This window comes from Scomber japonicus, chromosome 5 (genome assembly GCF_027409825.1).
Source record: "Scomber japonicus isolate fScoJap1 chromosome 5, fScoJap1.pri, whole genome shotgun sequence".
Classification (NCBI taxonomy): domain Eukaryota; kingdom Metazoa; phylum Chordata; class Actinopteri; order Scombriformes; family Scombridae; genus Scomber; species Scomber japonicus.
In genome coordinates this window covers 2236998-2375167 of record NC_070582.1, presented here as the reverse complement: position 1 = coordinate 2375167, position 138170 = coordinate 2236998, and the positions used below count along the sequence as shown (strand labels likewise).

General features: G+C 38.6%; 2 protein-coding genes across 2 annotated transcripts; both read left to right on the top strand.

Annotated features, from left to right (window-relative positions):
- Window positions 1–17214: 17214 nt before the first annotated feature.
- Window positions 17215–94037, top strand: LOC128358979 (NLR family CARD domain-containing protein 3-like; the record flags this gene model as incomplete). The annotated part of the gene is made up of 8 exons (XM_053319385.1): window positions 17215–17344; window positions 17476–17723; window positions 17835–19378; window positions 21458–21631; window positions 22317–22490; window positions 26491–26664; window positions 92724–92897; window positions 93833–94037. Coding segments are annotated over 8 exons (2634 nt in total), but the record flags the coding sequence as incomplete, so codon positions are not given.
- An 11263-nt stretch (window positions 94038–105300) lies between these two features.
- LOC128358978 (NACHT, LRR and PYD domains-containing protein 12-like) lies at window positions 105301–132250 on the top strand. The gene is made up of 12 exons (XM_053319384.1): window positions 105301–105318; window positions 106257–106424; window positions 108489–108736; window positions 108863–109127; window positions 109239–110284; window positions 110360–110834; window positions 120091–120264; window positions 120836–121009; window positions 123211–123384; window positions 127081–127254; window positions 130134–130301; window positions 132205–132250. Exons 2-12 carry the CDS (start codon window positions 106288–106290, stop codon window positions 132248–132250), a joined length of 3081 nt encoding a protein of 1026 aa, XP_053175359.1. The 5' UTR covers window positions 105301–105318; window positions 106257–106287.
- The last annotated feature ends 5920 nt before the right edge of the window (window positions 132251–138170 follow it).

Below are 138170 nucleotides of genomic sequence, written 5' to 3'. Positions count from 1 at the left end.
CCCCTTCACATTTACACATTCACATGTTGTTTTCACATATTCATTTTAAACCATAGTTAACACTTTAAAAACATACTTTCAAACATTCAAATCTTAGTTTGAATCTTTCCAGTTTTGATGGGATTTGACCACATAGATTTTGATACTGATCCATACTGAGCATCTCGTTGAGCTTCATATTTAAAACATAGTTAATAAAACATTCAAAGTCTAACACTGGCTGACTGACTCTGAACTTCTTAAACATTTAATCTTCATCTCAAATTTAACCTTTATGTTCATTTCGATACAAGATTGAAGAGTCAAAACTTTATTGTCATCTCATCATAGTTGACAGGAATTTGCTTTAGTGTGCTGACATAAAACAACATTCATGTTTCCACTTTATTAAACAATGAAAACTATATTCAGTATCTGCTTGTTCCAAAGCTTTATGATGATATGTGATGTTTGTACTGACTGAAATATGGAACTAAAGATACTAAAGCTGATTTTTATGGCTTCATCTTTCCATAAAATAGAAATATTGTAGATGTCTGGAGAATAAATATGTTGACATTTCTCTAAAATCCATCCTGACATATTTGGTATCTCTCTAAACTTTTGGATGTTGAGCAGAATGTGAAATAAATGTCAGTGTTTTTAACTAGTGTTTGTCTGAACAACATGAGTTAGTATAGATGGAGTCAGTGGTGGAGCTGCAGAGTTTAAGAGGTGAAGTCACTACGTCTTTATTAAAGTAGCAGCATGTTGTCATTCATATTAATGAGAGCTCTTTTTCACTGTCTGGATTTGACTGTTTTTAACCTGCATCCTGTTGGCTTCAGCTGTTTGGAGTTTATATTTTATACACTTATACAATCAATCAATCAATCTTTATTCATAAAGCACATTTCAAAGTGTTTTACAAGTGACTGACAAAAATGTAGGATGTTAAAATGGATTTAGAGACTAATGAAGAAGGAAGTGTAACATAAAAACCAGATATGAAAGGTTTAAACAAAATTATTTATTAACCAAGGATTTACAAGAATAAACAAAGGCCGGGTGATGCTGCTCAAATAAACAAAGAAATAGAACCAAAAGAGGACTTCAAAAACAGAGCTAACAACAACACAGAAAGGAAACCTACCAAACCTCTATTAATAGTTTCTATAAAAATACAAAAGGTGAGCACCACCCCTACTCCTAGTGAGCTAATACAAAAAAAGCTGCTAATAATGGTGTGTATCAGTAAACTAAGCCTTGGCCAACAATTAACACACAGGTAACAATTCACCGTTTCAAAACCTGGCAGAGTGCAGCAGCAAAGCAAGGCGGACTGGCCACAATGATCCAGCCGCCCCGAGTGTCGGGCTGCAGAGCATTTAAAAGCTCGTGCTCTAATTGGAGCTAAGGATTGGAGCACCACCACCATCCCCGCACCAATCAGGAACCAGAGTTGGAGCCGGAGGAATGGGAGGAGCCGGGACCAGGGATTGGCTAGGCTGGAGAGGAGGGAACCAAACAAAAGGAAGAACACACAGAGAACCCACACACACACCCCATACACATTTCTACAGGGCCATAACAACACCAAAACAATTAAAAAAGAAAAAAATATGAAATTGAACTAGACAATAATAAAAAATGAGTAGTTAATACTGATGATAAAATATAAATAATAAAAGATAATATAAACTAAACAAATAAATAAAACTGAACTACTACACAAAATACATTACTAAACTAGGAAAATGATAATAAAATAATGATCAACAGAAAAAAATTTGATAAAATATCATAGAATAAAATTATTAATGATAATAAATATAAATAATAAAAGCATAAAATGATAAAACAGGACATAAAGCCAGACTAAACAGATGTTTTTTAGTTGATGTTTAAAAATCTTTCTATTTTCAGCTCCTCTCAGATCCTCTGAACGCTGTTCAGCAGCTTCTAAACCTTCTTCACATCTCAACACATTATGAAACACTGAATGATTTCAAACAGGAACTTTGTCTTCTAAACTCACATCTTTTATTCTTTATTCAGATTGAAGAACTGCAGGTTGTCAGAGATCAGCTGTGCTTCTCTGGCCTCAGCTCTGAAGGACAACTCCTCCCATCTCAGAGAGCTGGATCTGAGAGGAAACAAGCTGAAGGATTCAGGAGTGAAGCATCTGTCTGCTGGACTGGAAAGTCCAAACTGTAAACTGGAGACTCTGATGTAAGACACCATTTCTTACTTCTGTGCTGAGATTATTGAAGTTGACAATGTCAAGTACTTGGGAATCATCTTATATTCACATCTAAAATTTGATCAACAAGTGAATAATATCCTAAAGAAAGTTCAATCAAATGTCAACTGCTTCAGACTCATCAGAAAGTATCTACATGACCCGTTTTATGGGTGCTGAAGCACCCCTAAAAATAAGTAAATTATTATTGCATTTTTTTCCCCTAAAGATTATTTTATACAACTTTAATTATTTTGCGAGCCTGTATGTTAGAGATGGGACAAACACTCATGCAACAGGTTCAAATGGTTTTATTTGAACAGGTTTAATGTACTTTGAATAGTTATGTAATTAATATGGTGTTTCCCTCAGGGTTCATTAACTATTTTAGGGTCCTCTCTGTAGAAATCTGATTCATTCTGAACCATTATTATTATACATTATAGTAGACCACTCTACTATGTATTGATGTAAATTATGTTATTCAGTGAAATGAATTATTTAGCAGGGGGTTTGAACACTTGCAGGGCATTGTATGTCAAATTCTTATTAGGAGCTGAGCCCCTCTAAAGGTCTGATCCTAGAATCGCCCCTGTGAAAAAGTATTACAATGTCATCATTGAGACATAATTATCGAGGTTAAGAACAGATTACAAACCAAATGACCATTTATTATATTCATAGCCAACACTTTTTGTCAACACTGTCATACTACAGTATGTGTCAACACCGTCAGACAGAAAACCTGACCGTGTTGATAAAAACACACTTTTTTAGATGACATGCATGAGCCATATACAGAAGCCATCTTGTTTTCCTTCTGTTGTTAGCTACCTCTGATTTCTTTTTAAATAGCTTACATTTATTTTATCATTTAGAAGAATTCTCCAAATACAAAAGAGACAGTGTTGATGCATCATGGTTGTGACATCAGCAACATGAATAAATATGTAAAAATTATTGAAAAAATAATAAACGTAGAGGAGCTTGTTTGACCTTGTTTCATTTATCAGATGTGTAGAATGGAAAGGGGGTCCTCAGGAATACAAGATTGAAGAGTCAAAACTTTATTGTCATCTCATCATAGTTGACAGGAATTTGCTTTAGTGTGCTGACATAAAACAACATTCATGTTTTCCACATTATTAAACAATGAAAACTATATTCAGTATCTGCTTGTTCCAAAGCTTTATGATGATATGTGATGTTTGTACTGACTGAAATATGGAACTAAAGATACTAAAGCTGATTTTTATGGCTTCATCTTTCCATAAAATAGAAATATTGTAGATGTCTGGAGAATAAATATGTTGATATTTCTCTAAAATCCATCCTGACATATTTAGTATCTTTCTAAAATTTTGGATGTTGAGCAGAAAGTGAAATAAATGTCAATGTTTTTAACTAGTGTTTGTCTGAACAACATGAGTTAGTATAGATGGAGTCAGTGGTGGAGCTGCATTAAGAGGTGAAGTCACTACGTCTTTATTGAAGCAGCCTGTTGTCATTCATATTCATGAGAGTTCTTTTTCACTCTCTGGATTTGACTGTTTTTAACCTGCATCCTGTTGGCTTCAGTTGTTTGGAGTTTACATTTCATATAAATAATAAAATATAATACAAACAATAAAACTACAACAAAAAATACATTAGTAAACTAGGAAAATGATAATAAAATAAATGATAATGATCAACAGTAAAATGTTGATAAAATAAAATGAATAATGATAATAAATCCTGTAAATATAAATAATTAAAGCATTAAATGATAAAACAGGACATAAAGCCAGACTAAACAGATGGTTTTTAGTTGATGTTTAAAAAACTTTAATAATAATACTTTATTTTTGGATAGGGCAGGGATATCAGTGCATATTGATGAACATCGATATTAAAACATCTCTGTAAATGTGCCGGATTATAGCAAAGCTGCTAATTTGCATCCGTAGTCCCTAGTGAGTAAAAGACAGCAAATTAATAGATAAGATACAAATAAAACACACACAGCACAATACACAATCAAAAGGATATCAGATCCAGACAGGATACAACAATGTAATAAAAACTTCAGTCCGTGTCAAGTCCAGTTAATGATCGCATTTTTGATTAGATTCGAGTCAATGTTTCTATTTTCAGCTCCTCTCAGATCCTCTGAAGGCTGTTCAGCAGCTTCTAAACCTTCTTCACATCTCAACACATTATGAAACACTGAATGATTTCAAACAGGAACTTTGTCTTCTAAACTCACTTCTTTTATTCTTTATTCAGATTGAGGTACTGCAGTTTGTCAGAGATCAGCTGCGATTATCTGGCCTCAGCTCTGAAGTGCAGCCCCTCCCATCTCAGAGAGCTGGATTTGAGACTCAACAACCTGAAGGATTCAGACATGAAGCAGCTGATTGATCTTCAGCAGAGTCCAGACTGCAGACTGGAGACTCTGAGGTCAGTAGAGAGTTGGAGTCAGTCTGTGCTGGTTTCAGCAGTTTAGTATTAAACACAGTCAGTATCAAAGCAAAGATTCAGTATTTCCTGGTGAAGCTCCAACCTTCTCAGTGCTGCTTTCATCAGTGAAGCTGTGAGAGGAGAATGGGGACAGGCTTCAGGGTTGGACAGAAAGACAGAGAGAGAGAGAACAGTCAGGCAATCAGATGAGCCAGAAGCTTGTTGTGATCATGTGTTTGAGGTGATGTGAAGACGACTGTTGTTGTTGTGTTGATGTCTGCAGGAAATAAAGCTGGATTACAGCTGACAGCCTTACAAGATGTATAGAGACAGTGTTCCTCATCATCAAATCTGAGAGAGATCAGAGATCTGAAAGATCAGTCTGACTGCAGCCTGCAAATCACTGGCTCTGATTTCACACAAGCATCATTACGTTTAGTAACCATGTGGTCTTTATACAGACGTCTGCTTAAGTCCAGGAATCACAGTAGCTGTTTATCTGAGAGCTCTGACTGATTGTCATGTGATGATTTAACAGCAGGAAACATCTTCAAATCCCACAGAGACTCTGTAGCTTTAAACTTTGACAAGAGTTGACATGTATCAGCAGTAAATCCATCAGTAAACTGATGAGCGAATGTCTATGTTTCTGCAGTAATGATGTGTTCATGACTCTCAGCACTTTATTTCCTCTGTGTACTTGAGTGAAATCTGCAGAGGAAACACACTTGATAGTAAAAGTGTGTGCAGGTGTGTGAGCTTGGAGCTCAGTGTGTTCACTCCAACACGTTAACATGAGAGCTGAAAGGAAGCTACGCTGCACAGCTGTTCCACTTCTGGTCTGAACAGGACTGAAGTCCCTGCTGCTCTTTATACTGGATGTGCTGCATCACTGACTGACAGCTGATGAAGTGAGTCTCACTAAACACTCATTGATCTCCTCTGTTCTTTCTTCTTCTCTCATTAGATGGAAGGATTCACATTGATCTCTGTCAGAGTGAGAGTGAACATCCAGGAGTGTTGAGAGAGGATCAGCTCTCCATCCATCGGAGGCCTGTACTACGAAGCTGGATTAACCTACCCAGGATATCTCTCCGTTACCTGGGTTGACTTATCCAGACATTCGCAGTCTAGGATAAACGGTACTATGAAGCTCGTTATCAACTCGGTAAATCAACCCAGGGTTTTCCAATCTGGATCTCTGCGCGTTCACATAAAGGGGAGGTGTTTGCAGCGTCTGACCAATCACAAACATGCAGAAACCCTGCAGAGCAGACTACTTTACCATGGAGGAGCAGACAATTATTCTTCAACAATATGAAGAATTCAAACATCATCCAGACCAAAAGCAACACTGATGCTGCAGCGAAAGCCAGGAAGGAATGCTGGCAGAAAATTGCCGACTCTGTTAATGTGTAAATTCATGAGATCATACAATATTAATTTATTGGACAATTTTAACGGACAGCACTCTGATCACACAATGCCACTTTATCACGGCACAGACGTTTCAGGCAGAGCGCTTCCTCAGTGCCCTTCCTTTCATAAGAGACATTAAGTTAGTTTAATATTCAACATTCAAAATACAAACCTATTATGCGCTTCAACCATTTGAGTGAATGATGTCAAACCAACTGTATAAAAGACTAATATCCCTCATGTGCCTCAAGGATTATTTTACAAATATATCTTTTCGTCATTTTATTACAATTACAATAAATAAATACAGTTATTATGCTCCCTGACCCTTTGATCTCAGGATGTCAAACCTACAGAATAATATCCCTCATGTGCCTCAAGGATTATTTTTTAAATATATATTTTGGCCAATTAAAAAATTGCATCTATCCCTAAAAACTCTTTCTCTCCTAAGCGCTCCTCTCACGATCCGCACCAATGTTGACAGGATCTTCTAAGAATGGGCAGGTCATTGTCTAAGAGAACTGATTGGTCAGGAGGTGGTGCTTTTATACTCATTGATCTCTTATCCAGAACATAACCTGCTCCGGAGCAGGTTAGCCATTCAGCATAAGTTACCATGGTGATTTACCCCGGTAAAAAGTGAACCAGCTTCGTAGTACGGAAAACCCAGGGTTAACCCTGAAGTTACCTCGATAAGAGAAAATCCAGCTTCGTAGTACAGGCCTCCGGAGTCTGGGTCTGGATTTTATCATCTTCACTTCAGTCTCTTAACTGACTCCAAACTGAACAGTTATCTCTGGATTTAGCTGAAGTCAGCACTTTACAGATGAGTTGTACATGAGCAGTTTGATGCAGATAAAGATAAAAACAGCTGTTATAAGTCAGACTGTGAGCCTGGGTTCATATTTATCAAGTGTCTCAGAATCACACTGAGTTAACTCCATTTCTATCATCACTTCACTGCTTACCTGTTTGTTTACCATTGATTTGAAACATTTGATTGATCAAAGGCTCCACATTACATTTCAGAGAGTCTCAGTGTGTAAATATTAAAGGTATCCAGCTTTTATTTGCATAATGATGATGTCAAGATGAATCATTTATATCTCATAACCACATTCAACAAATCATTTGCATCAGTCTGTAAGTCAACACTGCTCAGCCAATCAGGAGGCTTTACCAATAACTATATATTTAAACTTGTAGATCATGTGATCCAGCCCTATCCAATCACATCCTTTCCATCTTGTTTTCTCCTCCTCTCAGTGTAACTCTGTCTCAGGTTTTATTGCGTCCTTTGTAAATAAAGTGACATAGCTTTGCTACAAGATGAGTTCTTACTTTTTGTTTTTTCTTCTTTTTCTACATTGGAAGTATGCAGAAACCAAAAGAACACATGAGCACAAATAGAAGAGGTCAGATCAAGAAAAAGAGAGAACATATATTTAATCAAAAGACAACAACACTTCCTTTACAGTCCCACTGTCCAAAGGTCAGATCACTGTATTTGCTTTCTTCTGCTGTCATATTTCCCTCATGTTTCTGTTGAACACACGACTAAGGGAAAAATAAAAAACTCTTGATTGATAACTTTTATCACAGAAACATAAACATGCTTTTTTTAGATTATGTTGTTCAAAAGTAATAAAATACTTCCTCTAAAGCGTTATAATGTGATACTGATGCTTGTTCGTGTTTGTGTTTGTGGCAGCAATACGTTTCTGAACCTTTTCAAATTCAGATCAGCAAACACGTGATTACTGGATCACACTGAGAGCTTAAAGTCATGTCTCTGTGCCTTTCATCTAGATACTTTGAAATCTTGAGCTATATTTTTCATCATCAGCTGCCTCCTGTGTTTTGTCCCCACGTCAGATCAAAGCTGAACTAATATATTTCAGATGTATTGTAGCTGCAGCCTGATACGCAGTCAGATTCCACTTTATCATCATTAACACTTACATACTGTTCATATTCTGACCTGGCTTAACTATTCCTTTATAATTAGTGTCTAAATGTTGAACCCCAAATGTATTTTATGTTCATGTTTTCTTTACATTTGACATTATTATTATTATAGTGAAGATACATTCACAATCACACTATATTATGTTATCTAAAATGAGAACATAACAGCCATAATTATTTCTGTTAATTTATTTAAAGTGAATATTTGAATATAAGGTTTCATGATTTACTGTTCATAAGTCACATTATTAACATTTGACATTTTTTCAGGCGAGAAAGCAACCATGTAGATTCCCCACATGCGCTCAGTTTATCCAAATAACGCCTGTTTGTAAATCTGCTGAGACGTTTTCGGACATGTGAAAAGCCGTGACCAGCCGGTGTTTCGGTTTAACGGTCAGCGCTTCGTGGACGCGCATTGTCATGGCAACGGCAGAAACAACTGCGCTGGCTGAGCAACATGGCGGAGTCTGAACATAGATTATACTTATATGGGCATGAGGCGGAGTCATGGACGGACGTATGGGCGGGACCAACGGCGGACGGGGAGGCTGCGATTGGTTGCGAGGGCTGGATCTCAAGGACATTGGTCAATCAACCTGTCAATCAGGACGTAGCCACGCCCTAATTCATACCCTGCTTTATCGTCACATATAAAATCAGGGAGGCCAAAATGTCCCAAATGAACATCATACTGCATTGAAGAAGGCTTTAAACTAGCGATTGAGACCATAACACATTTTGAAAACGTTTACTGAGGTTAGAAATCAAGTGAGAAGTTGGTGAATTCTCCATTGACTTGTATAGAGACGGTCGCCCCCTGGTGGCCTTTTGATAGAATGCAGCTCTAAGTTACTTCCGCATTGGCTTCTTTTCAGTGGACAGGAACTCCCCGCCTGAGTCTGAAGCGTCTGCTGCGGTAAGTTAGCTTCGTTTGGGAAGCAGCATTTATTGCTCTGAAAGTAAAGGTGGTGTGTGTTGTAGTAGCAAGTGTGATAATAAGCCTGGCGGTATTTAACAAAGTGTTGAGACCAAATACTTATTAAAGCCGAAGTCAAAGCGGAGGAGTAGCTTAGCCTCTGTAGAAATGACGTTAGCATCGTTGCTAAGGTTACTAGCTTCACAGTAACTAACCTCTACTCTACCGTCAGTGATTCATGTCACGTTAGCGGTTTATTGAGAATATTAAAAGATCTAGGAAGAAAGCTTCATACAGCAGCCTACTCTGACATTATTTATATTATTAATATCAGTTAGTTTCATCCTGTTAAAAAGAGAAAAGAGCAGATAGATGGGAGGAGTGACGTCACACAGTGGAGAGTTATTTAGAGAGAAATAACATGATATATGTCTCCTGTAGTAAATAACATAATTATACCAAGTTTACAGGTAATATGATGTTATTTATGTGTCATTACTATCATGGTGCAGCTCTGTTCCTGGCGGGGGAGGAAGAGGTCAGAGGTCAGAGTTCAACCAGTTGAATGAGCCTGAAAGCAGGTGAGCTACAGGTGAGCAGATGCTGCAGGCTCACAGACTTACAGCTTTCAAAGTGTTTACAGCCACGAAGACCTAGAAACACAGGTTGGCTATCACAATAAGATGATTTGGAGTGATACACGGGCCAAAATGCTGTTATCCTCCTCTCTCCTACACACACCTGTTTATGTGTACAGTCAGACACATCTGTTGTTGTTTGTCTATTAGTCATAGTGGTAGTACAATTTATAACTTTTCATTGATTCACTTGTTGATTAATAAGTTATTATGCACATATGAATATAATAATGAATAAAGTGAACATATAAATATAATAATGAATAAAGTGAACACACAGCTTCTCGTCCTTCATGTCTCTGTACCAGGGTTATTATAGCTTTGAAATGTTCATTACTTTTTCTGTTTATTAAGTTTTTCAGTTTGTTTGTTTTCTTTCACTGTAGTTTTAGTGAGTGTAACAGTGATAAAGTAGTTGTAGTTGTTGTGTAGTTTGAGTGTTTCAGGTTTTAGGAGGAAAGCCTTGATGAGGATGAAATAATGCTGACACTGATGAAGGTTTGCTGTGTTTCTGACTGTGAGCTTTACATTAACTGTCTCCTGCTTCTCTGTGGGTGTTTCATTTGTTTATTCCTTTTGTTTTGTTCATTATTCACATTTTACTTTTATTGATTGTCATTGATAGTTAATAAACCCCATATCATCATATTTGGTGATTATTGATTTGGAGTGAATATCAGGACGGTCCCTGACGCCGGAGAATTCATGACTTCAGAAATTTGACTGATTTATCAAAATGTATTGATTTATTATACTTGATTAAATAAACAATTAATCCAGTAAATAGATATTTCCTTCTAAACATCAGGTGGCGCCCCTGACAATGAAGGCTTATAATTTTAAACATCCAAAATTGCTACAATGATTATTTTAGTATTGATGTGATTCTTCTCATCATCATTTACAAACACACACACAGAGCTGCAGCCAGGACTCGTCTCTGTTTCTCTGAGAAGAAGAAATAAAGTGAGAGCATCAGGACTTTGTGTCACACAGCAGAGGCTCTGTTAAACACTAGTGAGTACATCTGATCATATTTACTGTAGTGATGGACAAACCAAGCTTTCTGAGGCTCTCCATCAATATAAAGCAGCTGTGTTGTTGAAAATGCTTCACTGTTTCAAAGCATGTGATTCAGTGGAAATGGCGCCATCTGCTGGACAACTTTGACAACATCGCTTTTATATGTCAGGATTCAGCAAGACGTCATGAAACCGACACAGAACATGTTTTATTCAATGAAGGTTATTTACCAAAAGTGTTTGACGTTATAATGTGATACAAGAGTCCCAGCAGTCCAGAATATGATCCAACAGGATAAATTTGGTCTTAATCCAAGAACAGGTGACACAGCTTTTTCCTGTAATCTCTGGATTATATTGTTCAAATGTCATCAGAGTTTATCAACAGGAAAATTAAAGCAGAAACAATAACAGACGACAGCAAGTATGAAAAAGTCACATTTAATTGTCACAGTTTTCTGAGTGTGTGAGCTTCATATCTTCTGGCAGCCTGCTCCATCACTCTGGACCCTGAGTGAGGAGGTCCAGTCCCCCTTTGTTATAAACATGCAGTAAGTAAAGACCAGCTGGTGGATCTGAGGCTGCACCCCGGCTCATAAAGAGTCAGCAGGTCTGCAGGCTGCGTACATGCTGACAGAGCAAACAAACAGCTTGAGTCTAAAATAAAATGATTCCAGCTTAGTATGTTGATTGCGTGTGTGTGTGTGTGTGTACAGGAGACTCTCAGCTGATGCACGTGTGCTCAGTCCACCACAACAACACATTTCTGTGATACTCCGTCTCCCTGCTAGGATACGGTTTCTACGACGACCCACTGACAGACAGCGAGAGGTAGAGATGGATGTGACCGGCTAGATACAACCTTTCAGGTAGAAATACAACATGTAACTCGAACCCGACTCAACACACACACATCAGATTTACATCAGGCAGAAGAAGGTTGGTTTGATGTTGACACTTTGACCCCTGCAGGTCTGAAGATGTTCCTGACTCATCATCACCATGTGATCATGATTATGTTTATTGCTCCCATAGACACTCATCAACTGAGGCATGATAGCTTAAAATGAATGATTGATAAACTTCAGATTTCAACACACACACACACACACACACACACGCACATGACTTCCAGTAAAGAAGGGAGGAGCAGACAATTAGGCAGTGAAGGTGAAAGTCCATTCAGTCTCCATTTTACGGTCAGTAGAGCAGAAGGAGGAAAACAGTGTGAGGCAGGTGAGTGTTAATATCAGGACTGTAAATAATGATTTCTGTCATTATTGATCAATCTGATGATTAGTTTTCAGGTGAATCATTTAGTTGATTAAAGTGAGTCAGAAAAATATGAGATCAGAGAGTTTGAGGTGTTCAGAAGTAGTTTCCTGTTGTTCTTTTCCTGGTTTCTGCGTCCTCACAGTGATGAAACATGTTATGAGGCTGATTATTAAATGGCGGTTACAGTTTTATAGCTGATATATTTTGAAACTTTAGCTAATTTTACTCATATTTATCTCATATTTCTTTCATGTGAGACAAAAATGAATGTAAAATAACATGTTATACACTCCTGAACAAAATCTTAAGACCGGGGGGAAAATTACAAGTATGAGTATTTCGTGGTGGTGGATCGTAACCAGGTTGTAAGTACAGATTCAAAATGCAAAAAGAAGAAACAGGAGCAAGAGACAAAAAAATAAAGTGTGCAATTTATTGAAAACTGCATTTAAACTCAAACAGGCTGTCAGCTGATCAAAAGTTTAAGACCATTGCCTTAAAAAGTCCAAATCTGCACAAAGGCTTTCTGTCTTTGAACGTGGCAGGATTGTTGAGCTGCACAAGCAAGGCCTCTGGCAACGTGCCATCGCTGCCGAGGCTGGAGGCAGTAAGTAGTATTTTAAATTTCCTCCCATGACACAAACTTGCCCATTTAGACTTTGCAAGGGAGCACCAAACATGGGACATTGAAATGTGGAAGGAAAAAGCATAGAAACCTCCAGTGGGAGCTCCTTGTCATGCCAGTAACGTTGGAAGCCATCAGGACCATCAAGGTTACATAAAACTTTCTTCCACCTTTAAATGTCCCATGTTTGGTGCTCCCTTGCAAAGTCCCAATGGGCAAGTTTGTGTCATGGGAGGAGACGTGGTCATGGAAGATGTTTTTTGTTCTTTAAGTCCTTCTCTCACACCGTCTTATGGTTATTGGGCTGCAGTCAGCATCAGTAAGGGCCTTAATTTGGGTCGAGGATCGGCCTGTTGGATCCTCCGGCTCAGAGCAGGTGAAATTGTTCACTTTTTTGTCCCATAACCCTCAGGATGGTTTAAGAAATTTAAAATGACTTTACTGCGTCCAACCTCGGCAGCGATGGCGCGTTGCCAGAGGCCTTGCTTGTGCAGCTCAACAATCCTGCCACGTTCAAAGACAGAAAGCCTTTGTGCCTTTGTCATCAGGAGGGCATGATAGTGTGAATGTCTCTGACAGAAAATGACATGAAAACCAGATTTTAGTGCAGATTTGGACTTTTTAAGACTATGGTCTTAAACTTTTGATCAGCTGACAGCCTGTTTGAGTTTAAATGCAGTTTTCAATAAATTGCACACTTTATTTTTTTTGTCTCTTGCTCCTGTTTCTTCTTTTTGCATTTTGAATCTCTACTTACAACCTGGTTACGATCCACCACCACAACATACTCATACTTGTAATTTTCCCCCCGGTCTTAAGATTTTGTTCAGGAGTGTATATAATTGTTAAAAATGTGAATACTTAAAAAAGTGTAAATTAACATATAGATATATTGTTTTACGTATACACATTTTAAACAATTATATTACATGTTTTGTTTTTTTAACTAACAGAAAGTTTCCAATCAGCAGCTCATAACGTGACTCACTGCTGCCTCTAAATAGAGAGAAGTCACAGTTAAGAAGCACACACATGTTTATCTGAAGTCTGTTTGTTGGATTTAAACCAGAGTCAAAGTTTCTCTTTGTGATGACTAGAAAACACACATGGTTGTAGTTAAAGTCATGTCAACTAATAAGAAGCTACTAAGTTGAGAGGCAGGACTGGGTTTATTATACTGTGCATGTGTGTGTGTCTCCAGTGTTACTGGTTTACCTCTCAGACTCCAGAAGATGAAGAAAGAGGAGGAAGAGGAGGACGGAGCAGAGTCTGTAATATCCAGCTGTCCGTCTATGAAGAGTGACCGGTCTAAAGGTGATGTTCCATTCTTCAGTAATGAACCTGGACCCTCAGACACAAAGTAAGAGACTGTTTCATATTATTATTCATTCATACATAAGTGCTGTCATTATAACATCATGACCCTGTGACATGTTTCATGTTAACCCTTTGTAGCTCAACACCAAGAAAGTGCTATTTCAACTACTTAAGAAATAATTTCTTTGCTTTTCCACTTTGTTGCCATGACAACATAAAACATGGATTTATTTTTTCATTGATCCTAAATATGATGTTTTACAGCCTCTACAGACTCATTCACACCTCATTTGTTCTAAACTTTTATTAAAAACATGTTAGAGACTCATTCTGTTCATGTACAAGATGAAAACATGAAAGTCAACTTCATAAATGTCTCCAGCAGGATCTCTGATGTCAGTACAATCTGTATCTATAGCAACCATTGAACAACCTGTATCTATAGCAACCATAGCACAACCTGTAACTATAGCAACCATAGAACAACCTGTATCTATAGCAACCATAACACAACCTGTATCTATAGCAACCATAGAACAACCTGTATCTATAGCAACCATAGAACAACCTGTATCTATAGCAACCATAGAACAACCTGTATCTATAGCAACCATAGAACAACCTGTATCTATAGCAACCATAACACAATCTGATGGTCTGTCTGTGCATTACATTCCTCATACAAGTGTTAAAGATTTCCAAAAAAAAGTTAAATGGGTTCAATAAATTTAGTTCATGAGCAGATATCATGACACAAAGTGAACTCTAGTTAAGGGTTGAGGAAGACAGATGTACACGTCTCCAGGACTGGTTTCTTTCCTATGTGTTTTTTTTTTTGGTTGAGCAGACCTACAAAGGGTTAAACCTGCTTTTTACAACAACTACTGATGTTTGTCAAACATTTGTTGTTTCTACAGACAGAGAACAGAGTCTGTAATATCCAGCTGTCTGTCTATGAAGAGTGACCGGTCTAAAGGTGATGTTCCATTCTTCAGTAATGAACCTGGACCCTCAGACACAAAGTAAGAGACTGTTTCATATTATTATATCATTCATACATAAGTGCTGTCATTATAACATCATGACCCTGTGACATGTTTCATGTTAACCCTTTGTAGCTCAACACCAAGAAAGTGCTATTTCAACTACTTAAGAAATAATTTCTTTGTTTTTCCACTTTGTTGCCATGACAACATAAAACATGGGTTTATTTCCTCATTGATCCTAAATGTAATGGTTTGCAGCCTCTACAGACTCATTCACGCCTCATTGGTCATAGACTTTTATTAAAAACATGTTAGAGACTCATTCTGTTCATGTACAAGATGAAGAAATGAAAGTCAACTTCAAAAATGTCTCCAGCAGGATCTCTGATGTCAGTACAATCTGTATCTATAGCAATCATTGAACAACCTGTATCTATAGCAACCATAGAACAACCTGTATCTATAGCAACCATAGAACAACCTGTATCTATAGCAACCATAGAATAACCTGTATCTATAGCAACCATAACACAACCTGTATCTATAGCAACCATAGCACAATCTGTATCTATAGCAACCATGGAACAACCTGTATCTATAGCAACCATAACACAACCTGTATCTATAGCAACCATAGCACAACCTGTATCTATAGCAACCATAGAACAACCTGTATCTATAGCAATCATAACGCAATCTGTATCTATAGCAACCATAGAACAACCTGTATCTATAGCAACCATAGAACAACCTGTATCTATAGCAACCATAACACAATCTGATGGTCTGTCTGTGCATTACATTCCTCATACAAGTGTTAAAGATTTCCAAAAAAAAGTTAAATGGGTTCAATAAATTTAGTTCATGAGCAGATATCATGACACAAAGTGAACTCTAGTTAAGGGTTGAGGAAGACAGATGTACACGTCTCCAGGACTGGTTTCTTTCCTATGTGTTTTTTTTTTTGGTTGAGCAGACCTACAAAGGGTTAAACCTGCTTTTTACAACAACTACTGATGTTTGTCAAACATTTGTTGTTTCTACAGACAGAGAACAGAGTCTGTAATATCCAGCTGTCTGTCTATGAAGAGTGACCGGTCTAAAGGTGATGTTCCATTCTTCAGTAATGAACCTGGACCCTCAGACACAAAGTAAGAGACTGTTTCATATTATTATATCATTCATACATAAGTGCTGTCATTATAACATCATGACCCTGTGACATGTTTCATGTTAACCCTTTGTAGCTCAACACCAAGAAAGTGCTATTTCAACTACTTAAGAAATAATTTCTTTGTTTTTCCACTTTGTTGCCATGACAACATAAAACATGGGTTTATTTCCTCATTGATCCTAAATGTAATGGTTTGCAGCCTCTACAGACTCATTCACGCCTACAGACAGAGAACAGAGTCTGTAATATCCAGCTGTCTGTCTATGAAGAGTGATCGGTCTAAAGGTGATGTTCCATTCTTCAGTAATGAACCTGGACCCTCAGACACAAAGTAAGAGACTGTTTCTACTGTAAACTGACCTGAAGATGATTCAGTGAGACGCTTTCATTAAGGTTGAGGTGTATATTTGAAGGAAATACAGTGGAAAGAAATAATGAAGTAGCTTTCATTCCGCTGTAATCTCCAACAGATCTTCATGTTCATGTTAACCAGAGACAGAGACAGGGCTGCTATTGCTGTTTGATTTTCCAGTCAATAAATGTAAAGTAGCAGCAGGTAACCCAGGGTGATATTTACTAAGGATTTACTAACAAGTCAAACTGTGTCTGTCCTTATTTACTAAAGGACTGCAGCAGCAGGTACAATGTTTGGTCTCATGTAATACAGACTGTGTCTCAACGTGTTCCTGTTCAAAGACACTAAATATGGGAGGAGGTCATGTAAATGTATAGAAACAGCCTGCTGCAGCTGATTTATCACTGCAGACTGACCACTGCAGCAGAGGAAACTGAACCTGATGTTTAACATTTGGGAAAAGTCAAATGTGTCAAAGTGTTGTATCACACTCACACAGAGGGAGAGAGACTATAGCAGAAACAGAGAGAGAGAAACACTCATGAAAAGAGGCATTATGAAGATATTTAGCAGAGCTCTCTGTTCAGCAGCACAACACAAAAGAGCAGCAGTCTGTTATTTTTCACTAGTGGACTTTTCTGTTTGGCTCAGTTTCCTCCTGCTTATTGTTCCTGACTTGTCGGTTGCCTCCACTAATGTCATGTGTCATAAAGAATGTGTTCATGTCCACAGAGAGAGGAATAGGAGGGCTGTTTCTGTGAAGGAGCAGCTGCCCTGCTGTTCTTTGTGTCGGATAGCCCTGAAGGATCCAGTCTCTACCAGCTGTGGATACTGGTTCTGCAGACAGTGCATCACCTCATACTGGGACCGTCATAAGAAGACTACTGATTCATCAAAAGTCCTCTCCTGTCCCAAGTGTAGAAAAAGATCCAGAACCAGACCTGGACTGCAGACAGACAGTCAGACCAGCACTGTACAAAGTAAGACTGACGATCTGTCTGCTGATGTCATCATCTCTGAAAACAGGACAGGAATCTACCTCCTCTATCCTACTGAACATTAACAGTCACACTGATTTCTGTTTCATTCTACCTTTTTTCTTATCTTTCAGCAGAAAGTGGTCTGCAGGAGCTTTTAGATGAACATCAGATCAGTCTGAGCAGCACATGTGAATGTGTGACTCAAGGAACTGATGAAGGAGGAAGTGAAATCCTCCTCAACAGCATCTTCACTGAGGTCCACATCATAGAGGGACAGAGTGAAGAGGTTAATACCCAACATGAGGTGTGGCAGCTTGAAACAGCTTCGAAGATGAAGACCTTCCATGACGCTCCAATCAAGTGTCAGGACATCTTTAAAGTCTTACCTGACCAACAGGAAACTGAAGAGGTTAATACCCAACATGAGGTGAGGCAGCTTGAAACAGCTTCCAAGATGAAGACCCTCCATGACGCTCCAACCAAGGATCAGGACATCTGTGAAGTCTTACATAGAGTCAGAGTGGTTCTGATGAACGGCGTCGCTGGTGTTGGAAAAACCTTCTCAGTGCTGAAGTTCACTCTGGACTGGGCACAGCGATCCAAAAACCAAGATATCAGTCTGCTGATTCTGTTCTCGTTCAGGGCGCTGAACTTGATCAAAGATAAGCAGTACAGTCTGCTCATGCTGATCCATGTTTTCTATCCAACATTACAGAAGCTCACAGCAGAGATGCTCGCTGTCTGTAAAGTTCTGTTCATCTTTGACGGCCTGGATGAAAGCAGACTTTCACTGGATTTCAACAACAGTGAGGTCGTGACTGATGTCACACAGAAGTCATCAGTCAGTGTGCTGCTGACAAACCTCATCAAGGGGAAGCTGCTTCCATCGGCTCTCATCTGGATAACTTCCCGACCTGCAGCAGCCAATCAGATCCCTCCTTCATGTGTGGACAGGGTAACAGAAGTACGAGGCTTCACTGACGGCCAGAAGGAGGAGTACTTCAGGAGGAGATTCAGTGATGAAGAGCAGTCCAGCACAATCATCTCACACATCAAGACATCCAGGAGCCTCCACATCATATGTCACATCCCAGTCTTCTGCTGGATCATTGCTACAGTTCTGGACCACATGTTGACTACAGACCAGAGAGGAGAGCTGCCCAAGACCCTGACTGACATGTACTCACACTTCCTGCTGGTTCAGATAAAGAGGAAGAAGAACAAATATGATGAGGGACATGAGATGAGTCCACAGGAGCTGATGGAGGCTGACAGGAACCTTCTTCTGAAGCTGGGGAGGCTGGCGTTTGAACAACTGGAGGAAGGAAACATCATGTTCTACCAAGAAGACCTGGAGCAGTGTGGTCTTGATGTCACAGAGGCCTCGGTGTTATCAGGAGTTTGTACAGAGATCTTCAAAAGAGAGAGTGTGATCTTCCAGAAAACAGTCTACAGCTTTGTTCATCTGAGCGTTCAGGAGTTTCTGGCTGCAGTCTACATGTACCACTGTTACACCAGCAGGAACACAGAGGTACTGAAGAACTTCCTGGGAGAAGATTACAGCTACTCATCTCTGGATGCCTTCCTGAAGGGAGCCATGGAGAAATCTCTCAGAAGTGAAAATGGCCACCTGGACCTGTTTGTCCGCTTCCTTCATGGCCTCTCTCTGGAGACAAACCAGAGTCTCTTAGGAGGCCTGCTGGGTCAGACAGACAACAGTCCAGAAACCATCCAGAGAGTCATCAACAACCTGAAGGAGATGAACAGTGAGGATATCCCTCCTGACAGAAGCATCAACATCTTCCACTGTCTGATGGAGATGAACGACCGCTCAGTACATCAGGAGATCCAAGAGTTCCTGAAGTCAGAGAACAGATCAGAGAAGCAACTCTCTGATATCCAGTGCTCAGCTCTGGCCTACATGCTGCAGATGTCAGAGGAGGTTCTGGATGAGTTGGACCTGTGGAAGTATAAAACATCATGGCAAGGACGACTGAGACTGATCCCAGCTGTGAGGAACTGCAGAAAGGCTCGGTAAGTCCAGATGTGATTATCAACATTATAAAGCTGCTTTCTCATCTGAAGCATCAGTATTACAGTAAAGAGTCACACATGCACACTATAAAAGTGTTAAACATGTGTTACACCTGCTTGTTGCCAAATTTTTACATGAGTAGTGTTTCACTACAAGGAGAACCTGCAAGCACATTCACATGTGTCAAGATATCCTCATCACAAGTCAAACACACATTTCTATTCACATTCATGTTTTTATCTTCCTGGTGATGAGGATATCTGGACACATATGAATGTGATTAGATGATGATGTCACTGGACATTTAGATATACAGTATATATCCTTCATTTCCCTCCTGTGGGTATCTGCCTGAGGACGACCAGTCGTCGCTGGAAATGTTCCAGTTAAATGAAATGGAGCTGTGATTCCAGTGTGTGAGTTCTCCTTGTATCACAGTTGAATAGATTTAGTATCCAGCACCGATTCCACTGAGGGTTTGTGGATGTGCACACAAACACTCTGACTTATAGAGCTTCACTTCAAATGTTCTTCATGTTACAAATGCTATGAGAGCAAGAAAAGCTTCATTTTATTGTTGGTGTGTTTATAGCTCACATTAGTAAACACAATTATTCTGTTTATTTGTAATGATTGATAGATTAATTTACTATACTATACTATACCATACTATACTATACTATACTATACTATACTATAATATAATATAATATAATATAATACAATATACTATATTATGATATAATGAATATAATATACTACAATATACTATAATATATATAATATAATATACATATAATACAAAATAATGTAATATAATATAATATAATTACTTTATTATAATATACTATACTATAAAATAATATAATATATGTTTAGTTATGACAGTCAACAGGCTATAATATTTTTAGTTTTTATAGTGAGGTGATTGGAGTGAGAGTTTGTAACACCCTTGCTAGATAGTCACATAAAGCAGAGAGGAAGGAAGTTGTGGTGAGTGAGAGCTGAACTTAGAGCTAGACTCACTCAGAGCTGAGAGGAACATACATAGAGCCAGACTGTGACAAGGCACAAAGTCACATTTGATGGAAGATAGATTTACACATTTCCTCTTTCCTTCAAACATAGAAGCTACTGGCCACTTAATTATTCCTTCACATTATGACACATTCTCATCATAACATGGATTATTAAATCAGGAATTACAAACACAATATCAATGAATGCAGATGTAAATTATGAATAGATTTTAAAAAGTAGAAATGTGCATTCAGTTTGTGAGCAGTTACAAACTGGTGTGATGGATCTGTTCCCAGTATAACCTGCAGATGTTTGTCAAACGGTTGATTTGAGGAGAAACATGCAGAGATATTTCACCTTTTCTTTTGTCATGTTGGAGGACATCACTACATCACTGTGCTGGCAGTGCTGACTGTACACACTTATTCATGTTTAACACTACATCACATTTAAAGTCCAGCACATCAAAAGACACTAAAGAGCTGTTAACAGCTGCAGACTGACAGCTGACGTCACTTCAGATGATGCCTGAAAGGAAAAGACGTCCAAAAACATGTTTCCTGGATTCTTCTTCTCTTGCATCTTTTCCTGCAGCTCTCCCTTGTACCTTTAGAGGGAGGGACTAAGGACACAAGGATACGACTCAAGTGAGCAAAGCAAGGAGACATTTAAGACATATATGAAGATGAAACCAAAACAGAGAGTCCCATTAGAAAGTGTGCAGTACAGCAGCAGAGAGAGTGAGGAGATTTACTGAATAACTCAGCTTTGATTTGAAGGGGAAATCACAACATGACACATTTACATTACTTTCATTTAGCAGCTTTTGTCCAAAGTCACTTACTTTTTTTTTTACACATCTACGTACAGTTTAGTATTCAGTGTGTTGCTCAAAGACGCTCAAGTTTCAAACCATCAACATGGTGATTAATGTCCGACCAGTTCTGCCAACAGAGAGAACTAAGCTAGTTGTCACGTCTCAGTTTGTTTAGTCATCAAAATGCCTAAAATCTATATTTAATATTAAAGTGTGTATTATATATTATCTGTCATTACAGACTTGTTAACTGTGACCTCTCAGAGTCTCACTGTGAAGTTGTGGCCTCAGCTCTGAAGTACAACCCCTCCCATCTCACAGACCTGGACCTGAGTGACAACTACCTGCAGGATTCAGCAGTGAAGCGTCTGTCTGCTGGACTGGAGAGTCCAAACTGTAGACTGGAGAGTCTGAGGTCAGTTCACTGACTGTCTGTTACTATTGTTGATCTTAATGTTTAACAGCTGAAACTAATATATGTACATACATAACTTACATCCATGAAGTTCATTTTATTTCCATATTTTCATTTTGCTATTGTACAAAGTTTAGAGTGTAGTTATAAAAGATGATTCTTAAAGAAACTGTAGAAAATGTTCACTGTTAGTTTTTAAATGAATGTTTGTAATTTTTGGTAAAGAGTCACATCTGTATACAGAAGATCCTCTCAACTAATATCTGTTTGAAACTGATCAAGTTCATGAAGGAGAAATATTTGTTTATTATATTCTTTAATGTGTTTTAATGAATAATGTCTGATCATTGATATTGATCCTGATATTGAACACACACACACACACACACACACACACACACACACACACACACACACACAGAGATCAGTGCAGGTGTTTAAAGTATTTTATGACTCAGTGTTGACATGAATATGTGTCTGAATGTTGTGGTGACATTTGGATGATGTGTGTAGAAGGCTGACGTGATGATGATCCACAATAACACAAAGACAAAGTCACTCTGCTCATTTTAGGTAAAACTTCAACGATCAGGACAAAATACTGTTGAACGATACATTTAAAACCTGAACACATCTGATTGGATTATAAATGGATTTAAATCTACATATTTTATTCTTTATTCAGATTGAACACCTGCAGTTTGTCAGAGGTCAGCTGTGCTTCTGTGGTCTCCGCTCTGAAGTGCAACCCCTCCCATCTCAGAGATCTGGATCTGAGTAAAAACAACCTGCAGGATTCAGGAGTGAAGCTACTGTGTGATCTCCTGGAGAGTCCAGACTGCAGACTGAAGGCTCTGAGGTCTGACACATTTATTACTTCTGTGCTGAGATTAATATGATGTGACAGTGGTGGTGACACTAAACTGCAGACATAAAGTTGATATTATGCTGATCCACTCTGAGTATCTTAACGGGAAGGTCTGATTCTTATTTTAATGATCAATAATCAATATTTCAAATCTTCAATCATTGCATATATACCTTTGCTCAGTGAACATGTGCACTGTGCTGTGTGTATGCAGTGGTTACTTGTTGTAAATGGTTCAGTTAGAGCAGCATGATGTTTAAAATGTCGACTTTGTGGAAATCAATTTATTATGATGTGAAAAAAAATCAGATTTTAAGTTTAATAATGTAGATGAACTGCTATATTAGCTGTTAGCTGCTATATTCGCTGTTAGCTGCTGTATTAGCTGCTGGCTGCTATATTAGCCTTTAGCTGCTACATTAGCAGCATTGAATCACGACAGTCCTGTAGAAGGAAGATTGACATTCATTATAATCAATCACAACCACAATAAGACCTATGTACTGGATTTTGCATTGCTGCAGTCTCACACCCCATCTACACACCCCAAACAGTCCCTTCTACCCCGTCTGATCATTACTCAGTTGCATTTAGAAACAGGGCATAAAGCTTACACATGCATAAGGTACTGGAAGCAACATGAAGTGTGCAATACTATTTTAATGTGTCGCTGGGAGTCTTATACTGTGACTCTGTGACTGTTGTGATTATTTATTGTAATTTCCTCGTATGTGCTATGTGTAATGTATTTACTTTTTTAGGAATTATGCCGTTAACATCTGTCAGGGAGACTGCCAATGGAAATCAGGCTTTGGCTACAAATGGGTGCATCTAAAATGTTCAATGATGCACATTGTCCCTGTTGAGAAAGCAGCTATTAGCTGCTAACTGCTATATTAGCTGTTAGCTACTATATTAGCTGTTAGCTGCTATATTAGCTTTTAGCTACTATATTAGCTGTTAGCTGCTATATTAGCAGCATTGAGTCACGACAATCCTGCAGAAGGAAGATTGAGGTGGATAAACTTGAAAAAAACAGCAGGAAGTAATCAGGGAGAAAAAGAAGAAAAGAAGAAAAGTTAAGTTAAGAGAATGAAAACGAAATCCACTCAGCTAGAATAAAATGAACTGGGAGCGAGGACAGATTCTGACGTCTGTCAAACAAACATGGAGTCACAAGTTGGGTTAAGATGACATCTACTTAGCCGATGTTAAAAGAAGTGGATTGATCATTGTTGGATGTGTCACAGACACACCTGAAGAAGCTGTTGGAAATATCTGAGTTAGATGATTCCCAAGTGTCATGTTTCCCACTTCATAGAAGAGTTCCAGTAAAGGGCGTTGTTGATGGAGTAGCGTATGTGGTGGATGCAGCTAGATTTAAAGAGTGTAACAGAGTGGTTGACAGTCAGAGAAAGATCAGGATGAGTGATGGAGAAAGGTGTGAAACACATCTGTTATGTTGCATTTTGAATCACAAAGTATTGTTAGATCATATCAGTTACCCAGTAAATACTTCTGTTCCCAAACACATTCAGTGCAGACGCTGCTGGATATTTGCACGAAGCTCACTGGTGTGCACACATGATTTGGGGATATGTGAATAATGTGGAGTAGACACGTGCAGCAGCAGAGAGGGTGAAAAACAAAGCCAAGTGTAATGAGGGTGGGGGAGTCATGAGGCAAGCAGAAATGACAACAATCAAATGAATTAAAATGAAAGCTTTAAAATGTGAATGAATAACTTCCATCTGATGACAGTTCATAATATTCCTGTTAAATCAACCATTAAATACCTCGGCATACACATTACAAAGGATAATAACTCACTAGATTATGTCCATATTTGGAATAATGTAGATAAATATAAATCTGATCTGAACTCATGCTCACAAACTGACTTTATTTAAAGTTTAATTTACTAAGATTACTCAATGTCACTTCCCAGAAATGCAATAAAAGCTATAAACCAGGTTAACTTTCATTCTATTTGAAAATCACACTTTATTAGAAAATGAATGATGATGAAGAGTATGAGGAAGGAGGCTAAAAGCCTTTGACATTGAGTGTATTAATATTACTATTAAAACAAAATGAAAACAGTTCATGGTTTCATATCTGAGGAAACATTTGGATCAAACTAGGAGGTGTTAACCTTCTTCTGAGATGTGATGATGAGCTAAAAAAGCTCCTATTAAATGATCCACATTTCATCAACAGGTATTACTATATTGGAAAATGATTTAATTGGAGGAATTAGAGGTTTGTGGTATTTAGGAATAAATCCTTATTTTACACAAACTGTGTGGAGAGAGGAATATGGTCTGTAATGCTCTTAGTGGAAAATACTGGAAACATTAGAACTTCTGAGACTTTTAGTTTAAAATTGAAATGAGTGAAAACAGTTTGATAATGTTGTCAAAGCTATCCCATAATCTATAATTATGATGTCTTATAACTTGTATCAAAATCATGTAAATCCACGTCTTCCTAAACTTTTGGTGAATGGACTCGCTGTCACTCATCTAAAATGAGCCAATAATCCAGAAAGCCTTTGTCAAGGAATTATTTCCCTTTCCATCAAACACAAACTCAATTTTACAACATTTCTCTAAGAATTAAGCTGAGAAATGAACAACATTTTTAAGTTTTCAATCGAAGTGAAAATTATTATTAAAGATTATTGATAGAATAAAACCTTCTGGGGAATTTTTAAGCTGATTATTTAGATCATAACAGCTGCTTATTGTGTAATGAATATATTGAAACAACATTTATTTCATGAATGTAAACTTGTTAGTGTCTTTAGAAGATTTACATTACTGGTTATTTCTTCTATTTCATAATTTCTCTGAATAAAAAAAATGTGATTTTTTTTAAAAAACACAACAGAGTTTCTACATATTTCACAAGGAGCTGTGTCTTTATTTCTTCTCACTGAAATTAATGGAGAAGAAGAAATCCATGAAAATCTAGAACTTAACAGAGAAAGTTCAACTTCCAGAGAGTCCCTGGGACTCTTATTTAGGGGCAGCTGTGACTCAGGAGGTAAAGCGGCTCGTCCAGCAGTCACAAGATCGCTGGTTCGATTCCCGGATCCTCCAGCCCACATGTGGAAGTGTCTTTAGACTAAATACTGAACCCAAATAGTTCCTGATGTTCTCCTCATCAGGAGGATGAAAAAAAACATAATCTCCTCCTCTCCTCTCTCTGGACAATCTGAAGAGACGCATCATTAAATTATTTCTCCTGCATCGAAGTTAGCCTCTCATCCAGCCAGTTAAGGAAAGAGGAAAGTTCCACAGACTGAAGATAATGTCACCTACAGAGATTTTTATGGCGCTGACAGGCTTAATCCGTATTGTGGAAAGTCGTTTGTCAAGAACTTAAATGTAAAGGTTTATCATATGTAAGAATCCCGCAGTGTGAAGACTGTTAATGCCACAGTTTACCGTCTTACTGGCTGCCTCTCTGCTGATTGTAGATGTTTCTGCTCTGCAGAGGCTCATCACACAGACAAGTGAGAAAACAGTCTCTCTGTCATTTTTTAAAATTTAAAACAACTAAAAAAGCCAAAAATTGTTAATTAAATAAGACAATCATAAAAAATGAGTAGTTAATACTGATGATAAAATATAAATAATAAAAGATAATACAAACAATAAAAATAACAAATAAATAAAACTGAACTACGACACAGAATACATTAGTAAACTAGGAAAATGATAATAAAATAAAAGAATAATGATCATAAATAAAATAAATATAAATAATAAAAGCATAAAATGATAAAACAGGACATAAAGCCAGACTAAACAGATGGTTTTTAGTTGATGTTTAAAAATCCTTCTATTTTCAGCTCCTCTCAGATCCTCTGAAGGCTGTTCAGCAGCTTCTAAACCTTCTTCACATCTCAACACATTATGAAACACTGAATGATTTCAAACAGGAACTTTGTCTTCTAAACTCACATCTTTTATTCTTTATTCAGATTGAGGTACTGCAGTTTGTCAGAGATCAGCTGTGATTATCTGGCCTCAGCTCTGAAGTGCAACTCCCCCCATCTCAGAGAGCTGCATCTGGGAGGAAACGATCTGAAGGATTCAGGAATGAAGCATCTGTCTGCTGGACTGAAGAGTCCAAACTGTAGACTGGAGACTCTGAGGTCAGACACCATTTCTTACTTCTGTGCTGAGATTATTGAGGTTGACAATGTCAAGTACTTGGGAATCATTTTAGACTCACATCTAACATTTGATCAACAAGTGAATAATATTCTAAAAAAAGTTCAATCAAATGTCAACTGCTTCAGACTCATCAGAAAGTAACTACATGACCCATTTTATGGGTGCTCAAGCACCCCTAAATTTGATCTGAGCACCCCTAAAAATAACTGAATTATTATTGTATTTTTTTCCCCTAAAAATTATTTTATACTTTAATTATTTTGCGAGCCTGTATGTTAGAGATGGGACAAACACTCATGCAACAGGTTCAAATGGTTTTATTTGAACAGGTTTAATGTACTTTGAATAGCTCTGTCATTAATATGGTGTTTCCCTCAGGGTTCATTAACTATTTTAGGGTCCTCTCTGTAGAAATCTGATTTATTCTGAACCATTATTATTATTATACATTATAGTAGATCACTCTACTATGTATTGATGTAATTAACGTTATTCAGTGAAATCAATGATTTAGCAGGGGGTTTGAACACTTGCAGGGCATTGTATGTCAAATTCTTATTAGGAGTTCCCCCTCCCCCTCTTTAGCCCCTCTAAAGGTCTGATCCTAGAATCGCCCCTGTGAAAAAGTATTAAAATGTTATCATTGAGACATAATTTTCGAGGTTAAGGACATATTACAAACCATATGACCATTTATTGTAATCATAGCCAACACTTTTTGTCAACACTGTCATACTATGTGTAAAACCTGACCGTGGTGATAAAAACACACTTTTTTAGATGACATGCATGAGCCATATACAGAAGCCATCTTGTTTTCCTTCCGTTGTTAGCGACCTCTGACTTCTTTTTGAATTGCTTACATTTATTTTATCATTTAGAAGAATTATTATGGAGTTTATTCCCTATCTTAATTCAAGAGCATATTAAATGGATTTGAGAGCAGTATTTATTGATTTCATGCTCAGATGTTGTGATATTTTCTCTCAAAACTCTGCTCTCACGCTCAAATTTGCTCCCTCGCACTCGGTTACAACGCTGCTCGCACAGATTTCCTGCGCTCACACTCGAGTTCTTCCTCTCGCACTCAAGTAGCTTGTGCTCGTGGATCTCTGCTCTGCTCTCGGATTTTTTGTGGATCAAAGCTGTCAACCAATAGAAGGCCGGCTAGTATTGACCAATCAGACTGTCCCTGTTTTTTTACGGGTGCGTTCGTTGTTCTTTGAGGAGCATCGCATATGGGCGATGCTCCTCAAAGAACAAGACAATAATAAAAAAATGAGTAGTTAATACTGATGATAACAATATAAATAATAAAAGATAATACAAACAATAGAAGATAAAAATAACAAATAAATGAAACTGAACTACTACACAAAATATATTAGTAAACTAGGAAAATGATTTTTAAAAAATGATAATGATCAACATTAAAATGTTGATTAAATAAAATATAATAAAATGAATAATGATCATAAATCTTATAAATATAAATAATTAAAGCATTAAATGATAAAACAGGACATAAAGCCAGACTAAACAGATGGTTTTCAGTTGATGTTTAAAAATCTTTAATAATAATAATAATAATAATAATAATAATAATACTTTATTTTTGGATAGGGACAGTGCATATTGATGAACATCGATATTAAAAAGTCTCAAATATGCCGGATTATAGCAAAGCCGCTAATTTGCATCCGCAAATAAATAGATAAGATAATACACAATCAAAAGGATATCAGATCCAGACAGGATACAACAATGTAAAAAAAAGTTCAGTCAGTGTCAAGTCCAGTTAAAGCCAATCTTTCTATTTTCAGCTCCTCTCAGATCCTCTGAAGGTTGTTCAGCAGCTTCCAAACCTTCCTCACATCTCAACACATTATGAAACACTGAATGATTTCAAACAGGAACTTTGTCTTCTAAACTCACATCTTTTATTCTTTATTCAGATTGTTTAACTGCAGTTTGTCAGAGATCAGCTCTGCTTCTCTGGCCTCAGCTCTGAAGTGCAACCCCTCCCATCTCAGAGTGCTGGATCTGAGCTGGAACTACCTGAAGGATTCAGACGTGAAGCAGCTGATTGATCTTCAGAAGAGTCCAGACTGCAGACTGAAGACTCTGATGTGAGTAGAGAGTTGGAGTCAGTCTGTGCTGGTTTCAGCAGTTTAGTGTTGAACACAGATTTGACATGTATCAGCAGTAAATCCATCAGTAAACTGATGAGTGAATGTCTCTGTTTCTGCAGTAATTATGTGTTCATGACTCTCAGCACTTTATTTCCTCTGTGTACTTGAGTGAAATCTGCAGAGGAAACACACTTGATAGTAAAAGTGTGTGCAGGTGTGTGAGCTTGGAGCTCAGTGTGTTCACTCCAACACGTTAACATGAGAGCTGAAAGGAAGCAAGCTACGCTGCACAGCTGTTCCACATCTGGTCTGAACAGGACTGAAGTCCCTGCTGCTCTTTATACTGGATGTGCTGCATCACTGACTGACAGCTGATGAAGTGAGTCTCACTAAACACTCATTTATCTCCTCTGTTCTTTCTTCTTCTCTCATCAGGTGGAAAAGGGAGCGTTGATCTCTGTCAGAGTGAGAGTGAACATCCAGGAGTGTTGAGAGAGGATCAGCTGGATCTTGATGATCCATCTGGAGTCTGGATCTGGATTTTGTCGTCTTCACTTAAGTCTCTTAACTGACTACAAACTGAACAGTTATCTCTGGATTTAGCTGAAGTCAGCACTTTACAGATGAGTTGTACATGAGCTGTTTGATGTAAATAAAGATAAAAACAGGTGTTATAAGTCAGACTGTGAGCCTGGGCTCATATTTATGAAGTGTCTCAGAATCACACTGAGAGTTAACTCCATTTCTATCATCACTTCACTACTTACCTGTTTGTTTACCATTGATTTGAAACATTTGATTGATCACTTTTAAAGACTCCACATTACATTTCAGAGAGTCTCAGTGTGTAAATGTTAAAGGTATCCAGCTTTTATTTGCATAATGATGATGTCAAGATGAATCATTTATATCTCATAACCATATTTAACAAATCATTTGCATCAGCCTGTAAGTAAACACTGCTCAGCCAATCAGGAGGCTTTAACAATAACTATATCATTTAAACTTGTAAGTGAGATCATGTGATCCAGCCCTATCCAATCACATCCTTTCCATCTTGTTTTCTCCTCCTCTCAGTGTAACTCTGTGTCTGAGGTTTTATTGCCTCCTTTGTAAATAAAGTAACATAGCTTTACTACAAGATGATTACTTTTTGTATATTCTTATTTTTCTACATTGGAAGTATGTAGAAACCAAAAGAACACATGAGCACAAATAGACAACAAGACAAAAGAGGTCAGAGCAAGAAGAAGAAAGAACATACATTATATTTAATCAAGAGACAACAACACTTCCTTTACAATCCTACTGTCCAAAGGTCAGATCACTGTATTTGCTTCCTTCTGCTGTCATATTTCCCTATTGTTTCTGTTGACCAAACTACTAATGAAAAATTAAAAAACTATGACGGATAACTTTTATCACAGAAACATAAACATGCTTTTTTTTTTAGATTATGTTGTTCAAAAGTAATAAAATACTTCCTCTAAAGCATTATAATGTGATACTGATGCTTGTTTGTGTTTGTGTTTGTGTTTGTGGCAGCAATACGTTTGTGAACCTTTTCAAGTTGAGATCAGCAAACACGTGATTACTGGATCGCACTGAGAGCTTACAGTCATGTCTCTGTGTCTTACATCTGGATACTTTGAAATCTTGAACTATATTTTTCATCTTCAGCTGCCTCCTGTGTTTTGTCCCCCGTCAGATCAAAGCTGAATTAATATATTTCAGATGTAATGTAGCTGCAGCCTGATACACAGTCAGATTCCACTTTATCATCATTAACACTTACAATACTGTTCATATTCTGACCTGGCTTAACTATTCCTTTACAATTAGTGTCTATACCAAATGTTGAACCGCAAATGTATTTTATGTTCATGTTTTCTTTACATTCGACATTATTATTATAGTGAAGATACATTCACAATCACTATATTATGTTATCTAAAATGAGAACGTAACAGCCATAATTATTTCTGTTATTTTATGTAAAGTGACAATATTTGAATATAAGGTTTCATGATTTACTGTTCATAAGTCACATTATTAACATTTGACATTTTTTCAGGCGAGAAAGCAACCATGTAGATTCCCCACATGCGCTCAGTTTATCCAAATAACGCCTGTTTGTAAATCTGCTGCGACGTTTTCGGACATGTGAAAAGCCGTGACCAGCCGGTGTTTCGGTTTAACGGTCAGCGCTTCGTGGACGCACATTGTCATGGCAACGGCAGAAACAACTGCGCTGGCTGAGCAACATGGCGGAGTCTGAACATAGATTCTACTTATATGGGCATGAGGCGGAGTCATGGACAGACGTATGGGCGGGACCAACAGCGGACGGGGAGGCTGCGATTGGTTGCGAGGGCTGGATCTCAAGGACATTGGTCAATCAATCTGTCAATCAGGACGTAGCCACGCCCTAATGCATACCCTCCTGCTTTATCGTCACATATAAAATCAGGGAGGCCAAAATTTCCCAAATGAACATCATACTGCATTGAAGAAGGCTTTAAACTAGCGATTGAGACCATAAACACATTTTGAAAACGTTTACTGAGGTTAGAAATCAAGTGGGAAGTTGGTGAATTCTCCATTGACTTGTATAGAGACGCTCGCCCCCTGGTGGCCTTTTGATAGAATGCAGCTATAAGTTACTTCCGCATTGGCTTCTTTTCAGTGGACAGGAACTCCCCGCCTGAGTCTGAAGCGTCTGCTGCGGTAAGTTAGCTTCGTTTGTGAAGCAGCATTTATTGCTCTGAAAGTAAAGGTGGTGTGTGTTGTAGTAGCAAGTGTGATAATAAGCCTGGCCGTATTTAACAAAGTGTTGAGACCAAATACTTATTAAAGCCAAAGTCAAAGCGGAGGAGTAGCTTAGCCTCTGTATAAATGACGTTAGCTTCGTTGCTAAGGTTACTAGCTTCATCGTAACTAACCTCTACTCTACCGTCAGTGATTCATGTCACGTTAGCGGTTTATTGACAATATTAAAAGATCTAGGAAGAAAGCTTCATACAGCAGCCTACTCTGACATTATTTATATTATTAATATCAGTTAGTTTCATCCTGTTAAAAAGAGAAAAGAGCAGATAGATGGGAGGAGTGACGTCACACAGTGGAGAGTTATTTAGAGGGAAATAACATGATATATGTCTCCTGTAGTAAATAACATATTTATACTAAGTTTACAGGTAATATGATGTTATTTATGTGTCATTACTATCATGGTGCAGCTCTGTTCCTGGCGGGGGAGGAAGAGGTCAGAGGTCAGAGTTCAACCAGTTGAATGAGCCTGAAAGCAGGTGAGCTACAGGTGAGCAGATGCTGCAGGCTCACAGACTTACAGCTTTCAAAGTGTTTACAGCCACGAAGACCTAGAAACACAGGTTGGCTATCACAATAAGATGATTTGGAGTGATACACGGGCCAAAATGCTGTTATCCTCCTCTCTCCTACACACACACACCTGTTTATGTGTACAGTCAGACACATCTGTTGTTGTTTGTCTATTAGTCATAGTAGTAGTACAATTTATAACTTTTCATTGATTAACTTGTTGATTAATAAGTTTTAGCTTTAAAGAGAAGCATTTTTGTGACCATTGTGCATATGTTATTATGTACATATGAATATAATAATGAATAAAGTGAACATATGAATATAATAATGAATGAAGTGAACACACAGCTTCTCGTCCTTCATGTCTCTGTACCAGGGTTATATATAGCTTTGAAATGTTCATTACTTTTTACTTTTATTCAGTTTTTTACTTTGTTTGTTTTCTTTCACTGTAGTTTTAGTGAGTGTAACAGTGATAAAGTAGTTGTAGTTGTTGTGTAGTTTGAGTGTTTCAGGTTTTAGGAGGAAAGCCTTGATGATGATGAAATAATGCTGACACTGATGAAGGTTTGCTGTGTTTCTGACTGTGAGCTTTACGTTAACTGTCTCCTGCTTCTCTGTGGGTATGTCATTTGTTAATTCCTTTCATTTTCATCATATATATCATCATGTAATCATATTTGGTGTGTATTGATTTGGAGTGAATATCAGGACGGTCCCTGACGCCGGAGAGTTCATAACTTCAGAAATTTGACTGATTTATCAAAATGTATTGATTTATTATACTTAATTAAATAAACAATTAATCCAGTAAATAGATATTTCCTTCTAAACATCAGGTGGCGCCCCTGACAATGAGGGCGTATAATTTTAAACATCCAAAATTGCTACAATTATGATTTTAGTATTGATGACAATTCTTCTCATCATTTACAAACACACACACAGAGCTGCAGTCAGGACTCGTCTCTGTTTCTCTGAGAAGAAGAAATAAAGTGAGAGCATCAGGACTTTGTGTCACACAGCAGAGTCTCTGTTAAACAGTAGTGAGTACAGCTGATCATATTTACTGTAGTGATGGACAAACCAAGCTTTCTGAGGCTCTCCATCAATATAAAGCAGCTGTGTTGTTGAAAATGCTTCACTGTTTCAAAGCATGTGATTCAGTGGAAATGGCGCCATCTGCTGGACAACTTTGACATCGCTTTTATATGTCAGGATTCAGCAAGACGTCATGAAACAGACACAGAACATGTTTTATTCAATGAAGGTTATTTACCAAAAGTGTTTGACGTTATAATGTGATACATGAGTCCCAGCAGTCCAGAATATGATCCAACAGGATAAATTTGGTCTTAATCCAAGAACAGGTGACGCAGTTTTTTCCTGTAATCTCTGGATTATATTGTTCAAATGTCATCAGAGTTTATCAACAGGAAATTAAAAGCAGAAACAATAACAGGCGACAGAAAGTCTGAAAAAAATCACATTTAATTGTAACAGTTTTCTGAGTGTGTGAGCTTCATATCTTCTGGCAGGCTGCTCCATCACTCTGGACCCTGAGTGAGGAGGTCCAGTCCCCCTTTGTTATAAACCTGCAGTAAGTAAAGACCTGCTGGAGGATCTGAGGCTGCACACCGGCTCATAAAGAGTCAGCAGGTCTGCAGGTTACATACATGCTGACAGAGCAGACAAACAGCTTGAGTCTAAAATAAAATGATTCCAGCTTAGTATGTTGATTGTGTGTGTGTGTGTGTGTGTGTGTGTGTGTGTGTGTGTACAGGAGACTCTCAGCTGATGCACGTGTGCTCAGTTGTCAGGTTCAAGCAACCTAAAACACTTAAAATATTAAACAAAGAAGACAAGACAACAGGATTAGAGTTTCTACTTGCAAGGAGAACGGACAGAGATCAGCTCAGTTACAATCTCCAACCCGCTCTGAGCAAACCTTGCCGAACCCTTTCTTTTTATTGGTTTCAGGATTTCCCTAATTTACATAGTCATTACTGCTCTAAGGAGTGGGGGTCACAAGTCGATCACACACACTTTAAAGACGCTCTGGTCAGAGTCACAAGTTGATCCATGGTGGTCACACACTTCCAGGACTTCCTGAGCAGGGTCACAAGTTGGTCAAAGGCCCTGAAAAACAACTTTAAAACAGCATGCTTGTAGACTATAAAGGTTAATGATTATAGAAAGGGTAATTACATACAATAATTCCAACATCAGTCCACAAACGACACATTTCTGTGATACTCCGTCTCCCTGCTAGGATACGGTTTCTACGACGACCCACTGACAAACAGCAAGAGGAAGAGATGGATGTGACCGGCCAGATACGACCTTTCAGGTAGAAATACAACATGTGTGTCGAACCCGACTCAACACACAGATCAGATTTACATCAGGCAGAAGGTCGGTTTGATGTTGACACTTTGACCCCTGCAGGTCTGAAGATGTTCCTGACTCATCATCACCATGTGATCATGATTATGTTTATTGATCCCATAGACACTCAACAGCTGAGGCATGATAGCTTAAAATTAATGATTGACAAATTTAAGACTTGAACGCACGCACACACACACACACACACACACACACACAACTTCCAGTAAATAAGGAGAAGGGAGGAGCAGACAGGTAGGCAGTGAAGGTGAAAGTCCATTCAGTCACCATCTTACAGTCAGTAGAGCAGAAGGAGGAGAACAGTGTGAGGCAGGTGAGTGTTAATATCAGGACTGTAAATAATGATTACTGTCATTATTGATCAATCTGATGATTAGTTTTCAGGTGAATCATTTAGTTGATTAAAGTGTGTCAGAAAAATATGAGATCAGAGAGTTTGAGGTGTTCAGAAGTAGTTTCCTGTTGTTCTTTTCCTGGTTTCTGCGTCCTCACAGTGATGAAACGTGTTATGTGGCTGATTGTAAAATGGCGGTTACAGTTTTATAGCTGATATATTTTGAAACTTGAGCTCATTTTACTCATATTTATCTCATATTTATTTCATGTGTGTCAAAAATGAATGTAAAATAACATGTTATACACTCCTGAACAAAATCTTAAGACCGGGGTAAAATTACAAATATGAGTATTTCGTGGTGGTGGATCATAACCAGGTTGTAAGTAGAGATTCAAAATGCAAAAAGAAGAAACAGGAGCAAGAGACAAAAACAATAAAGTGTGCAATTTATTGAAAACTGCATTTAAACTGCAACAGGCTGTCAGCTGATCAAAAGTTTAAGACCATAGCCTTAAAAAGTCCAAATCTGCACAAAGGCTTTCTGTCTTTGAACGTGGCAGGATTGTTGAGCTGCACAAGCAAGGCCTCTGGCAACGTGCCATCGCTGCCGAGGCTGGACGCAGTAAGACATTCATTTTAAATTTCCTCCCATGACACAAACTTTGGACTTTGCAAGGGAGCACCAAACATGGGACATTGAAATGTGGAAGGAAAAAGCATAGAAACCTCCTTGGGAGGTCTTTGTCATGCCAGTAACGTTGGAAGCCATCAGGACCATCAAGGTTACATAAAACTTTCTTCCACCTTTTAAATGTCCCATGTTTGGTGCTCCCTTGCAAAGTCCAAATGGGCAAGTTTGTGTCATGGGAGGAGACGTGGTCATTGAAGATGTTTTTAGTTCTTTAAGCCCTTCTCTCACACCGTCTTATGGTTATTGGGCTGCAGTCAGCATCAGTAAGGGCCTTAATTTGGGTCGAGGATCGGCCTTTTGGATCCTCCGGCTCAGAGCAGGTGAAATTGTTCAATTTTTTGTCCCATAACCCTCAGGATGTTTTAAGTAAGAAATGTAAAATGACTGTCTTACTGCGTCCAGCCTCGGCAGCGATGGCGTGTTGCCAGAGGCCTTGCTTGTGCAGCTCAACAATCCTGCCACGTTCAAAGACAGAAAGCCTTTGTGCAGATTTGGACTTTTTAAGGCGATGGTCTTAAACTTTTGATCAGCTGACAGCCTGTTGCAGTTTAAATGCAGTTTTCAATAAATTGCACACTTTATTATTTTTGTCTCTTGCTCCTGTTTCTTCTTATTGCATTTTGAATCTCTACTTACAACCTGGTTACGATCCACCACCACGAAATACTAATACTTGTAATTTTGTTCAGGAGTTAGATTTTGTTCAGGAGTGTATATAATTGTTAAAAATGTGAATACTTAAAAAAAGGTGTAAATTAACATATAGATAAATATATATATATTGTTTTACGTATATACATTTTTAACAATTATATGACACGTTTTGTTTTTTTAACTAATAGAAAGTTCACAATCAGCAGCTCATAACGTGACTCACTGCTGCCTCTAAATAGAGAAAAGTCACAGTTAAGAAGCACACACATATTTATCAGAAGTCTGTTTGTTAGATTTAAACCAGAGTCAAAGTTTCTCTTTGTGATGACTAGAAAACACACATGGTTGTAGTTAAAGTCATGTAAACTAATAAGAAGCTACTAAGTTGAGAGGCAGGACTGGGTTTATTATACTGTGTATGTGTGTGTCTCCAGTGTTACTGGTTTACCTCTCAGACTCCAGAAGATGAAGGAAGAGGAGGAAGAGGAGGAAGAGGAGGATGGAGCAGAGTCTGTAATATCCAGGTGTCCGTCTATGAAGAGTGACCGGTCTAAAGGTGATGTTCCATTCTTCAGTAATGAACCTGGACCCTCAGACACAAAGTAAGAGACTGTTTCATATTATTATTCTTTCATACATAAGTGCTGTCATTATAACATCATGACCCTGTGACATGTTTCATGTAGCTCAACACCAAGAAAGTGCTATTTCAACTATTAAAGAAATAATTTCTTTGTTTTTCCGCTTTGTTGCCATGACAACATAAAACATGGATTTTTTCATTGAGCCTAAATGTGATGTTTTACAGCCTCTACAGACTCATTCACACCTCATTGGTTCTAAACTTTTATTAAAACATGTTGGAGACTCATTCTGTTCATGTACAAGATGAAAACATGAAACTTCAAGAATGTCCCCAGCAGGATTTCTGATGTCAGCACAACCTGTATCTATAGCAACCATAGAACAACCTGTATCTATAGCAACCATAGAACAACCTGTATCTATAGCAACCATAGAACAACCTGTATCTATAGCAGCCATAGAACAACCTGTATCTATAGCAACCATAGAACAACCTGTATCTATAGCAACCATAACACAACCTGTATCTATACCAACCATAACACAACCTGTATCTGTAGCAACCATAACACAACCTTTAACAATAGCAACCATAGCACAACCTGTATCTATAGCAACCATAACACAACCTGTATCTATAGCAACCATAACACAACCTGTATCTATAGCAACCATAGAACAACCTGTATCTATAGCAACCATAGCAAAACCTGTTTCTATAGTAACCATAGAACAATCTGTATATGTAGCAACCATAGAGCAACCTGTATCTATAGCAACCATAACACAACCTTTATCTATAGCAACCATAGAACAGCCTGTATTTATAGCAACCATAGAACAATCTGTATCTATGGCAACCATAGAACAATCTGTATCTATGGCAACCATAACACAACCTGTATCTATAGATACCATAACACCATACGCGTAGATTACGGGGGGGACAGGTGGGATATGTCCCCACCACTATTTATAATTTGAATTTTGTCCCCACCACTTTTAAAATGTGCAAACCAATTGCGACCGAAAAAAACGTGTGCTGTCTGTACACGGCGTTATAATGGAGAAGTGGCTTAAATCATTTTCAAGACAAACAGACAAAATTGACATTTTTATTCAGAAAATAGCCGGTCCTTTTGCTTCCTGTAAAAAGCATGCTTGTGACCCTGGATAACGATATGGATACATCATCTAGCCTGCATGTGGACTGCCACATAAGGTAAGAAATTGGTTTACGTAATTTTGCTGCTGGTTTTGTTTGCTCGTGATGACCTGGCCAAAGGTAACCCATGGTCCTAAGCTACGATTGTGATCTGATTCTGGCTGGTGGTCAGCTAACAAGCTACACACAGTGGGATTGCTATACCAATGTGGTTATAGTTGTTTTGTCTGATTGAGATATGTGACGTTAGACTTGAAGCCTGGTAGGCCTATCAATATGTTCTCGCATAACCTATGTGATTATCCTAAACTGTAGGATTTTATTTGCGGGCAATTTGCTTATGATGTAACGAGTGAAGTCTACATTGGTCCTTCGCAAGTGTTTACTGGTGGTCAGGATTTGACAGATGCAATTCTCGTCTGGGTGCTTTTTTCTTCTGTTTTTTTTAATGCAGTATAACATAAGCTGCCAGCAGCCCTGGCTCTCAGAAGGCTGATGCTCAGTACCTCGTTTCATTTCGTACCCCCTTTACAGTCTGGCATTGTTTGTCTGGTAAACTTTGTTGATGTCAAGAGAAGTGTTAAATTGCCAACACTGTTCTTTGTCCTATGTGTATTAGTATTACATATCCCGAGCCAATACACTGGTGTTTCCAACGCCGTTTTGCAAAACAAGCCAAAACACAATCTGTGGTTTTCAACTTTTATTGTTCGAATACAATTTTCAACACCTGACAATACACTGTAGAGCAGGGATTCCCAAACTGTGGTAGGCCTACGCGTACTCCCGGTGGTACGCGAGCTGCTTCTAGGGGGTACGTACGCGAGATGAAAAGGGCTATGGCGGACAGGTGTTAAAATTAACTTTTTAAATCTTTTGTAATTAATTCATGAATAAATACATAATTTCGAATCGGATCATAACGATATGGAAACATGAAATTAAAGGATATCACTTATAAACTGTGTAGGTGTTCATCAAAAAAAGGGCAGCTTATTAAACAGGACGCTGGAATAGCTACATCAATAGAATGCGTTACTTTTGTGTCGGATGGTGGGTGGTCGTGGGGCAACAGTTTTGGAACCGCTGCACTAATTCAAGACTCATTGTGGATATAACAAGTTTTTTTTTTAAAACAACAAAAACGGAAAGGAGGGGGGGGGGGGGCGTTACGTTTTTTGTCCCCACCACTTCTAAAACCAAACTGACGCCGTTGCATAACACAATCTGTATCTGTAGCAACCATAGAACAATCTGATCGTCTGTCTGTGCATTACATTCAAGTGCTAAAGATTTCCAAAGAAAAGTTAAATGGGTTCATTAGATTTCGTTTTTGAGCAGATACATGACACAAAGTGACCTCTAGTTAAGGGTTGAGGAAGACAGATGCACACTTCTCCGGGATTGGTTTCTTTCCTATGTGTTTTTTTTTTTGGTTGAGCAGACCTACAAAGGGTTAAACCTGCTTTTTACAACAACTACTGATGTTTGTCAAACATTTGTTGTTTCCACAGAGCAGAGTCTGTAATATCCAGCTGTCCGTCTATGAAGAGTGACCTGTCTAAAGGACGTGTTCCAGACTTCAGTAATGAACCTGGACCCTCAGACACAAAGTAAGAGACTGTTTCATAGTATTATTCTTTCATACATAAGTGCTGTCATTATAACATCATGACCCTGTGACATGTTTCATGTTAACCCTTTGTAGCTCAACACCAAGAAAGTGCTATTTCAACTATTAAAGAAATAATTTCTTTGCTATTCCACTTTGTTGCCATGACAACATAAAACATGGATTTATTTTTTCATTGAGCCTAAATGTGATGTTTTACAGCCTCTACAGACTCATTCACACCTCATTGGTTTTAAACTTTTATTAAAAACATGTTGGAGACTCATTCTGTTCGAGTACAAGATGAAACATGTCTCCAGCAGGATCTGTGATGTCAGCAGTGATTTGTCTTATTCTTCCTTTATACACTAGCACAACCTGTATCTATAGCAACCATAGCACAACCTGTATCTATAGCAACCGTAACACAACCTGTATCTATAGCAACCATAGAACAACCTGTATCTATAGCAACCATAGAACAACCTGTATCTATAGCAACCATAGAAGAACCTGTATCAATTGCAGCCATAGAACAACCTGTATCTATAACAACCATAGAACAACCTGTAACTATAGCAACCATAACACAACCTGTATCCATAGCAACCATAGAACAACCTGTATCTATAGCAACCATAACATGACCTGTATCTATAGCAACCATAACACAACCTGTATCTATACAAACCATAACACAACCTGTATCTGTAGCAACCATAGAACAACCTGTATATATAGCAACCATAGAGCAACCTGTATCTATAGCAACCATAACACGACCTGTATCTATAGCAACCATAACACAACCTGTATCTATAGCAACCATAGAACAATCTGTATCTATAGCAACATAACACAACCTGTATCTATACCAACCATAGAACAACCTGTATCTATACCAACCATAGAACAACCTACTAACTATAGCAACCATAGAACAACCTGTATCTATACCAACCATAGAACAACCTGTATCTATAGCAACATAGAACAACCTGTATCTATAGCAACCATAACACAATCTGTATCTGTAGCAACCATAGAACAACCTGTATCTATGGCAACCATAGAACAACCTATATCTATAGATACCATAACACAATCTGTATCTGTAGCAACCATAGAACAACCTATATCTATAGATACCATAACACAATCTGTATCTATAGCAACCATAGAAGAACCTGTATCAATTGCAGCCATAGAACAACCTGTATCTATAACAACCATAGAACAACCTGTAACTATAGCAACCATAACACAACCTGTATCCATAGCAACCATAGAACAACCTGTATCTATAGCAACCATAACATGACCTGTATCTATAGCAACCATAACGCAACCTGTATCTATAGCAACCATAGAACAACCTGTATCTGTAGCAACCATAGAACAACCTGTATCTATAGCAACCATAGAACAACCTGTATCTATACCAACCATAGAACAACCTGTATCTATAGCAACCATAACACAACCTGTATCTATATAAACCATAACACAACCTGTATCTGTAGCAACCATAGAACAACCTGTATATATAGCAACCATAGAGCAACCTGTATCTATAGCAACCATAACACGACCTGTATCTATAGCAACCATAACACGACCTGTATCTATAGCAACCATAACACAACCTGTATCTATAGCAACCATAGAACAATCTGTATCTATAGCAACATAACACAACCTGTATCTATACCAACCATAGAACAACCTGTATCTATAGCAACATAGAACAACCTGTATCTATAGCAACCATAACACAATCTGTATCTGTAGCAACCATAGAACAACCTGTATCTATGGCAACCATAGAACAACCTATATCTATAGATACCATAACACAATCTGTATCTGTAGCAACCATAGAACAACCTATATCTATAGATATCATAACACAATCTGTATCTATAGCAACCATAACTCAATCTGATGGTCTGTCTGTGCATTACATTCCTCCTACAAGTGATAAAGATTTCCCAAAAAAAGTTAAATGGGTTCAATAAATTTAGTTCATGAGCAGATATCATGACACAAAGTGACCTCTAGTTAAGGGTTGAGGAAGACAGATGTACACTTCTCCGGGATTGGTTTCTTTCCTATGTGTTTTTTTTTTTTTTGGTTGAGCAGACCTACAATGGGTCAAACCTGCTTTTTACAACAACTACTGATGTTTGTCAAACATTTGTTGTTTCCACAGAGCAAAGTCTGTAATATCCAGCTGTCCGTCTATGAAGAGTGACCTGTCTAAAGGACGTGTTCCAGACTTCAGTAATGAACCTGGACCCTCAGACACAAAGTAAGAGACTGTTTCATAGTATTATTCTTTCATACATAAGTGCTGTCATTATAACATCATGACCCTGTGACATGTTTCATGTTAACCCTTTGTAGCTCAACACCAAGAAAGTGCTATTTCAACTATTAAAGAAATAATTTCTTTGCTATTCCACTTTGTTGCCATGACAACATAAAACATGGATTTATTTTTTCATTGAGCCTAAATGTGATGTTATACAGCCTCTAAAGACTCATTCACACCTCATTGGTTCTAAACTTTTATTAAAAACATGTTGGAGACTCATTCTGTTCGAGTACAAGATGAAAAATGTCTCCAGCAGTGATTTGTCTTATTCTTCCTTTATACACTAGCACAACCTGTATCTATAGCAACCATAGCACAACCTGTATCTATAGCAACCGTAACACAACCTGTATCTATAGCAACCATAACACAACCTGTATCTATAGCAACCATAGAACAACCTGTATCTATAGCAACCATAGAACAACCTGTATCTATAGCAACCATAGAAGAACCTGTATCAATTGCAGCCATAGAACAACCTGTATCTATAACAACCATAGAACAACCTGTAACTATAGCAACCATAACACAACCTGTATCCATAGCAACCATAGAACAACCTGTATCTATAGCAACCATAACATGACCTGTATCTATAGCAACCATAACGCAACCTGTATCTATAGCAACCATAGAACAACCTGTATCTGTAGCAACCATAGAACAACCTGTATCTATAGCAACCATAGAACAACCTGTATCTATACCAACCATAGAACAACCTGTATCTATAGCAACCATAACACAACCTGTATCTATATAAACCATAACACAACCTGTATCTGTAGCAACCATAGAACAACCTGTATATATAGCAACCATAGAGCAACCTGTATCTATAGCAACCATAACACGACCTGTATCTATAGCAACCATAACACGACCTGTATCTATAGCAACCATAACACAACCTGTATCTATAGCAACCATAGAACAATCTGTATCTATAGCAACATAACACAACCTGTATCTATACCAACCATAGAACAACCTGTATCTATAGCAACCATAGAACAACCTGTAACTATAGCAACCATAGAACAACCTGTATCTATAGCAACATAGAACAACCTGTATCTGTAGATACCATAACACAATCTGTATCTGTAGCAACCATAGAACAACCTGTATCTATAGCAACATAGAACAACCTGTATCTATAGATACCATAACACAATCTGTATCTGTAGCAACCATAGAACAACCTGTATCTATGGCAACCATAGAACAACCTGTATCTATAGATACCATAACACAATCTGTATCTGTAGCAACCATAGAACAACCTGTATCTATAGCAACCATAACACAATCTGATGGTCTGTCTGTGCATTACATTCCTCCTACAAGTGATAAAGATTTCCCAAAAAAAGTTAAATGGGTTCAATAGATTTAATTTTTGAGTAGATATCATGACACAAAGTGACCTCTAGTTAAGGGTTGAGGAAGACAGATGTACACTTCTCCGGGATTGGTTTCTTTCCTATGTGTTTTTTTTTTGGTTGAGCAGACCTACAATGGGCTAAACCTGCTTTTTACAACATGTTTGTCAAACATTTGTTGTTCCACAGACAGAAAGCAGAGTCTGTAATATCCAGGTGTCCGTCTATGAAGAGTGATCTGTCTAAAGGTCGTGTTCCAGACTTCAGTAATGAACCTGGACCCTCAGACATGAAGTAAGAGACTGTTTCTACTTGAAACTGACCTGAAGATGATTCAGTTTAATATAATTTGATAATCTTCATTACAAAATTATTCATATTATTATTCTTTCATACATAAGTGCTGTCATTATAACATCATGACCCTGTGACATGTTTCATGTTAACCCTTTGTAGCTCAACACCAAGAAAGTGCTATTTCAACTATTAAAGAAATAATTTCTTTTCTTTTCCACTTTGTTGCCATGACAACATAAAACATGGATTTATTTTTTCATTGAGCCTAAATGTGATGTTTTACAGCCTCTACAGACTCATTCACACCTCATTGGTTCTAAACTTTTATTAAAAACATGTTGGGGATTCATTCTGTTCATGTACAAGATGAAAAAATGAAACTGAACTTCAAAAAACAGGGTGTCCGCGGGGTTTTAAAAAGTATTAGAAAGTAATAAATTAAAATTGTCAAATTTAAGGCCATTAAAAGTGTTAAATTTGCTCTCAAAGGTATTATTTTTTTACAAATTAGGTATTATTTTGTTAGATTATCAGGTGTTCTATTCTGATTGAAATTCTATCTGCTTAAGTTCGCGTTAGTTCATTTAAATATAGGCTCTAGCATATCTGGGCACATAATCAAAGATCTCTTGTCTCTGTCTCAATTTATGTTTGATGCTGACGTCATATTCAGTGGTCGTTCGGCATCATCTCAGAACACCGCTCAACAGAAGTGGCTGGCTTACGTTTGATTTTAGACTTGCTTCAAGGCATATCTTCAACGACTGGACAACCATAGTCGTCTTCATGGGCAAATGCAAGTTTTCTGATAGCTGGGTGAACAACCCAGCGTTTAAGGACTGGCTCAGAACAACCTGTATCTATAGCAACCATAACACAACCTGTATCTATAGCAACCATAGAACAACCTGTAACTATAGCAACCATAACACGACCTGTATCTATAGCAACCATAGAACAACCTGTATCTATAGCAACCATAGAACAACCTGTACCTATAGCAACCATAGAACAACCTGTAACTATAGCAACCATAACACAACCTGTATCTATAGCAACCATAGAACAACCTGTATCTATAGCAACCATAGAACAACCTGTACCTATAGCAACCATAGAACAACCTGTAACTATAGCAACCATAGAACAACCTGTAACTATAGCAACCATAACACAACCTGTATATATTGCAACCATAGAACAACCTTTAACAATAGCAACCATAACACAACCTGTATCTATAGCAACCATAAAACAACCTGTATCTATACCAACCATAGAACAACCTGTATCTATAGCAACATAGAACAAACTGTATCTATAGCAACCATAACACAATCTGTATCTGTATCAACCATAGAACAACCTGTATCTATGGCAACCATAGAACAACCTATATCTATAGATACCATAACACAATCTGTATCTGTAGCAACCATAGAACAACCTATATCTATAGATACCATAACACAATCTGTATCTATAGCAACCATAGAAGAACCTGTATCAATTGCAGCCATAGAACAACCTGTATCTATAACAACCATAGAACAACCTGTAACTATAGCAACCATAACACAACCTGTATCCATAGCAACCATAGAACAACCTGTATCTATAGCAACCATAACATGACCTGTATCTATAGCAACCATAACGCAACCTGTATCTATAGCAACCATAGAACAACCTGTATCTGTAGCAACCATAGAACAACCTGTATCTATAGCAACCATAGAACAACCTGTATCTATACCAACCATAGAACAACCTGTATCTATAGCAACCATAACACAACCTGTATCTATATAAACCATAACACAACCTGTATCTGTAGCAACCATAGAACAACCTGTATATATAGCAACCATAGAGCAACCTGTATCTATAGCAACCATAACACGACCTGTATCTATAGCAACCATAACACGACCTGTATCTATAGCAACCATAACACAACCTGTATCTATAGCAACCATAGAACAATCTGTATCTATAGCAACATAACACAACCTGTATCTATACCAACCATAGAACAACCTGTATCTATAGCAACATAGAACAACCTGTATCTATAGCAACCATAACACAATCTGTATCTGTAGCAACCATAGAACAACCTGTATCTATGGCAACCATAGAACAACCTATATCTATAGATACCATAACACAATCTGTATCTGTAGCAACCATAGAACAACCTATATCTATAGATACCATAACACAATCTGTATCTATAGCAACCATAACTCAATCTGATGGTCTGTCTGTGCATTACATTCCTCCTACAAGTGATAAAGATTTCCCAAAAAAAGTTAAATGGGTTCAATAAATTTAGTTCATGAGCAGATATCATGACACAAAGTGACCTCTAGTTAAGGGTTGAGGAAGACAGATGTACACTTCTCCGGGATTGGTTTCTTTCCTATGTGTTTTTTTTTTTTTTGGTTGAGCAGACCTACAATGGGTCAAACCTGCTTTTTACAACAACTACTGATGTTTGTCAAACATTTGTTGTTTCCACAGAGCAAAGTCTGTAATATCCAGCTGTCCGTCTATGAAGAGTGACCTGTCTAAAGGACGTGTTCCAGACTTCAGTAATGAACCTGGACCCTCAGACACAAAGTAAGAGACTGTTTCATAGTATTATTCTTTCATACATAAGTGCTGTCATTATAACATCATGACCCTGTGACATGTTTCATGTTAACCCTTTGTAGCTCAACACCAAGAAAGTGCTATTTCAACTATTAAAGAAATAATTTCTTTGCTATTCCACTTTGTTGCCATGACAACATAAAACATGGATTTATTTTTTCATTGAGCCTAAATGTGATGTTATACAGCCTCTAAAGACTCATTCACACCTCATTGGTTCTAAACTTTTATTAAAAACATGTTGGAGACTCATTCTGTTCGAGTACAAGATGAAAAATGTCTCCAGCAGTGATTTGTCTTATTCTTCCTTTATACACTAGCACAACCTGTATCTATAGCAACCATAGCACAACCTGTATCTATAGCAACCGTAACACAACCTGTATCTATAGCAACCATAACACAACCTGTATCTATAGCAACCATAGAACAACCTGTATCTATAGCAACCATAGAACAACCTGTATCTATAGCAACCATAGAACAACCTGTATCTATAGCAACCATAGAAGAACCTGTATCAATTGCAGCCATAGAACAACCTGTATCTATAACAACCATAGAACAACCTGTAACTATAGCAACCATAACACAACCTGTATCCATAGCAACCATAGAACAACCTGTATCTATAGCAACCATAACATGACCTGTATCTATAGCAACCATAACGCAACCTGTATCTATAGCAACCATAGAACAACCTGTATCTGTAGCAACCATAGAACAACCTGTATCTATAGCAACCATAGAACAACCTGTATCTATACCAACCATAGAACAACCTGTATCTATAGCAACCATAACACAACCTGTATCTATATAAACCATAACACAACCTGTATCTGTAGCAACCATAGAACAACCTGTATATATAGCAACCATAGAGCAACCTGTATCTATAGCAACCATAACACGACCTGTATCTATAGCAACCATAACACGACCTGTATCTATAGCAACCATAACACAACCTGTATCTATAGCAACCATAGAACAATCTGTATCTATAGCAACATAACACAACCTGTATCTATACCAACCATAAAACAACCTGTATCTATAGCAACCATAGAACAACCTGTAACTATAGCAACCATAGAACAACCTGTATCTATAGCAACATAGAACAACCTGTATCTGTAGATACCATAACACAATCTGTATCTGTAGCAACCATAGAACAACCTGTATCTATAGCAACATAGAACAACCTGTATCTATAGATACCATAACACAATCTGTATCTGTAGCAACCATAGAACAACCTGTATCTATGGCAACCATAGAACAACCTGTATCTATAGATACCATAACACAATCTGTATCTGTAGCAACCATAGAACAACCTGTATCTATAGCAACCATAACACAATCTGATGGTCTGTCTGTGCATTACATTCCTCCTACAAGTGATAAAGATTTCCCAAAAAAAGTTAAATGGGTTCAATAGATTTAATTTTTGAGTAGATATCATGACACAAAGTGACCTCTAGTTAAGGGTTGAGGAAGACAGATGTACACTTCTCCGGGATTGGTTTCTTTCCTATGTGTTTTTTTTTTGGTTGAGCAGACCTACAATGGGCTAAACCTGCTTTTTACAACATGTTTGTCAAACATTTGTTGTTCCACAGACAGAAAGCAGAGTCTGTAATATCCAGGTGTCCGTCTATGAAGAGTGATCTGTCTAAAGGTCGTGTTCCAGACTTCAGTAATGAACCTGGACCCTCAGACATGAAGTAAGAGACTGTTTCTACTTGAAACTGACCTGAAGATGATTCAGTTTAATATAATTTGATAATCTTCATTACAAAATTATTCATATTATTATTCTTTCATACATAAGTGCTGTCATTATAACATCATGACCCTGTGACATGTTTCATGTTAACCCTTTGTAGCTCAACACCAAGAAAGTGCTATTTCAACTATTAAAGAAATAATTTCTTTTCTTTTCCACTTTGTTGCCATGACAACATAAAACATGGATTTATTTTTTCATTGAGCCTAAATGTGATGTTTTACAGCCTCTACAGACTCATTCACACCTCATTGGTTCTAAACTTTTATTAAAAACATGTTGGGGATTCATTCTGTTCATGTACAAGATGAAAAAATGAAACTGAACTTCAAAAAACAGGGTGTCCGCGGGGTTTTAAAAAGTATTAGAAAGTAATAAATTAAAATTGTCAAATTTAAGGCCATTAAAAGTGTTAAATTTGCTCTCAAAGGTATTATTTTTTTACAAATTAGGTATTATTTTGTTAGATTATCAGGTGTTCTATTCTGATTGAAATTCTATCTGCTTAAGTTTGCGTTAGTTCATTTAAATATAGGCTCTAGCATATCTGGGCACATAATCAAAGATCTCTTGTCTCTGTCTCAATTTATGTTTGATGCTGACGTCATATTCAGTGGTCGTTCGGCATCATCTCAGAACACCGCTCAACAGAAGTGGCTGGCTTACGTTTGATTTTAGACTTGCTTCAAGGCATATCTTCAACGACTGGACAACCATAGTCGTCTTCATGGGCAAATGCAAGTTTTCTGATAGCTGGGTGAACAACCCAGCGTTTAAGGACTGGCTCAGAACAACCTGTATCTATAGCAACCATAACACAACCTGTATCTATAGCAACCATAGAACAACCTGTAACTATAGCAACCATAACACGACCTGTATCTATAGCAACCATAGAACAACCTGTATCTATAGCAACCATAGAACAACCTGTACCTATAGCAACCATAGAACAACCTGTAACTATAGCAACCATAACACAACCTGTATCTATAGCAACCATAGAACAACCTGTATCTATAGCAACCATAGAACAACCTGTACCTATAGCAACCATAGAACAACCTGTAACTATAGCAACCATAGAACAACCTGTAACTATAGCAACCATAACACAACCTGTATATATTGCAACCATAGAACAACCTTTAACAATAGCAACCATAACACAACCTGTATCTATAGCAACCATAAAACAACCTGTATCTATAGCAACCATAGAACAACCTGTGTATATATAGCAACCATAACACAACCTGTATCTATAGCAACCATAGAACAACCTGTAACTATAGCAACCATAACACAACCTGTATCTATAGCAACAATAACACAACCTGTATCTGTAGCAACCATAGAACAACCTGTATCTATAGCAACCATAACACAACCTGTATCTATAGCAACCATAACACAATCTGTATCTATAGCAACCATAGAACAATCTGTATCCGTAGCAACCATAGAACAACCTGTATCTATAGCAACCATAATACGACCTGTATCTATAGCAACCATAACAAAACCTGTATCTATAGTAACCATAGAACAACCTGTATCTATAGCAACCATAACACAACCTGTATCTATAGCAACCATAACACAATCTGTATCTATAGCAACCATAGAACAATCTGTATCTGTAGCAACCATAGAACAACCTGTATCTATAGCAACCATAGAACAACCTGTATCTATAGCAACCATAACACAACCTGTATCTATAGCAACCATAACAAACCTGTATCTATAGTAACCATAGAACAACCTGTATCTATAGCAACCATAACACAACCTTTATCTATAGCAACCATAGAACAGCCTGTATCTATAGCAACCATAGAATAACCTGTATCTATGGCAACCATAGAACAACCTGTATCTATACCAACCATAGAACAACCTGTATCTATAGCAACCATAACACATCCTGTATCTATACCAACCATAACACAACCTGTATCTGTAGCAACCATAGAAAAACCTGTATCTATAGCAACCATAACACAACCTGTATCTATAGCAACCATAGAACAACCTGTATCTATAGCAACCATAACACAACCTGTGTCTATACAAACCATAACACAACCTGTATCTGTAGCAACCATAGAACAACCTGTATTTATAGCAACCATAGAACAACCTGTATCTATCGCAACCATAGAACAACCTGTAACTATAGCAACCATAGAACAACCTGTATCTATACCAACCATAACACAACCTGTATCTATACCAACCATAACACAACCTGTATCTATAGCAACCATAACACAACCTGTATCTATACCAACCATAACACAACCTGTATCTATACCAACCATGGAAAAACCTGTATCTATAGCAACCATAAGACAACCTGTATCTATAGCAACCATAACACAATTTGATGGTCTGTCTGTGCATTACATTCCTCATTTAAGTGCTAAAGATTTCCAAAAAAAAGTTAAATGGGTTCAATAGGTTTAGTTTTTGAGTAGATATCATGACACAAAGTGACCTCTAGTTAAGGGTTGAGACAGATGTACACTTCTCCAGGATTGGTTTCTTTCCTATGTGTTTTTTTTTTTGGTTGAGCAGACCTACAAAGAGTTAAACCTGTTTTTTGCAACAACTAATGATGTTTGTTTGACATTTGTTGTTTCCACAGACAGAAAGCAGAGTCTGTAATATCCAGCTGTCCGTCTATGAAGAGTGATCGTTCTAAAGGTCGTGTTCCAGACTTCAGTAATGAACCTGGACCCTCAGACATGAAGTAAGAGACTGTTTCTACTGTAAACTGACCTGAAGATGATTCAATATAATATAATTTGATAATTTACATTATTAACACTATTCTTATATAATGCTGTGATGTTTTTGCTGTTTGAGCATTGACTGCATTCATTATGATGAATAGTACTAGTAGTAATAAGTAATCTATAGTGTACAATGTGTACACTTTGACCCTCATATAGCTTATTAAAGATTAATGAAAGAAAACATAAAAATGTTAATAAAGATAGTGACACAGTTCAGGGATCAACAACATGAATGTTTAGAGTTGAAGGTGCAGTGAGTGACTCATTTATTGCTGTTCAGTATTGTGACTGCATGGGGAAGAAAGCTTCTCCTCAGTCTCTCTCTTCTTGTCTTTAGGCTGCAGAGGTTTCCTCCTGACCTCAGCAGCCTGAACTTATGCTTCTGGGGGAGTGTGGATTCCTTCTCTCTTCATTCAGCTTTGTTTCTGCAGTGTGTGCTGTAGATGTCGTGCAGGGTGGGTAGGGTGGTCCTGACCTGAAGATGATTCAGTGAGACGCTTTCATTAAGGTTGTAGTGTAGATATGAAGGAAACACAGTGGAAAGAAATAATGAAGTAGCTTCCATTCAGCTGTAATCTCCAACAGATCTTCATGTTCATGTTAACCAGAGACAGGGACAGGGCTGCTATTGCTGTTTGATTTTCCAGTCAATAAATGTAAAGTAGCAGCAGGTAACCCAGGGTGATATTTACTAAAGATTTACTAACAAGTCAAACTGTGTCTGTCCTTATTTACTAAAGGACTGCAGCAGCAGGTACAATGTTTGGTCTCATGTAATACAGGCTGTGTCTTAACATGTTCCTGTTCAAAGACACTAAATATGGGAGGAGGTCATGTAAATGTATAGAAACAGCCTGCTGCATCTGATTTATCACTGCAGACTGACCACTGCAGCAGAGGAAACTGAGTCTGATGTTTAACATTTGGGAAAAGTCAAATGTGTCAAAGTGTTGTATCACACTCACACAGAGGGAGAGAGACTATAGCAGAAACAGAGAGAGAGAAACACTCATGAAAAGATACATTATGAAGATATTTAGCAGAGCTCTCTGATCAGCAGCACAACACAAAAGAGCAGCAGTCTGTTATTTTTCACTAGTGGACTTTTCTGTTTGGCTCAGTTTCCTCCTGCTTATTGTTCCTGACTTTAAATGGCTCAGAGTAGCTTAAAGGAGCCTGTGGAGTTTTCTTGTTAACAGACTAAAGTCATGTTCACATTGACTTACTTACCAAAACACATTGTGTGTCTCCTTGTGGTCAAACTAATGTATTGAATCCACTTCCCTCCTCATCAAACATCTATTTTAAATCCTGCATTGTTTACATCCATGTTTACTAGCTTGCAGTCTTCTTCTTCTTCTCTGCCTTTGCTGGCACATTGTTGTCTCTGTCTAATTAATGTGTGTTAATACTGACAGTCTGGACTGTTTATGTGGGGAAAGAGCTGCATGCAGCTTGTGAGCTGTCGGTTGGCCTGCACTAGGGGTGTAAAGGTATACGGTATTTCGGTATACCGTAGTGGTGTGAAGCCACGGTAGTGACACCGTGAGATTTCCAAGCTCACGGTGACGGTAATGAATTAATTATTTTAATATTACGCTGCGCTGCCGGCGCAACTCCACTTACACAAGTAGGGAACTCACAAATAAAACATTTCACTTCGCGTTCACATTAAGATCAGTGGTAAGTCGTCACTCAGTCACATTATAATCTAATTTTACAGCAGCAGCAGTAGATTGAAAAAGCGTTTCCTACGTGTGTGCTGCTCAAATGTATCTATTCCATTTAGTTCAGGGCAGGCTGCATGGTCAGCGTTGTTACGTACTTTATTATTTTTTCACTTTGCTTCATGTTTGATACACGTTGTTGTCCGACTCGTTCATAGGAGAGAACGGGAGAGTTCGCTCAGTAGGTTTTTGTCAGGTTCAAGCAACCTAAAACACTTAAAATATAAGACAAAGGAAACAAGACAACAGGATTAGAGTTTCTACTTGCAAGGAGAACGCCAGAGATCTGCTCAGTTTCAATCTCCAACCCGTTCTGAGCAAACCTTGCAGAACCCTTTCTTTTTATTGGCTTCAGGATTTCCCTATTTTACATAGTCATTTTTGCTCTAAGGAGTGGGGGTCACAAGTCGGTCACACACAGTTTAAAGATTTTCTGATCAGAGTCACAAGTTAATCGATGGTGGTCACACACTTCCAGGACTTCCTGAGCAGGGTCACAAGTTGGTCAAAGGCCCTGAAAAACAACTTTAAAACAGCATGCTTGTAGACTATAAAGGTTAATGATTATAGAAAGGGTAAATATGGGATAACTTACATACAATAATTCCAACATTTCCCTCCTGTTTATCACATATTTACTCATCTTCTCATTTCACTTATATCAACCACTTCAAAAGATTTTCAGTTGTAAAATCATTTTTATGAGAACAAATAGGTTTACCAATCAGAATCAATATTAGACAAAATCGGGTACAGATCAGGTAAATTATCCTCATCATTACCATTATCATCATGTCCAAGCAAAGTACATCTGAGTAAATCGACTCTCCACGGGTGTAATGGCAGTAGTAATTAGTCTATTAATTAACGCACGGAGACAGGGAATACAACAACAGCCACACAAAGTCAAAATCACTGCAAAAACTGCAATTGAGACTAGGACAGAAGATACCAGAGCTCTGTACTTCCCAAAGGCATCCATCCATGAATCCCACAAGGTGGTGTCAACACCGGAATGGTCTTTCATTTTACCATTCAGTGAACGCAGGCCCTCAATGGCCTTAGTCAGACTGCCATCAGCAGCCGTATTGTTGGGGATAAAAGTACAACACTTTTCCCCAAAAATTGCACATACACCACCTTTTTCTGCCAACAGCATATCCAGCGCTATTCTATTCTGAAAAGCCATAGGGGAAGTAGCTGCCAGTTGGCCATGTACAGCTTCAAATCCGCTCTGGGTCCAATTTCCTAGTTTTTGAACATTGTAATGAATGTAGTTAATCCTGTCTACGTTTTTATTTATGGTACACCACCAACAGAGGGTGGACTCAAAACCTGCCGCAACTTGATCAGCCAATTTATATTCACTAGGTACACCGCGTGAAACACCGATAGCATCAATGTAAGTTGGATCTTTGTCTGTCAACCAAACAGGATCTAAGTTAAGTTGGATCTTTTCTTACGAAACCACTGTTGTGACACAAATTTAACTGATTCAGTGATCAGTCCGTCAGTCGACATAGGAAGTACTGAAACTGGTAACAGTAATGTCACTAATGCACAATATCCAGTCACATTTCTAGGCAACCTGTCAAAAAGTCTTTCGTCTCCACACCACCACCAAATGTCCCCTCGAGACACTGGTTTGAAATCATTAGGTTTAGAACCAGTCGTACTTACTCTTATATGTTTTCTGCATGAGGTTACAGTAAGATTACCTAGGGGGTTTCCTCTCCTAAAACCATCTCCTCTTTCCATTTTAATGCACGTAAAAATTACCTCTAGCTACTTTCTTGAAGAACAACGGCTTTTCCTTTTCTGCCACTGTGACCGGGAAAAATGAATCCCAAATACTACAATTTTTACTGGGGTTTGTGTTATTCATGATGTCTATAACACACTCACACACACTCCTGTGGTATCACTGCCGGGACAATTTGCAAAAGCAGTCTTGGTCCCATGCAAACTACACAATCAGTCTCAGTCATATTGGCAGCTTGTTCTACCATTAACAACCAATTATTATTAGTTCCAGAAACACCAGTTGTGACTTGGAACCATTCATCCATCGTCACATTATTTGCCATCAGAATTTGTCCTCCTTTCTTGTAGGTTCTTTTTGGCATTTCAGGTTTAGGTCGGCTTCCATAACATAGAACTGTTCTAAATTCAGGATCTCTTCCACCGGAATATGCCCACAGATTTATGGATTGACACTCAGATTCATCAGACTGATATTTTAGAACTAAACCATCCTTAGTTTTGTTCATACTGAATTTTTCTCTCATTTCTATGGCTCCATATATTGACCAATCTGACCAATCATACCCAGTTTCTCCAATCAGCGCTCCCTATCCGTAACCAATAGTGGCATACCATTCCTATGCCGCTCCCCAGCTTTGTCCTTTGTCATTGGCATCATTTCTAAGTGCGGAATATGGAATTATTATCAAAGCAGTTTGATTTTGTGGAGAACAGAAAACTAAAGGGTTATGTTTAGTCTGTATGCCTTCTCCGCACGTCACATCGTCTGCAGTATTTCTCTTAATACGAATTAATAGTTTCATCTTGGTTTCATTTATGTGATAAGTGACATTTTCAGAATATGTCTGGACAGTATTCATCGGTCTATCAGGCTTAGGTGCTTCCCACAAATACCAAACAAACAGAAAGATCAGAATTGTTAATAGGAATAGGAACCAACACCGAATTGCAACACACAACCATCTTGAAGTCATTTTGACCGAAAAACCTCCTCTACTAGGTTTGGTGGCTTGTAAGATCTTCACTGACTTTCAGGTGTACCTGAACTCTAAATGTCCAGGTCCACCCTATTATCGGTCTTTGGCTCACCTCCCCTGTCGGAGTCTTCAGTCGAAATGATCTTTTTGCAATATGTTAAATGGATCCAAGTTGATCTTTCTGCTATTTCTAATGCTGTGGGGTTATTATTAGTACCTGATACTAGGGATGTCCCGATATGACTTTTTCACTTCCGATACGATACCGATATTGTAGCCTTGAGTATTGGCCGATACCGATATCAATACGATACGATATAGGCACGAATCATACATATATTTATTCCTTATTTTGTTGTGTGGAATGTTAGAAAAGGCTTGATAAAGTGATGTTACTGTTACTGTTACTGATGTTGTAGTGATATAACAGAAAACAATAGTCAGCAACAGTAGGTATAGGAAAAACTGACCCATTTATTATTAACCAATTGGTTACATAAATTTTAACCTTCAACATAAGAGTATTACCTCAACAAATCCAATAAAAACAAAATGTTATGTTATGTTATGTTGTTGCTTCGCCTTGCTGCTCACGCGAAAATCCTCATGTTCTTTTTTGTGGTGTTTTTTCAAATGTGCGATGAGGTTGGTTGTATTGAACCTTCCCGGTTCTGTCCCTCCACGGGACACTTGCGCCTGACAAATGTTGCATTTAGCTGCAACGTCTTTGTCCGAGTTTACAGTAAAATACTTCCACACAGCCGACATCACTACACCTTGCTGCAGGCACACACGTTGTCGTTGTTGTGATCACGTGGGCTGTGCATGCTGGATCAGAGACGCTCTTCTTCTGCGGCCGGCACCAACGTTAATTAAGGGGCATTACCGCCACCTACTGCGTTGGAGTGTGATCAAACCAGAGTCACCTGGAGCGGTAAATGGACAGCTTATATCGGAGCGTTTATATCGGAGTTTTTAGATTCAGTCCGATAAAATCCGATATTCACTTTTTTGGCTGATATCGGACTGATTTCCGATATCAATATCGGATCGGGACATCCCTACCTGATACAGCCCTTCCCACTTTGGTGAGTGCCAGTGTTTCTTTTTTATGCTTCATATTAGCACCCAATCTCCTGATTCCACTAATTGGATTTCCTGCTGGGAAACAGAAGAATTTTCATCAGTTTGTTTCTGTTTTTGTTTTCCCAGCATGTTTCTCATGTAGTCAGCTAAATTAGCTTCTTCATCTATTTCCCATTGATTCTTAAATTGAGGTAACCTATAAGGTCTTCCAAATATTATTTCATATGGTGTTAACCCAGTAGTAATATCAATATACAATGTTTTCCAGGTCTAAACATTGTCTCCATAATCTGCCTGTTTCCTCCATTTCTTCAGCCTATTCTTAATTATTCCATTCATCCTTTCTACTAATCCTGCACTTTGAGGGTGGTATGCACAATGATTTTTTAAATCTATGTGGAACATTACACCAATCTTTTTAACCACTTGGTTAACGAAATGGGTTCCATTTCGTTAACCAAGTTAGTCTCAAATTACCTTGTGGATTATGCTTAGCACAGGTCAAACATGCTCTACAAAATTTTTTTTAATAAGAGTTCAATCCATAAGTGCTAAAGTATTGATGTATCTGTCCTACAATCCCTCCTGTTGAGACATGTGTGTAACCCCATGGCTCAATATTGCTGCCCATTTATAGAGATTCTTTGGTAGGACAGGTTTATTATTTGGTCATACATAGATGTCATTTTGTAATTTAGCTCCATTATTTTCCCAAATGCTTTTTTCAGATTGTGGACTTTGTTGTTGCATGTCTTTTAGCGTGGTATCGTCTAAGTTAGTTTATTCTTCTAAGGTCAATATATTGATTTGACCTGCCGCAGCTGCTTTCGCGGTTTTATCTGCAAATGCATTTCCTAGAGAAACTTTATCAGTACCAGATGTGTGTGCTGCACATTTGCATACTGCTATTTTTTCTTGGTAATTGTACTTGTTTCCACAGTCATGGATGCTGCTATGACTGCTCTTACACAATGTGGTAGTGAACAAGCTACACTATCTAGCTTTGATGAAAAATAAGCTATAGGCTTCATCTTATCTCCATATTGTTGTGCCAATACAGAGGTCATAAAATGACCTTTACAGTCAACCATCTGAATGAATGGTTTGTTATAGTCTGGCAATGCTAGTGCTGTACTGGACACTAACACTTGCTTTACTTCACAGAAAGCTTTTTCAGCTTCTTCAGTCCATTTTAGCTGAGATGTCATTTTAAGGTCTTCTTCATACATCAATTTATTTAACGGTGCCGTTATTTTAGCATAGTTTGGTACCCAATTTCTGCAATAGTTTGTCAACCCCAGAAATGACATCATCTGCTTTTTTACTAAAGGTTTTGGAGCTTGGAGAATTGCAATCTTTCTGTCTTCCATTATTGTTCTTCCTCCCACACTTAGATTATGTCCTAAGTATTTAACTTGCATTTTACACATTTGGAGTTTACTTTTGCTTACTTTATGGCCTTCTTCAGCCAAATACTTTAATAAAGCTAAAGTGTCTTCTTTACATGTTTTCAAATCAGGGGAGGCTAATAACACGTCATCTACATATATTAAAACTTGACTTCCCCCTGGGGGTTGAAACTTAGCCATGCTTGCACTCATTACTTGAGAATAGATAGTTGGACTTTCACAATAACTTTGAGGCAATCTAGTATAGGTGTATCTTTGGCCTCCAAAGGTAAATGCAAACCAATATTGACTATCTTTATCTATAGGTACAGAGAAGAACGCATTACTGATATCCACTACAGTAAATACTTTAGCATCTGCGGTCTCATGGGGTGGTTTATTAGGAACATTGAGGGAATAGAAATAGTGTGGTAATCCTATCCCTCGTGAGAAGGAAAAAGTCTCCCTTCTGTAGTTCTGCTTTTCTTTTAACTACAATTCGCCCTTCTTGCGTAGGCACCAAAGCCAATCCTAATAACAACAACCCATTTCTCCCAAGGAGGTTAACTGGACATTCTGCAAACATCAGATTTTGATAATAATAATAATAATAATAATGCATTTTATTTAAAGGCGCCTTTCAAAGCACTCAAGGTCACCTTACAAGGCACACATAACACAAAAACAGTACATCAAACAATATAAATCAGGTGACATTTAGTGCAGAGATAAAGAATAAAGAAAGAAAATAAATAAAAATAAAAATAAATATGAACGTGACTTCAAAGTGCATTAATATAATAATAAACAAGAATGAAGATTGCATAGTTAAAGGGAGATAGAGTAGGCCACTCTGAATAGGTGTGTTTTCAGGCGGGATTTAAAGGTAGAGACAGAGTCTGAAGTGCGAATGTCAGGCGGGAGAGAGTTCCATAGGCGGGGGGCTGATCGGCTGAAAGCTCTTGACCCCATGGTGGTTAAGTTGGCAGATGGAGCGAAGAGCTGGTTAGCAGAGGAGGATCGGAGAGTTCGAGAAGGTGTGTAGATGTGGATAAGTTCAGAGAGATATGATGGTGCCAGGTTGTGTAGGATCTTGAACGTGAGGAGTAGAATCTTAAAGTCAATGCGGGATTTGATAGGGAGCCAGTGAAGTTGCTGCAGGGCAGGAGTGATGTGTTCAATAAAGGGAGTTCTAGTTATGATACGAGCGGCTGCGTTCTGTACAAGTTGGAGTTTGTGGAGAGATTTCCGCGGAAGACCAAAGAGGAGAGAGTTACAGTAGTCCAGACGAGATGTGATCAGGGTGTTTACCAGGATAGCGGTGCAGGTTGGTGAAAGTGAGGGACGGAGACGGTTGATGTTACGTAGATGGAAGTATGCAGACCGAGTAACACTATTGATGTGGGCTTCAAACTATAGTGTGCTGTCCAGGATGACACCCAGGCTCTTTACTTGAGGGGATGGAGGAACAGTGGTATTGTCGATGGACATGGAGAAAGTGTTGAGTGTTGCTAGGGTTGATCTGGTACCAATGAGGAGGACCTCAGTTTTTTTGCCGTTAAGTTTAAGAAAATTTAGTGAGAGCCATGATTTAATTTCCAGTAAGCAGTCGGATAGAGCTGTGGGTGGCAGAGTGGAAGTAGGCTTAGTGGAAAGATAGAGTTGGGTATCATCAGCGTAACAGTGGAATTGTATGTCAAATTTCCTGAGAATGTGACCAAGAGGCAGAAGATAAATAATGAACAGGAGGGGGCCAAGGACAGAGCCCTGGGGAACACCACTAGAGACTGGAGAGGAGCCAGATCTCAGGTTTTTGATTTGAACAAACTGAGTGCGGTCAGAGAGATATGATGTGAACCAAGCCAGTGGGATGTCAGTGATTCCAATGGAGGCTAATCTGTCCAGGAGGATTTCATGAGAGACGGTGTCAAAGGCTGCACTCAGGTCGAGGAGAACCAGAATGGAGAGAAGTCCAGAGTCAGATGCCATCAGGAGGTCGTTGGTGATTTTCTCTAGGGCTGTCTCGGTGCTGTGGAGGGGACAGAAGCCTGACTGAAATTGTTCATAAAGGTTGTTGTCAGACAGATGGGTGTGGATCTCAGCTGCAACCGTTCTTTCAAGTATTTTGGAGAGAAATGGCAAGTTAGAGATGGGATGGAAGTTGTTCAAGTCATTTGGATCGGCGCCAGGTTTCTTGAGTGTAGGAGTTATTGCAGCAGTCTTTAGTGATGATGGAACAACACCAGAAGTCAGTGAGGAATGAATGATGTCAGTTATTAACGCAGACAGGGCAGGTAGGCAGCTTTTGACCAGGTGGGTAGGTAGTGGGTCTAACTGGCAGGTAGATGACTTGGCTTTATGAATGAGACCACTTATTTCAGAGACAGTTGGCAGTATGAAGCTGGTGAGCGGAGAGCTGAAGGAAGATGTAGACCAAGAGTGCAGAGAGGATGCAGAGTTTTTAGTAGCAGTCAGTGTCCGGTGGATATTTTCAATTTTGGCATTGAAGAAGGTCATGAAGGTATCACACTGTGTAACTGTGAGTAGATGAGGTGGTAGAGCATCAGGTGGTTTCAGAATGTTGTTGAGAGTTGAGAATAGGGCTCTAGTGTTCCCATCAGCTGTCCTGATTAAGGTTCTGTAGTATGTGGTCTTGGCTGAGGAAAGAGCATCCTTGTATTCAAGTATGTGGTTGTAGTACATTTCTTTGTGAACTGCCAGGCTGGTTTTAATATAAAGGCGCTCCAAGCGACGGCCTTTAGTTTTGAGCTGGCGTAGGGCTGGTGTAAACCAAGGAGCAGAGTGGGTAAAAGAGACAGACCTATAGACGGCAAGACGAGCCATCTGGATCTCTTAGCCACACTGGCTCAGATTCTTCAACTTCAGTTAACTTCCCGCTCGCAGATCTTACTACTACAACATTGCAATTAAATTTAACCTGTGGTACACCTTCCCTACAGGTAGTTCTGCAAGCTCCTGTGTCACACAAAAATGTAATAAGTTTTCCATTTTCCAACAATCTTACTTCAGGTTTCACATCATCCATATCCGAGAGTATATCTTGTAAATTTAAAAGGTCTCCATTTGTCTTATCCTGTTCACTCTCCTGATAACTTTGCCTGCCATTCTTGGCCTATTCAGGCTGAATTATACTTTCTTTCTGGACAATCTCTGGCAATATGGCCTTCTTTACCACAACTCCAACAACAGAAAGGGTTTCTGTTCTGTCTAAAATCTCCCCTTCCTGCTCCTCCTCCTCTTGCTCCTCCTCTACCTCCTCCCTGGTAGAGGATTTCTTCCTCGTCATGGTAAAAGGTCTCTACAGCCTTCTTACTCTTGTTCTTTTCTTTTACAACTTTCTCTGCATGCAAAGCGTGATTAACATATTTATCAAGAGTTCCTGTTGGAAGTCCTATGTAATGTTTTAGTCACCCAACTACGTATTGCATTTTTAGATCCTGCATGAAGAGCATTTTCTAGCTGTTGCTGGAAAGGCCCATTTGGTTGATTATCATCTTTAAGCCCACTATGAGTCTTAAAAGCAGTAGTCATTCTTATTTTTTATTCTTCGAACGGCTCATCCTCCTTCTGCTGAACTTCTTCCTATCTCCACATAATTTGCTCTTTGCCTAAAGCGTTGAGTAACTCTATCAATAAAGTGTCTTACCCGAGTAGTCAATTCACTATCAGCATGTGCCAACACCACATTATTGTTATTTAGGGGACTCCAATCCCCTCTCACATAATGCCAATCAGGCCCCAACACAGTCATCCAAATCTGCTGTACATCTTCACCTTATCTCTAACTTCCCTTCACTTAACTGGCCCTGTTTCATCATCCTCTTTTCTTTGAAACATCAACTGTCTATTTCTTTCTTATTCCTTTCTCTCTTGCCTCTCTTTCTTACACTTTCTGTCTCCTTCTTTTCTCTTCTCTTCTCTTCTCTTCAATGGACATTTTCTAGCTAAGTGTCCTTCTGTACCGCAACGCCAACACCCTAATGTCTTCCCTTCAGAACGTCCCTTGTCTTTCTTCGGACAGTGTCGAGCCACATGTCCGTTTTTGCTGCAACGCCAACAACACAGTATTCCTTCGGGCATCTTTGCCTACACTCCTACTTACCCTCACTCTACTTTACGCTTCCTTCATTCTTACTTTTTCATGGTAACTTCCTATTTGTACTTTTCTTGACTTTTTTTTTTTTAGAATATTTTATTTTCAGTTTTTAATTACAAGATATACATGTAAACACGAACACACAACACAACAAAACCCCTTACCCAACCCACCCACGAACTGGAAAGAGAGGAGGAAAAAAAGAAAATAGGTAAATAAAATTAATAAATAATGAGAATAATATCAGTAATAATGACAAGTAAATTAATCCCAAAAAAAAAAAAGATTGGAGAGGCAAGAAAGATAACAGTCCTAGGCATTGACAAAAAAAAGAGCTTTCAAAGATTACACCCGGTCCATCATAGAAGCTGGTAACGTGTCCATATAAGCCAAATAGGGCTGCCACATCTCTGTAAAAGTATTATAGTCATTCCTAAGTGTATATGTAATTTTTTCAAGTGGAAGACAGCTATTCATTTCTGAAACCCATCTTCCTATAGAAAGTTGAGAGTCAGACTTCCACGTGATAGCGATGCACTTCCTGGCAACACACAAGGCCAGTGAAAGGAACCTCTTCTGAGCTTTTCTTAATCATGCATTAATATTTGTAGTATCTCCTAATAAGCAGGTTTGAGGATCTAATGGGAAATGTAGTCCTAGGAGTTTTGTCATGATGTCAGAGAAATCATGCCAGAATGTGTCAAGTTTTGTGCATAACCAAGTGCAATGTAGAAATGAGCCCTCTTCTAAACCACATCTAGTTTATTTCATTATTATATTATTCTCCTTCCTTATGTATACTCATTACTTTGTACAAAGGTTATACTTCTCTATTTTCTATGTTCTAGGGACGTCTCCCCAAGTTTTAATATTTATTACATTTTAGTATCTGTTAGTTGCTTCTCTTAGTATCTCTATCCGTACGTCCTTAATTTTACCAGGATCCTGGGTTTCAACATATTTCCAATCTCTTGAGTCTATTTCTTATTTCATTTTTTAGTTTACTTGCTTCTTCCCCATTTTAGTAATTTTAGTCCAGTTATTCAACACCTCGGGTGTTCTAAGAACTGGTTTCTTGTTAGTAGGACAGCAAAAAAATTTCCTGTTGTGGTAATTCTCACTTAAACTCTTTCGAGTGGAGAATTCTTGCCTTTGCATCCACAAGAGGTTTGCTGTTTACAATCCTACTATTTTGGTATGAGATGAAGATACCTAGTGGTATTTCATTTCCACTCACACTCTCATTCACTCACGTACGTTTCACTGAGTCTTACAGGACACCGTTGTCCACTAGGCCTATTTCACTTTACACGGAATTTGTCGGACTCCGTCGTCCCTCGTTACCTGATAGTGACTAGTATTCTCAGGGTTTTTATCACAACGCGCAAAGACCCTCAGTCAATCGCTTGTGTTTAACAAACTCTAACTCACCACTGTTGTCTTTCTCCTCTCGGACCACCGTCAACCTTCAGATCCCAACAGGCGGGCAAAAAACCAGTCCTGGAAAAGGATCTTTATAATTTGCCGTGGCCACGGTCTTCCTGGGGTCTACCAGCCCGCTGGGATCCTTAGGTCTGTTGGTCTCCGGCTCGAAGGGCCAAGTTAATGTCAGGTTCAAGCAACCTAAAACACTTAAAATATAAGACAAAGGAAACAAGACAACAGGATTAGAGTTTCTACTTGCAAGGAGAACACCAGAGATCTGCTCAGTTTCAATCTCCAACCCGTTCTGAGCAAACCTTGCAGAACCCTTTCTTTTTATTGGCTTCAGGATTTCCCTATTTTACATAGTCATTTTTGCTCTAAGGAGTGGGGGTCACAAGTCGGTCACACACAGTTTAAAGATTTTCTGATCAGAGTCACAAGTTAATCAATGGTGGTCACACACTTCCAGGACTTCCTGAGCAGGGTCACAAGTTGGTCAAAGGCCCTGAAAAACAACTTTAAAACAGCATGCTTGTAGACTATAAAGGTTAATGATTATAGAAAGGGTAAATATGGGATAACTTACATACAATAATTCCAACAGTTTTAATTCAAAGTTTTCCAATACAAGCTGTACAATGACAGGTGCAAACGAGGTAGATTACTCCTGTAAAATTAAGATTTAGTTTAATGACTTAGAAGTTGCCAAATGACTTAGTTTAACGAATTTCGTTAGTTTATATAATGCAGATTTGTCAAATATTACTTTTATGAGAGTCACAGTCACAGACTGTAGAAACCTAGCATTTGATAATTGTGGTAGCAGCGGTGCAGCAGATGTAATGAAGTCCACACAGCACGCTGGATGCAAACTAATATTAAGCCTATAGCCGATTCATTATAATGTCAATGCACATAAATTCAGTTATTTTGCCTTAAAAAGGCATCGTCCATCGGACCATCCCTACAGTCCAATCAAAAAAGGTAGTTTTGGTAAACACACACGAGACCCACATGATCCATGACCATAATATTGGTTTCAGTTAAATGATTGTCTGGTGATTTATAGACAGACACACACACACATTTTGCTTAAATAAAGCAATGTTTTTCTTCTAAGAATGATACTTGACTGTTTTGTTGGTTATTTCATGGCCCTTAGTACCAAAAAAATTAAAATACAGTCACTGTGAAATACCGCAGTATACTGTACTAACACCGTCACTGTACCGTACTGTAAAATCCCATACTGATACACCCCTAGCCTGCACTAATGTCATGTAACATAAAGAATGTGTTCATGTCCACAGAGAGAGGAAGAGGATGGTTGTTTCTGTGGAGGAGCAGATGTCCTGCTGTCCTTTGTGTCAGGACGGACTGAAGGATCCAGTCTCTACCAGCTGTGGATACTGGTTCTGCAGACTCCTCTGGTCGATCACCTCATACTGGGACCAGTCTGCTTCATCAGGAGACTCCTCCTGTCCCCAGTGTGGAAAAATATCCAGAACCAGACCTGGACTTTCAGCAGAAAGTGGTCTGCAGGAGGTTTTATATAAACATCAGATCAGTCTGAGCAGCAGGTGTGAATGTGTGACTCAAGGAACTGATGAAGCAGGAAGTGAAATCCTCCTCAACAGCATCTACACTGAGGTCTACATCACAGAGGGACAGAGTGAAGAGGTTAATACCCAACATGAGGTGTGGCAGCTTGAAACAGCTTCCAAGATGGAGACCCTCCATGACGCTCCAATCAAGTGTCAGGACATCTTTAAAGTCTTACCTGACCAACAGAAACACATCAGAGTGGTTCTGATGAACGGCGTTGCTGGCGTTGGAAAAACCTTCTCAGTGCTGAAGTTCACTCTGGACTGGGCACAGCGCTCCAAAAACCAAGATAACAGTCTGCTGATTCTGTTCTCGTTCAGGTCGCTGAACTTGATCAAAGATAAGCAGTACAGTCTGCTCATGCTGATCCATGTTTTCTATCCAACATTACAGAAGCTCACAGCAGAGAAGCTCGCTCTCTGTAAAGTTACGTTCATCTTTGACGGCCTGGATGAAAGCAGACTTTCACTGGATTTCAACAACAGGAAGGTTGTGTCTGATGTCACACAGAAGTCATCAGTCAGCGTGCTGTTAACAAACCTCATCAAGGGGAAGCTGCTTCCCTCGGCTCTTGTCTGGATAACTTCCCGACCTGCAGCAGCCAATCAGATCCCTCCTTCATGTGTTAGCAGACTAACAGAAGTACGAGGCTTCACTGACGCCCAGAAGGAGGAGTACTTCAGGAGGAGATTCAGTGATGAAGAGCAGTCCAGCACAATCATCTCACACATCAAGACATCCAGGAGCCTCCACATCATGTGTCACATCCCAGTCTTCTGCTGGATCACTGCTACAGTTCTGGACCACATGTTGACGACAGACCAGAGAGGAGAGCTGCCCAAGACCCTGACTGACATGTACTCACACTTCCTGCTGGTTCAGACAAAGAGGAAGAATAACAAGTATGATGAGGGACATGAGACGAGTCCACAGGAGCTGACGGAGGCTGACAGGAACCTTCTTCTGAAGCTGGGGAGGCTGGCGTTTGAACAACTGGAGAAAGGAAACATCATGTTCTACCAAGAAGACCTGGAGCAGTGTGGTCTTGATGTCACAGAGGCCTCTGTGTTATCAGGAGTTTGTACACAGATCTTCAAAAGAGAGAGTGTGATCTTCCAGAAATCAGTCTACAGCTTTGTTCATCTGAGCGTTCAGGAGTTTCTGGCTGCAGTCTACATGTACCACTGTTACACCAGCAGGAACACAGAGGTACTGAAGAACTTCCTGGGAAAAGACTACAGTTACTCATCTCTGGATGTCTTCCTGAAGGGAGCCATGGATACATCACTCAGAAGTAAAAATGGCCACCTGGACCTGTTTGTCCGCTTCCTTCATGGCCTCTCTCTGGAGTCCAACCAGAGTCTCTTAGGAGGCCTGCTGGGTCAGACAGAAAACAGTCCAGAAACCATCCAGAGAGTCATCAACAACCTGAAGGAGATGAACAGTGGTGATATCTCTCCTGACAGAAGCATCAACATCTTCCACTGTCTGACGGAGATGAACGACCGCTCAGTACATCAGGAGATCCAAGAGTTCCTGAATTCAGAGTACAGATCAAAGAAGGAACTCTCTGTGTTCCAGTGCTCAGCTCTGGCCTACATGCTGCAGATGTCAGAGGAGGTTCTGGATGAGTTGGACCTGGAGAAGTACAACACATCAAAGGAGGGAAAACAGAGACTGATCCCAGCTGTGAGGAACTGCAGAAGGGCTCGGTAAGTCCAGATGTGATTATCAACATTATAAAGCTGCTTTCTCATCTGAAGCATCAGTATTACAGTAAAGATTCACACATGCACACTATAAAAGTGTTAAACATGTGTTACACCTGCTTGTTGCCAAAGTTATACGACAAAGGAATAGCCTATAAATCTCCAACTAGTTGTTTTGAATTAAAGGTAGAATGTTAAAATTAAAATTAAAGTGCAATGACAAAATAAAATATGTCGACCTCGAACAACATTTAAAACATTTAGGGGGAGGTACAATTACGGACGCACCGATACCATTTTTTCACACTGAGTACGAATGAGTGTTTTCATTTGTGTACTTGTCAATACCGAATACATAAACCGATATGTCTACCATAAAAATAACTATTAAGTTAAAAATGCAACAAATTGGAAGAAGTTTTATTTCTTCTCTGCTTGTTACAACAAATGATAATAAATTAAATTAAAATTAATATAAATAAAGATGAGTATAAAATAACTAAAAGCCTCCACATTGGCACTGTCTTCACATTTGACGATATATCAATGAAATTTGACAAATTAAACAATGAAACATATAGAACAGTTAACACAGTCAACTTAATATATCAGTGAAAATATGGTACAGTTTCCAATTTGAATCAGACAAAATATAAATTAAACTATTTGGCACTGGCTCTAGCTGTCAAAGAAACAAAATATGAATGAATCTACTGCAGGGTCTCCATATTTCAATAATAATGAATCCCGCACCGAGCGGTCCTGTCCTGCGTGTCATTCCCCCCTCTCTGCCTCCCGTTTCCTGTCTCTCTCTACTTACCTGTACATTAAAGCCAAAAAGCCCCAAAAATATACTTTAAAAACCCCCGAAAAAAAACAAAAAACTTTCCACCGTCTCTGTCTCTGTTGTACGGAGGTTCAGCTCTGCCCCACTGAGACAGAAGAGAGGAGCAGCTAACGTTAGCCTCTGCTGCTGTTAGCTGTCACTTCTCATCGTGTTGCTCTCCTCTGCTCTCAGAGTCTGTTCTGCTGCAGGAATACTACTACTTTATTCCTCCTCTCTGTTCAATGCAGGAATACTACTACTTTATTCCTCCTCTCTGTTCTGCTGCAGGAATACTACTATTCTATTCCGCCTCTCTGTTCAATGCAGGAATACTACTACTTTATTCCTCCTCACTGTTCAATGCAGGAATACTACTACTTTATTCCTCCTCTCTGTTCAATGCAGGAATACTACTACTTTATTCCTCCTCTCTGTTCAATGCAGGAATACTACTACTTTATTCCTCCTCTCTGTTCAATGCAGGAATACTACTATTCTATTCCGCCTCTCTGTTCAATGCAGGAATACTACTACTTTATTCCTCCTCTCTGTTCTACTGCAGGAATACTACTACTTTATTCCTCCTCACTGTTCTACTGCAGGAATACTACTACTTTATTCCTCCTCTCTGTTCTACTGCAGGAATACTACTACTTTATTCCTCCTCACTGTTCAATGCAGGAATACTACTACTTTATTCCTCCTCTCTGTTCAGTGCAGGAATACTACTACTTTATTCCTCCTCTCTGTTCTGTATAAAAGGTCCGGACACTGAATAGAGGACACAGTTGCTCTGTCAGTAAGAGACTACAGGACGCTGTTGTGTTAGCTGTGGTAGAGCGAGCTAGAGAGTGAATGAAGAGGGGGAGCGCTGACAGGAAGAAAGCCGGTGAATCAGATCAATAAAACATTATTTTCTGATTGTTTCACAGCGGTTACGTTCAACAGCACAAATAAACTTCCCCACACACCTCCACTCAACCCTGCAGCTCAGCCTCAAACCTCTGAATGTGAAACACCTGCTGCTGTTTAAAACACAACAGCAGCAGGTGTTATTCTGATTTTGGTTGGAAGTTTTAGTGAGAGATCTTCTTTATGGCTATGATAATGATCTTTGTATTAAAGAGCTGTATGTTTCATGTGGTGGAGTCCTCGGTGTGTGCTGCTCACACAGAGACAGTGAACCATGGGAAAACTGAAGGTGACAACTAAATCCGTGTATCATTCGTTCTTTCCATTTGTAATTGGCAATCAAATAATGAAAAATTAACAGGTTATTTTGTTTTTTGTTTTTTATTATAACACCAAAAATGAAAAATGCCTGGTTTTCATATTTCAATTTTAGGCTCAGATCAAAAATACGAAATGGAAAACGGGCACCAAGACAGAATTTGATTTTAATATTTAATTGGTCAGGTTTACGTGACCAGGAAGTTTGGTAAGGAGCGTTAGAAAACAACAAACATTAGCTTGCTAGCCGCCACGATCGATCGATCAGGACCAGATAACCAAGTCAGACCTATCAGCCATGGAGAGTTATGCATTGTTTCGAGGATCAGAGTGTGTGACTCTAAAGGAGGAGGACATGACAACCGAAAAAATCATCAGGATTTTCAAGGTATACATTTTCTCAAAGAAACTTTTCTGTGAAATTGCCCTGTACTTTTAACAACTGTGCATAAACCTCTTGCTCTACTGGCATAAATGCCATAGTCTTCTTTTATTTTGTTCTGTTATAGTTACATTATATGCAGTCTCTCTGCCATAGTTTTATTTTTTTTTTATTTGGCTTGGTTGTTTTGATGATTTTGACGTTTTTATCTATTTATCTATTTGCACATTTGTCGCACTTTGTGGTCATTTATTTGATGTAAAGTGCATTATAAATCGCATTTATTATTATTATTATTATTATTTATTATGACTTTTTCAAAGGTTCATGGCTCCAGTGTCTATAACTATAACAAAACAAAATAAAAGAAGACTATAGATTATTATGTCAGTAGAGCGAGAGGTTTATGCAAAATGTAGGCTAGGCTACATTTTGTGGTTAAAAGTAAACCAATTAAACATTAAAATCTAATTCTGTCCTGGTGCCCGTTTTTCCATTTCGTATTTTTGATCTGAGCCTAAAATTGAAATATGAAAAACCAGGCATTTTTTTCGAACAAAAAAAACAAAAAAACAAAAAACAAAATAACTAGTCAATTTTTCATTAGTAGATTTTTGATTGCCATTTAAAAATGGAAAGAACGAATGATACATGGATTGAGAGACTATGTCTCATGGCTGGCCTGAAGAGCTGGACGAAGTGGCTGGGGAAAGGGAAGTCTGGGCTTCTCTGCTTAGGCTGCTGCCGCCGACCTGGCCCCGGATAAGCAGAAGAAGACGGAACGGAACGGAAAGATAAAACAAAACCAACAAAAAGCAAACAAAAAAAGACCATTTTTCTCATATGCTGAGACTAGATGTTGTCATCAAGGCAAGAGAGCAATAAATATAAATGAAAAATAAAAATCCTCTCCGTCTCCCTAAAACGGTCTGATGGACCGTTTGCGTTTTTATAATGTTAATAACTATTTTTTGACGCAAATAAGGTGCTAAAATAAAACAAACTATTTCTGAACATTTATACCCCCACTGTAGTTATGCCTACTGCTTACTATTGTCTGTGTGTGTGGGGGGGTTAATTGTATGTTTTAATGTTTCTCAAATTGCACGTTTTTCTGTTTTATGTAAAGCACATTGAGTTGCCATTGTGTATGAAATGCGCTATATAAATAAAACTGCCTTGCCTAAGCTAGTATTATACACACGCTAATAACTAATGTGTTTAATCTGTCTGAAGGTCTGCCGGCTAACGGCGTATACAGAAGACTCTCATATCGTGCAGCGAGGTAGAGCAAAAACAAAAGAAAGGGGGAATGTGAAACGTGTTTGTGCCTTCTTTAATTCATCCGCGTTGGCGGAGGGACGGAAGTCTCTCCTGGCGGAATAACTATTAAAAAAGCGTGTTTCTGTCCGTGCAGCAGCTTTTTGTCAACACAGGTGACGTCAGTGGCAGGAAGTGACGTCAGGTGCCTCACAGACAATCAGAGAAGAGTATCCCCCAGGGGAATTATGGGATTTTTAGTTCATCCTGATTGTACCTCAGACCAGTGGGCTGGGGTTATGGGGCACTGCTTGCTTGCCCCCTGGAAAGGGGGGGATTAAGGTCACTCAAATCAGGCTCTGAGCTGTGTAGGCCGCACCTTTGCCCTTCAGCAGACAAAGGAAAGCCATGTGCTTTGGTTCACTAAAGTCCAGGCCCAACATAGCAGAGGCTAATGGTAGCTGCGGGCTGCCACAGTCTATATAATCAATGGGAGACACTGATACGACTCAAGTGAGCAAAGCAAGGAGACATTTAAGACAAATAAGAAGCAATCACTGTGGACTTTATAGAAGCCTAAATGCAACTTCATTTTCTTTCCCTTTGTCTGCAAGATGAAACCAAAACAGAGAGTCCCATTAAAAAGTGTGCAGTACAGCAGCAGAGAGAGTGAGGAGACTTACTGAATAACTCAGCTTTGATTTGAAGGGGAAATCACAACATGACACGTTTACATTACTTTCATTTAGCAGCTTTTGTCCAAAGTCACTTACATTCTTTTACATCCACGTACAGTTTAGTATTCAGTGTGTTGCTCAAAGACACTTGAACATGTGGACAGAAGGTCTCAAGTTTCAAACCATCAACCTTGTGATTACTGTCCGACCAGCTCTGCCAACAGAGAGAACTGAGCTAGTCGTCACATCTCAGTTTGTTTAGTGATCAAAATGCCTAAAATCTATATTTAATATTAAAGTGTGTATTATATATTATCTGTCATCACAGACTTGTTCGATGTGGACTCTCAGCGACTCACTGTGAAGTTGTGGTGTCAGCTCTGAAGTGCAACTCCTCCCATCTCACAGACCTGGACCTGAGTTACAACAACCTGAAGTATTCAGCAGTGAAGCTGTCTGCTGGACTGGAGAGTCCAAACTGTAGACTGGAGACTCTGAGGTCAGTTCACTGTCTGTCTGTTACTATTGTTGATCTTAATGTTTAACAGCTGAAACTAATTTATGTACATACATAACTTACATTCATGAAGTTCATTCTGATACATGGATAGGCCTAAAATTTGTACCTGACTTCTTTTGTTTTTAGATCGGTAGTTCCCTGGTAACGTAGCAACGTATAACGTATAATGAGAGATAACGATGTGAACGTCCACACTTTGGAACTATAATGTCCTATAAGGAGCGGTGTCAAGCAAGCACTGCATGCTCCAGCTGTGACGACTGCTCATAAAAATGAATGCTGTATGTTGTACAGAAAGTGTTGATCAATAGTATTTCAGACACTAGTTGCTGTTGCTTGGGTGCAGTAGTCTATTTACACACAGTGACAACTCTGATGAAGAATTTTGTATTGAATAAGTAAAGAGTGTTCTTTTAAAAGGTTTAATTGAAACTCGGCCTAAACTGAACCCAGTCTGAGTTAATATAATGGTCCAGTCCAGTTAAATCATTACTGGACCATTAACCATTAACCTGACACACTGTTTCAGGTGTAATATGTGTGTTTTAATTGTGTTTCTAATAAAAGTAAATTGAGAAAGTTTAGGAGTATAAAAATGTGTGTTTATAAATGAATAACTACTGGTGCGTTCATATAAACCAGTCTTTAATAGAAAAGCATTTTTACCAGCATGAGACCCTCCAAAATAGATTTATACACCATTTTTTACGGTATGTGTACATTAATTTATTTGAGTGCTTTTCATGGTTGTGTTGGCCTTTTATTTTCCCTGTCTGCCTTGATTGATAACAGGTGATTAAAATCCCCTCATCCCCTGTTAGTGGAAGATAAAAAATAAATTTAACACACACAGATAAAATAATTGATTGATAATAATAATAATAAAAAATAAAAAAAATCAAATAAATAAATGTGTAGGCTATATAATAATTAATAATTAAATGAATATAAAAAAGGGTTCAAATATTATAAAAAGTGAGAAGAAGATGTACAAAGTATCAATAAAGAAAAATAAACACAAAAAAATATTACTGCAACTGTTTCTAGTGAAAGACAGAAAGTCAAAGACAGTTGTTCCATATTATGTTTAACCAGAGCTGTCAACTTTTCAGAAAATTTTGGAGTGAGATTTGAGGGAAGTTGAGCGGGCCCCCAATTTTTTTTTGGGCCCTTTCATTCATGGTCGCCACCATACAAAGACAATTTATAAAATGTGTACTTTAAATAAACAAACGTGACAACCAGCATTTGAAATGTGGGTGGGACATCTAATGGGAGTGGGGGTCTGGGTGTCCTCCCCTAGAAAATTTTTAACAAAGTATTTGTCATTTCCTGTATTTTGTTGCCTTTTAACAGATGTTTTGGCACTTTGATCTGACTATACTGTGAGAAAAATTATTGCTACATTTTGTAATTACATCCAGAGAAAGCGTTTTGACCCAGATCACATATTAGAAGATATTAAAAAGCTAAGTATAGAAATTGATGATTTCTGATTTTTTTTGGGTGGTCTATGCCTTTACAAATAAATGACAATGAATTTAAGGGTCCATTGTTGATTTACAGTTTGAAAGTGAAGATAGCATAAGATGTTTTACCTGGGAACAGCATGAAGTGATGCTCTCCTGACTTTACTGGTCATACACGACACCTTGACTAAAATGTTTCCCATTGACAAGTTATTCTAAACTATCAAATCCCTTTCATCACTCACCAAAGCAACTCACTCTCATGCACCTGGATGTCAGGAGAGGAGGTGCACTGATCATTATTTAGTGAGCAGTATCTATTCTTTCATGTTTATAATCAAAACGAATGATACTGAATATAAATACTGATTGTACAACTGACTGTAAAAAAAACAGTCTATGAAACTGGAAATTTACCCAATGCCCTCAGCAGCAGGCCAGGGATTGCTCCTCAAAAAAAAATATTTGTCAGTTTTATTACTCAGCTCCTGTCCATAAGATACTCAGGTGTAGTTAGCTGAAGTTAACTGATACTACCAGTGATTACTTAATTTACTCTTCTTTATATCCATGTTGTGTGGAGGAGCAAATATCAAGCCAAGAGCCTGTAAATCAAAAACAGACCAGTCCTCTCTACAGTAAAAATCAAATGAAAACTAACCACCTCCTCATCTTTTCACTATTTACTAACATATCATTTGTGCTTCTTAACAGTTAGCTAACTCTACAGTCTGTCTAGAGACTTTGTCACAGAAACATAATGGAGACAAAATACCAACATTTAGTTTCAGTAAGTTAATAATGTCCTGAACATGTTGTTGTGACAGTGTTTGACCACCTTAAGCTTCCTGGTGTCAGTGACCAAGTGTCAGCAGCGCTGTGTGTGTGTGCCTGTCGGTAGGGCTGGGCAATTATGGAAAAAATCAAAATCACGATTAATTGAACTTTTAACCTTGATTACAATTAATGAACGATTATCTCCACCCTTTATGAACAATTGTGTATTTTCACAGTTTCTTTTGTTTTGTATTTTACACTGCCCTCACATGATATTTTGTGATATTTTCGCACATGAGTATCTTTAGGGAGTGAAAATAATGATGTTTTAAGGTGTGACGCTGTGTCTAATTTACTTGATTAGAACTATGTAAAGATCATGGTTTGGGTTCAAATCATCACTGGAAACAAGTTTTCAAATTCCTTAAAGATATGCAACCATTACTGTCATGGCAACAGTGAACACCACCATTAATTGACATGAGCAAGATTAAGTCGATTATAGTTTCTAAATGTCGGTTTCGATTACTTTTTGATTAATTGCCCAGCTCTACCTGTCGGTATCAGTGAAAACATGGACCGGAGTTTCATTGATTTGGGTTCTTTTTCTAACTTCGCTCGGTGTTTCACAATGGGGAATCGCTTTAGGCTTGACCACTACGGAAGCTCCAATGACATGTCTATGACAGACAGGTCGACCCATCCAAGTTAGGTCATTCTCGCTTTCTTCCCGTGAGAAGAGGTTACTTAAGCTCCCTCAGCACAGCCAACAGTCGCAAACAGTGTGATGCGGAGTGACTTAAAATTCAAATTGGAATAGCAACCACATCATGACGAGCTATTCTAGTGGCTACTGTGCATTTGTTTACAGCGTAGCTTGCAGTAGCTTTGGGCTAATACCCGGTTAAGTCGGCTAACTGTATGGCCCGCGGCCCCCACCAAAGCATCCCGTCCGTGTTATGTGGAGCATTCATTTTGGGCAGAGACCCGTACCCTCTGTGCATAATGTGCATGGGCGCTAAACACTACCAGGCCTCACTGGCGAGCCCCCAGGTCTTTCTCTCAGAAAGTGCGCCTGGGGACCATAGCATCAATCAATCAATCAATCAATCAATCAATCTTTATTTGTATAGCGCCAAATCACAACAAAGTCATCTCAAGGCACTTTACACATAGAGCAGGTTTTCATAAGTACTCTTCAGGTTTTCATGAGTACGGCAAGGCTGCTGTAGATCTCTTCTCATCGCAAGAAAACACTCAGTGTCCCCTGTACTTCTCTCTAGCAGATGCACTGTTGGGCGTGGATGCACTAGCTCACCAATGACCAATTTACCAATTTACACATTTAAGGTTTATCTGGCTGCTGTTTCAGCTTGCCACATAGGCCTGGATGGAAAGCCAGCTGGCCAACATCCGCTGGTATGCTTCTTTATGAATGGGGTGCGCTGTAAACTCCCAGTTTCCAGGCCCCTGGTACAATTATGGGATATTTCAGTCGTGTTAGATGCTCTCTCACAACATCGGTTTGAATCTTTGGAGGGAGTGAGATTAAAGTTTCTCTCTCTTAAAACTGCACTACTCTTAGCTTTGACTACAGCTAAGCAAGAGTGATTTATAGGCTCTGTCAACACGCCACACCTGTTTGCAGATTGTTGCTCAAAGACACTTGGACATGTGGACAGAAGGAGCTCAAGTTTCAAACCATCAACCTTGTGATTAATGGCCAACCAGCTCTGCCAACAGAGAGAACAGAGCTAGTCGTCACATCTCAGTTTGTTTAGTGATCAAAATGCCTAAAATCTATATTTAATATTAAAGTGTGTATTATATATTATCTGTCATCACAGACTTGTTGAATGTGGACTATCAGAGACTCACTGTGAAGTTGTGGCCTCATCTCTGAAGGCCAACCCCTCCCATCTCACAGACCTGGACCTGAGTATAAACAACCTGCAGGGTTCAGCAGTGAAGCGTCTGTCTGCTGGACTGGAGAGTCCAAACTGTAGACTGGAGAGTCTGAGGTCAGTTCACTGACTGTCTGTTACTATTGTTGATCTTAATGTTTAACTGCTGAAACTAATTTACATACATAACTTACATCCATGAAGTGCATTTTATTTCCATATTTTCATTGTGTTACTGTACAAAGTTTAGTGTGTAGTTATAAAAGATGATTCTTAAAGAAACTGTAGAAAATGTTCACTGTTAGTTGTTAAAAGAATGTTTATAAGTTTTTGCTAAAGAGTCACATCTGTATACAGAAGATCCTCTCTACTAATATCTTTGAAACTGATCAAGTTTACTTGATGTAGAAATATTTCTTTATTATATTCTTTAATGTGTTTTAATGAATAATGTCTGATCATTGATATTGATCGTCCAGAACACACACACACACACACACACACTCACCTGGGATCGAGAAGCGTTGCGATGCTGTAGAGTGGGTTTTCCTCCACATCAGAAAATCGTCTTCTGGGTAGGACTAGGCTAGAGCTTTTGCACACGTTTGTTGTTAATGGGTTTATACATGTATTTATTTATTTGACGTTTTGGCTGTTTACATTTTAATCTGCAAACCAATTACATGTTATACCTGTCATGTTTTGTGGGGCAGGTGGACTCAAATGCAGATACTGCAGGCTCAGTCTTGAACTGATAAATAGTAGCTTTAATAGTTGCCAACCAGGAGAAACTTAACAAATAAACACAATGACTGAACTGAAAACCAAAACCTATATAGACAAGGGGTGATTACAAACAGGACACAGGTGAAACACATGAGGAAATTAAATAAGGCACGAAAACACAGGAAGTAAAACTAACTACACACACGATGGACATTTCTTTCAAAATAAATCAAACTAAAAAACACAACATAAACAACAGACAGGATGTGATAATACCAGCCAAAAGCTAGCATATAACGGCTAATGTAAACTCTGACACACAAACACACACACAGATCAATGCACGTTCTGACAGTGTCAAATTTTTTACTGGTTCAAGATGGCACCAGTGTGTGCGGCCTGCCGTCGGTGCTGTGTTTTTGCTGTTGCATTACTTTGTGTTTTCTACCAAGATTCCTTTGCTTTGCTGGTATATCGATCGCCAAGCACTTCTTGACATTAGAGCGTCTCAAAAAACACTGCCAAACTTTGATTTGGGTGATCAAACCGTGGGTCTTCCTCCTTCACTGGCGTCTGTGCCAGCTTACCTGCTGCACTCACCGGTTGTCATCTCATGGAGGAAGCGCTCCAGAAGACGCGGAAGCTGCTGGATGCCTTCACCTGCTGGCGGAGGTCCCCCCTCCAAGATGTCGGGTCCGCAACAGCGGTGTGGATCTTAGGAATCTTCGGCCTCTGTGCCATGTTCTCATTCAGACCCGCAAGGAGGGTTAGGCTCTCTTGAATGCTAGATCGCTAGCAAACAAGACTTTTATCTTGAATAACTTCTTCACGTCACGTGAATTGGATTTTATGTTTCTGAAAGAGACATGGATTCAAGTCGGTGAGTCTATGCTGTTCCCCGTGTTGCAAAGCTGTGGAACAGCCTACCTTTCCAGGTTATAGCTGCACAGTCTGTTGATCACTTTAAAACACTGCTGAAAACCCATCTTTTTTCCTTGGCGTTCAGTCCCAGCTTGGCGAGAATCCTTGGCTTTTTACTTTTTACTTTTACTCTTTTTATTTATCTTTATTCTAGTTTTAGTTTTTTTTAATTGAGCTCTTACATTGTTTTTATTATTATTATTATATTTGTATATGATAATATTGTATTTGAATAAATGTGCAGCATTTTGGTTCAACTGAGGTTGTTTTTAAATGTGATTTATAAATAAAGCTTGACTTGACTTGAAAGATCATGAGAAAATACTGTTTAACAACACAATTAAAACCTGAACACATCTGATTGGATTATAAATGGATTTTAATCTACGTATTTTATTCTTTATTCAGATTGTATGACTGCAGCTTGTCAGAGATCAGCTGTGCTTCTGTGGTCTCAGCTCTGAAGTACAACCCCTCCCATCTCAGAGAGCTAGAACTGAGTTACAACAACCTGCAGGATTCAGGAGTGAAGCTCCTGTGCGATCTTCTCAAGAGTCCAGACTGCAGACTGGAGACGCTGAGGTCAGACACATTTCTTACTTCTGTGCTGAGATTAATATGATGTGACAGTTGTGGTGACACTAAACTGCAGACATAAAGTTGATATTATGCTGATCCACACTGAGTATCTTAATGGGAAAGTCTCATTCTTATTTTAATGATCAATAATCAATTATTGAAATCCAGAGATCAATCTTTGCATTTATACCTTTGCTGTGCTGTGTGTATGCAGTGATTACTTGTTGTAAATTATTCAGTTAGAGCAGCATGATGTTTAAAATGTTGACTTTGTGGAAATTGTGTTATTACAATGTACACAAAAATCTGATTTTAAGTTTAATAATGATGTAGATGCTAACTGCTATACTGCTATAATAGCTGCTAACTGCCAAATTAGTAGCATTGAGTCACAACTGTCCTGTAGAAGGCAGCAGAAGGAAGATTGAAGTGGATGAACTTGAAAGAAGCAACAGGAAGAAATCAGGGACAGAAAAAGAAAAGAAAAGAAGAAATGTTTCAGTTCCAGTGATGATAGTAAGAAATGAACTGGGAGCGGGGACAGATTCTGACTGTTTGTCAAACAAACATGGAATCACAAGTTGGGTTAAGATGACGTCAATGTAGCGGATGTTAAAGCGATGGTTCGGCGTAATTTCAACCTAGCGTCATATGCACTATGAGGTCTATCTAAACACCACCTCAGCCGTTCTTTTCATTTGGTCTGAAAATAGTGGAGTTCGCGCTAACGGGACCACCAGTGTATCTTGTAAATTACCCCAGTAATAATGCCTGGATTGTTATCAAACTTCTACAGTAGTAGAAATAGGGTCTTTATTCATAAATCGATGCATTGAAGTTACAAGTTTGTAAGTACACCAGGAGTTTATTAAAATAAACACTTACCTGATGGCTTTTACTCTGCGGCTACTGCTAAAGCTGTAAACATCGCACAATCATTAAAATACCGTGGGGTCTCGTGAGACATCCGCACAGCACATCAAAAGATCTGTGCGTGATTGCGCAATATTTCGATGATGTTTACAGCTTTAGCAGTAGCCGCAGAGTAAAAGCCATCAGGTAAGTATTTATCTTAATAAACTCCTGGTGTACTTACAAACTTACGGACGGCTGAGGTGGTGTTAGATAGACCCCATGGTGCATATGACGCTAGGTCGAAATTATGCTGAACCATCGCATTAAAAGAAGTGGATTGATCATTGTTGGATGTGTCACAGACACACCTGAAGAAGTTATTGGAAATATCTGAGTTAGATGATTCCCAAGTGTCATGTTTCCCACTTCATAGGAGAGTTCCAGTAAAATGTTGTTGATGGAGTAGCGTATGTGGTGGATGCAGCTAGATTTAAAGAGTGTCACAGAGTGGTTGACAGTCAGAAAGATCAGGATGAGTGATGGAGAAAGGTGTGAAATACATCTGTTATGTTGCATTTTGAATCAGAAATCCTGCCTGACAAAGAATTGTTAGATCATATCAGTTACCCAGTAAAGACTTATGTTCCCAAACACATTCAGTGCAGACGCTGCTGGATATTTGCTCACAGCTCACTGGTGTGCACACATGATTTGGGGATATGTGGATAATGTGGAGTAGACACATGCAGCAGCAGAAAGAGTGAAAAACAAAGCCAAGTGTAATGAGTACGGGGGAGTCATGAGGCAAGCAGACTGTCCACAGAGAAAGAAAGAGATGGAAGTCATGAGGATCAGGACCAAGAGAAGGCTGAGCCACAAAGAAGCAGGGAGGAATGAAAAGATTCAAGAAGTGAAGGAGAACAAATCAGGTAGGAAGCATGATGATTGTTTTTGGAAGGAGATCTGAGCATTTGTGACCGTGCTGATTAATTGAGCCGCTGAGGCAGGAATCTGAGAGAACAGAGAGAGTTGTTGATGCAGTCACAACGTTTTTGGATCTGGTGGATATGACTGGAGAGGACGTACAGGAGCTGCTGAGACTGGCCAGTTCTATTTATATAGAATGATTTAGATCTGATAGGAGAACTGAGTTTGAGTTTCAGTCCAGTAGAAGGCAGTAATGTAACATTTAGGAGGCAAACCGCCTCTAAAAATCACCAAAGAAGAAGAAGAAAAAGTATCAGTTAGCATCGAAATTGCCTGTGCTGCCACGCCCAACAGGTATGAGTAATTAAAAAGATTTTGATAGGTTTCTATCTCCAATATGTCAAGATGTTTCTGAGCGAATTTGGGTCGGTCAGATAAAATCCCTAGGAGGAGTTTGTTAAAATATAAGGCATGAAAATGGCCAAAAAAAAGCTAAACAGTATTATTTATTCCAAAATAGCCGACATCTTTTGGACTTGGGATATGGGTCCAAATGGCGTTTTTGTGCGTCTGGAGATGATACATAAACTTACCGAATTTCATTCTTCTGTGTTTATGTGGAAGGCAGAGATTAGATTTTGAAATATTCAAGGGGGCGCTATTGAGCTGTTTAGTTACGCCCATCCCATTGAAGTATAGAGGATGGCAGCAGATACCGGTTCCCCATCTCTACTCATCCTCTTGGATCTAACAGCTGCCTTTGATACAGTTGACCACAACATCCTCCTCCACTGCCTGCAATACACCATTGGACAGAAAATGTACAAAATTGGTTTGCTTCATATCTGACCGACAGAACCAAGCACGTTTCCCTGGGTAAATAAAAGTCACACACCCACAACATCACCAGCATTGTACCTCAGGGCTCGGTGCTGGGCCCCACCCTCTTCACCCTCCACCTGCTCCCCCTGGGCAATGTCATTACTACCATTGTTATGCTGATGACACACAGCTCTACATAAGGACAACCCCCACTTCTTCTGCTCCCCTGCCAACATCCACACTGACCACCTGCCTGGAGGAGATCAAGACGTGGATGGAGCTCAACTTTCTGCAGCTGAACAGTTCTAAAATGGAGGCCATCCTATTTGGCACACCACATCAGCTCTGCTCTTCCACCATCACCAGTATCACGTTCTCTGGCCAAAACATCCCCCTTTCCATATCTGTCACCAACCTGGGTGTTAAAATGGATCCTCAACTCACCTTTGACACCCACATCAAACACCTCTGTAAAACATCTTTCTACCACCTCAGGAACATCGCCAAACTCCGTCCAACACTCACCCTGGCAGATGCAGAGAAGCTCGTCTACGCCATTATCTCCTCCAGACTGGACTACTATAATGCACTCCTCATCGGGATCTCTGGCAAGACACATCATCCGCACAAAAAAGTCTCTTGGACCCACACCCTCACTCCAACAGGAAGTCGGCCATTTTGAATCAAATTTGTCATTTTGGCGCTGTTTGTTGCCATTTGAAGATATGTCTGATTTTGTGGTGTGGCGAGGGAGCTTGGGCCCGTTCATCTATGCTTCCAGCTTTAACCTCTTAATGCACGCTGTTCCGCCTACGGGTTGGGACGGATGTTAGGAGGTAGCCACACGTTCTTCTGAATGTTTTAAACACCAACCCTTAAACATATATACTCATGCCGTACATTGTTGGAAAGCTTAGATTGCCCTGATTCATTCAAGATAGTATTAGCAATTAGCTCGGCTAGCCACTCAGCTAAGTGAGAAAAGCTATAATGCCTACATACCTTCAAAGTCTTCCCTTTATCCACAACGATCATCTTATGACTCAGGACTTTCTGTACAGCTTGCCAAATATCCATTCTTGTGAAATATGAAATCCGTTTCCATAAAACCGAAATACTTTCCTCAATATGTCCATATATTTAGACCAACACGTCACGTAATAACACAAATAACAAACCATATAAGGTCCGTTTACGTCATTTCCTGACCTGCACGTCCATCTTAGAGTACACGTGACTAGATGTTTACGACCGTGAGCCTCTCCTGCTTCTGACGACACCACACACAAGCCAATCGGTGCTTAGGATTAGGCAGTACATGTCTCCAAAGCCAATGAGGACATGTGACCGACGACAATGATGACATGGCTTTGATTGACAGCTGTTCCAGCCTGTGGAAATATTCGGTTATATGAAGTTGATAACCTTTTAGCCAATAGTCTGAGGTTTCCAATGGTGTATGACACTAAGCTATCAAGTTTGGCTGTTCATAAACAAACTCCAAGCGTAACCGGCGTGCACCCGGTGCGTAAAAGAGTTGAACCATATATCATTACGCACTCTGAATTTTGGTACACGGTTGGTTCTTCTTCGACTTGACATATGACTTATAGCAAAATAAACAGATAGATAGGTAGGTAGGTAGTTAGATAGATAGATAGATAGATAGATAGATAGATAGATAGATAGATAGATATGGCAAAAAAAGGTTATATATAATAATATGTAATAATAATAATAATAATATGGTGTCAGCATTCAGTGTGTTTGGGACACATACTTTCTGTGACCTTCATATACAAATATACATTCTTCTCACTGCTTTAAACTATCAGCATGTGTCTTTTGGCAAGTAAACATACTGCAGTGCCCAACGGACGCATTGTTCTAATATTTTTAATCTGCCCTGTAAGATTAAGTTAGTTTTTCCACAAATATGGAGAGAAGCTAAAGTCATCCCATTACCCAATAACAACAGTGCTGCATTAACTGGCAATAACAGTCGACCAATAAGTTTGTCACCTGTTCTAAAGACCACTTTATATATATATATATATATATATATAGATAAATAATAAAACCATGAAATGATAAAACAGGACATAAAGCCAGACTAAACAGATGATTTTCAGTTGATGTTTAAAAATCTTCCTATTTTCAGCTACTCTCAGATCCTCTGAAAGCTGTTCAGCAGCTTCTAAACCTTCACACTGCTGTGTGTAATACTACTAATCAAGATGCCTTCCAACTTGGAACTGAAACAATCACTTGATAAGTTGATTTCGGAAGTGGAAACTGTCAAAGAACAACAAGCGAGGATTCTGGATCTGGTGGGAAAACTAGAAGAAATGCAGGAACAAATTAAAAGAAAAGACGAGAAAATTGAGGCTCTGGAAAGACGGACCGCGACTCTGGAGGACAAGGTTGCGGACCTAGAACACCTGGAGCAATATACTAGGATGAATGATGTTATCATAACCGGATTGAACATCAGACCCAGATCATACGCAAGGGCGGTTGAACCAGGAATGAGCGACGCGGCCTCGGAGGAGAAAGACGCAAGCTCCACAGAGCAACAGGTCGCTGCGTTCATGAAGTCGAATGGAATTGAATTGGACATCAGTAACATCGAGGCGAGGCATGCCATACCTTGCCAAAGAAAAAAGCTGGCACCGGCAAAAAGAAAGAAGCAACCAGCCCTAAGGAAACAACTGTGCTGTTGAGATTTGTGAACAGGAAAGACAAGACGGAGCTGTTGAAACAGGGAAAGAAATTAAAAGGAACTAATGTATACATGAATGACCACCTGACAAAACGTAATGCGGAAATAGCCAAGAAAGCACGAGATTTAAGAAGAGAAAAGAAAATTCAACAAACATGGACACGGAACTGTAAGGTCTTTATTAAATTAAATGGAACGCCGGAGGACGCAAAAGTACTTGTGATCAGAAGCATGGAGGAGTTGAGTGAGTATCTGTAAACGCGACCACACCCCCTTACCATGACACTGACACTCACTCTGTCACGATACCTAAAAGACAATAGACCGACTACAGACACAATTCATGCGGACTATGGCCTGAAATGTGATCCGTCAAAAGACTTGGTTGGTGTGACAGCGATGCTGGACAATTTAATAGAATGTTTTGCTATTGAAAACTGCATATCAAGAGGTATCATCACAAGTTGTATATACAGAGGAACAAACATTAATGTGTTTACAGTATGGGTCGAAAGCATGCTTGCAAGCAAGAAAAAGACTATTCTTTTTTGCAGAGACTTTAATATTGATTTTGTTCGTCATATTGAGTATGTTATAAGTGTCCATTTAGTGTGCGGGTATCTGTCTATGTTCGTCTATGTTATAGGTAAAAAAAATGAGTTACCCCTGTGATGAAAATTAGTTGATCTTATCTGTCAAATGGTTGATAAGTTGCCTAAGAAAGGTTTGAGAATTGCCCATCTTAATATATGTAGCATTAGGAATAAACTAACTGAAGTTGGTGAGATCTTGATCAGTAATGCTCTACACATATTGACCTTGTCAGAAACTCATTTGGATGATACATTTGAGGACTCATCATTGATGATCAGTGGATATAATGTTTACAGAAAAGACAGGAATGCAAATGGAGGAGGGGTGGCTTGTTATATTCAAAGTCATATACCAGGCATAATAAGGTGTGATTTGATGTCATTAGATATGGAAGTTCTCTGGTTACAAATTCACTTATCACATGTTAAACCAATATTAATAGGATGCTGTTATAGACCCCCTAGTGCCAATAGCAGTTATCTAGACTCAATTTGTGATTTGCTGGATCGTGTAAGTAACACAAATCAAGAATTGTACTTTTTGGGTGATATGAACATAGATTGGAACTCTCCATGTTGTTCAATGAAAACAAAACTTATGAATGTATGTGCAGCTTGCAGTCTTTCACAGACTGTAAGGACACCGACTAGAATAAGTCTTAAGAGCGATGGTACTAAAGTTGCGACATGTATCAATCATATATATATAAACTTGCCGGAGGTCTGCTCCACTGCTATATCTGTCCCTACTGGTTGCAGTGACCATAACCTGGTAGCAATCGTAAGGAAAACAAAAGTTCCCAAACCTGGTGTTAAAATCCTTAATGGAAGATCATTTAAGCATTTTGATATTGATTCATACATCAAAGACATAAAAAACGCAGACTGGTCAGAAGTGTTTTTAAAACAAGATCCAGAGGAAGCACTTAAGGTCTTTAACAAGTCACTCACAGAAGTGGCTGACCATCATGCACCTGTAAGAAAGTTTACTGTAAGAAATGTGAACACCCCTTGGTTGGATGAAGAACTAAAAGAATACATGAAAGAGAGGGACAAGGCAAAAAGGTTAGCAATTTCATCAAGTCTTAAATCTGACTGGCAAGTTTATTGTAAAATGAGAAATTTTGTAACTAAACTGAATAGGAAGAAAAAGAAATTGTTCTAAGAAATAAAAATTAATGCTGTTAAACATGACAGTAAGTATTTATGGAAAACATTGAACGACTTGGTGAGAGGAAATACAAAACCTACACCGTCCTACTTAGAGACGGAGAAGGGTTTTCTTACAAAGCCAGTCGAAATTGCTAATCATTTAAATACTTATTTCATGACAAAAATAGACAAGTTAGAAAGTAGTGTTGCCTCACAGTCTGAAGGTGGAAAACTATCTGGTAGACTGATATCAAAGCTCATGGAGGGCAAAGACTGTATTTTTGATTTCAGAGATGTCAGTGTTGCCAAAATTGAACTTTTGTTAATGTCATGTAAAGATAAGCCTTCTGGAGCTGATAATCTTGATGTAAAGCTCCTTAAACCTATTACTGCATTTATAGCACCAATGGTTACACATATTATTAATCTATGTTTCAAGGAAAATACATTTCCACAATTATGGAAAATATCCAAAGTTGTGCCTTTACCAAAAAATAATAGATTGCCTTTCTCCGAGACAAACAGTCGACCCATTAGTTTGTTGCCAATCTTAAGTAAAATAATGGAGAAAATTGCTCATGAACAGATTCAGAGTTATTTTGTTAAAAATGGATTGATGACCTATTACCAGCATGCATACAGGAGTAAACATTCAACTGCCACAGCTTTAACACAAATGGTGGATGACTGGTTGCAGGGAATGGATCAGAGACACATTATAGGTGCTGTTCTTTTGGATTTTTCGGCAGCATTTGATATTCTCAATCATGAGCTTATGTTGGAAAAATTAAAATATTATGGCTTCACTGAGTCAGCTCTGTTCTGGGTCAATAGCTATTTAAGTAACAGGAAACAAATGGTTTATTTTAATGGAAGTTTTTCAGACATTATACCTGTGAAGCATGGAGTGCCTCAAGGTAGTTGCTTAGGCCCTCTTCTTTACTCTATATTTACTAATGACCTACCCCTAGTATTAACTAAGGCTAATATTTCGATGTACGCTGACGATTCCACTATATATTTAGCTGCAGCAACTGTGGATGATTTAAATGAAAAATTAGCAAGTGAGACAGCAAATGTGGTAGACTGGATTAATAAAAATAAACTGATACTAAATGTATCTAAGACTAATTGTATTGTACTTGGTACTAATCACTTGTTGAGTTCCAAACCAGCTTTGAACATAGCAATAAATAATACAGTGATACAACAAGTAGAAGAAGTTAAACTTTTAGGTGTTACAATTGACAATAAATTATCTTGGGACAAACATGTACAAAAGGTTGTCACCAAAATGGGAAATGCACTATCAATAATCAAAAGATGTGCTAAGTATTTCACACACACACTGGCTAAACAGGTAATTCAGGCTCTGGTATTATCAAACCTGGATTACTGTTCTATTGTCTGGTCTTCTACATCTTGTGGTAATATAAGGAAATTGCAGTTGGTCCAGAATAAAGCAGCAAGAGTAGCTCTTTCGTGTAGTTGGAGAACAAATGTAATTAAAATGCACAAAACGTTGGGTTGGTTAAATGTAAGAAATAGGCTTTTGTCTCTACTTATGGTTTTTATTAAAAATGTCATTATTACAAAATCACCTCAGATAATATATAGAAAATTGTGTTTTAGTTCACTTGTCCATACACATTCTACAAGACATGCAGTTGGTGGGTGTTTCACCTTACCCAGCTCTAGTACAGCAATGCAACGCTCAGTTACTTACAGGGCAATGCATCAATGGAACACACTACCTAATAACATTACGCAGCTAAATACCCATGCCTTTAAAATGCAAATCAAAAATTATTATATGAATAGCAACTTTGAATAGTGTAGCTTTTTCTTCTCCTTTTTTTTTCTTGTGCTGTCTTTGTCTCTTACGTTATTGTGTCTAGTAATTTACAGTGATAATTTAGGAGGAACACACCAGGTGTCGTTTGTGTTATTTATTCTCTCCTTGTATTATTATTATTATTATATTTTTGTTGTTTTTTTCCTTATTTAGTAGATATGGATTTCATGTTTACTACCACTCTGTGTAGCTGATATTTGTTAATGGTTAATTAGAAGGACCACAGGAAGAATATCATGTAACCTATGTTATGTTTGCCGCCACTTTAAGTGGCTTATATCATGTAATTGTCAATGATTAAGTGAAAAGACCCCAGGAAGAATAGCCAATGCTATATGCAAAAGCTAATGGGGATCTAATAAAAACAAACAAAACAAACAAACTTCTGAACAGATTATGAAACACTGAATGATTTCACACAGGAACTTTGTCTTCTAAACTGACATAATTTATTTTTTATTCAGATTGTGGGAGTGCAGGTTGTCAGAGATCAGCTGTGCTTCTCTGGCCTCAGCTCTGAAGTGCAACCCCTCCCATCTCAGAGAGCTGGATCTGAGTCTCAACAACCTGAAGGATTCAGGAGTGAAGCATCTGTCTGCTGGACTGGAGAGTCCAAACTGTAGACTGGAGACTCTGAGGTCAGACGCCATTTCTTACTTCTGTGCTGACGTGAATGTGCTTATTGAGGTTGACAATGTCAAGTTCTTGGGAATTATCTTAAACTCACATCTAAAATTTTAACAACAAGTGAATAATATCCTAAAAAAGGTTCAATCAAATATCAACTGTTCCAGACTCATCAGAAAGTATCTACATGCCATGATATTGTCACAGCTGTCATACTGCATCACTACCTGGCCACAAGCCTCACAATCAACTATAAAACCAAGGCCGCTTTAATGCACAGGCTTACCTGGGCTGAATCCCAGGGGCCTCCCATGTTCAGGTTCATGATGAGCTGAAAAGGTCATATTGTTTTGTAATTTGTCAGGTTTTCTGTCAATAACTCTAATTGCACGTTACGTGGCTGCTGATTGATCCAAATTAGGAGTGATCCACGTGGCCCGATTGCCTATGGCCCGTGGGCTTACCTATCATTGATTGAGTGACATTAAGTGGAAAATGTCCGGTGCCCAGAAAAAAAAAGAACTTATTAAGAAAGAGTTGCGCAAAAAGGAATTACTAAAGAGCATCCCAAAGCTCACCAGATTTTTTTAAAGCAGGACCAGCACTGGAGGAAGCTCGCTATCTCACACCCCGGAGGGAGTGGAGGAGGCGCAGGCTGTGCAGGTGGATGTAGCTCGAGATGAACAGGGGACTGACCACAGCAGTGGAGGGTGGAGGGGAGGGAGGGGGGAGCACACAAGCCCCAGCGAGAGACCAGGCTACAAACCAGCCAGGGGGAGACAAGACAGATGACCCATATAACAGTGACCCGGGCCGCCGGGGAAACAATATTGACGCAAAAGTGCGCACTTATTGGGCAAAAATGGAACCGGAGTCCTGTCAAAATAAAGATGCTAACATGTCGGCATCGGAACGCCAATATAAACAACGATTTTTCTCAAAAACGCATTTCAAACGCAAACTCTCACTTTGCCCAGAGAATGGCTCTGTTTTTTTGGGGGGGCTTTTTGCCTTTAATGTACAGCTAAGTAGAGAGAGACAGGAAATGGGAGGCAGAGAGGGGGGCAATGACACACAGGAAAGGACCGCTCAGTGCAGGATTCGAAGGATCCTGCAGCGAGGACTGTAGCCTCAACACATGTGGCGGGTGCTCTTCCCACTGAGCTAAACTCCGCAACAAGAATGGCTCTGTTATTCACCATCAGCAGGTAGTGTGTTTTGTTTTGCATGCAAAATATTTGGTGAGAACAAGGAAAAGTCAGCATTTGTTAGTGGGGGTTATTTTGACTGGAAACATGCTAATGATCGTATAACAGAACATGAAAGCTGTGACACCTTTATGCAATTCCTTAAAAGTGATAAGACTGGAATTAATGAATAATATTATTATAAACTATATGAATGAAATTTGATTAATGGAGTGACAACATCTATGGAAACTAACGTGCCTCTTATCAATATGTATAACCAATAATGATTTTTTTTTATTTCATGGAGGTTTTCTTTTCCTTTCTTTTTTTTCTTTGTGTTGTGTAATTTTTCTTTTTCCCGCAATGTATATGTTGTTGAGGATGGGAGAGGGGGGTGTTCCTAAATGTTGCTGTTCTGGTTAATGTACATTTTTATGGCAAAAACAATACTTTTTTTTAAAGACAGACAAAAACCCATTCTTGGGAACATGCCTGGTTGGGGGGAGACCTCGCAGCTTGATGAGGAGGAGCAGAACCAAGCCCCAACTGCCTCGCTACCAAGTCAAGTCCCAGAGCCTCAGGGCCATCCATCTCTTGTTCCGGCTGGTGTGCACATATTGTGTTTCTTCAAGATGTGACAGTGCTGCCACCTCATTGGTTTTTTGTCCAAGATTGTGATTGGCTGCTTATATAGTGATATGATGGGTTTTATACAGGGCCGCCTTAACCTAATGTTAGGCCCCAAGGGGGAGAGGTTTTGTAGGCCCTCCATCCCCTCGATTTATAGTCTCATTTTAAAAAAGTGTAATATCTAGGTAATCTACATCACAAAATGTAGTAGTTTCTTCAAGACATACAACAGTGAGTTTTCCCTCTTTGAGCCAGAAAACACCATAATATTGTTATTAACATATTCCTAAGCCCACTTGAGCATAAACACAAGACACTTTATTTGACAACCACACACAGCAACTTACGGTGATAATAAAACCAAAATGTGTGAAAGTATGATTTCAAACGATATTATGAAAAACATCATCAACCATCACCTGTCTGCACAAACACTGATAATAACTAATAACAGCATAAGCAAAGAACAGCAACAGATCAAAGTAGGAGCCTCTTCTCTGGCCTTAGCGGGCCCTGTGAACAAATCACATGTACCTGCACAGACACACAAACACACTCCATTCAGCACCATGGATAGCAACATGGCCTAATGCCAGGTACCAAAAAGATGAAACTGAGCAACATTTATAGAAGGTTTGCAGTATAATCTAGACAATAATCTAAGCAAATGTGCATTTCTCTTAAAACAATGCACAACCACAACAATTTAAAACCTGAACAAGCTATAAATACAGCACTTTCTTACCTTTTTAGAAGTGCATTCATCTGGTCTTCTTTGAAGAAAAGGCCCTAATTATGTCCTTAAAATCCAAGTCACGAAGGATGTCATGCTCAATACACATCAGTGTGAGATGACTGACTCGATCTTGCTGCATGCTTGATCGCAATCTATTTTTTACCAAGCCCAGTTTGGAGAAGGACCGTTCTCCACTCGCGTTGGTCACTGGCATAGTCAGGAATAGCTGTAGAGCTATGTCTGTGTTTGGAAACACTGTATGGAGTTTTCTTCTTCTTAAATATTTCAGTAACTCCACTGCAGACGTGCTGCTCACATTTTCATCCTGTACAAATTCTCTGAACTGTACCACCTCCTCCACAAAGTCCTCTTCCAAGTCACTGTTGAATTTCCTCTGCAGGCTCAATGCTGATGAGCGGAGGTCTTGGGGGGAAATCAAGTGCAACCCATTTAAAAACCCAAAGTTTTCACACACATCTTTGTATGACTGGTATCTTCTGTCCAGTTCTGACACTATGACAATGACATAGATATACACAGATATATAGAAGCGTTTGTGGCCTGATAGCTTGCACTCAGGCTCAGATGGGTTATCAGCCTGTCTCTTTCTTTTTTTTCTTTTGCTGGGTGTCTGCTTTGTACTCATGAGACACAATGGGGGACATGTTCCTTGCAGCTGTCTCAAAGCTATCAAACTGATCCCGGAGGCCTGCTACATATTCACGCAATGACCGAACAAGATCCACAGCATTGCACAGATCCGATTCCACCGCTTGTAGTGCAGTATTCACACACTGGAAACGTTGAAGGATGGCATTCCACATGTTGCACATTAATGCAATTTCCAGTTTATTCATCTTTTTGTGCAGTGCCCTAGCCTCCTCTCTTGTGCTCAAATTCTGGTGCTCATCATCAGCAATGTTGAGTAATGACTGCTGGATCCCTGCGTAGTTCTGACATAGGGCTTTGATTGCAACAGCGTGTGCTGACCATCACCACAGTCTCTATTCTTTTATTATCATTGGGATGAAAAGTTGAAAAAAGCTTGTACAAAACTGAAAAACTGTTCAGTCTCCTCACAGCAGTTCAGACTGTTGACCCCCACCAGGTTTAGGGTATGTGCTGCACAGGGTACCCACTGTGCCAATGAGCTGATCTGCTTGATGTGGGCCTGCACGCCTTTGTAGGTTCCTGACATATTATTAGCATTGTCATAACATTGTCCTCTACAGTTATTAATGTCAATGCCTATCTCCTCTAAAACACCAATAACTGAGTTGAACAGTGCTTCTCCCGTGTGGATTTCAATAGGGAGGAACTTTACAAAGTGCTCCTCTGTACAGCCCTCTGCTCAGGATGAAAGTCAGCTGTTTCCCATGTGTGATATCTGGCGTGTAGTCCACACTGATAGCGAAATACATTGAGAGTTTCACTCTGCTGATTACTTCCTCTGTCCCATCAGCTGTATGAATTCCTCACACACATTCAGGGAGAGTTAGGATGGGGTTCCTCTGCCAGCGTTTCCGTATTTTTTAATATGAGCCTTTAAAAAAGGGTCAAACTGGCTTATCAGCTCCATGCACCCCAAATAATTGCAGTTTTCTGTGGCTGTCACCCCTGAAAGCAAGTCCCCGTTCAGCCAAAAACTTCACAACAGTGATGACTCTCTGTAGACCCTGTGTCCAATAGTCACACTCCTCATTGAACTGTTTTTTGAGTTCTGAGTCCACTGTCCACAGTCAGCTGCTTGGTTGATGTAAGTGATCATGGCTTTCCTGTAAATGTCACAGCTTTCATGTTCTGTTATACGATCATTAGCATGTTTCCAGTCAAAATAACCCCCACTAACAAATGCTGACTTTTCCTTGTTCTCACCAAATATTTTGCATACAAAACAAAACACACTACCTGCTGATGGTGAATAACAGAGCCATTCTTGTTGTGGAGTTTAGCTCAGTGGGAAGAGCACCCACTGTGTTGAGGCTACAGTCCTCGCTGCAGGATCCTTTGAATCCTGCACCGAGCGGTCCTTTCCTGCGTGTCAATTGTAGAGGGACACACCCCAAAACTAACTATAGAAATTCTGATAGGTAAGCCCACGGGCCATAGGCAATGGGGCCACGTGGGTCATTCCTAATTTGGATCAATTTGCAGCCACGTAACGTGCGATTAGAGTGATTGACAGAAAACCTGACAAGTTACAAAACAAAATTACCTTTTCAGCTCATCATGAACCTGAACATGGGAGGCCCCTGGGCTTCAGCCCAGGTAAGCCTGTGCATTAAAGTGGCCTTGTATACGTGTGTGCTAAATATGATGTATGTACCCTTGGTCAAAATGTTAGTGGGGAGAAAATGACAATATTTTGTGAAAAAATAAATATATATAATAAAACAATGAAATGATATAAGAGGACATAAAGCCAGACTAAACAGATGGTTTTTAGTTGATGTTTAAAAATCTTTCTATTTTCAGTTCCTCTCAGATCCTCTGAAGGCTGTTCAGCAGCTTCTAAACCTTCTTCACATCTCAACACATTATGAAACACTGAATGATTTCAAACAGGAACTTTGTCTTCTAAACTGACATCTTTTATTCTTTATTCAGATTGAGGTGCTGCTGTTTGTCAGAGATCAGCTGTGCTTCTCTGGCCTCAGCTCTGAAGTGCAACCCCTCCCATCTCAGAGAGCTGGATCTGAGAGGAAACAAGCTGCAGGATTCAGACATGAAGCAGCTGATTGATCTTCAGCAGAGTCCAGACTGCAGACTGGAGACTCTGAGGTCAGTAGAGAGTTGGAGTCAGTCTGTGCTGGTTTCAGCAGTTTAGCAGTTTAGTATCAGTAGTAGTAGTCAGTATCAAAGCAAATATCCAGTATTTCCTGGTGAAGCTCCAACCTTCTCAGTGCTGCTTTCCTCAGTGAAGCTGTGAGAGGAGAATGGTGACAGGCTTCAGGATTGGACAGAAAGACAGAGACAGAGACAGAGACAGAGGGAGAGGGAGAGGGAGAGAGAGAGAGAGAGAGAGAGAGAGAGAGAGAGAGAGAGAGAGAGAGAGAGAGAGAGAGAGAGAGAGAGAGAGAGAGAGAGAGAGAGAGAGAGAGAGAGAGAGAGAGAGAGAGAGAGAGAGAGAGAGATGTTGATGTCTGCAGGAAATAAAGCTGGATTACAGTTGACAGCCTTACGAGATGTATAGAGACAGTGATCCTCATCATCAAATCTGATCTCAAAGTGTTGTCCTCTCACTTCAACACTGAACTATTGATCAGTTCATCTTTGTCAGAGCTCTAACAGCAGGAAACATCTTCAAATCCCACAGAGACTCTGTAGCTTTAAACTTTGATAAGAGTTGACATGTATCAGCAGTAAATCCATCAGTAAACTGATGAGTGAATGTCTCTGTTTCTGTAGTAATGATGTGTTCATGACTCTCAGCACTTTATTTCCTCTGTGTACTTGAGTGAAATCTGCAGAGGAAACACACTTGATAGTAAAAGTGTGTGCAGGTGTGTGAGCTTGGAGCTCAGTGTGTTCACTCCAACACGTTAACATGAGAGCTGAAAGGAAGCAAGCTACGCTGCATAGCTTTTCCACTTCTGGTCTGAACAGGACTGAAGTCCCTGCTGCTCTTTATACTGGATGTGCTGACTGACAGCTGATGATGTAAGTCTCACTAAACACTAATTTATCTCCTCTGTTCTTTCTTCTTCTCTCATCAGATGGAGGGATGATTGATCTCTGTCAGAGTGAGAGTGAACATCCAGGAGTGTTGAGAGAGGATCAGCTGGATCCTGATGATCCATCTGGAGTCTGGATCTGGATTTTGTCGTCTTCACTTAAGTCTTTTAACTGACTACAAACTGAACAGTTATCTCTGGATTTAGCTGAAGTCAGCACTTTACAGATGAGTTGTACATGAGCAGTTTGATGCAGATAAAGATAAAAACAGGTGTTATAAGTCAGACTGTGAGCCTGGGCTCATATTTATCAAGCGTCTCAGAATCACACTGAGAGTTAACTCCATTTCTATCATCACTTCACTGCTTACCTGTTTGTTTACCATTGATTTGAAACATTTGATTGATCACTTTTAAAGGCTCCACATTACATTTCAGAGAGTCTCACTGTGTAAATATTAAAGGTATCCAGCTTTTATTTGCACAATGATGATGTCAAGATGAATCATTTATATCTCATAACCATATTTAACTCATCATTTGCATCAGTTTGTAAGTAAACACTGCTCAGCCAATCAGGAGGCTTTACCAATAACTATATCATTTAAACATGTAGGTGAGATCATGTGATCCAGCCCTATCCAATCACATCCTTTCCATCTAGTTTTCTACATTAGTGCAACATCTTGCATGTATTGTACAACACTGCACACAGTGATAATGATGCAAACGGACACAACTTGATTAAAAACATGAAATGTATCCACTGTCCAACTCCATCTCCAGCTGCACCTCCTGTTGACTTATGTGTCCTTACAGCTCTTTTAAATCTGTCTGTGCCATCAGCAGTTTAAACACATCAATCATTCAATAAATAAAGCCTCCATTAGTTTTTCTCTAACTTCACTCTAAGTGGAGGGAAATGAATTAGTGCTGATTATCAGCACAGATAAATATGGAGCCTGGTCTTTGCTGTCAGGGCTCTGGATCAACCTGTTTGATAAGTCTTTATCTTCCTTTAAATCACTTCTTCTAACTCATTTTTATCCACTGATCTACCACTTATTTGGTTTTATATTCTGTACATCTTACATTTGAATCTTCTGTGTTTTCTGCTTTATTTTCTTGCTGTATGTTTGTTAGTTTTGTTGAAAGTGTTGTGTAACGTTGCTTTGAGAAGTTTTCTACTGGTCTGAAGGGAGGCTGGTGGGACGATGCTGATAATAAACAAAGACCTAATTCTAATAAACGTGCAAATAAATGAAGTGTCAGCATTTTTATCCTGTGTGGAGCTTCAGCTTCATGTTTAACATCTATTTTTATTGTAGTTCTTTTTCTGTCTTTGTGTATAAATGACTCATATCTGATTGAATCTGTTTTTGTGGAACCACTGGACCACCAGGACGCCATCTGACTTTATGTCACACTTAATTATAAAGCTCCATTATTCTTATCATTTATTATTAATTTCTTTAAAGTTTCAGAAAGAATTGTCTGTGTAATTTGGTAATATTTATACATTCACATTTCCACCTGAGTTCATATTTATTCATCAGTCATTTATTATTGGAATAATTCTCATATATGTTGAATTGTATGTTTGCATGTTTGAGCTGCTGTGAACTGACTGAAAGACTTTAGGAGAAACAGATGGAAGTGTACACAGAAAAGAGAACACATCACACAGAAAATCACTTTATATACAAAAAGGTTTAATTAGAAAATTTAATGTGAAAAGTAAGTTTTTCCTGCCAGAATTTTATATTTTAAAACATGAAATCTAAAATTAAATGAGAATCAGAAAAATTTGTTTAAACTCTTAAAACAAACTCAAACCTGAACTTTATTTTGTTGTTTTCAGCTCACAGGAAGAAAGACGAACACATGAAAATCAAAAATAAGTTAACAGAAGATCAATAAGTAACCAGATGAGGAGGAATGTCTCTTTACTTAATAAATAAAACTGAAATGTACAAAATATACATGTAATAAAGTTAAAAAGAAATGAATATATTGAAAATGTCAAAGTGAACATTTGCATTGACTGCTTTTGAATCAAAGGCCAACCGATCGTTCATTAAAGAATAAAGTTAAAACATAAATATAATAAATGAATAAAAGTTAAAACAAATATAATAAATGAATAAAAGCTAATACATAATTATAATCAATGAATAAAAGTGAATACATAAATATAATAAATGAATAAAAGTTAATACATAAATATAATAAATGAATAAAAGCTAATACATAAATATAATAAATGAATAAAGTGAATACATAAATATAAGTAATGAATAAAGTTAAACACTGCCCGCTCCCACCAGTCCAACAGCCACCAAAGAGCAGAGAAGCACAAGAGACCAAACTCTGCTGCTGTTTTAACAACCGCCGCTAGAGGGAGCCGTGGTAGCACTGCCGCCATTTAGGACTGTGTTTCAGCATCAGGACTTTGTGTCACACGGCAGAGTCTCTGTTAATCACTAGTGAGTACAGCTGATCATATTTACTGTAGTGATGGACAAACCAAGCTTTCTGAGGCTCTCCATCAATATAAAGCAGCTGTGTTGAAAATGCTTCACTGTTTCAAAGCATGTGATTCAGTGGAAATGGCGCCATCTGCTGGACAACTTTGACATCGCTTTTATATGTCAGGATTCAGCAAGACGTCATGAAACAGACACGGAACATGTTTTATTCAATGAAGGTTATTTACCAAAAGAGTTTGACGTTATAATGTGATACTGATGCTTGTTTGTGTTTGTGTGTGTGGCAGCAATACGTTTGTGAACCTTTTCAAGTTCAGATCAGCAAACACATGATTACTGGATCACACTGAGAGCTTACAGTCATGTCTCTGTGTCTTTCATCTGGATACTTTGAAATCTTGAACTATATTTTTCATCTTCAGCTGCCTCCTGTGTTTTGTCCTCCCCGTCAGATTAAAGCTGAACTAATATATTTCAGATGTAATGTAGCTGCAGCCTGATACACAGTCAGATTCCACTTTATCATCATTAACACTTACATACTGTTCATATTCTGACCTGGCTTAACTATTCCTTTACAATTACTGTCTATACCAAATGTTGAACCACAAATGTATTTTATGTTCATATTTTCTTTACATTTGACATTATTATTATTATAGTGAAGATACATTCACAATCACACTATATTATGTTATCTAAAATGAGAACGTAACAGCCACAATTATTTCTGTTATTTTATTTAAAGTGACAATATTTGAATATAAGGTTTCATGATTTACTGTTCATAAGTCACATTATTAACATTTTACATTTTTTCAGGCGAGAAAGCAACCATGTAGATTCCCCACATGCGCTCAGTTCATCCAAATAACGCCTGTTTGTAAATCTGCTGCGACGTTTTCGGACATGTGAAAAGTCGTGACCAGCCGGTGTTTCGGTTTAACGGTCGGCGCTTCGTGGACGCACATTGTCATGGCAACGGCAGAAACAACTGCGCTGGCTGAGCAACATGGCGGAGTCTGAACATAGATTATACTTATATGGGCATGAGGCGGAGTCATGGACGGACGTATGGGCGGGACCAACGGCGGACGGGGAGGCTGCGATTGGTTGCGAGGGCTGGATCTGGAGGACATTGGTCAATCAACCTGTCAATCAGGACGTAGCCACGCCCTAATGCATACCCTGCTTTATCGTCAAATATAAAATCAGGGAGGCCAAAATTTCCAAAATGAACATCATACTGCATTGAAGAAGGCTTTAAACTAGCGATTGAGACCATAAACACATTTTGAAAACGTTTACTGAGGTTAGAAATCAAGTGAGAAGTTGGTGAATTCTCCATTGACTTGTATAGAGACGGTCGCCCCCTGGTGGCCTTTTGATAGAATGCAGCTATAAGTTACTTCCGCATTGGCTTCTTTTCAGTGGACAGGAACTCCCCGCCTGAGTCTGAAGCGTCTGCTGCGGTAAGTTAGCTTCAGGTTGGGAAGCAGCATTTATTGCTCTGAAAGTAAAGGTGGTGTGTGTTGTAGTAGCAAGTGTGATAATAAGCCTGGCGGTATTTAACAAAGTGTTGAGACCAAATACTTGTTAAAGCCGAAGTCAAAGCGCAGGAGTAGCTTAGCCTCTGTAGAAATGACGTTAGCGTCGTTGCTAAGGTTACTAGCTTCACAGTAACTAACCTCTACTCTACCGTCAGTGATACATGTCACGTTAGCGGTTTATTGAGAATATTAAAAGATCTAGGAAGAAAGCTTCATACAGCAGCCTACTCTGACATTATTTATATTATTAATATCAGTTAGTTTCATCCTGTTAAAAAGAGAAAAGAGCAGATAGACGGGAGTAGTGACGTCACACAGTGGAGAGTTATTTAGAGGGAAATAACATGATATATGTCTCCTGTAGTAAATAACATATTTATACCAAGTTTACAGGTAATATGATGTTATTTATGTGTCATTACTATCATGGTGCAGCTCTGTTCCTGGCGGGGGAGGAAGAGGTCAGAGGTCAGAGTTCAACCAGTTGAATGAGCCTGAAAGCAGGTGAGCTACAGGTGAGCAGATGCTGCAGGCTCACAGACTTACAGCTTTCAAAGTGTTTACAGCCACGAAGACCTAGAAACACAGGTTGGCTATCACAGTAAGATGATTTGGAGTGATACACGGGCCAAAATGCTATGTTATCCTCCTCTCTGCTACACACACACCTGTTTATGTGTACAGTCAGACACATCTGTTGTTGTTTGTCTATTAGTCATAGTAGTAGTACAATTTATAACTTTTCATTGATTAACTTGTTGATTAATAAGTTTTAGCTTTAAAGAGAAGCATTTTTGTGATCATTGTGCATATGTTATATAATATATGAATATAATAATGAATGAAGTGAACATATAAATATAATAATGAATGAAGTGAACACATAAATATAATTTATTCCGTTTTTCAGTTTGTTTGTTTTATTTCAGTGTAGTTGTAGTGAGTGTGACAGTGATGAAGTAGTTGTAGTAGTTGTGTAGTTGGAGTGTTTCAGGTATTAGGAGGAAAGCCTTGATGAGGATGAAATAATGCTGACACTGATGAAGGTTTGCTGTGTTTCTGACTGTGAGCTTTACATTAACTGTCTCTTGCTTCTCTGTCAGAGCTTCCAAGCTGGACTTTCACATTAGTGGGATTTTTCCCTTTTAGCTTTTATCCCACTAATGTTCCCATCACTCTTCATCACCATCATCATCATCATCACTCTTATCTACTGCGGGTCGGAGTCTAAATGTTCTCATATTGGGCTGTGTGTTGTTTTCTGACTGGAACTTCTTCTTCTGTCTCTGTGTCGCTCTCTCTTTCTGTCTCTGTATCACTCTCTCTCTCTCTCTCTCTCTCTCTCTCTCTCTCTCTCTCTCTCTCTTTCTTACTTTCTCTCACTCACTCTCTCTCTCTCTCGCTCCCTGTCTGTGTCTCTGTCTCCCTCTTTCTGTCTCTCTCTCTCTCTCTCGCTCTTTCTCCCCCCCCCCCCCCCCCCCTCTCTCTCTCAGCCCATCAGTGTCAATTTACAAGTAAAATCCTTTTTACCCTGTAAAGGTAATTCTGCTCTTTTGATTCTCTCTCAGTATTCTTCTTCTCTTGTAATAAGATCAGGTCAACATCCAGCTCCTGCATTATCCAGAAGACCACATGACTCTCCTTTCATTCTCAGCACTCATTATTTCATATGCATTATTGGAATGTATGTTTGTTCACTTAATTATTTAGTTAGCCTATCTATATTTATATGTTATGTATATTTATTACTTATATTAGTACATGTATGAATCAGGGTTATTATAGTTCACTAAAACTAAGACTCATGGGTGTAGGTTTGCATAGGAAGGTAGGGACATGACCCTACCAACTTTTCAGGAGGCCCAAATTGTCCGCACAACTTTTAAGCAACCTTATTTGCATTATCTTTGGAGTGCAGTTATATAGGTCATTTAGATTGTCTTCCCATATTTTGCAAGGATAGACTTGACCCGACCATTATTGAGTGAATTATTTGCATTATGTTCAGAGTCACAGTCTCATTTGGCTGATGACCAAACAAACGCCCGCTCACCCCCACACGCAGACACGCAGACACGCAGACACACACTGTACAGACAAATGCAGTCCGACCAGTCCGACAGACATGCCCGTCCCCAGCAAAAAATGTGCATGCAGGTTATGCTGTTATATTGTCCCTACCAATGTTGAGACCAAACCTACACCCTTGCTAAGACTAGCAGTGGAAAAATGATTGAGTTAAAATAAAAAAGAGTTTTGTAAAAAAAAAAAAAAAAAAAGGAAAAGGAAAACTAAATAAAAATACAATGAACAAAGCAAAACTAACAAACTAAAGTGAACAGCAGATAAAACCAGCTTAGTTGTAGTTTTCTTTGTCTCCATGGTAACCGTATAGTGTTCAGTGTGACTTGTTGAGATAACGGGCTAGTACCATCAGGGAGAACACAAACACAGTGTCAGCATTATTTCATCCTTTACAGCTTCTACTAATCAAAGCTTTCCTCCTAAAACCTGAAACACTCAAACTAAGACTACAACTACATGAAAACTAAACTAAAACTACTTCATCTCTTGTTAAACTCACTAAAACTAAACTGAAAACAAACTGAAAAATGAAATAAAAAGAAAAAGTGATGAACATTTCAAAACTATAATAACCCTGCTAGAGGTATGGAGACCAGCCTAGTATCGGCAGGCTTGTATGGCTCGTATGTATTGTTTTTGATAATCAGCTTCCTGTCATTGTTTCATGTATGTTAGTTTATTCTGACTTTGTTTGTATATTTTGCTGACTCAGCTTTTGTTTGCTGTGTATTTTTAATCTCTCCAGATATTTGGGACCTGATCAGTACAAAGACTAAACACAGGACGTTGTTTTTTAAGTCCTCATATAGGAGACAATGGGTTTATTTTACTGTATAACACAATTAATTCACCAGTGTATAAAACTAAGAATAATTTATTTCCTTATATTTACACTTTCCTTTAAAAGATAATAAAGTCCCAACGTCCTCAAACGAGTACTTCATGATTAACAGTGTTGTAGTTTGTTGCTGTTGTTAAAATTAGTCAAATTTGTATCAAACTACAAACTTTATTAAACATAAATAAACAAATTTCAACCATAAAGTTTGTTTGGTTTTATACCTGCTGCACTTTTATCCTGGGATCTCACTGATAAATGTATCATGTTTGTATAGTAATGTGCTTTTGCGACCACTAGGTGGCACAAAAGGTTTGTATGAAGAGGACAACAAAGTTCAGCAGAAAGAAGTTTAATGTCCAACAAACCCACATTGTAATGTTTCCATATGAGGACACAGGAGGTTAAAGTTTCCTCAGTAAAGAATCCTTTCAAACCAAAAAATACAATATGTTGAAAAGAAGAAAATGCACATTGTAATTCCTTTTAGGGAGTTTTTTCTTTCCTCCACTTAACTGGAGGAAAGGCTGATAGGCTAGAGATAACAGAGTAATATCTATGTACATCTTGAAATACAAGTTCTTTGACACGTGATTTCCAGTAAAGAAGGTGTGGAACAAACAGGACAGACAGGTAAAAGTATTCAGTCAGTCACTATTTTACAGTCAGTAGAGCAGAAGGAGGAAAACAGTGTGAAGCAGGTGAGTGTTAATATCAGGACTGTAAATAATGATTTCTGTCATTATTGATCAATCTGATGATTAGTTTTCAGGTGAATCATTTAGTTGATTAAAGTGTGTCAAAAATATGAGATCAGAGAGTTTGAGGTGTTCAGAAGTAGTTTCCTGTTGTTCTTTTCCTGGTTTCTGCGTCCTCACAGTGATGAAACGTGTTATGAGGCTGATTGTTAAATGGCGGTTACAGTTTTATCAGGACCATCAAGGTTACATAAAACTTTCTTTCACCTTCCTTCCAAAATATGTTTATCCTGCCAGAATCTTATATGTCAAAACAACAACAACAAAAAAACAACCTGACAAATTAAATGAGAATCAGAAAAATTAGTTTAAACTCTTAAAACAAACACAAACCTGAACTTCATTTTGTCTTTTTCAGCTCACAGGAAGAAAAAAAAATAATATAAAAAGTTAAGAAAAGATTAATAAATAACCAGATGAGGAGGAATATCTCTTTACTTAATAAATAAAAGTGAAATGTATAAAACATACATGTAAAAAAGTAGAAAAGAAAGAGAGAAATTGATATATTTAAAATGTAAAAGTGAACTTGCATTGACTGTGCGTTTTACAGCCAGACTGACTAAAGAAAGACAGGGATCCTATCAACACACATTTACTTACACACTCACACACACACATTCATTTTTCAACACACACATACACACCACACTCTGACACACATACCAACACATCCAGGTCATTTTGGATGCAAACACATTTTTCATTGGTCTGCTGTGCTTCATAATACAAGAAGAGCAGGACTGAGGAACACTGCATTGTATTCTCACATACGTAGAGCTACATACAGTAAAATGATGTTATCTGATGAATGCAGCCCAACTGATCAAGAAAATATGTCCTTAAGGAGTAATACGGGTTAATATTAATGATTAACAGACTTCAGACTTCAACACACACACACACACACACACACACACACACACACACACACACACACACACACACACACACAACTGGGAGAAGGGAGGAGCAGACAGTTAGGCAGTAAAGGTGAAAGTCCATTCAGACTCCATTTTACCGTCAGTACGCAGAAGAAGGAAAACAGTGTGAGGCAGGTGAGTGTTAATATCAGGACTGTAAATAATGATTTCTGTCATTATTGATCAATCTGATGATTAGTTTTCAGGTGAATCATTTAGTTGATTAAAGTGTGTCAGAAAAATATGAGATCACAGAGTTTGAGGTGTTCAGAAGTAGTTTCCTGTTGTTCTTTTACTGGTTTCTGCGTCCTCACAGTGATGTAACGTGTTATGAGGCTGATTGTAAAATGGCGGTTACAGTTTTATAGCTGATATATTTTGAAACTGTGTGTGTGTGTGTGTGTGTGTGTGTGTGTGTGTGTGAGTGTGTGAGTGAGTGTGTGTGTGTAGCCCCATGTAGGTAGATCAGAATTGTAATGAAATCAGGTTTACACATCTGTAGCTTTGGAGTTGTGTGTGTGTGTGTGTGTGGGGGGGGGGGGGGGTTGTGTTAGAGGTAATTTTTTTGTGTGTGTGGGTGTTTGTGTGTGTGTGTGTGTATATGTTCATTGTGCTGGAAAGCGCAATAGCGTGACCAATTACACCACTAAATGTGACCGGGTCAAATTGACCCGGGAAGACCACAGGTGCTATATATTTTCATAAAACACACATAATTTAACAAAAATAGTCATAATTAATTTTACTAGCAAAGAGCATAGTCGGGGACCATCCATGTCATTTTGAGGCAATTATATATAAGAAAACCAAAGTTATGACATTTTAAATGTTGTCTTCGGGTCAAATAGACCCGAAGACAATACGAGGGTTAAGTAAGAAATTTAAAATGACTGTCTTACTGCCTCCAGCCTCGGCAGCGATGGCACGTTGCCAGAGGCCTTGCTTGTGCAGCTCAACAATCCTGCCACCTTCAAAGACAGAAAGCCTTTGTGCAGATTTGGACTTTTTAAGACTTTGGTCTTAAACTTTTGATCAGCTGACAGCCTGTTTGAGTTTAAATGTAGTTTTCAATAAATTGCACACTTTATTGTTTTTGTCTCTTGATTCTGTTTCTTCTTTTTGCATTTTGAATCTCTACTTACAACCTGGTTACGATCCACCACCATGAAATAATTCAGGAGTGTATATAATTGTTAAAAATGTGAATACTTAAAAAAAGTGTAAATTAACATATAGATATATATATTGTTTTACGTATACACATTTTTAACAATTGTATAACATGTTTTGTTTTTTAACTAACAGAAAGTTTCCAATCAGCAGCTCATAACGTGACTCACTGCTGCCTCTAAATAGAGAGAAGTCACAGTTAAGAAGCACACACATGTTTATCTGAAGTCTGTTTGTTGGATTTAAACCAGAGTCAAAGTTTCTCTTTGTGATGACTAGAAAACACACATGGTTGTAGTTAAAGTCATGTCAACTAATAAGAAGCTACTAAGTTGAGAGGCAGGACTGGGTTTATTATACTGTGTATGTGTGTGTGTCTCCAGTGTTACTGGTTTACCTCTCAGACTCCAGAAGATGAAGAAAGAGGAGGAAGAGGAGGACGGAGCAGAGTCTGTAATATCCAGCTGTCTGTCTATGAAGAGTGACCGGTCTAATGATCCTCCTCCAAACTTCAGTAATGAACCTGGACCCTCAGACACAAAGTAAGAGACTGTTTCTACTGTAAACTGAGCTGAAGATGATTCAGTGAGATGCTTTCATGAAGGTTGTAGTGTAGATATGAAGGAAACACAGTGGAAAGAAATAATGAAGTAGCTTCCATTCAGCTGTAATCTCCAACAGATCTTCATGTTCATGTTAACCAGAGACAGAGACAGGGCTGCTGTTGCTGTTTGATTTTCCAGTCAATAAATGTAAAGAGCTGCAGGTAACCCAGGGTGATATTTACTAAGGATTTACTAACAAGTCAAACTGTGTCTGTCCTTATTTACTAAAGGACTGCAGCAGCAGGTACAATGTTTGGTCTCATGTAATACAGACTGTGTCTTAACGTGTTCCTGTTCAAAGACACTAAATATGGGAGGAGGTCATGTAAATGTATAGAAACAGCCTGCTGCAGCTGATTTATCACTGCAGACTGACCACTGCAGCAGAGGAAACTGAGTCTGATGTTTAACGTTTGGGAAAAGTCAAATGTGTCAAAGTGTTGTATCACACTCACACAGAGGGAGAGAGACTATAGCAGAAACAGAGAGAGAGAAACACTCATGAAAAGATGCATTATGAAGATATTTCGCAGAGCTCTCTGTTCAGCAGCACAACACAAAAGAGCAGCAGTCTGTTATTTTTCACTAGTGGACTTTTCTGTTTGGCTCAGTTTCCTCCTGCTTATTGTTCCTGACTTTTAATGGATCAGAGTAGCTTAAAGGAGCCTGTGGAGTTTTCTTGTTAACAGACTCAAGTCATGTTCACATTGACTTACTTACCAAAACATGTTGTCTCTGTCAGAATGAAGACAGTCAGAGTAGATTGAACAAACTGATCAGCTGTTCTGGATCAGAAAACTCAGTTTCATCTCAGGGTTCAGCTCAGAGTTTGTTTAACCTGCTTTCGGAAATAAACCCACAGAAAATAATGAGGAAGTCTTCATGTCTGTGTTTGTAACAGCCAACTAACAGTCAGAAAACTTTACAGAAAGCTTTTCAATTAAATTCACAGCTCACACTTTAAACTGAAATAATCTACACACACACACACACACACACACACACACATGTGACTTCCAGTAAAGAAGGAACAAACAGACAGAAAGTGAAAATCAGTCAGAAGCCATTTTACAGTCATTAGAGCAGAAGGAGGAAAACAGTGTGAGGCAGGTGAGTGTTAATATCAGGACTGTGAATAATGATTACTGTCATTATTGATCAATCTGATGATTAGTTTTCAGGTGAATCATTTAGTTGATTAAAGTGTGTCAGAAAAATATGAGATCACAGAGTTTGAGGTGTTCAGAAGTAGTTTCCTGTTGTTCTTTTCCTGGTTTCTGCGTCCTCACAGTGATGTAACGTGTTATGAGGCTGATTGTAAAATGGCGGTTACAGTTTTATAGCTGATATATTTTGAAACTTTAGCTCATTTTACTCATATTTATTTCATATCTCTTTCATGTGAGACAAAAATGAATGTAAAATAACATGTTATACACTCCTGAACAAAATCTTAAGACCGGGGGGAAAATTACAAGTATGAGTATTTCGTGGTGGTGGATCGTAACCAGGTTGTAAGTAGAGATTCAAAATGCAAAAAGAAGAAACAGGAGCAAGAGACATAAAAATAAAGTGTGCAATTTATTGAAAACTGCATTTAAACTCAAACAGGCTGTCAGCTGATCAAAAGTTTAAGACCAAAGCCTTAAAAAGTCCAACGATTTTGTTCAGGAGTGTTTATAATTGTTAAAAATGTGAATACTTAAAAAAAAGTGTAAATTAACATATAGATATATATATTGTTTTACGTATACACATTTTTAACAATTGTATAACATGTTTTGTTTTTTTAACTAACAGAAAGTTTCCAATCAGCAGCTCATAACGTGACTCACTGCTGCCTCTAAATAGAGAGAAGTCACAGTTAAGAAGCACACACATGTTTATCTGAAGTCTGTTTGTTGGATTTAAACCAGAGTCAAAGTTTCTCTTTGTGATGACTAGAAAACACACATGGTTGTAGTTAAAGTCATGGAAACTAATAAGAAGCTACTAAGTTGAGAGGCAGGACTGGGTTTATTATACTGTGTATTTGTGTGTGTCTCCAGTGTTACTGGTTTACCTCTCAGACTCCAGAAGATGAAGAAAGAGGAGGAAGAGGAGGAAGAGGAGGACGGAGCAGAGTCTGTAATATCCAGCTGTCTGTCTATGAAGAGTGACCGGTCTAATGATCCTCCTCCAAACTTCAGTAATGAACCTGGACCCTCAGACACAAAGTAAGAGACTGTTTCTAATGTAAACTGACCTGAAGATGATTCAGTTTAATGTCATTTTATAATCTACAATTAACACTATTCTTATATAATTCTGTAATTCTTGTCTTGACTGAATTCATTATGATGAATAATACTAATAAGAGTTCAACATCAAAGTTCTTTATTAGTCACGTAAGCGTACAATACAATGTGTAGTGAAATGCACTTTAGATCCTCTTAGATTAGTTTATGTCTGGTAAGATTAAAGAATGAACAGATAAAAATGTTAATACAGATAGTGACACAGTTCAGGGATTAACAACATGAATGTTTAGAGTTGAAGGTGAGGTGAGTGACTCATTTATTGCTGTTCAGTATTGTGACTGCATGGGGAAGAAAGCTTCTCCTCAGTCTCTCTGTTCTTGTCTTTATATGATCTACATTACAAAATGATTCTTATATCATTCTATGCTTTTTAATTCACTGTATATTTCTGTCATTTAGTGGAAAGAGAGCTTAATTGCTGTTCTGAAATGTTTATTAGTTGCTTGAAGCAATATTTAATACAGGTTAAGTAGCAGAGGACAGATTGTGTTTGTTTTCTAGACAGGAAGTGAATGTGATAGTCCAGCATCAGGCAGCAGTGCCTTTAGTTTAACTGTCACTAAATAAACTGTTGTCACTTGAACACCACACATGTCTACAAATATATCCAGATTACAAATGTTTAAAACATGCAGGAGATGTGAACATAACTGTTGTCAACACTAAATCATGTTACATCTGCTGTTTACAAGAAATAATGAAGTGTGTCAAACATTTGTTGTTTCTACAGACAGAAAGAGTCTGTAATATCCAGAATTCTGTCTATGAAGAATCGCTGGTTCAGAGGTCGTCCTCTAAACTTCAGTAATGAACCTGGACCCTCAGACACAAAGTAAGAGACTGTTTCTACTGTAAACTGACCTGAAGATGATTCAGTGAGACGCTTTCATTAAGGTTGTAGTGTAGATATGAAGGAAACACAGTGGAAAGAAATAATGAAGTAGCTTCCATTCAGCTGTAATCTCCAACAGATCTTCATGTTCATGTTAACCAGAGACAGAGACAGGGCTGCTGTTGCTGTTTGATTTTCCAGTCAATAAATGTAAAGTAGCAGCAGGTAACCCAGGGTGATATTTACTAAGGATTTACTAACAAGTCAAACTGTGTCTGTCCTTATTTACTAAAGGACTGCAGCAGCAGGTACAATGTTTGGTCTCATGTAATACAGACTGTGTCTTAACGTGTTCCTGTTCAAAGACACTAAATATGGGAGGAGATCATGTAAATGTATAGAAACAGCCTGCTGCAGCTGATTTATCACTGCAGACTGACCACTGCAGCAGAGGAAACTGAGTCTGATGTTTAACGTTGGGAAAAGTCAAATGTGTCAAACTGTTGTATCACACTCACACAGAGGGAGAGAGACTATAGCAGAAACAGAGAGAGAGAAACACTCATGAAAAGATGCATTATGAAGATATTTAGCAGAGCTCTCTGTTCAGCAGCACAACTCAAAGAGCAGCAGTCTGTTATTTTTCACTAGTGGACTTTTCTGTTTGGCTCAGTTTCCTCCTGCTTATTGTTCCTGACTTTTAATGGATCAGAGTAGCTTAAAGGAGCCTGTGGAGTTTTCTTGTTAACAGACTAAAGTCATGTTCACATTGACTTACTCACCAAAACACATTGTGTGTCTCCTTGTGGTCTAACTAATGTGTTGAATCCACTTCCCTCCTCATCAAACATTTAAATCCTGCATTGTTTACATCCATGTTTACTAGCTTACAGTCTTCTTGTTCTTCTCTGCCTGGCACATTGTTGTCTCTGTTTAATTATTTTTGAACTCTTGTGATTGTAGTATTTATGACTTTCTCTCAAATTGAATGTGTTGAATCTCAAAGGCTGAAGAACTGAAACTGTGTAAGTGTGTAAATACTGACAGTCTGGACTGTGTATGTGGGGAAAGAGCTGCATGCAGCCTGTGAGCTGTCGGTTGGCCTCCACTAATGTCATGTGACATAAAGAATGTGTTCATGTCCACAGAGAGAGGAAGAGGAGGGCTGTTTCTGTGAAGGAGCAGCTGTCCTGCTGTTCTTTGTGTCGGATAGCCCTGAAGGATCCAGTCTCTACCAGCTGTGGATACTGGTTCTGCAGACAGTGCATCACCTCATACTGGGACCGTCATCAGAAGACTACTGATTCATCAAAAGGCCCCTGCTGTCCCAAGTGTGGAAAAAGATCCAGAACCAGACCTGGACTGCAGACACACAGTCAGACCAGCACTGTACAAAGTAAGACTGAAGATCTGTCTGCTGATGTCATCATCTCTGAAAACAGGAATCTACCTCTTCTATCCTACTGAACATTAACAGTCACACTGATTTCTGTTTCATTCTACCTTTTTTCTTCTCTTTCAGCAGAAAGTGGTCTGCAGGAGGTTTTAGATGAACATCAGATCAATCTGAGCAGCACATGTGAATGTGTGACTCAAGGAACTGATGAAGCAGGAAGTGAAATCCACCTCATCAGCATCTTCACTGAGGTCCACATCACAGAGGGACAGAGTGAAGAGGTTAATACCCAACATGAGGTGTGGCAGCTTGAAAGAGCCTCCAAGATGAAGACCCTTCATGACACTCCAATCAAGTGTCAGGACATCTTTAAGGTCTTACCTGACCAACAGGAAACTGAAGAGGTTAATACCCAACATGAGATGTGGCAGCTTGAAAGAGCTTCCAAGATGAAGACCCTTCATGACGCTCCAACCAAGAATAAGTACATCTGTGAAGTCTTTAAACACATCAGAGTGGTTCTGATGAACGGCGTCGCTGGTGTTGGAAAAACCTTCTCAGTGCTGAAGTTCACTCTGGACTGGGCACAGCGCTCCAAAAACCAAGATATCAGTCTGCTGATTCTGTTCTCATTCAGGTCACTGAACTTGATCAAAGATAAGAAGTACAGTCTGCTCATGCTGATCCGTGTTTTCTATCCAACATTACAGAAGCTCACAGCAGAGAAGCTCGCTGGCTGTAAAGTTCTGTTCATCTTTGACGGTCTGGATGAAAGCAGACTTTCACTGGATTTCAACAACAGTGAGGTTGTGTCTGATGTCACACAGAAGTCATCAGTCAGCGTGCTGTTGACAAACCTCATCGAGGGGAAGCTGCTTCCATCGGCTCTCATCTGGATAACTTCCCGACCTGCAGCAGCCAATCAGATCCCTCCTTCATGTGTGGGCAGGGTAACGGAAGTACGAGGCTTCACTGACACCCAGAAGGAGGAGTACTTCAGGAAGAGATTCAGTGATGAAGAGCAGTCCAGCACAATCATCTCACACATCAAGACATCCAGGAGCCTCCACATCATGTGTCACATCCCAGTCTTCTGCTGGATCACTGCTACAGTTCTGGACCACATGTTGACTACAGACCAGAGAGGAGAGCTGCCCAAGACCCTGACTGACATGTACTCACACTTCCTGCTGGTTCAGACAAAGAGGAAGAAGAACAAGTATGATGAGGGACATGAGACGAGTCCACAGGAGCTGATGGAGGCTGACAGGAACCTTCTTCTGAAGCTGGGGAGGCTGGCGTTTGAACAGCTGGAGAAAGGAAACATCATGTTCTACCAAGAAGACCTGGAGCAGTGTGGTCTTGATGTCACAGAGGCCTCGGTGTTATCAGGAGTTTGTACACAGATCTTCAAAAGAGAGAGTGTGATCTTCCAGAAAACAGTCTACAGCTTTGTTCATCTGAGCGTTCAGGAGTTTCTGGCTGCAGTCTACATGTACCACTGTTACACCAGCAGGAAGACAGAGGTACTGAAGGACTTCCTCGGAGAAGTCCACAGAACCTTATTTAGAAAAGAAGAAGAAACACTAGAAGGAGAAGAAGAAGAAGATGAAGATTACATACTGGATTACTCATCTCTGGATGACTTCCTGTGGGGAGCCATGGAGAAATCTCTCAGAAGTAGAAATGGCCACCTAGACCTGTTTGTCCGCTTCCTTCATGGCCTCTCTCTGAAGTCCAACCAGAGTCTCTTAGGAGGCCTGCTGGGTCAGACAGACAACAGTCCAGAAACCATCCAGAGAGTCATCAACAACCTGAAGGAGATGAAGAGTAAGCGTATCTCTCCTGACAGAAGCATCAACATTTTCCACTGTCTGACGGAGATGAAGGACCGCTCAGTACATCAGGAGATCCAACAGTTCCTGAAGTCAGAGAACAGATCAGAGAAGAAACTCTCTGTGTTCCAGTGCTCAGCTCTGGCCTACATGTTGGGTATGTCAGAGGAGCCTCTGGATGAGTTTGACCTGAAGAAGTACAACACATCAAAAGAGGGAAAACGGAGACTGATCCCAGCTGTGAGGAACTGCAGAAAGGCTCGGTAAGTCCAGATGTGATTATCAACATTATAAAGCTGCTTTCTCATCTGAAGCATCAGTATTACAGTAAAGATTCACACATGCACACTATAAAAGTGTTAAACATGTGTTACATCTGCTTGTTGCCAAAGTTATACATGAGTAGTGTTTCACTACAAGGAAAACCTGCAAGCACATTCACACGTGTCCAGATATCCTCATCACAAGTCAAACACACATTTCTATTCACGTTCATGTTGTTATTTTCCTGGTGACGAGGATATCTGGACACATATGAATGTGATTAGATGATGATGTCACTGGACATTTAGACATACAGTATATATCCTTCATTTCCCTCCTGTGGGTATCTGCCTGAGGAAGACCTGTAGTCGCTGGAAATGTTCCAGTTAAATGAAATGGAGCTGTGATTCCAGTGTGTGAGTTCTCCTTGTATCACAGTTGAATAGATTTAGTATCCAGCACCGATCCCACTGAGGGTTTGTGGATGTGCACACAAACACTCTGACTTATAGAGCTTCACTTTAAATGTTCTTCATGTTACAAATGTTATGAGAGCAAGAAAAGCTTCATTTTCTTGTTGGTGTGTTTATAGCTCACATTAATAAACACAGTTATTCTGTTTATTTGTAATGATTGATAGATTAATATACTATACTATACTATACTATAACATAATATAATATAATAAATATACTATATTATGATATAATGAATATAATATACTACAATATACTATAATATATATATAATACAAAATAATGTAATATAATATAATATAATTACTTTATTATAATATACTATACTATAAAATAATATAATATATGTTTAGTTAACAGTCAACAGGCTATAATATTTTTAGTTTTTATAGTGAGGTGATTGGAGTGAGAGTTTGTAACACCCCTGCTAGATAGTCACATAAAGCAGAGAGGAAGAAAGTTGTGGTGAGTGAGAGCTGAACTTAGTAGAGCCAGACTCACTCAGAGCTGAGAGGAACATACATAGAGCCAGACTGTGACAAGGCACAAAGTCACATTTGATGGAAGATAGATTTACACATTTCCTCTTTCCTTCAAACATAGAAGCTACTGGCCTCAATTATTCCTTCACATTATGACACATTCTCATCATAACATGGATTATTATATCATGAATTACAAACACAATATCAATGAATGCAGATGTAAATAATGAATAGATTTTAAAAAGTAGAAATGTGCAATCAGTGTGTGAGCAGTTACAAACTGGTGTGATGGATCTGTTCCCAATATAACCTGCAGATGTTTGTCAAACGGTTGATTTGAGGAGAAACATGCAGAGATATTTCTTTTTTTTTGCCACTTAAGTTTTTATTAGTTTTGACAAGATACCAGAACTAAACAAGCTAATAGAACAGTTGTATAGTACAAAAGAAAATTACAAAAATAAATAAATAAAAATGTTTCAAGTTTCATAGCAACCAGACACTTAATATCTTATATATGAATACACAAGTTTGGATTGTTACAGTACTGCCTAATTTGGAAAAATAAATAAATAAAAAATAAAAAGAAGTTCAGCATGTTTAAATGGCTTCCCACATAATAGCTTTCGAATTTAGTCTTAATTTAAACCCTAACCACCGACCTTATTTCAATAAAAATAGTGACCATTTCGACCATCTTGTGATGTACAAATCCCTTCTCAGTCTCAGCAAAAAAGTCAACTTTTCCAACACATGTATCTCTTCTACAATTTCCAGCCAGTTGCTAAGCGTGGGGGGATCTGCTTGTAACCATTTACGAGTGATTGCTTTTTTTGCAGCTGTGGTTAAGATCCTCAGAAGGTATTTATCACTTTGCGTTATTTCGTCAGATAAATTACCAAGGTATAAAGTCGTACATGTTGGGGGGATCTGGAGTCCAAGTATATGTTGTATTGTTCTTTGGATATCTTCCCAGAATGTTTGTATCTTCGGGCAGCTCCAAAACACGTGATGGTGGTTTGCTGCATCATTTCCACAATTTCTCCAGCATGTATGAGCAGATGGCCCAAGATATGTTTTCATCTTAGGGTTAAAAAAAACGGACAAGGTTTTTCCAACAAAATTCACGCCAATACATGGAAGAAGAGGTAGCAAACGCTGACACACACATATTATCCCATTGCTGGTTGGTTATGTTTTCCTTTAATTCTTTCTCCCATCTCTCCTTGATATATGTTGTATTAAGACCCCTACCTTCTGCAATACCACGGTAAAGTGTCGATACTATTGATTTAGAGGTACCAGTATGTGCACGGGTTGTTAATTGTATTATTTCGTTTATTTCTGGAGATATTTTCAGAATTTCTTTTGATAAGTATTGTCATAGTTGTAAATATCTAAAAAAGTCATATTTTTCTAACCCATATTTATCTTTTAGTGTTTGGAAGCTTTGAAGTGTGTTCTTTTTCAGAATATTGCAGTAAGCATTGATACCTTTATGTGTCCAGTATTTAAATCTAGAATCCAGTCCATTTGGTTTAAAATCGGTATCATGTTCAACCCATCTAAATTTCTTCAATTGGGTAAGGAGATCTAATTTTTTCAAAACATCAAACCAAGTGTGTAGTGTGAATGATATGAGAGGGTGCAGGTGATCCTGTAGAGTTATCATTAGTTTATAGTCTCCAATCAATGCTTGTGTCGGGACGTCCTTGCAGTTCCTTTCCATGTCTTTCCATTTTGCTTCATAATTATTATCACACCAGAGGATTACAGTTTTTAATTGAGCCGAATAGTAATAGTCTCTAAGGTTAGGGAGGGACATACCACCTTTTTCTTTACTGATGGTTAGTGTACTGTATTTAATCCTTGGTTTCTTCCCCTTCCAAATGAAACGCGAAATTTGCTTGTCCCATTCATGAAATTGGCTGTTTGGGATTTTAACTGGTAATGACATAAATAAATATAGTAATCGAGGTAAAATAGTCATTTTTATAACGTCAATTCTTGCACTGAAGCTTAGCAGAGTTGTTGACCAGTTGTTAAGGTCTTCTTTAATCTTCATGTTTACAGTATCATAGTTTTTCTTATACAAATCATCAGGACATTGTGTTAACCAAACCCCCAAATATTTAATTGCTTTTAGAGACCAGTCAATAGGCAATTTTTGTTTAAGGTCAGGTGATGTGTTATAGTTAAACCTTAGGATTTGGGTTTTCTGTTTATTGAGCTTATAACCTGAATATGTGCCGAATGTGTCGAGGAGGTCTAAAAGAATAGGAAGGCAGGTTTGTGGGTTACTAATGTATAGTAACACGTCATCCGCGTACATCGCTATTTTATGTTCTCTCTTATCAATTTGAATTCCCTGTATGTTACTATCTTCTCTTATTGCTTGAGCCAAAGGTTCTAGGTAAAGTGCGAAGAAAGTTGGTGATAGGGGACAGCCCTGTCTTGTGGATCTTTCCAACTTTATACGGTCAGTGAGGCGTCCATTTATCTTGATTCTTGCCGTAGGGGCTGAGTATAATGTTTTGAAATTATCTATCGATTTTTTGTTGAAACCAAAACGCTCCAAGACTAAGAATAAATACTCCCAGCTAACACAATCAAAGGCTTTTTCAGCGTCTAAGCTTGCCAATACAGCACTTGATCCTGTTTTTTTGATATTGTGTATGATATGAAGTGAGCGTCTAATATTGTCTTGGGTTTGACGCCCCCGTACAAATCCAGTTTGATCAGTGTCGATAAGTTCAGGTATAAATGAATCCAGTCTTGTGGACATTATAGAGGCATATAATTTGTAGTCCTGATTTAAAATTGAGATCAGTCTATATGAGCTACATAACAATTTGTTTTTCCCCTCCTTTGGGATAACAGAAATGATAGCTTCGCTCCATGAAGGTGGGGATGACAGGCTCTCAAGCGTCCAATTAAAGGAATTAAGGAGTACTGGGCTCAAGTCTTCTTTAAAGAGTTTGTACCATTCCGCTGGTAGACCGTCACTTCCCGGTGTTTTATTACTCTTTAGTCTATTTAATGCTTTTCGCAGTTCTACTTCTGTAATCTGTGATGTTAGGCAATTATTTTGATACTCTCCAATTGTAGGCAGGTCCAAGGAATCTAAGAATGACTTTATATTTTCTTTACTTTCTTGTTTTGGTCGTGAGTAAAGGGTCCTATAATATGTCTGGAAGGCAGTGTCAATTTCATCTAAATTATGATATATTTGTCCAGTATTAGGATCTGATATTTTGAAAATTGATTGTGAAATTTGTTTTTTACGTATTCTCCTTGCTAATAATTTGGTAGCTTTAGGGCCTATCTCATAATATGATTGTTTTAAATATTTATATTTTTTTGCTAGTTCCTCTTTATAAATGAGTGAGATTTGATCTTTAAATTCTTTAATTTTTGTCATAATTTCTGGGTTCTGAACCTTGCTATGTTGCGTTTCCAATTCCTTTAAGTTTTTTTCTAGCTGTTTCAGGTTATTTTCTTTTGCTTTCTTGATTGCCGTGCTCAGGGATATTAATTTACCTCTGACCACAGCTTTCAGGGTGTCCCATAGTATATTTGGATTCACTTCCCCGTTATCATTAATTTCAAGAAAGGTTTTAATTTCAGTTTTAATTTGTTGAACAACTGTTTTGTTATTAAGCAAACTAGTATTGAGCCTCCAGATTGTTTTCTTTGGTCTGTTGTCCAAGTGTAATTTTAGGTAAATTGGAGAGTGATCTGATATATCCCTTGTCCCAATTTCGCAATCCAGAATCCGATGTCGGTCATTTTGGGACATAAAAAAATAATCTATTCTTGAGTACACTGCATGTGGAGCAGAGTAAAAGGTGTAATCTTTACCTATTGGGTGCAGGTCCCTCCAAATATCAGATAGACCTGCCTCATTCAATCCCCTCTTCATTAATTTATTCTGAGGGGACACAGCCCTCTTCATATTAGTTGTGTCCAAATTGCCGTTCATCACCATATTAAAATCTCCTGCACAGATAAGTGTGCCTTGTGATTCAGTGCTTATCAGGTCAAAGATCTTTTTTATAGTGTATTTATCACTTAGTGGGGGTAAATAGACAGAAATGAGAGTAGTCAAATGATTTTCAATTTTGCCTTGCACTAGGATGTATCTGCCTTCTCTATCCTTGATCTCCTTGATTAATTCAAAATTTATAGAATTGTGGAGTAATATTGCAACTCCCCTTTTATGTCCTGTTTTAAATGTGCTATAAAATGTGTTTGTATAACCAAATCTTTTCAACTTCTCATGCTCAGTTTTGGATAAGTGTGATTCCTGCAAAAAGATGATTTTGTTATCTTCTCTTCTCATTTTTGCCATTACTTTACTCCTTTTTACTGGACTATTTAAGCCATTAACATTCCAGGAGGCAACTCTCAAATAGCTATACTTCATATCCGTGAGTCAATCCACTTGTGCTGGTTGTATGATAACAAGTAAGGTTACTGTGCATGAAACAAAGAACATTAATATGAACAATGGGAACTAATTTAACACTGACTTCCAACCTCAGGGTCTTACACTGCCCTGCTTCCTTCATCATACTCTAATGGAGAATCTATCCTACAGACGTAGGGCTCCCTCTTTGCACAAAGCAAAATGTCCTTTCTTCTTGAGCCAAATAGATATCTAGGCTCTACCCGGTCAAATTCAGTTTACTTATTTAGCGGGGTTAATGATACTATCACCGTTAAAAGGAAAAACTTTTTTTTTTTCTTTTTTTTTTCCCTCTCTGAGTAAATGAATAAGTAAAAGCGTGAATAGAAATTGGTAAATAATTATAACTAATCAAAACAAAAACAAGATAATCCACGTCAATAAGTGTATGTCAGAAAATTTTAACCATATCGTGGTAATAATAACATGTTAGCGGTTAAAGGGATGGAGACCAATTTGTCAAATTGTGTCACTGTAACTTAAATAATTGTTAAATAAAGCTTCCTATCATAATGTTGCGATAAATCAGTGACACGTGATACCTTTAAAAGTCCGTTTGTACACCTTCAGTGATGCTGAAAGTCCTTGGCTGTGTCTCAAATGGAGCACTTACATGAGTGCACCAGAATGTAGTGCGTGGTGCGCACTGAGCACTTACCTCTGTAGTGCACACTGTCGTGGGTAAGTATTGTCTCAAATGGAGCACTGGCGTTTTGCACTTAGCGGAAGTGACGGGCTAACATTTGCAGAAAACTGAAATCAGAAAACTGGGCAAAAAGTCCCTCCCCTTCCGCTACGTAGGCAAAATGGCGTCCGTTTAGTGTGAGTAGTGTCCATCATCTCACACTGGATTTTTTGTCCGTTATAAGTGCACCATCCGGGTACTTTCAGAGCACTGAGTTTTCGCTTGTTCTTCAGTGTGAACGCACTATGCCCTAAAACATAGTGCTTGAAGTGTGCAAGTGCGCCATTTGAGACACAGCCCTTGAGTCTCTCTCGGACCCGTCCGGTCCGATCTCCATCCTTTCTGGTCCAGTGAGCGCCGTGGGTGAGTCTCTGCTCCCAGTCGGTGGTATTCCGTTGCGGCAGGTCGAGCTGGAAGCCCCGCTTTCTCATATCCTCAGATGCCTCCGCAGCGCTGTTGTAAAGTCGCGGTCCATTCTCCCAGTAAATCTTCATCCTGGCTGGATAAGGGGTCTGAAAGCGGATCTGTTTTTCTTTGAGGGTCTTCTTTATGTCTTTGTACTGTCTGAGTTTATTGTTGATTTCTGTGGGGAAGTCATGTGAAAACATGACTGCTTTCCCTTCACAGGTGATTTTCTTCGTCCATGCCGCTTTAAGGATTTTGTCCTTAATATCATATCTTTGAAAGTTAACCAGGATGGATCTTGAAACCACTTCATCTGGAGGTTTCGGACCGAGTGACCGGTGGGCTCGCTGTATCTGTAAGTCGGTAGCAGTGTCGAGACCAAGCTCCGTTTTCAGAAAGCTTGCAATAAATGTCAACATCGAGCTTCCTTCAGTGCCTTCTTTTATCCCGTAGATGCGTATGTTGTTACGGCGTGATCTTCCTTCAAGGTCAGTCACTTTGGCCTGGAGTAGTTTCTGCTGAGCGAGTGTTAGAGGTCTCTGTTTCCGCCACACGTTGCTCTGCCTCAGTCAGTCTCGTGCGGTGGTTACGGAGGTCACTGCTGACACTTTTCAGTTTGTGGTGGATCTCCTCTTTGAATGTGTTGAACTCTTGTTTAATGTCTTCTTTGAAGTCTGTTAGTTCCTGTTTGAGTTCCGTTTTCATGTTTTTAATGTCCTTACTCAGGTTTTGTATGGCTTTAGCCAAAGTACACTCCTCATCCTCTTCCCCACTGCTGCGCTCCAACTCATCCATGCTAGCGTTAGCCGAGTTGAAGTCCGTTTCGTGTCTCTTCTTTTCTTCGTCTTCAGATTTGTTTTGCTGTTTTTTGTTTTTCCCCGTAGTTTTCTTGCCTTTAGCCCCACTCATTCTAAGTCTTTATACTTTCTTGTGAGAGCAATAATTGAAGTTGGTGGGAGTTTTCTTTCGAATTGACCGGGTGAGTTTTACAATTATGCCGCCATCTTGAAAAGCTCACCGGAAGTCCCATGCAGAGATATTTCACCTTCTCTTTTGTCATGTTGGAGGACATCACTACATCACTGTGCTGGCAGTGCTAACTGTACACCCTTATTCATGTTTAACACTACATCACATTTAAAGTCCAGCACATCAAAAGACACTAAAGAGCTGTTAACAGCTGCAGACTGACAGCTGACGTCACTTCAGATGATGCCTGAAAGGAAAAGACGTCCAAAAACATTTCCTGGATTCTTCTTCTCTCACATCTTTTCCTGCAGCTCTCCCTTGTATCTTAGGAGGGAGGGACTAAGGACACAAGGATACAACTCAAGTGAGCAAAGTGTAACCCCCGGTTACCAAAACACTGAAATAAGATCAATTTAGAAAATGATGAGAGAAAGGTGAATTTATGTGAATATTATATTAATAATCAAATGTATTAATTTGAAAAATAAATAATTAATTTTAAACTGTATTAACATAATAACAGTTGAACCACGTTCTCTACATTTTAATCTTTAATTTGCACTCTATGTCCTTTTAATGATTTTAAAGCTAATTTATAATTTTATGCTGCAATCTTATATTATTATTATCTTTCTATTTTTCTGTACTTTGTTTTTATTATGGGGGGGTGGGGGTGGGGGGGTTAATTGTATGTTTTAATGTTTCTGTTTTATGTAAAGCACATTGAGTTGCCATTGTGTATGAAATGTGCTATATAAATAAAACTGCCTTGCCTTGCCTCTATCAGAGCAGCACCTGATCCAACTGAAGTAAAAGAAATAACCTGAAGCAGTCACAATCCTGCTGAAAATCTCTTCTTCATCCTCCTCATCTTCCTCTTCATCCACGTGATCCTCGTCCTCCCCTCCGTCCTTTTTGTCCTCTTCATTGTTGAATATTTTGATATTGTTGTTCTTATATCATTATTTTGTTAGCATTTTATTTTTTGGGTTTAGAAAAGGAAGGGTTAGGGTTAGAGACAACAGAAATAGGATTTATCAAACCAAAATAGGAATAAATAGTTGAATTATATCCTAATTAATAAAAAAACAAAACAAAAAACATTTTAATCAAACAGAAATAAATTTAGCACTTAATATTAAAACTAAATTAATAATTATCAATAATTAGATACTTACCTGATTAAATCTAAAAAAAAAAAAGAGGGAAAAGTTTATTTATTTTTGTATTTATTTATTTTAATTATATACATGTTGTAGTGTTATTGTTATATCTGGTTAATGTTGTTTTGAGAAAATATAAGAAAGAGAAAGAAACAAAAAATAAACTGCTCAATGAAAGAAATATATTTTGTTACTAACCTTTTTCAATCATAACAGTTATGTTATGAAACCAAAACAAAGAGTCCCATTAAAAAGTGTGCAGTACAGCAGCAGAGAGAGTGAGGAAACTCAGCTTTGATTTGAAGGGGAAATCACAACATGACACGTTTACATTACTTTCATTTAGCAGCTTTTGTCCAAAGTGATTTACATTTTTTTTACATCCACGTACAGTTTAGTATTCAGTGTGTTGCTCAAAGACACTTGGACATGTGGACAGAAGGAGCTCAAGTTTCAAATCATCAACCTTGTGATTAATGTGCGACCAGCTCTGCCAACAGAGAGAACTGAGCTAGTCGTCACATCTCAGTTTGTTTAGTCATCAAAATGCCTAAAATCTATATTTAATATTAAAGTGTGTATTATATATTATCTGTCATCACAGACTTGTTCGATGTGGACTCTCAGAGACTCACTGTGAAGTTGTGGCCTCAGCTCTGAAGGACAACCCCTCCCATCTCACAGACCTGGACCTGAGTGAAAACAAGCTGCAGGATTCAGCAGCGAAGCGTCTGTCTGCTGGACTGGAGAGTCCAAACTGTAAACTGGAGACTCTGAGGTCAGTTCACTGACTGTCTGTTACTATTGTTGATCTTAATGTTTAACAGCTGAAACTAATTTATGTACATACATAACTTACATCCCTGAAGTTCATTTTATTTCCATATTTTCATTGTGTTACTGTACAAAGTTTAGTGTGTAGTTATAAAAGATGATTCTTAAAGAAACTGTAGAAAATGTTCACTGTTAGTTGTTAAATTAATGTTTATAATTTTTGGTAAAGAGTCACATCTGTATACAGAAGATCCTCTCAACTAATATCTGTTTGAAACTGATCAAGTTTAATTTTACTTGATGACGGAGAAATATTTCTTTATTATATTCTTCAATGTGTTTTAATGAATAATGTCTGATCATTGATATTGATCCTTCAGAACTCACACACACAGAGAGAGATCTATGCAGGTGTTAAAAGTATTTTATGACTCAGTGTTGACATGAATCTGTGTTTAAATGTTGTGGTGACATTTGGATGATGTGTGTAGAAGTTGAACTACACATTTAAAACCTGAACACATCTGATTGGATTATAAATAGATTTTAATCTACATATTTTATTATGTATTCAGATTGAAGTACTGCTGGTTGTCAGAGGTCAGCTGTGCTTCTCTGATCTCAGCTCTGAAGTGCAACTCCTCCCATCTCAGAGAGCTGGATTTGGGATGGAACAACCTGCAGGATTCAGGAGTGAAGCTACTGTGTGATCTTCTGGAGAGTCCAGACTGTAGACTGAAGGCTCTGAGGTCAGACACATTCCTTACTTCTGTGCTGAGATTAATATGATGTGCTGGCAGTGCTAACTGTACACCCTTATTCATGTTTAACACTACATCACATTTAAAGTCCAGCACAAAATAAAACTAAACTGTATTAACATAATAACAGTTAAACCACACTCTCTATCAGAGCAGCAACTGATCCAACTGAGCTGAGTACAGAGTCATCAAACAGAAGTAAAAGAAATAACCTGAAGCAGTCACAATCCTGCTGCTCAGTAATTTGCATTACTGCTTATTTCTTCAATTTCACAATTTCTCTGAATTAAAAGAAAATGTGATTTTTTTTGTATGATTATAAAAGATGAATCACATTACTTAGATATCAACATCATCATTATTCTTGTTTGTTGTTTTTACAGAAGAATAGATTCCTGAAAACACAACAGAGTTTCTACATATTTCACAAGGAGCTGTTTCTTCTTCTCCATTAATTTCAGTGAGAAGAAATAAAGTCTCCTCACTGAAATTAATGGAGAAGAAGAAATCCATGAAACTCTGGAAGTTAACAGAGAAAGTTCAACTTCCAGAGACTCCCTGGGACTCCTCCTCTTATTTAGGGGCAGCTGTGACTCAGGAGGTAGAGCGGCTCGTCCAGCAGTCACAAGATTGCTGGTTCGATTCCCGGCTCCTCCAGCCCACATGTGGAAGTGTCTTTAGACTAAATACTGAACCCAAATAGTTCCTTATGTCTGTGCCAGCGATGTGTGAATGTGACTTGGAGCTTTCAGTGGTTGGAAGACTAGAAAGGTGTTCTGTAATCTGACTTATTTCATGTATTTGTTCTTCCTTTATTCCTCCTCTTTAGTTTTCTATGTAATAGTTGTGTGATGCTTGTCTGCTGTCTGTAAAGACCTGTTTATATTATTGTCAAGTTTTGTTTTTTCTTAAGAATGTGTGCAGCTTCTCCACTTGAAAGAGAAAGATCCATCTACTCAGAGTTTAACTGCATTTCACACAATGACCAAACAGCTTTGCTTTGTCTTTTTCCTTCTTTTTTTTTGCAGAAGTTCAGTTTGACAGTTTGACAGTTGTATGTGATCGGTTGTAAGGCATTAGCTGTACTTCATTAGTTTCATTAGTCTCATTAGTCCTTTCATTAGGTGAAACACCTTTAAACAAAGAAAAGATTATAAATACTGGACGTGGCAAATAAATAAACATGAAATGAATGTAAACAGGAAAATATCCACATTTACAAATATTATGAAACCCTGAAGTGTCCTATTTCATTTAAATTAAACATTAAGTGTAAATAAAGTTACTCACTGTTATAATTATTAAGCTTCACATCAGGTAATGAATTAATTTTAGTACATTTTAATGTTTACTGCATTTTAACATTAATGTAATGTTTTACTGTCATATTCATTCAATTAAATATTTAAATTATAAATATTTTAAATGATGTAGCTATTAAATGACACACTGTTTTTAAACCAATCTTCCACACATAAGTGAACCAGGTATCACATTAATAAATACTCTCGCAATCAACAGATTAAAAATATAAATCAAGTTGCATTTAAAGAGTTAAATCATCAACCAACCCCGAGTTCAGCTGCAGTAATAATTCTCTGCAGACGCTCTTTAAAAGTTGACCGTCTTTCCGGCTGCCTCTCTGCTGATTGTAGATGTTTCTGCTTTGCAGAGGCTCATCACACAGATGAGGTCCTCCCGAAGCTGTGTTTTATTAAAACAACTGAAAAAGCAAAAAATGTTAATTAAACAAGACAATAATAAAAATGAGAAGTTAATACTGATGATAAAATATAAATAATAAAAGATACAAATAATAAAAATAACAAATAAATAAAACTGTACTACACAAAATACATTAGTAAACTAGGACAATTATACTATAATAAATGATAACGATTAACAGTAAAAAGTTTAGAGAATAAAATAGAATGAAATGAATAATGATCATCAATAAAATTAATGTAAATCATAAAAGCATGAAATGATAAAATAGGACATAAGGCCAGACTAAACAGATGGCTTTTAGTTGATGTTTAAAAATCTTTCTATTTTCAGCTCCTCTCAGATCCTCTGAAGGCTGTTCAACAGCTTCTAATCCTTCTTCACATCTCAACACATTATGAAACACTGAATGATTTCAAACAGGAACTTTGTCTTCTAAACTCACATTTTTATTCTTTATTCAGATTGAGGTACTGCAGTTTGTCAGAGACCAGCTGTTCTTCTCTAGCCTCAGCTCTGAAGTGCAACTCCTCCCATCTCAGAGAGCTGGATCTGACTCACAACAAGCTGCAGGATTCAGGAGTGAAGCATCTGTCTGCTGGACTGGAGAGTCCAAACTGTAGACTGGAGACTCTGAGGTCAGACACCATTTCTTACTTCTGTGTTGAGATTATTGAGGTTGACAATGTCAAGTACTTGGGAATCATCTTCGACTCACATCTAACATTTGATCAACAAGTGAATAATATCCTAAAAAAAGGTTCAATCAAATGTCAACTGCTTCAGACTCATCAGAAAGTATCTACATGACCCGTTTTGCTCAAGCACCCCTAAATTTGATCAAAGCACTCCTAAAAATAAGTAAATTATTATTGTATTTTTTCCCCTAAAACTTATTTTATACTTTAATTATTTTGCGAGCATGTATGTTAGAGATGGGACAAACATTCATGCAACAGGTTCAAATGGTTTAATTTGAACAGGTTTAATGTACTTTGGATAGTTCTGTCATTAATATGGTGTTTGCCTCAGAGTTCATTAACTATTTTAGGGTCCTCTCTGTAGAAATCTGATTTATTCTGAACCATTATTTTTATACATTATAGTAGACCACTCTACTATGTATTGATGTAATTACAGTTATTCAGTGAAATTAATTATTTAGCAGGGGGTTTGAACACTTGCAGGGCATTGTATGTCAAATTGTTATTAGGAGCTGAGCCCCTCTAAAGGTCTGATCCTAGAATCACCATTTATTGTAATCATAGCCAACACTTTTTGTCAACACTGTCATACTATGTGTCAACACCGTCAGACAGAAAACCTGACCATGTTGATAAAAACACACTTTTTTAGATGACAGGCATGAGCCATATACAGAACCCATCTTGTTTCCCTTCTGTTGTTAGCTACCTCTGACTTCTTTTTAAATTGTATCGCGTGGATATCGGGGGCAGTGCCTCTGGATTGGCAGACTGGGGTGGTGGTCCCTCTTTTTAAGAAGGGGGACCGGAGGGTGTGTTCCAATTACAGGGGAATCACACTCCTCAGCCTCCCAGGTAAGGTCTATTTGGGGGTGCTGGAGAGGAGGGTCCGTTGGATAGTCAAACCCCGGATTCAGGAGGAGCAGTGTGGTTTTCGTCCAGGCCGTGGAACTGTGGACCAGCTCTACACCCTCTGCAGGATCCTCAAGGGTGCATGGGAGTTTGCCCAACCAGTCCACATGTGTTTTGTGGACTTGGAGAAGGAATTCGACCGTGTCCCTCGGGGAGTCCTGTGAGGGGTTCTCCGGGAGTACGGGGTATCAGACCCCCTGATAAGGGCCGTCCGTTCCCTGTATGACCGGTGTCACAGCTTGGTCTGCATTGCCGGTAATAAGTCGGATTTGTTTCCGGTGAGGGTTGGACTCCGCCAGGGCTGCCCTTTGTCACCGATCCTATTCATAATTTTTATGGACAGGATTTCTAGGCGCAGCCAGGGTGTGGATGGGGTCCGGTTTGGTGACCTCAGGATTGGGTCACTGCTTTTTGCGGATGATGTGGTCTTGTTGGCTTCATCAGACCGTGACCTCCAACTCTCACTGGATCGTTTCGCAACAGAGTGTGAATCAGCCGGGATGAGAATCAGCACCTCCAAATCTGAGTCCATGGTCCTCAACCGGAAAAGGGTGGAGTGCACTCTCCGGGTCGGGGATGAGATCCTGCCCCAAGTGGAGGAGTTCAAGTACCTCGGGGTCTTGTTCACGAGTGAGGGAAGGATGGAGCGTGAGATCGACAGGCAGATCGGTGGGGACTCTGCACAGATCCGTCGTGGTGAAGAGGGAGCTGAGCCGAAAGGTGAAGCTCTCGGTTTACCAGTCGATCTTCGTTCCTACCCTCACCTATGGTCATGAGCTTTGGGTAGTGACCGAAAGGACTAGATCGCGAGTACAAGCGAAATGAGCGTCCTCCGTAGGGTGGCTGGGCTCTCCCTTAGAGATAGGGTGAGAAGCTCAGTTATCCGGAGGGAGCTCGGAGTAGACCCGCTGCTCCTCCACGTCGAGAGGAGCCAGATGAGGTGGCTCGGGCATCTAATCAAGATGCCTCCCGGACGCCTCCCTGGTGAGGTGTTCAGGGCACGTCCCACCGGTAGGAGGCCCCAAGGAAGACCCAGGACACACTGGAGAGACTATGTCTCTCGGCTGGCCTGGGAATGCCTCGGGATCCCCCAGGAAGAGCTGGACGAAGTGGCTGGGGAGAGGGAAGTCTGGGCTTCCCTGCTTAGGCTGCTGCCCCTGCGACCCGACCCCGGATAAGCGGAAGAGGACGACGACAACGAGTTCCAATGCTATTGTGATGTCCATGTCAAATCACATAAAGTGAATATGATGTGACAGCTGTGGTGACACTAAACTGCAGACATAAGGATGATGTTTATGAGGTCAAATCCCCTTCACATTTACACATTCACATGTTGTTTTTACATATTCATTTTAAACCATAGTTAACACTTTAAAAACATACTTTCAAACATTCTAATCTTAGTTTGAATCTTTCAAGTTTTGATGGGATTTGACCTCATAGATTTTGATGCTGATCCACACTGAGCATCTTGTTGAGCTTCATATTTAAACCATATTTAATAAAACGTTCAAAATCCAACACTGGCTGATTGACTGAACTTCTTAAACATTTGATCTTCATCTCAAACGTAACCTTTATGTTCATTTCAATACAAGATTGAAGATTCAAAACTTTATTGTCATCTCATCATAGTTGACACAGGAATTTTCTTTAGTGTGCTGACATAAAACAACATTCATGTTTTCCACTTTATTAAACAATGAAAACTATATTCAGTATCTGCTTGTTCCAAAGCTTTATGATGATATGTGATGTTTGTACTGACTGAAATATGAAACTAAAGATGAGCTGATTTTTATGGCTTCATCTTTCCATAAAATAGAAATATTGTAGATGTCTGGAGAATAAATATGTTGACATTTCTCTAAAATCCATCCTGACATATTTAGTATCTTTCTAAACTTTTGGATGTTGAGCAGAATGTGAAATAAATGTCAGTGTTTTTAACTAGTGTTTGTCTGCACAACATGAGTTAGTATAGATGGAGTCAGTGGTGGAGTTGCAGAGTTTAAGAGGTGAAGTCACTACGTCTTTATTGAAGTAGCAGCATGTTGTCATTCATATTAATGAGAGCTCTTTTTCACTGTCTGAATTTGACTGTTTTTAACCTGCATCCTGTTGGCTTCAGCTGTTTGGAGTTTATATTTTATACACTTCTACATTCAATCATCAATCAATCAATCAGTCAATCAAACTTTATTCATAAAGCACCCTTCAAACAAATTCAATAGAATTCAAAGTGTTTTACAAGTGACTGACAAAATGTAGGATGTTAAAATGGATTTAGAGACTAATGGACACCAAAACAATTAAAAAAGCAAAAAATGTGAATAGAACAAGACAATTATAAAAAATGAGTAGTTAATAGTGATGATAAAATATAAATAATAAACAATAATACAAACAATAAAAATAACACATAAATAAAACTGAACTACTACACAAAATACATTAGTAAACTAGGAAAATGATAATAAAATAAATGGCAATGATCAACATTAAAATGATGATAAAATAGAATAAAATGAATAATGATCATAAATAAAATAGATATGAGTAATAAAAGCATAAAATGATAGAACCAGACATAAGGCTCTGAAGACTGCTCAGCAGCTTCTAAACCTTCTTCACATCTCAACACATTATGAAACATTGAATGATTTCAAACAGGAACTTTGTCTTCTAAACTCACATCTTTTATTCTTTATTCAGATTGTGGTGGTGCAGTTTGTCAGAGATCAGCTGTGCTTCTCTGGCCTCAGCTCTGAAGTGCAACCCCTCCCATCTCAGAGAGCTGGATCTGAGTCACAACAACCTGCAGGATTCAGGAATGAAGCATCTGTCTGCTGGACTGGAGAGTCCAAACTGTAGACTGGAGACTCTGAGGTCAGACACCATTTCTTACTTCTGTGTTGAGATTATTGAGGTTGACAATGTCAAGTACTTGGGAATCATCTTCGACTCACATCTAACATTTGATCAACAAGTGAATAATATCCTAAAAAAAGGTTCAATCAAATGTCAACTGCTTCAGACTCATCAGAAAGTATCTACATGACCCGTTTTATGGGTGTTCAAGCACCCATAAATTTGATCTAAGCACCCCCAAAAATAAGTCAATTATTATTGTATTTTTTTCCCCTAAAACTTATTTTATACTTTAATTATTTTGCGAGCATGTATGTTAGAGATGGGACGAACACTCATGCAACAGGTTCAAATGGTTTAATTTGAACAGGTTTAATGTACTTTGGATAGTTCTGTCATTAATATGGTGTTTCCCTCAGGGTTCATTAACTATTTTAGGGTCCTCTCTGTAGAAATCTGATTTATTCTGAACCATTATTATTATACATTATAGTAGACCACTCTACTATGTATTGATGTAATTACAGTTATTCAGTGAAATTAATTATTTAGCAGGGGGGTTGAACACTTGCAGGGCATTGTATGTCAAATTCTTATTAGGTCTGATCCTAGAATCACCCCTGTGAAAAAGTATTAAAATGCCATCATTGAGACATAATTATCGAGGTTAAGGACATATTACAAACCAAATGACCATTTATTGTAATCATAGCCAACACTTTTTGTCAACACTGTCATACTATGTGTCAACACTGTCAGACAGAAAACCTGACCGTGTTAATAAAAACACACGTTTTTAGATGACAGGCATGAGCCATATACAGAAGCCATCTTGTTTTCCTTCTGTTGTTAGCTACCTCTGACTTCTTTTTAAATTGCTTACATTTATTTTATCATTTAGAAGAATTCTCCAAATACAAAAGAGACAGTGTCGATGCATCATGGTTGTGACATCAGCAACATGAATAAATATGTAAAAATAATAAACGTAGAGGAGCTTGTTTGACCTTGTTTCGTTTATCAGATGTGTAGAATGGAAAGGGGGTCCTCAGGAATACAGCTGACCATGTAGTTGCCTGATTTTATTGCTTATTTATAAATATCTGACAGTGTTGACAAAAACTTGGGACACATTTTTGGCAACCACAAAATTAAAGTAAATCATTTTGAAAATGAACTGATTTTAGTTTTTAATGCTTTTTTCAATTCATTCTTTCATCTGATATATACATTATACATTTCAAATATTTGTCTCACAGTTTCATATCAAATCAAAAACAAACACATAAAAAATGTACATTTGTGCAAAACATCCTCAGATGATCAACCCTGATTAGTTTAAAGAAGAAAATGTTTCAATTTTCAAAGCGATTGTCAATATTCTTAGTGGGACGTGTTTTTGCCAAAGTCTCAAGAATCAGTGCATGACTAAAAGAGAAACTACACTGCTGCCACACCTAAAACCCCTGAACACACACACTGGCATTTTATTTTCCTTTCTTTCTTTCTTTCTTTCTTTCTTTCTTTCTACTTTAACTTTTTTAAAGCCTCCTGTGGTCAGGTGATGTAAATCAGTGTTTAGCTACAAACACTAAATCCAGTGCATCTGCTGCCTGTGTATAATTGTATGTTACAGTTCCAATGCTATTGTGATGTCCATGTTAAATCACATAAAGTGAATATGATGTGACAGCTGTGGTGACACTAAACTGCAGACATAAGGATGATGTTTATGAGGTCAAATCCCCTTCACATTTACACATTCACATGTTGTTTTCACATATTCATTTTAAACCATAGTTAACACTTTAAAAACATACTTTCAAACATTCAAATCTTAGTTTGAATCTTTCTCCAGATTTGACCTCATAGATTTTGATGCTGATCCAAACCGAGCATCTTGTTGAGCTTCATATTTAAAACATATTTAATAAAATATTCAAAATCCAACGCTGGCTGATTGACTCTGAACTTCTTAAACATTTGATCTTCATCTCAAATTTAACCTTTATGTTCATTTAATACAAGATTGAAGAGTCAAAACTTTATTGTCATCTCATCATAGTTGACAGGAATTTGCTTTAGTGTGCTGACATAAAACATCATTCATGTTATCCACTTTATTAAACAATGAAAACTATATTCAGTATCTGCTTGTTCCAAAGCTTTATGATGATATGTGATGTTTGTACTGACTGAAATATGAAACTAAAGGTTTATTGAATAATACAACAATAAAATGAGTAGTTAAGATTATTTTATTTTATATAAAATATTAATAAGAACATAAACGTCTTTACCAAATGTTAAAACAATGAATGAATAAATTAATAAATACATTAATAAATAAATGTGTGAATACATAATAATAATAATAATCATGATACAAGTTTAAACAGTTCAATAATATAAAACAGTCAACATGGACACACACATAATGGCTCTCCCTCCATCCCAAACCACAAACACTACATCTGTTACAACAGTCATCTGTACAAAAAGTGAACCAGAAATAAATAATCAGGTCAAAATAGTGATGATTTAATATAAATAATGAAATATAATGAAATAATAAAAATAACTGAACTACGAAACAAAATACATTAATAAACTAGGAAAATGTTGATAAAATAAAATAGAATAAAATGAATAATGATAATAAATAAACTAATATAAATGATAAAACCATGAAATGATAAAACAGGACATAAAGCCAGACTAAACAGATGGTTTTTAGTTGATGTTTAAAAATCTTTCTATTTTCAGCTCCTCTCAGATCCTCTGAAGGCTGTTCAGCAGCTTCTAAACCTTCTTCACATCTCAACACATTATGAAACACTGAATGATTTCAAACAGGAACTCTGTCTTCTAAACTCACATATTTATTCTTTATTCAGCTTCAGTTGGTGCAGTTTGTCAGAGATCAGCTGTGATTATCTGGCCTCAGCTCTGAAGTGCAACCCCTCCCATCTCAGAGAGCTGGATCTGGGAGGAAACTACCTGAAGGATTCAGACGTGAAGCAGCTGATTGATCTTCAGCAGAGTCCAGACTGCAGACTGGAGACTCTGAGGTCAGTAGAGAGTTGGAGTCAGTCTGTGCTGGTTTCAACAGTTTAGTATTAAACACAGTCAGTATCAAAGCAAAGATCCAGTATTTCCTGAGGCCTGTACTACGAAGCTTGATTAACCTATCCAGGATCTCTCTCCGTTACCTGGGTTGACTTAACCAGATCTTCGCAGTCCAGGATAAGCGGTACTACGAAGCTGGTTATCAACTCGGTAACTCAACCCAGGGTTTTCCAATCTGGATCTCTGCGCGTTCACATAAAGGAGAGGTGTTTGCAGCGTCTGACCAATCACAAACATGCAGAAACCCTGCAGAGCAGACTACTTTACCATGGAGGAGCAGACAATTATTCTTCATAAATATGAAGAATTCAAACACATCATCCAGGCCAAAAGCAACACTGTTGCTGCAGCAAAAGCCAGGAAGGAATGCTGGCAGAAAATTGCTGACTCTGTTAATGTGTAAATTCACAAGATCATAAATATTAATTCATCAGACAATATAAACGGATAGCACTCTGATCACACAATGCCACTTTATTACGGCACAGACGTTTGGGGCAGATCGCTTCCTCAGTGCCCTTCCTTTCATAAGAGACATTAAGTTAGTTTAATATTCAACATTCAAAATACAAACCTATTATGCGCTTCAACCATTTGAGTGAATGATTTCAAACCAACTGTATAACATACAGAATAATATCCCTCATGTGCCTCAAGGATTATTTTACAAATATATCTTTTCGTCAATTTTTTACAATTACAATAAATAAATACAGTTATTATGCTCCCTGACACTTTGATCTCAGGATGTCAAACCTACAGAATAATATCCCCCACGTGCCTCAATGATTATTTTTTAAATATATATTTTGGCCAATTAAAAAAAGCATCTATCCCTAAAAGCTCATTCTCTCCTAAGCGCTCCTCTCGCGATCCGCGCACCAATGTTGACAGCCAGGATCTTTTAAGAATGGGCAGGTCATTTTCTAAGAGAACTGATTGGTCAGGAGGTGGTGCTTTTATACTCGTTGATCTCTTATCCAGAACATAACCTGCTCCGGAGCAGGTTAGCCGTTCAGCATAAGTTACCATGGTGATTTACCCCGGTAAGAAGTGAACCAGCTTCGTAGTACGGAAAACCCAGAGTTAACCCTGAAGTTACCTCGATAAGAGAAAATCCAGCTTCGTAGTACAGGCCTCTGGTGAAGCTCCAACCTTCTCAGTGCTGCTTTCCTCAGTAAAGCTGTGAGAGGAGAATGGTGACAGGCTTCAGGATTGGACAGAAAGACAGAGAGAGAGAGAGAGAGAGAGAGAGAGAGAGAGAGAGAGAACAGTCAGCCAATCAGATGAGCCAGAAGCTTGTTGTGATCATGTGTTTGAGTTGATTTGAAGACGACTGTTGTTGTTGCGTTGATGTCTGCAGGAAATAAAGCTGGATTACAGCTGACAGCCTTACAGGATGTATAGAGACAGTGATCCTCATCATCAAATCTGATCTCAAAGTGTTTGTTCTCTCATTTCAACACTAAACTATTGATCAGTTCATCTTTGTCAGAGCTCTAAGATCAGTCTTACTGCAGCCTGCAAATCACTGGCTCTGATTTCACACAAGCATTATTACGTTTAGTAACCATGTGGTCTTTATACAGACCAGAACCTCTGCTGAAGTCCAGGAATCACAGTAGCTGTTTAGCTGAGAGCTCTGACTGATTGTCATGTGATGATTTAACAGCAGGAAACATCTTCAAATCCCACAGAGACTCTGTAGCTTTAAACTTTGATAAGAGTTGACATGTATCAGCAGTAAATCCATCAGTAAACTGATGAGTGAATGTCTCTGTTTCTGCAGTAATGATGTGTTCATGACTCTCAGCACTTTATTTCCTCTGTGTACTTGAGTGAAATCTGCAGAGGAAACACGCTTGATACTGACTTGATTGGCTGAATTACTTGCTACTCTTCGAGAAGAGATGGTAGCTGTTTTCAAGACGGCAATGACAAACAATTTGACCCAGATAAAGTCCGAGCTGCAAAGCGTGAAGACGGAGCTAAATGCTAACATGGCGGCTATCAGGTCGGAGGTGGATGTACTAAAGGTGACTGATGATATGGAGGGCTCGCTGTCGACATACACTGACGATGTGGTTTCATTCAAAAGTAAAGTGGACAAACTTTCGGCCCAACTTGTTACTCTTGACAGTAAGTGTGAAGATTTGGAGGCAAGGTCTCGCCGTAACAATATTTGGATAATAGGACTATCAGAGGAATACGGCACAGTCGACGCAGCCACAGTTTCCACCCTGCTTAAAGATGCTCTCAGCTTGGAGAAAGAGTCAGTTGTGGACCGGGCACATCGATCCCTACAACCCAGGCCGAAACCCGGCGACCGTCCTCGTCCCATAATAGCACGTTTACACTATTATGCAGACTGTATTGACATCCTACGGCGTGCTAGAGCCCAACAGCGCGTCAAGGTGAGGAACTCGACAATCTCTATCTTCCCGGATCTCACTACACGGACAGCCAAAGCCCGCGCTGCCTTCAATGACATCCGACGCCAACTCAGGGATATCCCGGACATAAGGTTTGGGCTGCTACATCCAGCGCGCCTCCGGATTACTAGAGGGGATGTCACAAGGGAATTTACATCACCTGGCGAAGCCGCAGTTTTTGTGAAAACACTCATGCAGGCCTGGGTTTGTTATTGCAAAGTTATTGAAACACAGGTTTGAGTGTAGGTGCCACTGCAGTCATGTTTACTCTCTAAAACAGTGGTGCTGAAATGACTTTTAACAGCATTGTCTGCGAATAGTTTTGAATATTATATCATTGTCATGTTTTGATCGTGTTTGATATAGATGGCACCATAACTTCCACTGTCCTAATAGGCAGTCGACATGCTTATGATTGCGCAAGTTTCTTAGACAGTTCTGAGCTTTGTGTTCTTAAATCATTCAGCCCTGTCTTTAGTTATACTTTTTTACCTTCACAATGTTTGCAGGAGCTCCAGTCAAGTTGGAGCGAGGTGAAGATGGCTGTTTGGTCCAAAGCCTTGAATTTATCCTTTTGGTTTACGACTCCTTGTGGAGTTAGCACTGGTATCCAATCGTTTGGGGATGGGGTAGTGGAAGGTGCCTAGGGGGAGGTTGTGGGATTTGGGGTGAGTTAGTTAAGTTAGGTTTTTGTTGTTTTTTTGTTTTTTTGTCTAACCCTTCTTTTCCTTATATCTTATCTTAATTTATATCGCACATGGTTAATGTTACAAGCCCAACAGTAAGATTTATCAGTTGGAATATTAAAGGTCTAGGGGGTGCTATTAAACGGTGTAGGGTGTTCTCTCACTTAAAGCGTTTGAAACTTGACATTGTGTTTTTGCAGGAAACCCACATGAGGAACAAAGATCAAGTCAGACTAAAATGTCCCTGGGTTGCTGAGGTATTCCACTCTAGTTTCAACTCAAAGGCCAGGGGGGTTGCCATCTTGATCAGTAAATCTGTCCCATTTACCCTGACTAATACCATATCTGACAAAGACGGCAGATATCTGATAGTTTCAGGTACTCTATTTCGTGTGCCTGTCCTATTAGTTAATGTATATACTCCAAACTTCGATAATCCTAGTTTTATGAATAAGTTGTTTGAAAATCTGCCCTCTCTGACTGTTTTCTGATTTTTGGAGGGGACATGAACTGTGTTATTGATCCTCAATTAGACCGCTCTAAATCTGGCTCAACCCGATCGGTAATGGCTAAGGCCCTTTGCAATTTTATGTCTAGCAATGGCTATGTTGACCCCTGGAGATTTTGCAATCCGAGCAGTAGGCAATATTCTTTTTATTCACACGTGCACCAGACCTTTTCTTGTATAGATTATTTCTTTGTAGATGCTAAACTTATGCCAAAAGTGACAAACGTTTCGTATCATCCAATTGTTGTCTCAGATCATTCGCCTGTGTCCATAGATGTTCATATTTCCCCTGGACCTCGCTATCCCGCCCACTGGCGATTCAATACATCTCTTTTATCGGATGACAAATTTCATAAATTTATTACAAATGCAATAGAGGATTTTATTGCTCTTAACCACTCTGATTCAGAACCTATCTCTAAGGCGCTGTTGTGGGAGTCCTTAAAAGCATATTTGCGAGGTCAGATAATTTCGTACTCAGCGCATATAAGAAAATTAAGGATGTCAACTACTCAAAAGCTATTATCTTATTTAAAATCAGTGGATCAACAGCTTGCGATCGCCCCATCTGACGATCTCTTGAGACGTCGCGTAGCCTTACAAACTGAACTGGATCTTATCACAACTAATGAGGCGGAGTGCAAGTTGCTTCACTCCCGTTCTAGATATTACAAACATGGCGACAAGTCTGGTAGGTTGTTAGCTCACCAGTTGCGTCGTCAAGCAGCCTCACGTTTAATACCACGCGTTAAGGATGGATCGGGAGCGCTGCAGGAGGACCTGGATGTTATTAATTCTGTCTTTTCATCTTTTTATGAATCCCTGTACGCATCTGAACTCTCATCAGAGCCAGCTGATATGCACACGTTCTTAGATGAACTTCAGTTTCCTTCTGTAAATCCGGAGTTGGTTACTCAATTAGACTCAGCTTTGACCATTCAAGAACTAAATTTGGCTTCACAAAGCATGCAAAATAATAAAGCCCCAGGACCCGATGGGTTTCCAGTGGAATTTTTTAAAGCCTTCCAGGCCAAACTTATTCCATTACTTCACTCTGTTTATGTAGAATCTCTATCACTTGGCTCTCTCCCCCCTACATTGAAACAAGCCTCTATTAGTGTTCTCTTAAAGAAGGACAAAGATCCGGATCTCTGTACCTCCTATAGGCCAATCTCTTTAATGAATGTAGATACAAATATTCTGGCAAAGGCCTTGGTTTGCCGACTTGACTCCTTCCAACTATAATTTCTAAGGAACAGACTGGCTTTATAAAGGGGCATCAGCTCTATTATAATGTTTGTACTTTGTTAAATGTAATCTACTCGAAAGAAACAACAGTTACACCTGAAGTGTTGATATCGATTGATGCCGAAAAGGCGTTCGATCGAGTTCAATGGCACTATCTATTTGCAGTCTTAGCTAAATTTGAATTTGGTGAAAGTTTTATATTGTGGATATGCCTTCTTTACACACTCCCTTGTGCCAGTATCACCACTAATAACACTCAATCTGGCTATTTTTCTTTAAATAGAGGTTGTAGACAGGGCTGCCCCCTATCTCCCCTATTGTTTGCACTTGCAATAGAGCCCCTGTCTATTTATTTGAGGACTTCTCCCACTTTCAATGGCATCACCAGCATTCATACAGAATTCAAACTTTCGTTATATGCTGATGACTTATTGCTCTATGTCGCAAATCCAGTAAGTGCCTGCCCAGCCATTATTTCACTCTTTCATAGATTCGGCCAGTTCTCAGGGTATAAAGTTAACTTTGCCAAGAGTGAATGTTTTCCTGTCAATAAACTAGCAATGCAACTCTCCCAGTCTGATATTCCTTTCAAATTGAGCCCTTCAGGATTTAAGTATCTTGGGGTTAACATAGCCAGGTCTTTTAAATCCCTTTATTCTGAAAATTTCTTTCCCCTCTTAGCTGCAGTTAAGGCGGATTTTCAAAAGTGGAGTTCCCTCCCTCTCTCTTTGATTGGGAGAATAAATACAATCAAGATGAATGTCCTGCCTAAGTTTCTATTTCTGTTTCAATGTCTGCCTATATTTTTACCAAAAAGTTTTTTTAAAACAGTAGACTCGATTATCTGTTATTTTCTGTGGAATGGCAAAACACCCAGAGTCAGACAAAAAGTACTCCAGAATTGTAAGTTCTGTGCCGGCCTCTCTCTGCCAAATTTTCAATTTTACTACTGGGCGGCGAACATCACTAAAATTAAATTCTGGTCCATGCCAACTAGCATACCTTGGTGTCAACTGGAAGCAGAGTCGTGCTCCCCAGCCTCTCTTTCTGCTTTACTGACTGGTCCAGTTACTGCAAACCTCTCTGGCCTTACCTGCAACCCTGTGGTTACTGCTACACTTAAAATATGGTTTCAATTTAGGAAACACTTTAAATTTACGGTGCCCACAGTTCTAACCCCACTGTTAAAAAATCCTGTGTTCAAACCCACATTTACCGATCCCACTTTCTCCTTATGGCAGGATAAGGGACTGAAATGTTTTGAGGATTTCTATAAGGAAGAGGTCTTTTGCTCTTTCACAGACCTGGTGAATAAATTCAATCTCCCACCCTCCCACCTTTTCAGATATTTCCAGGTGAGGAATTGCGCAAAATCTTTATCCTCCAATTTCCCTCACCTCCCACCTAAGCAACCATGGGGTGAACTTTTACAATTCAATCCTCTACAAAGGTCTTTAATCTAAAAAATGTATACTTCTATTCAGTCATATGATGGCCATTTGACCACCAACACAAGAGAGGCTTGGGAGTGTGAACTAGGATTGGTTTTTGATGAGTATTGGTGTGAATCTGCTCTGAAGGTCATTCACAAAACATCTATTTGTGCCCGTTTGACCCTGATACAGTTTAAAGTATTTAGATGTCATTATTTTAAGACAAGGTTGGCACGGATTTTTCCAAATACGGTAGATGTCTGTGACAGATGTGGAGGCTCACCCTGCAACCTCACGCACATGCTTTTCTCCTGCCCAGCCCTGAAAAATGTCATTTTTGGTCTTCCAGAAGAGCATACCCAATACTTTACTAAAGAACTGGAAGTGATAGCTTTTACCTCCATGATTGCTAAACGTCACCTCCTTCTTAACTGGAAATCCACAACAGCTCCTTCCAGCACGCGTTGGATTAAGGAAGTTATGTCCTTTTTGAAAGTAGAGAAAATTAGATATTCAAGAAGGGGAAACTTAAACCAATTCTGCAATGAAATGGCAACCGTTCATGGATTTTTTTGAGACAATGTAACCCCCCACACTCCACCCCCCTCCCTACCATCCCTTTTTTTTCTTTTTTTTCCATGTCTAAATACTTTTCTTTTTTTTCTTTTTTATTGTTTATCTGTACCTATTTTTGTAATCGTTGTTTGTTTCTTAAAATATGTATATCTAAATCCATTGGTGTATACGTGCACGTCTAATGCTGGCCCCTATGTGTCCTGATATGTGTGAGTGCCTTTGTTATTTTTCATGTACACATCAATAAAAAATATGAAAAAAAAAGAAAAAAGTGTGTGCAGGTGTGTGAGCTTGGAGCTCAGTGTGTTCACTCCAACACGTTAACATGAGAGCTGAAAGGAAGCAAGCTACGCTGCACAGCTGTTCCACTTCTGGTCTGAACAGGACTGAAGTCCCTGCTGCTCTTTATACTGAATGTGCTGCATCACTGACTGACAGCTGATGAAGTGAGTCTCACTAAACACTCATTTATCTTTGTTCTTTCTTATTCTCTCATCAGATGGAAGGAGTGGTGGCAGTCATCTCAGTCAGAGTGAGAGTGAAGATCCAGGAGTGTTGAGAGAGGATCAGCTGGATCCTGATGATCCATCTGGAGTCTGGATCTGGATTTTGTCATCTTCACTTAAGTCTCTTAACTGACTCCAAACTGAACAGTTATCTCTGGATTTAGCTGAAGTCAGCACTTTACAGATGAGTTGTACATGAGCAGTTTGATGCAGATAAAGATAAAAACATGTGTTATAAGTCAGACTGTGAGCCTGGGCTCATATTTATCAAGCGTCTCAGAATCACACTGAGAGTTAACTCCATTTCTATCATCACTTCACTGCTTACCTGTTTGTTTACCATTGATTTGAAACATTTGATTGATCACTTTTAAAGGTTCCACATTACATTTCAGAGAGTCTCGGTGTGTAAATAT

Coding starts and splice junctions, on each gene's coding strand:
- LOC128358978 (XM_053319384.1), top strand. CDS start 106,288: ATGAAGAAAGAGGAGGAAGAGGAGGAAGAGGAGGACGGAGCAGAGTCT. Junction 108,737..108,862: donor TCAGACCAGCACTGTACAAA/GTAAGACTGAAG, acceptor CTTCTCTTTCAG/CAGAAAGTGGTCTGCAGGAG. Junction 120,265..120,835: donor TGTAAACTGGAGACTCTGAG/GTCAGTTCACTG, acceptor TTATGTATTCAG/ATTGAAGTACTGCTGGTTGT.